Below are 144,179 nucleotides of genomic sequence, written 5' to 3' on the forward strand. Positions count from 1 at the left end.
ACTTAATCCCATTCCCAGCTCTGAGCCCAGATCACAATCGGTTTAAATAATATTATGTAGGCCCATTTCCATTTAGGTTCAGACATGGGTTCAGGACTGAATAGTCCTTGGTTGCCCTGATAAATGGCCTCTATCAGGAGATAGATGGGTGAGTGAAACATGTTGCTCTTTCTAGATCTTTCGTTGGCTTTGGATACCATTCACCTCAGGTGAATGAGAATTGGAGACACTGTTCCAATCCTACATTTGGGACCAAGTCCAGACAGTAGGATTGAGAAGTTGCCTTTCAGTCCTTTGGTGGCAAGGTTATCACCAATGCTATTTAATTTATATATGAAGCCGCTGGGAGCAGTCATTAGGAGTTTGCAGGCAAGGTGCTGTCTGCATGCAGATGACACACAGCTCTGTTTCTCCATGACGGAATGAGGAGAGGCCATGCAATATCTCGGGCAGTGCTTGGGTGCAGCAATGGGATGGATGAAGAAAAGCAAATTGAACTGGAATCCTGGCAAGGCAGAGGCATTGTGGGTGAGTAGTTCTCATGTCTGAGAAATTGATCAGTTGCCTACCCTGGATGAGGTTGGACTCCTCCTGAAGGAGCAGTTTGACAGTCTGAGTTTGCTTCTGGATCCAGCTGTGTCTCTGGAGGCTCAGATAGCATTTGAGGCTAGAAGGGCCTTTTATCAAGTGCAGTTGGTAGGCCAGCTGCAGGGGTTCCAACTTGAATAAAATATTGCGTGGACAGGCGGAGCACCCAGATCCCGAGCGGCCCCCCCATCATGTGGAATAATGAGTCAAGACAACGTGCTATGGGGTTAAATTGGCCACAACTTTATTAAATTTCAAATATGGGTAGACCTTGGCTCAGGCATTGGGCATTCTCTCTCCCCAGTCCCCAGCCGGGGACCTAGGGAGCATCAGGGTTATCCAGTGTGTGTGGGGGGGGGGATGGGCCGGCTCCGGAGAACATATGTTCAAGCAGAGATAGCTGCCCCCATTACGCTGCCACAGGGGAGAGCAATGACGACCTTTTGGCGTACGGTCAAAGCCTCCCTTCAGAAACCCCTTTAACGGGGAACCCTGGTATTGCTGCTGCAAAGAGGAAGATTCCTCTAAAGGATTCCGCCCAAGGCCTGATACCGCCAAAGTTGTGACGTTTTGCTACGGGAAAGGCGAAACCTGCCAATGCAGGGAAATTCCTTTCCGGCCCTTTAACAGCGACCTTGACGTAGCAGCACCCGCATAGCTGTGGAGAAAAGTTAAACTGCAAAACCTGTGAAGAAAAGTTAACCTGCAAAACAAGACATTAACTGAGGGTGGGTAGGGTGGGAGAAGCTCTGGAGCCAAGTGCGGATTCCCAGGTAAGATCCTCCCTCTATTGTGTGGGCAGGTAGTCCCTTCCCTACCTGGCCTGGTCTCCTTGGCAATGCTTCCCCCCAGGTGGGACTGGACAGCTGACTGGGGTAGGCGGAGACCTCCTGGTATCCCACCTGAGGGAAGGCGAAGCCAAGCCTATGCTGATGGAGCCGCTCCAGATCCAGGGGCTGTGCACGTCCATGCAAAGGGCGCCCCCCGTTTTTATGCAGATGGGTGGGGTACAAATAATAAATTATTATTATTATTATTATTATTATTATTATTATTATTATTATTATTATTATTTGTGGGGAGCGGTCATTGGGGAAACCCAGGTAAGACCCACCCCACATAATCAATCACAAGATGTGGTGTGCACACACCATTTGAATGCACATCAATTTTTTTTGGGGGGGGGGGGCTGGCCTCCTCAAATATTTTATTGGGGGAGCCAAAGGGACCTCAGCCACTAGGAGTTGGCGCCTATAGCTAGCTATGACCATTCCTGAAGCAGAAAAGGTTGGCCACAGTAGTTCATATGGTGGTTACTTCCAGACTGGATTACTGCAATGTGGATTTATTTGAGACTTTGTTTGACCACATTGAACATTTGCTGATGGGAGTTAGACCTAGTCTGCTGTACTCTTCCTTGTGCTCAGAGATCTGCATTGGTTGCTGATTTGCTACTGGGTGCTACTATTAGCATATAAAACCCGTAACAACTTGGGACCTGTTTATTTGTGAGACCACCTTACCCCATATATGCCCACTCAATATGTGGACAAATGTAAAATGTGAAATGCCAATGGGTGTTTTAATCTCTTTTTAGTTTATTGCTGAGTTTTCTTAAAAAATAATAATAGTTTAACTCTTTTTACTGATGCCGTTTTGCTTTATTCTATTTGTAAACTGCTTTGAGGCTTTATTTACTGTCAAGCACTATATAAATGTCACAAAATAAATATGAAATAAATCTATGATAATAACTAGGGATGTGGGTGGTGCTGTGGGTTAAACCACAGAACCTAGGACTTGCTGATCAGAAGGTCGGCGGTTCGAATCCCCGCAACGGGGTGAGCTCCCTTTGCTCGGTCCCTGCTCCTGCCAACCTAACAGTTCGAAAGCACATCAAAGTGCAAGTTGATAAATAGGTACCGCGTTTTATTGCACCTGGGACAGATCAAGGTGTACGGTTGTGCTGATGCGGGCGTACCATGGTGTTTTTTCTTTCTGCGCTCCTCCCAGTGGTCACTTCTCCTCTGGTACTCTCACAAGTACTTGCCCATAAAATGGGATGCTTGAGACAGGGCTGTAGTCATTAAGTGCCATCAGGTACAAGGTGGGCTTTTTGAGGAATGGCTGCGTTATCTCCTTTTTCAAGGTCTCTGGTGCCATCCCGTCATGCAGAGACCTGTTCACCACACCATGAACCCACCCATTTTATGCCCCTCCTCCTGCTAGCATTACTCAGCAATGATGGACAAGGATCCCAAAAGCACATTAGTAAAGGTAAAGGGACCCCTCACCATTAGGTCCAGTCGTGGCTGACTCTGGGGTTGCGGCGCTCATTTCACTTTATTGGCCGAGGGAGCTGGCGTACAGCTTCTGGGTCATGTGGCCAGCATGACTAAGCCACTTCTGGTGAACCAGAGCAGTGCACAGAAATGCTGTTTACCTTCCTGCCAGAGCGGTACCTATTTATCAACTTGCACTTTGATGTGCTTTCAAACTGTTAGGTTGGCAGGAGCTGGGACCGAGCAAAGGGAGCTCACCCCATCATGGGGATTCGAACCGCCGACCTTCTGATCAGCAAGTCCTAGGCTCTGTGGTTTAACCCACAGCGCCACCAGCATCCCTAGTAAAAGCACATTATTGAGCACTTATTCACAAGCACCTTCTCAAACTTTGAAGGGCTTTCACTCAGAAGATGGATTAAGCTTGTTTTCAGCTGTTTCAGACGGTAGAACCTTATCCAATGGATTCAAGTAACAAGAAAGGAGATTCCAACTAAACATTTAGGAAGAACTTTCTGACAGTAAGAAATATTTGACAGAGGAATGGACTAATTTGGAAGGTGGTGGGTTCTCCTTCATTGGAGGTCTTCAAGTAGATTTCAGATGCCCATCTGTCAGATAAATGTGATTTCTGCATTGCAGGGGACTAAGGCATGATGACCCTTCGGGTTGCTTCCAGTTCTAGGATCCCATGAAAGCCATAAGACTGCAAAACCTTAAACTGATCCCACAAAGCATGGCTTGATGGAGCATTGGAAGTCTCACTCTTGATGCATCTATTGTGACATCTCTGTCATTACAGAAACAAATGGATTTGTCCTTAAGGTACCTAGGAGGTCTCTAAGGTATCCCAGGTTCCATCTGTCAAGATAGTTGTTAACAGCCAATGGACTGCCTTCACAAGCTGATTTCATGGAGACATGATAGAAGTAGCAATGTAGGCCCCTCTTCACTGCTTTCACCGCCATGCAATGGGCACCATTATGGGCTCTAAACTTGTGTTGTTTCATCTTTGCAGCAATTGTTATGCCTCCTGCACCCACCACAGCTGTTGTCTGGACTATTCCATGTAGGGTATACCAGTATACCAGGGAGTCAAATGTGCTCCACCATCCTTAAGGATTACACTCAGAAGCTATCATATCTATGGCCTTATGGTCACCATCCTATAGTGAGATGAGGGCCTAAGTTCTACCCACTGGAAAGATCATTAGATCTTCAGGGGTAGACTATCCTCATGAGTATGGGAAGGTCTGAGGGCTCCCTAACTGTTGCTGTTTCTTCTTCTTCTCCTCCTCCTCCTCCTCCAAACTTTGTCCACTACCGTAATACCACAGAACCAACCCTCAATCCCTGATCACTGTCATGTAGGCTTGCCAAATACCCTCAGTAGGAATCCAACTACTGATCCACTTTACTAGACATTTTCAATCAATATGTCCCTTTCATAGACACCTCTGTGATGATGATGACATTCAAATGAAATTGAAAAAGAGGAAAAAGGAGTTGTCTCTTACTGGTTTTCAAATGTAATTGAAGGTTCCTATGAGCAACTAGCTAGAAGTGGGTCTCCCTGCCACAGCATGCATGGAAATCAATGAAATAAGTCCCTCTGGGAATGACAGGTCTTAAAGACAGCATTAGCTTTCCAAGGGATTAATATGGGCATCGGGTCATTTATGTACTGCTTCTAGAACTGGAGCTATTTCATTTGGCATACTGTAGGTGATCACCCCTTGGAGAAGTATGGGAATGGGGACGTCCTACCCTAGAGGAGACTTCAGTGCTGTTAAAAGTAGCAGCTAGGTGCTGGGATGAGAAACAGGCAATTTTTCACCCCAAGGTGGTGCTGTGGTGATGAACAAAGTGGTGATCATAGCCTATGTGATGGGCTGTCATTCAGGATGAATTACGGGCCTCTACAGTAAATTCAGGGTGGCGCTGTGGATTAAACCGCAGAGCCTAGGACTTGCCGATCAGAAGGTCGGTGGTTCAGATCCCCACGACGGGGTGAGCTCCCATTGCTCAGTCCCTGCTCCTGCCAACCTAGCAGTTCAAAAGCACATCAAAGTGCAAGTAGATAAATAGGTACCGCTCCGGCGGGAAGGTAAATGGTGTTTCCATGCACTGCTCTGGTTCGCCAGAAGTGGCTTAGTCATGCTGGCCACATGACCTGGAAGCTGTATGCCGGCTCCCTCGGCCAATAAAGTGAGATGAGCGCAGCAACCCCAGAGTCGGCCACGACTGGACCTAATGGTCAGGGGTCCCTTTACCTTTACCTTTACCTTACAGTAACTACATGTCTGTAGTAAATAAGTAAAGGCAACAAAGATGTAGCCTGTTCTGGAGTGGAATCTAATTTGGCCCAGCCAAAATACTGTTCACAAGACATTCACACACACACAAAAATACTAAGACCTGGAAGGGGGGCAGCTGTTGAGGTATTTGTCTCTTGCCTTCCTGAAATTTGGATACTTTCGTGGCACGGAAAAGCCTGAAAATGGTGTGGAGTGTTCAGACAAAAAGGAAAACTGCAACATCATCATTGTCAGTATTCAGTTTAAGAGTAACCACAAGAAATCTCTTGGAATATGTTTTTTTTATTATTTCTTTTTAAAAACACCCTATTTAATAAATGAACAAACTGCATATGCTGCTTAACAAGTTTCTACTTGGGCGATGGCATCTTGAAATGTACCTTCCTGGGATTCTGGGTGTTCACTTTCCCCCTGATTTCCACAAAGGTTCTGTTTCTGGTTTCTGGAATGAACTTGAATATATAAACAAAGATGGCGAAACCAAATGGACAGAAAAAGATTAAGCTATAGGGCCCAATATGTATCTAGAGATGGGGAAAATGGGGGCAGGGAAGGAGAGAAAGAGGCAGACATGAGTATAATGTAGAGTTCTATCTATCATCTATCTATCTATCCATCCATCCATCCATCCATAACACCCATATATCCTTCTTGGCTCCACCCAGCTCCCCTCATCATTTTTTTTTTTGGGGGGGGGAATAATGGTTGTAAGGAGCAAAGTCTGCACTCATCAAAATTACCTTCAAAATCACTCACCTCTATGTAAAGGAAAATCAGTCCTACGATGAAGCTTAGGAGCCAATGCAAAAATTGTGCAATCACAATGGCTGAAGATCGTGATGACTGAAGGAAGAGCTCCACCACTAGCACAGTTGGAAGTGGACCTTTGGTAGATAGAAAGGATTCCAGGAATTTAATACTCCCCCACCCTTGAAAATTGATCTTTCCTAGTTATTGTTTTACTTCATTCAGTTTATTACTGCTTCCAGTGAGACATCTCAGATCAATTTCACAGTAAAAACAGCCACAATAAAAACAACTAAAGACAATCCCGTAATTTCAAAACCAATACAGGTGCAGATTAGGATGAAGATCTCCACTTAAAAGGCTTGGTGAAAAAGGTCTTCAAAAGGTGCCGAAAACACAACCAAGATATGGTGCCTTGCTGATGAGTGATGGGAGAGGATGCCAAAGGCAAGGTGGCACCACACTCAAGGTCAGATTCGGACATCATATGGAACAGACCTCCTGATGAGATGGTATTTGCAATTGGTCCCTGTGGTGTTTGCCCTCCTATGTGTGTGACAACATACTGGGTTCATAGGGAAAGAGTTAACTAATTGTAAAATGACTAACCAATGGGAACCCAGGGGGCAGAGTTAGCTGTGTATAAGGTTTAAGCACAGAGGGTTTTTTAGAGAGTGAGTTAGAATTAGAGTTGTTGAAAACACAGTCTGGAGTTAGGAGAAACAGAGAAGATAAGTATGTGGGTTGGGTTGGGCTAGTCTGGTGTGAGGGAGGGAGAGAATTTGTTAAGAGGAGTCAGTCAAACAGTTGAGATGATCAGTCAGAAGGTATTAGGAAGGTATAGGCCAGTGAAGAAACTAAAGTTAAGAAACTGACAGGTATATTATCTGAGAAACCATAAACTTAATAGACCATTAAACGTCCGGCGACCCTGTGTGATCGCCATAGTCCCTACCTTCAGAGCACAGTCGTTAATGGGTATATGAGTGAGATGATCTCTTAGGCATTCTTATCTCAAGCTGTATGGGACTTTGCACACCAGGACCAATACCTTGAACTTAGCTTTGTAGCTAAACAACAGCCAGTGTAATCCCTTTAGTAGCAGTGTAACAGGGTAGTGAAAGACTGCACCAGTGACCAGTTGGGGCATTACTTATTGTGCTAGTTGTAGGTTCCAGCCCAACCTCATCAGTACGCTGGGAAAGAAGGCATTGCAGTAATCCATCCTAGAGGTTTTCAGAAAATGGATGGCATGGCCCACAATATTTGGCAGGGTTCAAACTCAGTTTGCTGATCCTTATCCAGACCTCTACTGAGTCAAGGTGCCAGTGCAGGGTTTTGCAGACTTCTCCTGATACAGATGTTACAGAGAAATGGAAATTGGGTATCATTACTGCACTGGTGACAGCTCTTCCCAAATCTGCTAATGACTATTCCCATAATGGCTTCATAGGGAAACAGCATGGAGGAAAATATGGTACCCTGCAGGATGTCAGAGCACAGTTGGCAGGGGACCAAGAGATAATCACCCAGGGCTCTGAAATAGGAGGAGTAGAACCACTGTAAAATAATGTCTCCAATGCCCATCTCACCAAGTCACACCACCGTTAATGGTATCAAATGCTACCAAAATATCAAGTGAAAATAACCACATGCTCTTACTTTCCTCTGTGTCACTGCCTTGTCTTTACTTCTCTGGTATACCAAAGTGTAGAATGGCATCTTCTGCACTGGAGAGGGCAGGGTGGAGGGTACTATCTCCTCGGCCTGATGCCAGGTGCTGGCTCTCATGGCTAGCTCCAAGATGGATGGGTGTCCTATGAATCACAGCAACTCCTCCTTCTCCATCACCCCCCAACACCTGCAGCCTGTCTCATGCTACATCGTGTATATTGACAGGCACATCTGGATGTGATCAGGTTCTCCTAGCTCACCCACCCAGGTCTCAGCAACACATCTCCCATGAACAACCTTCTCCATGTTCAAGTTAGATCCAACTCAGGTTGCCACAGCGCACACAGCAGACAGGCAGCCATGAATCTCTCTATGTGAGGAGTGCAACATTAATAGTAACTCCCTAGCCTTCAATGGTGAATTACCAACTCCCCATAGCTGTGTGTCTTTCTACCATGATCACTTACATTGATCACTTATTCATCTCTCCCCCATCATCTAAAGAGCTCAACGCATCATCTAAGCACTTACCTGGCCCAATGCCATGTGCAAAAAGGAATATGCAGATTAAGATTATGCTGAAATACCCCATATCTGAGATGACACTCTGTTGGAGAAAGTAGACTGTATTTCAGTTATGTACTTGTGATCTTGTCAGGTGCCCTTTGTTTCATAAAAGTTATATACTGCTTGATTGTTTTTTGATATACCTCAAAGTGCATAAAAAGGTAAAGGACCCCTGGACAGTTAAGTCCAGTCAAAGGCGACTATGGGGTGCAGCGCTCACCTCGCTTCAGGCCGAGGGAGCTGGTATTTATCCAGACAGCTTTCCAGGTCACGTGGCCAGCATGACATAGAATTATGCTGCGAGACTATAATTCACATAATCCCTAACCATTGATCATATTGGTTGGGGCTGCCGGGAGTTGGGTCCAAGAGCAAAACTCATCTTTCCATTTGCTATCCCTTATCCCTTAAAATTCTGGCCCACAGAATGCAGTAGGTAGTGCAAAACGGCAAGAACTGAGCCCCTGTGAAATCTGTCATCTTAGAATGCAACATCCATGTACAGCGGTACCTCTGGTTACAAACGGAATCCGTTCCGGAGGTCCATTCATAATCGGAAACCACCCGTAACATAAGGCGCACTTTCACTAATGGCGTCTCCCGCCACATGTGTCCCTCCGGCGCACAATTTCCGCTTGCATCCTGCGGCAAAGTTCACAACCAGGAGTGGCTACTAACGGGTTAGCAGAGCTTGTAACTCGGAGCATGCGCAACCAGAGGTACCACTGTAATGTTCACAGGGTGGAGACTATGCTCATTCTTATCCATTCATAGAAACATAGGAGGCTGAATTATACCTGCCAACATTTGAACTTGAGCCCCCATGACTGGAAGTTTTTAAGCAGAGTTGAGATGGTGAATTGTCATGGATGCTTTAGCTCAGAACCATGCATTGCAGAGAGTAGGACTAGCTGGCCCTCAGGGTCCCTTCCGACTCTATAGTTCTATGATTCCATGATTTTACCTCCTTGCTCACTGCTAAACAACAGAGGTATTGGAAGCACCAACCAACAGTACAGCCATTTCAAATCACCTCAGCTTGTATACATAATTTGGGGAAAAGGAAATGAGAAGATGGTGAAATGCAAACAGGGGACACAGAAAGGGCTGAACTCCTCAATGCCTTCTTTGCCTCAGTCTTCTCCGATAAAGAAAACAATGCCCGACCTGAAGAATTTGGAGCAAATGATTCAGCAGAGGAAACACAGCCCAGAATAACTAAGGAGATAGTACAAGAATACTTGGCTAATTTAGATGTATTCAAGTCTCCAGGGCCAGATGAACTGCATCCAAGAGTATTAAAAGATGTAATCTCAGAACCACTGGCAGTCATCTTTGAGAATTCCTGGAGAACAGGCGAAGTCCCGGCAGACTGGAGGAGGGCAAATGTTGTCCCTATTTTCAAAAAGGGGAAAAGAGAGGACCCAAATAATTACCGCCCAGTCAGTCTGACATCAATGCCAGGGAAGATTCTGGAGCAGATAATTAAGCAAACAGTTTGTGAGCACCTAGAAAGGAATACTGTGATCACCAATAGTCAGCATGGATTTCTGAAAAATAAGTCATGTCAGACTAACCTGATCTCATTTTTTGACAGAATTACAAGCCTGGTAGATGAAGGGAACGCAGTGGATGTAGCCTACCTTGATTTCAGCAAGGCATTTGACAAGGTGCCCCATGATATTCTTGTAAAGAAGCTGGTAAAATGTGGTCTTGACTATGCTACCACTCAGTGGATTTGTAACTGGCTGACTGACCGAACCCAAAGGGTGCTCATCAATGGTTCCTCTTCATCCTGGAGAAGAGTGACTAGTGGGGTGCCACAGGGTTCTGTCTTGGGCCCGGTCTTATTCAACATCTTTATCAACGACTTGGATGATGGACTCAAGGGCATCCTGATCAAATTTGCAGATGACACCAAACTGGGAGGGGTGGCTAACACCCCAGAGGACAGGATCACACTTCAAAACGACCTTGACAGATTAGAGAACTGGGCCAAAACAAACAAGATGAATTTTAACAGGGAGAAATGTAAAGTATTGCACTTGGGCAAAAAAAAAAAAGAGGCACAAATACAAGATGGGTGACAGCTGGCTTGAGAGCAGTACATGTGAAAAGGATCTAGGAGTCTTGGTTGACCACAAACTTGACATGAGCCAACAGTGTGACACGGCAGCTAAAAAAGCCAATGCAATTCTGGGCTGCATCAATAGGAGTATAGCATCTAGATCAAGGGAAGTAATAGTGCCACTGTATTCTGCTCTGGTCAGACCTCACCTGGAGTACTGTGTCCAGTTCTAGGCACCACAGTTCAAGAAGGACACTGACAAACTGGAACGTGTCCAGATGAGGGCAACCAAAATGGTCAAAGGCCTGGAAACAATGCCTTATGAAGAACGGCTAAGGGAGCTGGGCATGTTTAGCCTGGAGAAGAGGAGGTTAAGGGGTGATATGATAGCCATGTTCAAATATATAAAAGGATGTCACATAGAGGAGGGAGAAAGGTTGTTTTCTGCTGCTCCAGAGAAGCGGACACGGAGCAATGGTTCCAAACTACAAGAAAGAAGATTCCACCTAAACATTAGGAAGAACTTCCTGACAGTAAGAGCTGTTTGACAGTGGAATTTGCTGCCAAGGAGTGTGGTGGAGTCTCCTTCTTTGGAGGTCTTTAAGCAGAGGCTTGACAACCATATGTCAGGAGTGCTCTGATGTTGTTTCCTGCTTGGCAGGGGGTTGGACTCGATGGCCCTTGTGGTCTCTTCCAACTCTATGATTCTATGATTCTATGATTCTATGAAATGTTCTGATGCGTCTACTGCCAGCTTCACCACTAGCTTTGGAGCTGTTACCGTATACAAGCCATGGGAGCCCAGCACCGAGCTTCCGCGCCTTGCGGAGAGCTGCGCGAAGCCTGGGCGCGCTGAGCTCAGCGCGCCCAGCCTTCGGCATGCAGGCAACTCTCCGCAAGCCGTGGGAGCCCAGCGCAGGCCTCCCGTGCCTTGCGGAGAGCAGCGTGAAGTCTGGAGAGTGAGAGTGGTCGGTGCGCACCGACCCCTCTCGCTCTCCAGGCTTCAGCGAATGCCTGCATTTGCCCCATAGGACGCACACACATTTCCCCTTCATTTTTAGAGGGGGAAAAGTGTGTCCTATGGGGTGAAAAATACGGTACATAGTGCATGTTATAGGGGATGTGGGCTAGAGGAAAGCCCATTTAGCGATTCTCAGCTCTAAATGCCACCAGTTACAAACCTGCAGTTCCATGGCCACAGTTAACAGGACACAGATGAAACCGCTCACCCCAAAGCCAATGAGAAGCGAAAACCTGCGCCCCTTATAATCAGTAATAAAAATCTAAAGAATATAAAGACAAAGATAAAATTACTAAGCATATAGAGGAATAAGACATGCTGAAGAGGTATCAATTTGGCTTCTCTAAAGGTACGTCCTGCTATACTAGCATTTTAGAGTTTCTTCTTATTTTTTTAGTGAATGTCTTCCAGTAGCACCTTAGAGACCAACTAAATTTGTTATTGGTATGAGCTTTCGTGTGCATGCACACTTTTTCAGATACACTGAAACAGAAGTCACCAGACCCTTATATATAGTGAGAGGGTGGGGAAGGGTATTACTTAGAAGGGTGGTGGGAATGGGTGATTGGCTGATAGGTGTGGTAAACCTGTTGAAGACTGTTAACAACTGCAATTGGTCTTACAGGATAAAGCAGGGGGTGAGATGGCTAAAAATAGATTTATCTTGTATAATGAGATAAGAATCCAATGTTTCTATTCAGACCAGGTCTCTCCATGGTTTGAAGTTTGGTAATAAGTTACAATTCAGCAACTTCCCTTTCCAGTCTATTTCTGAAATTCTTTTGTAATAAGACAGCGACTTTGAGATCTTGTATAGAATGTCCTGGGAGATTGAAATGTTCTACTGGTTTTTCTGTCTTGTGATTCCTGATTCGACTACGGCAGACCAACATGGCTACCTACCTGTGATTAGTGAATGTTTATGCAAGAAAGTTATGAATTGCAAGGGCCAGTCTGGATGATATTCTGTGCTCATTCCAAACCTATGATTCTATGATGGGGGAAGGGGAGCGGAATCAGAATTACAGATCAAAATGTAGAGAGCACGTGGCAACACAGAAACATATTGGGATATTTCTTTAAAAAACAACAACACAAAAAGATCAGGGCAACTCTTTAGGTTCACATACAAGCTTACATTAAGCAAAAATCCATGTAAAACAACAGAGCAAGGAGGGTTTGCCACAACGGTGTGTATACATGAGTGTCAAGGATCTTAAATAAGAAGGAGTTGAATGAAAGCCTGTAAATACCTACTCAAAGAAATCAGGACTTAACAGTAAAGTAAGTGTGCAGAGATGGTTTAGCTTCCAGATGTTGTTGGACTACAACTCTTATCAGCCTCAGTCAGAATGTTCAGTTATTGGGAATGATGGGAGTTATAATCTAACAAATTCAGAAGAGCACCATGTTAACTATCCTAGGTGTATAGATTGCAGTCTTTTGGACATAGCTATACAACAGTCCTAAACTGGTGTGGCACTGATTTCCTTTTTCATATTTGGAAAGTATAAATTCTGTGGTAGTAGGACAGAAATAAGGCACATTCTCCTTAGGAAACAAAAGGCACAAAGGTAAGAGTCCTTGCTCTCACCAACTCAAATTTTATTTAAACAAAAAATTCAAATTCTAAACTAATTTGCAAATTGATTTTTAAAAAACCCCTTCGGACAGCTTCCAAGAAGCCAGGTAGTATATGCTAATATGTAGGACTGCTCTTCAAAATAATACTCAGACAACTCATGTAAAACTATAATTCTTGTGGTTTTTATGAAAGGGGGTGGGGCACCTAAATTGGCACAAAATAGTTATAAAATGTTGCATGCATTTCCAAGATCTAGAAGGTTAGTGAGAAAGAGGTAGAAGATACTTACCCCAAATAACATTGAGATACATAAAAAAGTGGTGGCTGCTATTGTCGCAAATCGGGATGAATATATCCCCATATTTATATTTCTGAGGTTTCTCTCTGCATAAGAGTATGCCTGAAAAGAAGATGCATACCATTACAAGTCTTATCTGAATGGAAGAAAAAGAATGTTGACAAAGATACATAACCGACCTGATTCTGCAGAACTTTCTTCGTATTTCACACTGAACCTTGGATATCAGCTGCCCCTAATCTAGCATGATCTCTATAATTGTCTCAACTCTTTAAGTAACATATCCTATGCTTCAGAGCCGCAATTTTCCTGGCATCCTCCTCCATTTCCAAATTTTCCTCAGTCTGCTGGACATGTAATCTTGGCATGAAAATTCACATCTCCCTACAGCTTTTCTACACATTAGAGCAGAGCTTTCCAAACTTTCCATGTTGGTGACACACTTTTTAGCCATGCGCCTTTTTGTGACACACCGATTTCAGTTTCACTAGCAAACTGGTGGGTTGCCTGTTCCCTTTCCAGCCCCAGAGGAGTGTGGGGCACATTGGCGCAACACACCTACACACTGCAGCCGACACACTAATGCGCCGCGACACACAGTTTGGAAAGCTCTGCATTAGAGGATCCAAGTTGGAAATGAAGAGAGCTATTCCCTAGAAACAGGCCCTTCTAAGATAAGGGAGAGTTGACTTGGATCTCTTCCTTGCAAAATCAGGTCCTACTGAGATTTGCCACCAGGTATACGTCTGATCATTGGGACGCAGGTGGCGCTGTGGGTTAAAGCCTCAGCGCCTAGGACTTGCCGATCGAAAGGTCGGCAGTTCGAATCCCTGCGGCGGGGTGCGCTCCTGCTGCTCGGTCCCAGCGCCTGCCAACCTAGCAGTTCGAAAGCACCTCCGGGTGCAAGTAGATAAATAGGGACCGCTTACCAGCGGGAAGGTAAACGGCGTTTCCGTGTGCGGCTCTGGCTCGCCAGAGCAGCGATGTCACGCTGGCCACGTGACCCGGAAGTGTCTCCGGACAGCGCTGGCCCCTGGCCTCTTAAGTGAGATGGGCGCACAACCCCAGAGTCTGTCAAGACTGGCCCGTATGGGCAGGGGTACCTTTACCTTTACCTTTATACGTCTGATCAGGGGACGCAGGTGGCGCTGTGGGTTAAAGCCTCAGCGCCTAGGACTTGCCGATCGAAAGGTCGGCGGTTCGAATCCCTGCGGCGGGGTGCGCTCCCGCTGCTCGGTCCCAGCGCCTGCCAACCTAGCAGTTCGTAAGCACCTCCGGGTGCAAGTAGATAAATAGGGACCGCTTACCAGCGGGAAGGTAAACGGCGTTTCCGTGTGCGGCTCTGGCTCTGGCTCTGGCTCTGGCCAGAGCAGCGATGTCACGCTGGCCACGTGACCCGGAAGTGTCTCCGGACAGCGCTGGCCCCTGGCCTCTTAAGTGAGATGGGCGCACAACCCCAGAGTCTGTCAAGACTGGCCCGTACGGGCAGGGGTACCTTTACCTTTACCTTTATACGTCTGATCAAAATTGCTGCAGAAGTTCTAATGTATGTACTTTGGCATGTGATTGATCAAACAATTTCATGTATCTGGATTATTTTGTGGAATGCAGTCTTGCTTTTCTCTGATAACTGAGAAAGTTTTTTGGGGGGAATCATCTCCTTTAATGGAATAGCATAAATATCCCTGTCTTAGAGCATCTGCCCCAATTCCATTTGAAAGCATGCATGCAACCTTTTGCATGTGTCCAAGCCTCGCTGATTCAGGTAATTATTATTTATTAAGGGTATTTCAGCTCTGCATCAGTATTATAGGTTGGTAACATTAGCTTGTAGTATGTAATGTTCTTATGCTATATATAACGTTTTTAACCTTCTCTTATTTGTATCTGCAAGCTGCCTTGAGTTTCATAAGGGAAAAAGGCAGGGTATAAATGGCCACCCCCACCAAAAATTTGTTGCACCATCCAACAGATTAGCTCCACCACTTGGCTTGGATTTTTGAATTATTGAAAAGTTAACGAAAATACAATTCACATTTAAGAAACAATGTCAGTCAATAACCCTGCATGACTTGCCATTCAGGATTACCCCAATGACTTCAGCGCTCTGTACTTCTGGAACCTTTAAAGGTAAGGGTAAAGGGACCCCTGACCATTAGGTCCAGTCGTGGCTGACTCTGGGGTTGCAGCACTCATCTTGCTTTATTGGCCGAGGGAGCCGGTGTACGGTGTGGCCAGCATGACTAAGCCACTTCTGGAGAACCAGAACAGTGCACAGAAATGCCGTTTACCTTCCCGCCAGAGTGGTACCTATTTCTCTACTTGCACTTTGACGTGCTTTTGAACTGCTAGGTTGGCAGGAGCAGGGACCGAGCAACGGGAGCTCACCCCGTCGTGGGGATTCGAACCACCGACCTTCTGATCGGCAAGTCCTAGGCTCTGTGGTTTAACCCACAGCACCACCCACGTCCCTCTGGAACCTTTACCCCTCAGCAATGCCATCTTTCCTGTAGAGCAAGACCATTTACTTGGGCAGCAGTGGGAAATCTGCAGCCCACCATGCGTTTTTGGACAAGAACTCCCATTATCCCTGACCACTGGCCACATTGGCTTCGCCAATGAGAGCTGGAGTCCCAACAATACCCACAAGCCTACAGTTTCACTCTCCTTGTGTTACAGAGTTTGATATTTCTAACACTTGGAGAAGCATCTGAAAAACAGAACAGGGGCAAAGAATGCGGCCATCCATAGAGACAAACAGTGGTAGCTCGTATGACAGCCTCTAAATTGTATATACAACAGGGGCCTTCATTTTGCCTAGCTCAACCTTCCTTACCACACTGATGCCATCGAACTGTTGTCCAACCATCAAGACAATTATGGCAATGACTTGCCTTCGCAGTTTTTTGGCATATAGCATTTTAAGAGGATTCATGTTCTTTTCTGACTTTTCAACAACGTCCTCCTGATGGAGCTCTTCAATCTCATCCTCAACATCATTTCTGTTCCTTAGTTTCTTCAGTGCTATGTTAAGAATAGAGGCAGAGAGGATCAGACTTCAATAGAGGTACTTTCTAAAAGAAGAAGAAAAAAGGAAGAGGCTGGTAACAAAGGAAAAGTTGGGTGAAGGAAGTCAAGAGGGTGAAATCTTTCCAGAATGCTTGGGAGCCATTGAATGCCATAAATACAGAAGTCAGAATGCTCACTGCAGAGCAGTAAATATACCACCAAGGTCAAGTGGATGCCTCTGTCGTGAATGAATACAATAAAGGAAGCATTTCAAGGTAAAAGAAAAAGGGGGAAAAAGTTTGTTTTGGAAAATAGAAGTCATGTCTAAATAAGAAAAACAAAAGCAGAGCAGAAGCTTTAGCAAAAGAAAGGCAGGGATGCATAAACAGAATCTGAGGAGCATATTACTAAAAAAATTAAGAATGATAGAAAATTATGGGGGAAAGAGGTCATCACTCCAAGGGACAGGAAATATATCCCTTAGAAGTGGTCTATTCCTTCATGAACTGATATGTTTTTTGCTGAATAAACACATTCATAATCCGAATACAATTAAATTGTTAGGCAACAAAGATAGCTAATGATTTGCCCACCCAGTGCAAAGGCCGCAGAAGACAGCATCTGGAATGCCTGGTAGACAGTGCTGAGGGGCATTGGTCATAGTGCATGTTATCATCAAATATATTATTTCCTTTACTTGGAAACATGGGATTTGTGGATCAACATGAGGGAGACTTGACTGCTCTGGAGTCCTTGTCCTCTTGCTAGGTCAACAAAAATGATGAAATCTCTAGTTACCTTGAGGATTTGTCATTGTGGCCAAAAAGTTTTGTCAGCTGAGGATTCCTTCATGTCTGAGTAGTGGAAACCCTCATACAAAACTTAAAACCCTGGCTAATACTGCCTTGATGACTATGTGGGTATAAAGTGCCTTTATAAAGTCCTACAAATTCCAAAGCATTCAGGCCATCACTCTAAAGGCCCCATTTCTTGCAGAAATTTTATCTTGCTCTCCATGTTGTTGGAATGTCAAAAGGAGCCAGATTTGAAAAGTGCTACATTCATTTATATTAACATAACAACATAAGTAAATCCATGATTGATCACTCCAAATGCTTATCATTATGGTTCTCTTAACACCTGTTCATAGAAGACTGGAAAGAAACATTAAATGTAAAATTATCAAGCATGTAGAAGAACAAGTTTTGCTGAAGCAGAAGCAACACTGTTTCTGCAAGGGTAAGTCCTGTCTCACCTTTTAGAGTTGTTTTACAATGTCAGCAAGCTTACAGAGATGATCATTCGGCACTGTGAACTTTTGAAGAGTTTTTGGCAAAGCACCACACCTAAGAATCCTGAATAAGCATCACAGCTGTGAGATAAAGAGGTTAGGTCTTCTTCTGGACCAGAAACTGGTTAAGAAACAGTAGCAGAAAGTAGGGATCAATGGACTCCCAATGGACAGATGTAGAAAGTGAAGTTTCCCCACTGGCTCGGCACCCAGTGCAGCAGAACCAGTTGTACTGCCCTAAATATATGATGGCCACACATATCACTGTGAGAAGGAAGAAGGAAGAAAAGTGCAATGGGGGCAGGCAAAGGATCTCAATATGATCCTTTTACATGGTTTTGTATGTTCTGTGGTATTTTATGCATTGTGGTTTGCTCTTTATTGATTTATTGATTGATAATTCTTCATTGTGGTCTAAACGGTTTAATTATTATTTCTTGATGTTTAATTTTACTGATTACTATTAGATTCTGATGGATTGTTGAACGCTGCTTTGTTTGATATAAGTTGTTTATTTTAAAGTTATTATGACTTTTAATATTGGATCAGATTGTTACTATTAATGTTTGATGTTTTATTGTGTTTTTATTTGTGTTGGAAGTTGCCCAGAGTAGCTTGGGCAACCCAGCCAAATGGGTGGGGTATAAAAACTACTACTACTACTACTACTACTACTACATGGATGGCTCCAGAGAGACTGTCCTTCTCTCCACCACCCTGGCCCAATTCTACATTTTATACCATTTATTTGCTTCGGTGTTTAAACACTGGAAACTGCCTTGGGTGCCCTGACAAAAAGGTACTAAGTATATAAATGTAATAAATAAATTTATGTATACAACAAATGAACATTTACATAACATGTTTTTCATACTTCTCATATGTAGTTCTTCTGAAATGGATGCTAGTGGGCTCTTATGACTGACCGCATAGGAATAACAAGGATGCTAGAATGGCGAGACCTTATGTGACAAGCCAATAGTGGGTGACATTGCACGGCTATGTAGGGTGCTCACACTTAGAGGTCCCAGTGCAATTCAACATATCGTACCTTTCCTTGAGCTCTCTTCATCCCTCTTCTGAATGAGTAGGTACCGAGGGCTTTCAGGTAAGAAGGGCAATAGAGGCAACTGAAGAAATGGCATAACACCAAAAAGTTTTATCAAAATTGGGAAGCCTGTGGAAGAAGATAGTATGAAGATAAGGTGAAGAAACAGCAGTGCTCCATCTGATGCTATCTACCATATGTTTAAGAAAGGGTCTTGTTGGTTGGTTGGTCATTCTGTTCTCAATGGGTTTGGACGCCTTTCAAGGCATAATCAGCAAACTCAGCATGAGGGTTTCAACGTTGGGGGACCTTAGTCAACATGTGGATGCCAGATGTCATTTTGAACTAAGATGGCAGGCCAAAAAGTCTTTCCTAATTTGGGGAAAATTAATGTTGCAGTACCGGCACCTTTTCCTCCCACATGTTAAAAGCGTGGCACTTATTCTAACAACATCCTGGTGAGTACCAGAAACTTACTTACTTACTCACTTACTTATTTTAAAAGCAAGCACATCCAAAAACCATTGTGGTTTTTAAATGGATAGTGTTATCTACAAAACTGGTTTCCACAAATTCCTGGACAGCACTCCCCACTGCTATACTATAAGGTAAAGAATTAATGTCACTGAATTACCTTTTCCCGTCCCCAAGACTTCTTGAAGACAAAGTATCTGAGCCATGAGGAAACCAAACAAATAAAACAGTTGGTACATCATGATAATGCCTCCCCTCAGGCTTCTAGGGGAGATCTCGCCAAGATAGAGAGGGCCAACACAGAAGCATATTCCTGGTTAGATAGAAATTCAAATGGTAATATACAACATGCATGTGACATGATTTATTTATTAAGGCTTGTATTCAACAAATTACTATGCAAATCATCCCATAAGCACAATGTGCACAACTGAACATTGTCCAATCCCCCCCCCATGTTGTTGTCAACATGCAGAGGGCCGAGAGGCCAGCGGGCAAGGCCCAGCTCGGATGTCTCCTTCCATTGGCCCGTGCTCCGATGTAAATCAGTGACCCGGGCTTCAAAGCCAGGGCATGCTATCAGCAGAGAGAACTGCGTACACAGAATAGGCATGAGGCTTGTGCAAGCATACTACAAGTACAGATTTATTAATCATAAATCAGGACAAAGAAACATGTCATCTCTCTCTCTTATGTCATCTCAGAGAGAACGGGAAAAGCAAAAGCTATACACAACGGAAGTTCCCAGCATACTGTGCTGGAATGTAAACAGACATGTGGCACGCAACAGTTCCACATGTCTGCTCCTTAAGGTGGAATAGAAATGTCAACAGATGCCCCGGCAAATATTTTCCTATAGTTTTTTCCAATCCTCCAGAATAGATTTGGGAATGCTGTGTGTTGCACATAGTGGGAGGAACTTGGGGAAGGTCCCTTTGCACCCATGGGAGCGACTCTTGGAAGGAATTAAAGGGCAAAAAAGGATACTTGGAATAATGGTAATCATCTCTTCATTGAGAAGGCATCAACTTCTTATCTTTGGTTTCAGCTAGGATTTGCTCCAGGACAACATCTCCGAAAGGTTTAGTGCCTACAAAGGTCATAGAGGTTAAACCTGTACACAAGGAAGCATCCACCTCCCTGTCAGTTAGCCAGAGGTGACTCCTTGTGACCATTCCAGCAGCCATTGCATGAGAGGAGGACTGGGCAAAGTCCACAGGTGAGTCAGAGATGAATGCAAGGACATGGGAAGGTTTTAGAAGTGGTTTCTGGATTCCGTCAGGGTCCTGAGTTGGATAACCTAGAACATCTTCAATTGAAAATAGTACTGCCTTGGAAAAAACAGAGGTGGAGACTGAGGCTCTAATAGCTAATGTAGAAGCTTCATGTAGACGGGACGCGGGTGGCGCTGTGGGTAAAACCTCAGCGCCTAGGAGTTGCCGATCACATGGTCGGTGGTTCGAATCCCCGCGGCGGGGTGCGCTCCCGCCGTTCGGTCCCAGCGCCTGCCAACCTAGCAGTTCGAAAGCACCTCCGGGTGCAAGTAGATAAATAGGGACCGCTTATCAGCGGGAAGGTAAACGGCGTTCCGTGTGCCACGTGACCCGGAAGTGTCTGCGGACAGCGTTGGCTCCCGGCCTATAGAGTGAGATGAGAGCACAACCCTAGAGTCTGGCAAGACTGGCCCGAACGGGTAGGGGTACCTTTACCTTTACTTTTAGAAGCTTCATGTACACATTTGAGAGCAGAGTCAGATTGACACTGATTGGCATCTTTCATTGTATATTCCCATATCTGGAAAGTGGGGCAATCAATTGAAGAGGGCAGATACGGGTTGCTCAGCGATTGAAGGCATAGGCACCTGAGTACTCTTGCCAAACTCTGTGGCAAAATCTGGTGAAGTTGCCTCCTTAACCTGCTGTAGCCAAGTAGAGAGCATAATGCAGTAAATGGATTTGCTGAGAAGGAGAAAAATTATCATAGTGGGCTAACTGAATGGGATGTAAAAGGAATTGTTGCTGAGTAGAAACCAACTGGGGCACTGAAGCAGCAAACCAGGAGGGGGGCACAATGGCCAGAAATAAACTGTGCATGTGAAAGTAGGGGGCTGTCTAATGGATCCTGCAGCAGAGATACAGGCAGTCATAGATCCCGGGAAAACTGCTTCATGAAAAGATCTCTCTCACCCACAACAGCACAGAGGATGCAAAGACCTATTCTCCTGCTCTTTTTCAGGTGCCAAATTTCAGTGTTCCTGATCTAATCAGCTTAATGGCACAAATTGCAAGCTGACTTCTGACCAGGTGTCCTTAACTTTTTTAAAATATAAGGCACTAAATCCAGGACCCTGACTCACCTGTGCTTATTCCAGAGCAGAGACGTGAAAAGATGATGTATCCGTGATTATGTATTGAAAGTGAGAATGTCATCACAACAGCAAATATAATTGCTGAAAGGTTAGTTATGAACAGCGCAACTTTCCTGAAAAGATAGTGAAATGGAGCAGTGAGGTAGGGAATATATCGTACCATCTAAAGAGCAAAGGAGGGGAGGTACTATGGAACTGCAAGGGAGTCCTCAGGGTTGTTGTTGTTGTTTTGGTTTTGGGTTTTTTTGGAACAACTGCTTTTGGTTGTCATAGTTTGCAGAAGGAGAAAGAACTACACGAGGCACCAAAACTCCTACTCCCAATTCAGATATCTCAAAGATTGCAGGACACACTGAATTTCCACAAGGGCTAGAAAACTAATATTTGTCACTATGCTAGGCAAGTTTTGTTAGTTGGGGAAACTGGTGAGAGAGTCTGGGATCTTTTTAATGGAGGCATGTGTTCTACTACTGACCTGGAAAAATCTTTAGGTGCCTGCCCTAGGTACATAATTGAACGAAACCACATTGAAAGGATGATCTTGAATTCAGAAGGCATGTACCCACCTCCTAAAAACAAAGCTTCATTAGCTACCATTAGGTCTCCAGGGCCCTAACTAGATCCTATTATGCTTCTGACCGCTACATATCCCTCCATGAAATGTCTAACAATTGTTAAATGTCACCCGACAAATACATGTGCATTTTTCTATCTCTGAAACCCCACCCTATTGCTTGAATGAACAAGAGGAATGATAATGTTATTGTAGCTTTATAATATGTTAACCGGGGTTAGAGGGGCTGTAGTCAGCAACATTCTCCCATCACCACACCCTCCCATAGTAGGACATGTAGATCACAAGTCTCAAGTTTAACTCTATACCTGCCAAATCTATCTAACAACCAACCAGCAGGAATGGTTGCAAAGGAGGCTCCGAGTGGAAACATAGTCACGGTGATAGACAGAAGGGTAATCTGAAAATCTGCTTCTTCAGGTCCTGTTACGTTATAGAAGCTAGGCAGGAGCTAGGACATAAGCACATAATGATTAGAACCTCACCACAGATCACATGGCAAAAAACCTGGAGAGCTTGGGACTTAGCTGAAATCCAGGAGGGCCATGGCCAGTCAGTGCATACAATGAGCTACATGGCCTATTTCCAACAATAATAACAATAATAGTTTTATTATTTATACCCTGCCTATCTTGTTTCCCCAGCAACTCTGAGCAGCGTCCAGCACATATAAAAACATAATAAAAAGTCAAACATTAAAAACTTCCTGATACAGGGTGCCTTTAGATGTATTCTAAAAGTTGTGTAGTTCTTTATTTCCTTGACATCTGACTGGAGGGTATTCCACAGGGAAGGTGCCACTGCCGAGAAGGCCCTTTGCCTGGTTCCCTGTAGCTTCACTTCTTGCAACGAGGGAACCACCAGAAAGACCTTGGAACTGGACCTCAGTGTCTGGGCTGAACAATGGAGGTGGAGATGCTCCTTCTAGTATATTGGACTGAGACCCTTGCTTTTTGAAGGGCCAAAAGCCTTTGCTTTTTGAAGCCGTCTTTGCTGTTGCGCCATCTTACCCCAACAGTGTTGTAGAGTACCCACAGATTGTAGCCATGCTGCACAGGTATGAGACAGGAAGCAACCGTTACCAGAATCAGCACCATGGACAGCTCCTACAGGAAGGAGCAGCAAATACTGGGATGAGACTGCACATTGTTAATTAAGTACACTTACCACTAATAAGATCCTAAATGGAAAGACAGAATAAATATATAGGTCTGACACCTGGACATTGCTTCATAAATGCATTCTTTTTGTACCAACTGTTAGCTGAGTTCTCTGGGGGGTTTCAAACCTCATTAAAATTAGAAACAAATAAAAATATTAAATCTAAACAACACAAATAGCCATAATGTAGACAGCGCCTGGAGACTTTCTCTAGGGAGAACATTTCATGAATGGGGCTCCACCTTTTAAAAAGCCCTTTCTCTCATCAGTTGCCTCTAAAGGGCCAGATAGCATAGCACGGAGCAGGTGGGTACCTATGGGAGTGGGAGAAGGCAATCTTATATACCAAACCTTTTCCTTTACTTTACTTTTAATGGACTAGTTCTATTTCACCACAATGCTAAACTGAGTCCTGCTTATTTTCAATTATTAGTAGTCCTTTATTGCTAAGCACCACACCTTTAATAGATACGTTACCTATGCAATACAGATATCTGATGGTATCCTTTATTGTGATTAATTCAAGCTACACCCCTATCTTGAAGATCTATGACTTTCTATGACAGAGGAGTCGACCTAATGCCCAGAGGTGCCTACTCTTTGGAATAGATATATGGAGTCCATGCGGCTGAAGCTACCATTCTACATTAAAAATGCTCAACTGGTAATCAAAACCACCTACATAGAAGGATAGAATTGGAAGGGATCTTGAAGATAATCTTGTCCAACCCCCTGTCCGTGTTCAACTGTCATAGGCATATGACTGTGTGTTGAACTGTAGCTGGCTGAACTGATGCTGGAGTAAGTCCTCAAAAATGGTATTCTGGGAGTGTGGGGGAGGTGGAATCAGAATGGATTTCGGTTTGATCTTAAGCATGTTAAGCTTGGTCATGTGACCTGGGAACACAGCATAGAACACTTTTAAAGTTTTGTTTTACTTCTGCCAGGCTTAAGCAGAGGAGCACTAGCCCCACTGATTAATGGAGTTTGGCTCTGGTGTAAATTTATGCTGGCTTAACTTAAATTAACTTGCTTGTTGTGCATAGGATTGCTCCTTTAGTGACTGATGGATCAGTTGTATCCTCCTTTTTATTCATGGTTTTTTAATAATAATAATAATAATAATAATAATAATAATAATTATTATTATTATTATTATTATTATTATTATTATTTATACCCCGCCCTCCCCAGCCAAGGCCGGGCTCAGGGCAGCTAACAAGCAATAATAAAAATAAGTTGAATGAATACAACAAAACAAAATTAAAATACAACATTAAAATATTGAAACATTAAAATATTAAAATGTAGCCTCATCGCAGGAGGAGAAAGGAAAAGAAAAAAGAAAGAGGGGGAGGGCTCCAAGCCAAAGGCCAAGCGGAACAACTCTGTCTTATAGGCCCTGCAGAAAGAAATCAGATCCTGCAGGGCCCTGGTCTCATGAGGCAGAGCGTTCCACCAGGCTGGAGCCAGTGTTGAAAAGGCCCTGGCTCTGGTTGAGGCTAATCTAACTTCCTTAGGGTCTGGGACCACTAGGGTGTTGCTATTTATGGACCTTGAGGCTCTCCGTGGGGCATACCAGGAGAGGTGGTCCCGTAGGTACGAGGGTCCTAGGCCATGAAGGGATATTATATACCTATTTTAGGGAGTGGATTGGATGAAGCACTCCACTCTCACTCACCCGTTTCTTGGTTGCTGCGTTGCCTACATTCTTCTTGCTATTCCTGGCTTCTTGAAAAGTGGATTGGACAAAACCCTCTGAGTTCACCTCTCTCTCCATTTCTGCACCGGCTTTCTCATCTCCTTGGTTCATGCTTTCTTGTGTAAGAGTCAGAAAACACACTCACCTGTTGAGGAATAAGAAAATTACCCTATTGGACTTGCTCTATTTCCCAGCACCTAGCTCCAGATTGATAACTTGAAGTTCTTCCTTTGAGCCCAAATCATTAAAAGCAACAAAACAACAACAACCTAACCTAACCTAAGGGTCATCACCTGCGGTGTAATGGAGGAGGAGGACAGGGGATTGCAGCTCTGGGACTTCTTCAGAGCATAAGTGTTTGTGTCATCTGGCAAATGAACCAGGATAACTGATGAAACCTTCTTGCTTTGTCAAGTGAATGAGGTGAAGTTTGTGATGGATATCTTAGAGAAAATTGGTATATAGGAAATAATCAAGTGGATGCAGAGTACTTTGATAAGGTTTCGTCTTCAGGTAGCACTCTACATTTTAACACTTCTTTGCAAGCTTGTTTGCAAAGATGAAAAGCTTGTTTGCAAAAGCTTGTTTGCAAATAATGAAAAGCTAAAATTTGCACTTTTTGTGGTCGAATGTATTTTGAATGAGCTCAGTGAGTTGTAGAAGCTGAATATCCATCGGAGTGCTATCACACAGCTCTTAATAAATTGAGTACCGCTACCTACATTGTTGGAGTCTCCTTGGGGACATGAGTATGGATCTGCCATGATGAGCATCTGCGCTTCAAAATTTACCACTATACTGGTCATCACCAAATCACTAGTATTGACCATGGGAGAGAACTTCTTTAGTCCTTGAACATTTGGCTCCTTCAACATATACAGTTGTACCTTGGAAGTTGAACAGAAGTCCATTCAACTTCCAAAACATTCCTTTGAAAACCAAGGTACGACTGTATTGACATGATCTCAGACAGAAGCTGGAGAAAGTACAAGAGCTGCCCATGTCATTGATTGTATAAACAACAAGGTACAGATGGAATCTCTCTATGGGCAGTCTCCCCACCCAATGCAAAGTATTCACCATGGAAGGATTCAAGGACAAACAAGCAAGAATCCACAAATGTGTATGCACAAGCATCACCAACCCACACTGCCTGCTATGTGCAGAAAGCAAGACAACTACTTCCTTGGGTCAAATAAGGCCAAAGCTTTATTGATTATTGACGTAAGAGGCTTGGCATGGGAATTGGATATAACCATTTTCATCCAGCCTACCTGCTGGATGTGTTGATTATTGGAGTCAATCCTAAAGTGGTGATGTCCTATGACTTATATCAAGTAGGAACATCCCCATTGGATCACCATGTTGAGGATTGCCTTGCCTGGGTGTCTGTATAGAAGCAGTTCTTCCTGGTTCCATTTATCAAGATACCCCTTACCCTTTGCAGGGACAGGCAGAAGATACAGCCTCCCATCAACCATGACTAAGGCTTACCCAATGCTTAAACCACTAAAGTTTTGATGATTGCTATGAGGTAGGTAAAACCCACTAGACAAGGCTAATTGGTCCAAGGGGAGATTCCTGCCCAGCCCTAAATATGGCGGTCAACAATGTCCACAACAAGATCAAATGTGCCACAATAACAACAGCAACATAAAGTGTGTGTGTGAGAGAGAGATTGAGTGAGAGATCTGACAAGGAAACTGTGTGCAGGAGCAAGGGTAGGCCATTTTAAATACTGGACAAGTGAACCCAAGTGAAACCTGCTGGCCTCAGTTGGTCCCAGGAAGAGTCCACCCCCCCCAGGCCTGCCTGCAATAGGCCAATTCAGCAGGCACACCTAGAATCTGACCTCCTAGCTAGCATGGAGGACCAACTGGCTCCTCAATGGCCATGAGACGCCCACATGTAGACACTCCATGCTGGATCACACCAGGCAGGGTTCAGCAGGCCCGCAAGGCCACCATACCAATGGTTGGGTTAGTGGAATTAGGTGCACAAATGTTGCCACCCCCTGCTGCCCAATATGTAGAGAAGAAACAGACAAAACAAATACTTTTTACCACAGTGGTCCCAGACTGCTGAGGAGGGAGGAACAGAGTCAATTCCTATTTTAATTTTTTTTTAAGCACTCAGAACTCTATTGGTGTTGTGAGAGCCAATCAGGGGGATGGATGGCAGAAGGTTCCAATAAGCTGTTGACAGTTGGGAGCTGAGATGACCCAAGCTTTCTCCTGACAAAGGAGACTGCTCTATGGTTGTATTCTAACAATAATTTAACTTGGAACAGTTGCTGGGGCGATAGAACTAGAATTCTGTTACCTGCTGAATCAGAAAAAAAGTCAATTGTTGTTGTTTTGTAGGCACTAGTAGGATGGTTCTGTTCAGATCTTCTGGCTTCTGGCGTTATGATTCCAACGGTTGTAGATAAAATGAAGAAAGAAAGAAAAAAGAGTTTCCCAGCTCTTTCCTCTCCTCCTTTGGTATTACTGGTTTATTTTCGGCTGTTCTGTATTAATGTAGCTCTTCCCCAGGCCTATAGGACCCCCCCCCCATTACTGTTGTGATTCATTTTTTAAAATAAATTTTTATTGGGTTTTACACAGTTTTTATAAACACTCACAATACACATCAACAAAACATAAAACACACATAGAAACAAAACATGTATAATTTCCAAGCCCTTATTTCTTAACCTCTTTTCCTGACTTCCCCATCCCACCCCTTCTTGTATCCCTATTTCCATAGTTAGTTTAGCAAGTTCTTACTAAATTGGCTTATATACTTAACTTTATAGACTTATATATACTTAACTTATAAATTCATAAATTTGGCTTACATACTTGCACCTTCTTACCCCCTTTTCTAAGGTCGACCCCAGTTCCTTTCCACAAGATTCCCAATTTTTATATTATTTTTATGTTATTTACAAACCAAATAGCGATAAAAAAATAATAATATAATTTTACACCCTTTAAATTCCAAAATTCCCCCCCCCAACTCCCGGGTTTGATCCCACAAACTGCCCATCAATCCAATCTCATCCTGGATCCCTTACGTCGGAGGCTCTTAAGTCTCTCTCAGGCCCTCTCTGCCGGTTTTGTTGATAGTCTTTTATGTTGAACACCATGTCACAAAGAAGCTCATTCCCAAAAGGATCAATATTTCTTCCAACCAGGCCTCCATATTCAAAGATGGAACCCAAATCATATTCCACATTTCTTTTAAATCCAAATGTCCCAAATGGACCAATGACTCCATCTTTCACCTTGTACAAGTTTGTAACCCATAAATCTTCCAATCTCCCTGTATGGAGATCTCTAGCATCTTCCTTCTCCACTTCAAACCGAATTTTAATCATCCAAATCTTATTTTCCTTGCAATCCATTTTTAGAGGTTTCTGGTTGTTCTTTTTCTCCAAAAAAATTTCAGCTCCTCCTTCTCGCCCCTCTGAAACAATATCTTTCTCTTCTTGTTCAGCTGCAAGATTTTCTTTAGTTAGATCCGTGGTACAGTCAACAAGTTTGTTTACATTGAAACTCAAGGTCTTTACTTCTGAAGCCAAAGCTTCACTCTGTTCCTGTAACTTTCCCACGGAAAAAAATATTCTCTCTAGCTGAGCCAGTACTTTTCCATCTGCAGCCATTGTAATGTCACCGAACCCCTCTAGAGGGATTCTGGTTACTTAGTATTCTTTCTCCAACAATCAAGTTACTTTGTTCTTTCTTCTTGTTTACAACAATTTAAAGTCAAATGTAGCAAAAAGAACTCAGCAAAGATAGGAAAAAACAGATGTTTCTGACTTTGACAGCTCGTTTGACAACTGTCAAATTCCTTATGTCTCCAGCCAATTCCCTCACGGTTCACTCCCGGGTCCCGGGGGGTTGCAATTCTTCTGGTACAATACTTATATATCCAAATTATGAAATTGATAACTTTCAATCACGAAGATAGAAGAAATAGTCTCTCGACCTTAATTATACAATTCTTGCTTTAAATTAACTACAATGCTGGGGGGGCGGACTTCCTTTTAACACCTCCCCCGGTCGTTCCAAATTTTAAAAGAAAGAGAGAATTTTCCGTTCCAATTTCCGTTTTACTCACGGGTTACCTCTTTACAGTCCAAATTTCAGGAAGAAAGTCAGCGCTCTTTGGCCATGGCATGCGGCTTCGCTCCATAGAAGTAGCGATCTACTCTCAGCACCGCGCCACTCTCCGTCCCCCGTTCCAAAGCCTTTAAAAAGGCTTCTTCGTGAGTTGGGGGGCGCAAATGGTGCCCACCGAGTCACCAGGTCCACAGGCTTCTGCGCCTGTGGTTTTTGAGGGTCCCCGCGTCGCTGGCGCGGCAGGACCCGTCGTCCACAGAGCCGATTCCCTCCGGAGCTCGGAGGGAATCCGCCATTAGCCTTTCGCGCTAACCCGGAAGTCTATCCATTACTCTTGTGATTCAACTTACATGTCCCTGCCTTCTCTAAGTGGTAGGCTGAGTCCATCATTATCTGGACTGGAGGGAAGAACATTCATAGTCACCCTCCCCAAAAAAAAAGCTGTGGAGCTGTGGTTTACCCCACAGGTCTAATTTCCAGCACCCTTCAGAAACCACAGTTCCCCAGATTCTTTGGGCTCTTTTGGAGGGGTGTCTTTAAAGTGATGGATCATTTTCTCTCCTCACACCAAGAAGAAGAGTTTGGATTTGATATCCCACTTTATCACTATCCGAAGGAGTCTCAAAGCGGCTAACATTCTCCTTTCCCTTCCTCCCCCACAACAAACACTCTGTGAGGTGAGTGGGGCTGAGAGACTTCAGAGAAGTGTGACTAGCCCAAGGTCACCCAGCAGCTGCATGTGGAGGAGCGAGGAAGCGAACCCGGTTCCCCAGATTACGAGTTTATCACACTTAACCACTACACCACACTGGCTCTCACTAGGAATTTATGCATATGCTTCAGTCCGAACCACAATTCTTTCACACTTTCACCTGACATTTCCTGTTATTCTCCTACTGGTTTACTTTACACGTCTGTGTTCTGCTTTATCATCTACCGATGCAGAAACATTCATTTATTTATCTTTCACATAGCACAAAATAGGCACACATATCCACCATCAGATATTGTCAACAGGAGGAGAAGATTTGGGTGAAATTTTCATAGAGATTTTCCTACAGTTTCCTTGCCTTTGAAATGGCTAAATACATTTGCAAGTGCTCTTTCATTCTACAAAATATCTCACCAGTGGTTTGCACTATGTAGCTTTCCCAGTTTGCCCATGCTTGAATTGCTTGTAACTCCCAGGGGAAGACATTGTGAGGTAACTGCCACGTTGTCTTCTCACATCAGAAAGCTTGGGTTGAACAGCAACAATAAGGTATGCTAAAAAAAGAAAGAAAAGAAAACCTAACACCCACAGAAATTCTGGATAAATGCTTAAGTGCCATGAGAATGGAAGAGAAAAATAGCACTCTTTTTCATAGAAGAAGAAAACTCTGGAGAAATTGGAGGACATCTTTCAAAACACAAGGCATGGCATGGGTTCCTTTTGTGGGAGGGGACCCAAGGGCCCCCAAAATGTGATAGTGCAATTAGAAGGAACTTATAGTAGCCTATTGGGATGCGGGTGATGCTGTGGGTTAAACCACAGAGCCTAGGACTTGCCGATCAGAAGGTCGGTGGTTCGAATCCCCGCGATGGGGTGAGCTCCAGTTGCTCGGTCCCTACTCCTGCCAACCTAGCAGTTCGAAAGCACGTCAAAGTGCAAGTAGATAAATAGGTACCACTCCAGCGGGAAGGTAAACACCGTTTCTGTGCGCTGCTCTAGTTCGCCATAAATAATAGCTAAACCATATATTGCCCTCTAAATACTGAAAGGAATGCAAAATGAGGGGGAAATCACAGCTCAGGACATAATATGCATACAGGAACTAGTGTTGTTATCATTGTTCTCTGTTCTTAATGAGAATTTGAAGCATAAGGACTTGATCAAAATATTATAAGAAGAATTAAGGTGGGCATTTCTAATTACTGGGATGATACAAAAGGGGATGAATCAAAAGAGGGTGGATTGAGGGATCCAGTTATGGATCGAAAGAGCTTGACAAATAACTTTTCTTTAGTGGAGTAACATGGGCACAAGCATAGAGAACAAAACACGAAAGATGACTTAGAAAAGTCAGATGTATTTGTGACAATATGGCTTCCATTTATTGAATAAGCAAATACTGATACATCTCTGCCCAGATCCCCTTCTTCTCAATCAAAATGCAGGAATAATGCCTTGGAAGAGGCAATCCTATCAATACAGATTTTCAATTAGTATTTCAAAGAAATCCATCCCAGCATAAGAACTGAACTATTCTCAAAAGAGCTACATAGTTTTAAATGTGAAATGTTCAATGGTCCATAAGATATAGTATTTGAATACAGCACTTTCAGGTGTGTTCCTGAGATTATACTGTAATTCTAACGACGACGCTGGAAGAGCAGTCATTATTATCCCCTTGAAGGAGTTAAGGCAGAGGTCAGGGTGGGGCTGAGTGAACATTAAGGCCACCTAGTATTATTCAGGTATAGCTCGATGAGATCTGAATGGGTGCCTTCCTTATCCATCGCTCACTCATTTTGCCACTATTCTATCTCACTATGCTTGCTTTCTCACACCAGTAATTAATCCACATTAAATGATTGTGAGAGTACGATTCTAAACCAGTCTCCTTTGTACACAGCGATTATGCATCATCTTGGTTCTCAACTGTCAACAGTTTCTTCTAGAACCTTCCAACATCCTCCCCCAATTGGCTCCCGCAGCACTGTTAAGAGTTCCATTTGCCTTATTTCAAAAGAATTTAGGGTGTGGCTCAATTATTCTTCAACTCACTGGTAATAGAAAACGACCGTAAGTTTGAGTGTTTTTTGCCTGCTCGCTCTCAAACATTTCTATCAAAACTCCCCTGCAGAGGTTGGGGTGACTACCACCAGACAGATTTCAACTCTACCCATTTCTGTGGGTCTTTATATTTTGAAGCCTGTCCCAAGAGGTAAGGATGTAGGATTTGACCAGACTGTGTGTATGTCAGGGACTGGGCAGAGGAGGAATGGTGGAGACCACCTCCCCATCCTGACCCTTCCAGGGAGGAAGAAAAGGAAGACAGTATAGATTTACAACAGGAGTTCAAGCGAGGTCGCAGCTCAGAGGCAGATGAGGGGGAAAGCTGTGAAATCATAGGAGAGCTGGAACAACACCCAACTGACATATTGTCATTAGAAAGCATTCCAGACCCTCCATCTCCCGGAACCTGGTGAGCCTTAAAAGTAGGAGAGCAAAGAGCTCAAAGACAGAGATCATGTAGCAGCACCTGTAGAAGTGACGAATGAGGAAGTGGGAGAGATGGGGTCAATGCCATTATCCAAGATGCTGGGTTTTACAGCTTTTCTCTGTAAAGATTGAAATAAAAAAGGATGGTAAGAAACTTTTTCTTGTCTTTATGCTTTCCTGGGCCACCAGCTGGGAGCTGCGGACAGCATCCTGACAGTGTAGCTTCATTATATATGGGGAGAGGGTTTGGGTGGAAGCTATTTAAACCTACCCTTCCAACTTTCTGAACACTTTGAATTCTGGAGCATTTATTGGTATTGCCCTCCCCCCCATCCCCAGTACGCAGAGGTGTGTGTCTGCCATGTATTGGGCATGGTTTCTATGTTCCCTCCCCCCTTTCATTTCTGCTTGGTATTTTGGATTTGCCATTTGTTAATTTGGGGTTTTCTACGATATTTAAGGTTTCTAGGATGGCATACCCTCCATCTTCTTGGGTCCCAAAATAGATTCCAGCTGTTAAGGAGGGTGCCACCCCATTTGGTGAGATGTTCAACTCTTTGAGAATGCATATCCAAGATAAGAAGAAAATGATGTAGAGGGGAGAATGCATAAAGGCCTTTCTTCACCTAGGTCTTTGGCTAATCTACGGACGTAATCAAGAACACTGGCAATAGCAGGACATGAACTCTCTACAGCTTCGGGCTTTGTTGAAATGTTCAAATAATCAGTGTTCAAGGACCAAAGCAATTCCTTCCTATAATATTTCAACTAACAAAAGATGTGGTGATGGCCACTGGGGTAGTGGCAAATCACTGTGGGAGACCTTGATAACCACCCTCCTAGGCATGTCCATAAATGTAGGCTTCTCCATTTCCCTTCCACTATACCATTGAGAGAGGGGGGTCTGGGGAATAGGAAGCTTATGGAAGAGGCCAGGTCTATCAGTGACTTCTAGCCTTAATGCATAAATGGAACAACTTCAGAGGCTGTAGAGCAGGGACATGTTGCAAGACACAAACAAAAACAGAGCTGGTCTTACACTTCTATGCCTTGATTGTAACCTTCGTGCAGATATCAGGCAGGCTGCTGCTGGAATAGCAATGCTGGTCTGATCCTCTTTTCTACTTCTTAAGTAAGTTGCAGTAGTTGATTATGTTCTGTCAACAGCACTCTCTTATTCTCTGACAGGTCAGCCATTTTCCCCGGCTCTAAAAAAGAAACCATGAAGAAAAAGCATGGGGCATCCAAAGCGTCAAGAACGCCCAAAACACCCAGAACACACAAAGCACACAAAACACCGAAAGCACCCAATGAACCCAGTGAACCCAGTGAGCCTAGTGAACCCAATGAACCCAATGAATCCAAAGAACCCAGTGAACTCAGTGCACCCATTGCACCCATTGCACCAACTAGTAGAGAGGTGAGCTTGAAGAATCTGTGGAATCCGCTGAGTTTATAAAAACTGAAAACCCATGTTGTTATGTAATTGTTTCCCAAGGTTCAGACAGGAATGTAAACCAATTGGACAATATAGCATACAGTACTTTGGGTGGCATTCAGACTTCCAGAGCAATCCAAACCCAAGCAGAGTAGCAGTAGGGCAAGATGAAGCTGCATAGTTCCTCCATCAATGCTGGCTGGATCAGAAGGCTGGGGGAAGGAAAAAGCCTGCTCTGCGTTACCCTACCCTCAGGGCTGGATTTAGATTCAGTGAGGCCTTAAGCTACTGAAGGTAATGGGGCCCCTTATATGTCCAGCTGTCCTTTGTCATCAACAAACTGCTGCTGTTTTTTGTGTTGAATATATGCTATGTGGTAATTTATGGACCCTAATAGGTATCTAAAGCCATTTGCACATAACAAAATATGTATTTTATCCAAGTAATTGTTGAACTGAAATACAATTAAGCAGAAATATCATTATAATATTTATATATAGTATTATAGTAGTAAGTGAGGGTAATAGGGAACTGTACTAGTAAATAATAATATAGGTCTACTAAATAACAAAGATGAATATTTTTCTAAATTAATTGTATAATGGGATCAAAATAAATAAATTATGTATTACATGAAATCAATCAGTAGGCATAAGACTCATACCCTTAGTCTATGCTGCCTGATCATCAGTCTACAAGCACTCTTTAATACAGTGGTACCTCAGGTTACATACGCTTCAGGTTACAAACGCTTCAGGTTACAGACTCCAGTAACCCAGAAATATAACCTCGGGTTTAGAACTTTGCTTCAGGATGAGAACAGAAATCGTGCTCAGGCGGCGTGGCAGCAGCAGGAGGCCCCATTAGCTAAAGTGGTGCTTCAGGTTAAGAACAGTTTCAGGTTAAGAATGGCCCTCCGGAATGAATTAAGAAGGTACCACTGTATTAGATAACCGAGGTACCACTGTATTAGATAACAGGTACAACAGCTTGACCTACATTCAACTGTGGGGCACTGCAGTCTGCAGCTGCATACTACCTGTTGCCATGCGACCAGTCCCTGCAGAATGTACGCACCCTATATATAGACATGAGCAAAGTGGTGATATTTTAGGGAGCAGGCTAGCAGGCAGGGCTCATTACTTACATCATAGGAGCCTACACAACAGAAAACACTGTTGCTGTATGTAGGTTTTGTTTTATTTGTTTTTTTTCTTATATTTTGGAAATGTACATCCAGTTGTTTTTCCCTTTACATTTTTTTTGGGGGGGGGCAAGAGAGTGGGGCCCTAAGCTATAGCTTGTTTAGCTTATACATAAATCTGGCACTGCCCACCCTGGAGATAACTTGGCATTTGGGCATAGATGAGGCCAGATGCCATCAAGCGACAACAGTAGGGCCAGCATGGGATTCAGTGGATGCTGAACCATCTCATCCCCCTTCTCACCTACACTCAGCAAGGATCCCACAATTTTGCTTCCACCTGGCCACAGTGAATGGAATGGGAAGCTGTGCAGCAGCAGGGCAAGGCTTGCAGAAAGCCATTCTGGGGTGTGGGGGTGGAGGGAGATGTGAGCTCCACCTGTTTCTCCACCACGGAGGACCTTGCAAGGTTGGGTTGTAGCCTTACTCATGCTTAGAGTAATCCGATGGGTAGACTGCAAGTATAACCAAACTTTGATTCAGTTTACTATATTTTAAAAGTTTGTGACCATCTACAGATATCAAGGATAGACAGCAGAGACCCACATCATATGCCTCAATAAAACATAATTTGTGCTATATCATTAACACCCCTAATTAGCCGCTCTTTCCTATAAAGGTCCGGTGGAGTACCGTATATACAAAATGTCTTTTTTTGACTGTTTTGTTTAATAAGGACCTTGTCAGGAGAATGCCCTTCCCACAGAGTCTCCCCTTTTAGGCAGCAAGTGAATATCTCTGTATTCTTCCAGGCACTTAAATTTAAAATCAAACAAGCATGTTTATTTGAACTACAGTCATTTCCCTATACAGTGGTATCTCAGGTTAAGAACTTAATTTGTTCCAGAGATCCGCTCTTAACCTGAGACATGCTTTGGCTAATGGGGCTTCCTGCTGCCGCTGCACCGCTGGCACACGATTTTCGTTCTTATCCTGAGGCAAAGTTCTTAACCTGGAGCAACCACTTCCTGGTTAGCAGAGTTTGTAACCTGAAGTGTCTGCAACACGAGGTTCCACTGTACTCATTTTAGGGTGCAGTTAAGTTGAATTTATGTTGTTGGTTTGCATTGACTTTTGGATGCCTTTACCTTGCATTTGTTCTGTTTACCACTGGTATTAGGTAAGCACTTTTTACCTTAAAGTAATGGTAAAGGTATCCCTGACCATTAAGTCCAGTCACAGACGACTCTGGGGTTGCAGCACTCATCGTGCTTTACTGGCTGAGGGAGCTGGCATTTGTCCACAGACAGTTTTTCTGGGTCATGTGGCCAGCATGACTAAGCTGCTTCTGGCGAAACCAGAGCAGTGCATGGAAACGCCATTTACCCTCCTGCCAGAGTGGTACATATTTATCTACTTGCACTTTGACGTGCCTTCGAACTGCTAGGTTGGCAGGAGCTGGGACCGAACATTGGGAGCTCAGCCCTAGGCTCTGTGGTTTAGACCACAGCGCCACCCATGTCCCTTACCATATATATATATATACCACTGGTATATTCCTTTGTTTTTAACTTGGTTGTATTATGGATTTTAATATGGTGGTAAGCTGTTCAAAGGCCCGAGTTAAAGGCTGGTATGCTGATAATAAGAACCTGCTGGATCAGGCCAGTGGCCTGCCTGGGCCAGCATCCCATTCTCACTGAACCATCCAGATTCCGATGAGAGGCCCCCAAGCAAGACCTGAGTGCAACACTTTCCCCTCCTATGTTTTCCAGAAACTGGTATTCTCTGACTCCAAAAGTGTAGAGCCATTGTGGCGTAATGGTTAGAGTGTTGGGGAGGCACCCTAGGAGAGGAGGGTTCAAATCCCCACTCAGCCTTGACCTGGGGCCAGCCACCATCTCTTAGGCCAACCTTCCACACAGGGTCGTCGTGAGGATTTAATGAAGAGGAGAACCATGCAGCACCACTTTGAGATCCTTGGGAGATAAAGGTGGCCTATAAATGTAGTAAACACAAATAAATAAATACAGTGGTGCCTCGCAAGACAAAATTATTCCGTTCCGCGAGTCTCTTCATCTAGCGGTTTTTTCGTCTTGCGAAGCAAGCCCATTGACCGATTAGCGGATTAGCGCTATTAGCGGCTTAGCGGCTTTTAGCGGCTTATCGGCTTAGCAGATCAGCTGATAAGCGGCTTAGCAGCTTAGAAAAAGGGGGGAAAGGGGAAAAACCCCCGCAGGAACTCGCAAGACATTTTCGTCTTGCGAAGCAAGCCCATAGGGAAATTCGTTTTGCGAAGCGCCTCCAAAACAGAAAACCCTTTCGTCTAGCGGGTTTTCCGTCTTGCGAGGCATTCGTCTTGCGGGGCACCACTGTTAAATAAAATAGTAGATAATAACCATCACGAATAGCAGGAGATGGTGTGGCAATGATGATCATGTTCAGCTGGAGTAGCCAAAGTATGCAAATGTTGCCATTACAAAATAATGTCTTAATGTTTCACTCTATCTTTCAGTCTACAAACGTTTTAGTGATAACTGTAGTTAATCAAGAGTTATTTAATATAAGTATTCTGCTCTGTACATTCTCATTATGTATCTTCTTCTTCTTCTTCTTCTTCTTCTTCTTCTTCTTCTTCTTCTTCCTCCTGCAGGATGTTTCAATGAGGCTTATTTGGATTTCAATGGCTGCCTGCTTAATTAGTGTACAATATGGATACAATATGTGGTTACTCTACACCCCTTTTGTGGTAAGATAGCCCTGTGTTTCACGTGGCTTCTTAAAGAAGGGGTTATTGTTGGCCTGGGAAACCTTTTCTCTGTTGAGCACAACACTCCTTCTGGGATACATTGACAGGGAACATAGGCTGGCACTGGTGTAGCCAGACCCCAAAGTAGGTAGGACACTGCTGCAAATCTCTCTCCCTCCACCCCCCCTCTCTCTCACACACACAGAGAGAGAGACTCATACAAACTTCCTCCTTATGTTTTCCAAAAAGAAAAGAGAGGGGATAGTCATAGTCAATTTCCCAATGCATCCTGTTTTAAAAGCCAGTATATGACAAGCTACTGCTCAGTAAATAAAAGTAGAATATAGAAGGCAAAAAGGAGAGTGCTCCTTGCTCTTTGAGTCTAGATATTTAAAAAAGGGACATATTTTCCTATTTTCACTTGTGAAAGTGTGGACAAAACTTTTGTGATATCTCCTAGCAGGGGTGTCAACTTGAATACAATATGGTGTGGCAGGTAAGTCCCACCCCACATAATTGATCACAAGATGCAGTGCATACACACGGTTTGAATGGCAATGCCTATTAACTTGGGGAGGGGGTTCTGACCCCCTTAAATAGTCTATGGGAGGAGGGAAAGTGACCTCAGCCCCGAGAAGTTGGTCCCATGCCTCCTAGTTCTAAATGTGACTGTGAGAGACATGCACACATTTTCTCTGGGCATCCCAGAATTGCCTATAGATCATTGGTCATCATTCAGTTGGTCCCAGGCTCTCGCATTCTGCTGCCACATGATCTCATGCCACATGAGCAGTCCTAATCTCAAGCATTTATTGTGCTTCTCCCTCAGCTCCTACATGACTTGTTCAACATAACAACCTTTGAAGAGATGGAAGATCCAGGTTCTCAGATGTATATTGTGGCTATCACCATTGCTTTATTTCCACTTGGAGCCATTTTTGGGACCATTCCTATTGGTTTTCTGGCCAATAGATTTGGCAGGTATCAAGATGTGACTGCTGAACGACAAGGAGAGGGAATGGCAGGGAGAGACACAGTGAGATCCATTTAGTTCCATGGAATCATACCTGAAAACTTTTTGTCAGCTGATAAAGCTTTGTTTGAAGGTAGTCAGAACATGCCTACCAATTGCAAGATAATCCCACCAATGCGGTTTTGATCAATTTGGTTCTTAAGACATCATCTAACATACACCAGCAGATTTTCTAATATACAGCTGAGAAAGAACCCAGAAGTTAGTGGTAGAACACATGTTTACATTCAGAAGATCCCATTTTCTCTCATCATCATCCCTCAATTAAGAGATTTTATCTAGCACAGCAGAAGGTTTCTAGCTCTGGTGGAAACATATGAGCAATGCCTTCTGATATTTATTAAGATAAAGAAAGTGTGTGAGTAATTTTACAGTGCTTGGGTGTAGAAGTTTCAGGGGCTTCCATGGGTCCTTGTTTCCTCCCATTACTATCAAACCCAGAACAAATTATCTATAAAGGGATTAGGAGATTCCTCTAATCCTATAGCTCCTCTCCCCCCTTTGCTGCTTTGATGGTATATATTGGCATCTTCCCACCTCACCGCCCCCTTTCACTTTCTTTTCAGGAGAGGAGCTATGAAGATAACAACCTTTTTGAGTCTGATCCCTCCTGTCCTATTGGCTGTTGGTGATACCGTAGATATCCATGAATTCACAATTGCTGTACGTTTCTACACTGGGATATGCACAGGTGAGTCAAGGTCCCAGGATTAGTAGTTTGGCATAGAATTCATGTTGTTAGTTTGAGCCGAGCAGAGACACTGAGCAATAGTTTGTTTCCACAACAGAGGGAGGGTGGGCAGCCAAAGAACCAAGTAAAGCAGTATCAGTGTGTCTCATTTCCACACACATCTCCCTAATTGACTTTGGAAACCAGTGTTGTGGCTCAGATAGGTCACCAAGGATGGAGTAACTGGTAGAGGTGGAATTGAAATTATATAGGACTGTGAGTTGGAAAATTGATTTTTGTAAAATACGAAAAGAGGAATCGCTGTGCAGAATTATTATTATTTAAATATAAGTATGTGATGTCCCAAGGCCTTGGGTTAATTGGTATACTAATTATTGTACCAACAAACACACCACCATGGAGGTTGTTTGACCGTAGTTTCCATCCATCGCAGCCAATAGCTATTCCATGGCAACTAGACAGAGAATTGTACATGAATTGTAGTCCACTACTATCAGTTTGGCTTGTCCTGCTACCTTAATAGTGGCCAACACTATTAGTTTGAATTAAATGATTTAATGCCATTTCTCAGAGATATACAGGCTCTGGGCAATTTCCAACAAAATAACATTCCCAAGTTGAGAGGCAGCTACTGAGAACACCAGTCCGTACGCCCTTGTGGGTGCCGGTTTGGTTCAGAGCTACAAGTGGATGGTGTTGCCATATCTATGGTGTGAGATGTGAAATGTTGGTGACATTTTGCAAAATTCTACAAAAGAACAGCTTGGCAACATGAGATATGACTTGCATGGCCTACTGGAGCCTCAGGGTTGTTCATACATTTTGCACTATCACATGTTCATTGTGATTTGTCTGTTTATTTATCAACTAAATAGGACTAATCTCCGTTGTTGTTCCTCTGTATCTTGGAGAGATCGCCCCTGGAAGCGTGAGGGGAGCTATGGTCATGATGCCCCAGCTATTTTATGCTTTGGGCGTCCTTGCGGGTCAGCTAATTGTTTTTGAAGAATTATTTAAGATGCGAGAAGGTAATTAAGAGAAATTAATCCTTTTGCTTATACGAGATCAGACGCATGGCCACAGTTTCTTCACATTGTCGTTACTCTATCTTCTTGCACAGGTTACGTGATTGTGATGGGCATTTCTGGGGTCATGCCAATTTTTCAGATCATACTACTACCCTTCTTTCCTGAAAGTCCGAGGTATCTGTTCATTCAGAGGAAGAATGCAGAGAGTGCAAGGGAAGGTACAATACCTTGAATTGTATAGAGATTTCTGGGTGTGAGCATCATGCATAGCCATGAGAACCTATCAGGCTGAAGAGTTGTATTTTTCCAAGTTGATGGAGTTGCAAACAGATTTTTTTTCAGGAAGCAACTGACATGGAAATGAATGCTAACTTTCTGCTAGATATCCAGAAGAGACCTTTAAGTTGTGGGAAGGGTCACATAAATTGTGGAAATTATCAGTTAAATAAATGCCTGGAAGTGGAATAAAGTACTGTCTGAATGCAGCCGAATGTGCAAAATGATTGCTGACTCCTCCCCACTACTGCCTACTGGGTTCCCCCACTCTCCAAGTTTTAGTTTCATTTGTATGTGACTTCCATTTTCTGAAAAAGGTCCTTTTCTTTTTTCTTTTTTTGCTTTGAATAGCTTCCTTAACTCCGTTCATTCACTACAGCGGTATCCCCTTGGCCCTGTTAGATATTATTACCAATCAGAGTTGTATATTCTAGCTGAACATTTATGCTAACCATTTTAAATAACTTCCAGACATTCTAAAGAGATTTGACCCTTTGGACTTCCCCTTTCCCGCTTCCTTCTTAACAATATCCTCATTCTTCTGAAACTCTTATTCTACTGAATTCAAATACTTTCTGCCTCTTTTCCCATGCAGAACTGAAGGTGCTGAGAGGCAAGGATGATGTGGAGAATGAAATAGACGAACTCCGTCAGGAGGACCTCTTTGAGAAAGCAGAAAAGAACATGACTGCTGTTAAACTGCTATCATCCCCAAACCTGAGATTTCAGGTCATCGCCACAGTTCTCTTGACGAGTGGTGCACAGCTTAATGGCATTGGTGCGGTAAGTAAGGCAATGCCCCCCCCCCAAAAAAAAATGTTTGGAGGTGGAGCCAGATAAATGAGGGCTCATAATGTTTAATGGCTGTGGCACCAATTATCACTGCTTGTCTTTAGACACAGCAGATTATTTCTACTCAGTGAACTACTCTGTGGGTTTTGTTGGGAGTTCAGTGCCCATCAGTCATAGTTAGGAGCTGCTGTCCAAGAGCACCTGGAGAACCACAAGTTCTCCATCCATGCACAAGTTATAGTCAGGCTCTAGGGGAAATATGGTATTGCCTGGGAGTAAAGGTTTGACTGCTACAGAGCACTAAGATCAGTTTGGTTTAAACTTGAATCATGCAGTGGAAAAGATTATCACTGGCCTTTCTGAAATTTTGAGTGTACTACATTATTTGTGTGCCAAGACTCCATGACCTTGCAGTTCCTTAAGGGTGATTAATCAGACAAGACAACAGCTTATGGTTTTATGGGATCAAATAGGCCACAACATTTACTGGTTACAGATGTGGTTTGACATAGGCACTGGGTGAAACCAAACTATATCATATTATATCATGCCAGCACAACTGCTGGGAGTGCATCTAAGGAGAAACCACCATTAGGGGAAGACCTATGACCTACATCAAACAGTGGTATCCCCCCCCCAAGTTTGGCATCCCCCCCCAAGAGTGGAGGAGTAGGAGTGGTATGGCCCTAGACCTCATCTGGGCTTCAGACAGAAATCACTCCACCTCGGCTTACCCAGAGTTCTCCTTAGCATTTACAGTTGGGGCTGAGACAAGCTTCAACCCTTACAAGTATCAACCATTCACTGTAAGCAGTAACTGAGCTCTAAGTAGACCAAGAGCTGTATATGCCAACTTTCTATGATTGGGATGTTGGAAAACTTGCCCCCTCGGGAGAGGCTGGCCCCTCTCCCAGGCTCCCGGGGTTTGTTTGCCGGTGATCTACCCTGACTGACATCCCCACAGTCCAGGGAGATCTTGATAGGTGACATCTCCCTGCGTAGAAGATGCACACCCCCTTCTTCCTTGCATACCAGCAGGAGAAAGAAGATAGTCAGAAAGTCTATTACATCTCGTTTATTTCTGACCAAAAAACATGTCCGTTTTTTCAGACTCCACCAAGCAACAGACTGAGACTTCCTTTACACAAGCAACAGGAAGGTCTCATATTACACTGAGAACAAATCCCTGTGAATCCTGTGAACTGCCGTGTACATCCTGTCCCACGGCCAGGCACATCATGTGATGTAAACATCGAGCTGCTTGTTTGCAGCTGCGTAATACTCATATTCCAACATGAGAATCATGCAAATTCAGTTCAGTCTGTTTGATTGAAGGAAACTCAACATGATGATGTCATGTAACATATTTCTCTTAATTAACATTCCTTGGTGAGGGTAGTTCAGGGGGAACATTCCAAGAACATCCCATTAAGCCCTTTTTGCAAAGGAAGAAAACTAAGAGTCTCTACTGCTAGCAGGTGCTGTTTAATTTCCCAACTATTACAATTTCTATTTTTGTAGGGGTTTTTTAAAATTATTTTTTCACTCCTCTAACATGTAAACAAACTGGCAGTAGACACAAATTCATCCCATGACTTGTGAATTGTCCTTCAAACTCTGAGAAAGATTATGGAAGTAGAGGTGGAAGGCAAGCTGATGTGTGCTCCATATAATGTGTGGAATAATAGAATAATAAGATCAAATAATTGTAGAGTTGGGGATGAACCCGAAGGCATCTAGTCCAGCCCCCTGCAATGCAGGAATCTCAACTAAAGCATCCATGGCTGATGGCCATCCAACCTCTGCTTAAAGGAAGGAAAGCCCACAAGCTCCCAAAGGGAGACCATTCCATTGTTGAACAGCTGGCGTAGTCACATAAGGTTTTGAGGTTGAACGGGCAAAGATCGCACAAACGTACTGTAGCTTTCTCTGGCTGGTGAGGAAGTGGGAACTGAGACAAGCCCTATTTGGAACCCTAATAGCATTGTGAAAGCCAATCAGGAGATCTATGAATGCGGCAGCCAGACTGGTGACTGGGAGTGGCCCCCGAGACCATATTACACCCGTCCTTAAAGACCTACATTGGCTCCCAGTACATTTCCAAGCACAATTCAAAGTGTTGGTGCTGTCTTTTAAAGCCCTAAACGGCCTTGGCCCAGTATACCTGAAGGAGCGTCTCCACCCCCATTGTTCAGCCTGAACACTGAGGTGCAGAGCCAAGCGACTTCTGGCGGTTCCCTCCCTGCAAGAAGTGAGGTTACAGAGAACCAGGCAGAAGGCCTTCTCAGTAGTGGTGCCCACCCTGTGGAATGCCCTCCCATCAGATGTCAAGGAAATAAACAACTATACAACTTTTAGAAGACATCTGGATGCAGTCCCCTTTAGGGAAGTTTTTAATGTTTGATATTTTATTCTGTTTTTAATCTGTTGGGAGCAGCCCAAAGTGACCGGGGAAACCCAGCCAGATGGGTGGGGTATAAATAATAAGTTGTAGTAGTTGTAGTAGTTGTTGTTGTTGTAGTAGTAGTATTTGTTGTTGTCTTCAGAAAGTTCTTCCTGATATTTAGTTGGAATCTTCTTTATTCTAACTTGAAGCCATTGGTTTGAGTCCTACCCCCCAGAGCAGGAGAAAAGAAGCTTGTTCCCCCTTCCATATGACAGCCGTTGAGATAATTGAAGATGGCTATCATATCTTCTCTCAGTCTCATCTTATCCTGCCTAAACATATCCAACTCCTTCAACCAGTCATCATAAGGCTTGCTTTACAGACCCTTGATCATCTTAGTCGCCCTCCTCTCCACACGTTCCAGCTTGTAATATCCTTATTAAATTGTGATTCCCAGACAAATTACTCCAGAGACTCAGATAGATTGGTAAAGAGAAAGCTTTTTATATGTGTTGTATATGCATTATAAGCAATGACAAACCTAGACAGCAGCTTAAAAAGCAGAGACATCACCTTGCCAACAAAGGTCCGTATAGTTAAAGCTATGGTTTTCCCAGTAGTGGTGTAAGGAAGTGAGAGCTGGACCATAAAGAAGGCTGGTCGCCGAAGAATGGATGCTTTTGAATTATGGTGCTGCAGGAGACTCTTGAGAGTCCCATGGACTGCAAGAAGATCAAACCTCTCCATTCTGAAGGAAATCAGTCCTGAGTGCTCACTGGAAGGACAGATCCTGAAGCTGAGGCTACAATACTTTGGCCAACTCAGGAGAAAAGAAGACTCCCTGGAAAAGACCCTGATATTGGGAAAGATGGAGGGCACAAGGAGAAGGGGACGACAGAGGACAAGATGGCTGGACAGTGTTCTCGAAGCTACCAGCATGAGTTTGACCAAACTGCGGGAGTCAGTGGAAGACAGGAGTGCATGGCGTGCTCTGGTCCATGAGGTCACAAAGAGTCAGACACGACTAAATGACTAAACAGCAACCAAGTCCAGCATCTTGTTCCCCAGATTGGCCAACCAGATGCCTAAGGAAACCCTAAACAGGATTCTTCGGTTCCTCAATATCTTGAGTCACCACCAGTTGCTCCTTCGTTTCATATTAGACTATTATTTAGATATAATCTGGATGTCTGACAGCTGACAGTTAAGTCCAGTCGCCAACGACTATAGGGTTGTGGTGCTCATCTCACTTTACTGGCCAAGGGAGCCAGCGTTTGTCCGCATACAGCTGTCAGGTCATGTGAGCAGCATGACTAAGCCACTTATGGTGAAACCAGAGCAGCGTTCAGAAACATTGTTTAACTGCCCACCGGAGCGGTACCTATTTATCTACTTGAACTTTGACATGCTTTCGAACTGCTAGGTTGGCAGGAGCTGGGACCGAACAACGGGAGCTCACACCGTTGCGGGGATTCGAGCCACCAACCTTCTGATTGGCAAGCCCTAGGCTCTGTGGTTTAGACCACAGCGCCACCCGCGTCCCTTACCATATATATACCACTGATATATTTCTTTGGTTTTAACTTGGTTGTATTATGGATTTTAATATGGTGGTAAGCCGTTCAAAGGCCCAAGTTAATGGTTGGTATGCTGATAATTTAATAATATGCTGGATCAGGCTGGTGGCCTACCAGAGAGCCATTGTGGTGTAGTGGTTAACAGCGATAGACTCGTAATCTGGGGAACTGGGTTGGTGTCTCCGCTCCTCCACATGCAGCTGCTGGGTGACCTTGGGCCAGTCACACTTCTTGAAGTCTCTCAGCCCCACTCACCTCACAGAGTGTTTGTTGTGGGGGAGGAAGGGAAAGGAAGGGAAAGGAGCAGGGAAAGGTTGACCAAGACTAGACTATTGATTATTTTTTTCTGATTTCAGGTGCACTATTATGTAGATATAATCTGGATGTCTGCAGGGGGGCAAGAAAAAATGCTCCGGTACCTTCGTATAGTATTAATTGCTTCTGGCTCAATCACAATCTTGATCACGGTAAGCCTTTTCCACTTCTTTGTCTCTTTCCTTTTGAATCTTAAAACTCACTGTTCTTCAAAGGAAATAAATTTAAGTTTCACAGTCTCCCCCCGTCCACAACAGCCCCATGAAAAATAAACATTTTTTTAGAATCATAGAATCATAGAATCATAGAGTTGGAAGAGACCACAAGGGCCATCGAGTCCAACCCCCTGCCAAGCAGGAAACAACATCAGAGCACTCCTGACATATGGTTGTCAAGCCTCTGCTTAAAGACCTCCAAAGAAGGAGACTCCACCACACTCCTTGGCAGCAAATTCCACTGTCAAACAGCTCTTACTGTCAGGAAGTTCTTCCTAATGTTTAGGTGGAATCTTCTTTCTTGTAGTTTGGAACCATTGCTCCGTGTCCGCTTCTCTGGAGCAGCAGAAAACAACCTTTCTCCCTCCTCTATGTGACATCCTTTTATATATTTGAACATGGCTATCATATCACCCCTTAACCTCCTCTTCTCCAGGCTAAACATGCCCAGCTCCCTTAGCCGTTCTTCATAAGGCATTGTTTCCAGGCCTTTGACCATTTTGGCTGCCCTCCTCTGGACACGTTCCAGTTTGTCAGTGTCCTTCTTGAACTGTGGTGCCTAGAACTGGACACAGTACTCCAGGTGAGGTCTGACCAGAGCAGAATACAGTGGCACTATTACTTCCCTTGATCTAGATGCTATACTCCTATTGATGCAGCCCAGAAGTGCATTGGCTTTTTTAGCTGCCGTGTCACACTGTTGGCTCATGTCAAGTTTGTGGTCAACCAAGACTCCTAGATCCTTTTCACATGTACTGCTCTCAAGCCAGCTGTCACCCATCTTGTATTTGTGCCTCTCATTTTTTTTGCCCAAGTGCAATACTTTACATTTCTCCCTATTAAAATTCATATTGTTTGTTTTGGCCCAGTTCTCTAATCTGTCAAGGTCGTTTTGAAGTGTGATCCTGTCCTCTGGGGTGTTAGCCACCCCTCCCAGTTTGGTGTCATCTGCAAATTTGATCAGGATGCCCTTGAGTCCATCATCCAAGTCGTTGATAAAGATGTTGAATAAGACCGGGCCCAAGACAGAACCCTGTGGCACCCCACTAGTCACTCTTCTCCAGGATGAAGAGGAACCATTGATGAGCACCCTTTGGGTTCGGTCAGTCAGCCAGTTACAAATCCACTGAGTGGTAGCATAGTCAAGTCCGCATTTTACCAGCTTCTTTACAAGAATATCATGGGGCACCTTGTCAAATGCCTTGCTGAAATCAAGGTAGGCTACATCCACTGCGTTCCCTTCATCTACCAGGCTTGTAATTCTGTCAAAAAACGAGATCAGGTTAGTCTGACATGACTTATTTTTCAGAAATCCATGCTGACTATTGGTGATCACAGTATTCCTTTCTAGGTGCTCACACACTGTTTGCTTAATGATCTGCTCCAGAATCTTCCCTAGTATTGATGTCAGACTGACTGGGCAGTAATTATTTGGGTCCTCTCTTTTCCCCTTTTTGAAAATAGGGACAACATTTGCCCTCCTCCAGTCTGCCGGGACTTCGCCTGTTCTCCAGGAATTCTCAAAGATGACTGTCAGTGGTTCTGAGATCACATCTGCCAGTTCTTTTAATACTCTTGGATGCAGTTCATCTGGCCCTGGAGACTTGAATACATCTAAACTAGCCAAGTATTCTTGTACTATCTCCTTAGTTATTCTGGGCTGTGTTTCCTCTGCTGAATCATTTGATCCAAATTCTTCAGGTCGGGCATTGTTTTCTTTATCGGAGAAGACTGAGGCAAAGAAGGCATTGAGGAGTTCAGCCCTTTCTGTGTCCCCTGTTTGCATTTCACCATCTTCTCCTCTGAGTGACCCCACGGTTTCTTTGTTCTTCCTTTTGCTACGAACATACCCATAAAAGCCTTTTTTGTTGTTTTTAACCTTTCTAGCAAGCCTGAGTTCATTCTGTGCTTTAGCTTTTCTGAATTTGTGTCTACACGTGCTGGCTATTTGTTTGAATTCCTCTTTGGTGGTTTCCCCCCTTTTCCATTTTTTGTACACATCTTTTTTTAATCTTAACTCAGTTAAAAGTTCTTTAGATAGCCACCCTGGCTTCTTTAGGCACCTTCCATGTTTCCGTCTCATTGGTATTGCCTGAAGTTGTGCTTTTACTACCTCCCTCTTAACAAACTCCCAGCCATCATGAACTCCCTTTCCTTTTAGTATTACTGTCCATGGGATCTCACCCAGCACTTCCCTAAGTTTTATGAAGTCGGCTTTCTTAAAGTCAAGAAATTGAGTCCTAGTATGCTTGGCTGCTCCTTTCCGCTGTATAGTAAACTTCAGAAGAGCATGATCACTCGCGCCTAATGATCCTTCCACTTCTACCCCACTTACCAGGTCATCAATATTGGTTAAGACCAGATCTAAAATGGCTGTTCCTCTTGTTGCTTCTCCCACTTTCTGGACAACGAAGTTGTCTGCAAGGCCAGTGAGGAATCTGTTTGACCTTATGCTCTTGGCTGAGTTTGACATCCAGCAAATATCTGGGTAATTGAAGTCTCCCATTACTACTATCTCCCTTCCTTTTGCATGCTTGGCCATCTGTTCCAGGAAGGCATCATCTATGTCCTCCGTTTGGCTTGGGGATCTATAGTAAACTCCCACAATGAGGTCACTGTTATTCTTCTCTCCCTTAATTTTGACCCAAATGCTCTCACTTTGGCTTTGAGGTTCTAAATCTTGGATCTCTTCACAGGTATACACATCCCTGACATATAACACCACTCCTCCCCCTTTCTTGTCTGGTCTGTTACTCTGAAATAGATTGTATCCCTCCATTATTACATTCCAGTCATGGGACTTATCCCACCAGGTTTCAGTGATGCCTATAATGTCATATTTAGTTTGCTGTACCAAGAGCTCAAGCTCATCTTGTTTATTTCCCATGCTTTGCGCATTAGTGTACAGACATTGAAGTCCATTAATCATTCTCCCGTGTCTCTTATTTAAGGATTTTTTCCTCCCACCACTAGGTCTGCGTGCTGTTTGCTCCATTTGGTCTATGACATTTGGATGATCATCTTCATCAATTGATAGACTCCTACCTTCAGGAGCACTGTCTCCCTCCCCCACATTAGTCAGTTTAAAGCCCTCCTGATGAGGTTTCTGAGATTTTTGGCAAAAACATTCCTCCCAACCGTTGTGAGGTGCAGCCCATCGCTTGCCAGAAGTCCATCTTCAAGAAACTGCAGTCCGTGATCTAAGAATCCAAACCGTTCCTGTTTACACCATTTGCGAAGCCAGCTGTTCACTTCCACTATTTTTCCCTCTCTCCCTGGGCCACGTCGTTCAACTGGGAGGACAGATGAGATGACAATTTGTGCATTTAATTGCTTCAATTTCCTGCCCAGAGCCTCATAGTCTCTTTTGATCTTCTGGAGGCTATTGCTTGCAGTGTCATTGGTTCCCACATGAACCAAGAGGAAGGGGTATTTGTCAGTGGGTTTTATGATTCCTTGCAGTCGTTCAGTTACATCTTGGATCTTAGCCCCGGGGAGACAGCACACTTCCCGAGACATCTTGTCAGGCCCACAGATCACTGCTTCTGTTCCCCTCAGTAGGGAATCCCCTATCACCACTACACGCCTCCTCTTAGGTTTGGTCGGGGTTCTTCCGTGAGCTGTCCATTCCAAGGTCACCTGCACATTCCCTGAGGACTTACTTTGCTGCTCGTCTTCATATACCTGATCGACTGTAATGAGGGAGAGATCCTCAAATGGAGTCTGCTCTTCGTCTTCCATGCTAGGGGAGAGGACCTCAAAGCAATTGTGTATTTCTAAACAATCAGAGCGAACCCTGGGCCTCCTACTTCTTTGAGTCACGTTTCTCCATATATCTGGCTCCTGTGTTGGTGAACTAGCCTCCTTCTCAGGGGAGTCCCCTGTCTCCTCCTTGGTGGAGACGGTGTGCTCTGTTGCTTCCAAGAAGAGCTCCAGCTCTCTAATTCTTTGGAGCGTAGCTACACGTTCCTCCAGTTGCTGGACTTTGTCTTTTAAGAGGGCATTCAACATGCAATTGCTGCAGGTAAAGCTGCCTGCAACCTTTGGCAAGATGGCAAACATTGCGCAGGAACCGCAGGCGACTGCAGCTGTTCCCTCACTCTCCATCTTGAGAACGTGTCGTTGGGGGTGGCTACAGCGGTCCTCCATCATAAGCGTGCAGACAGGACAAATAACTCCCCCCAAAAAAACCCTAGGTCTCCCCCAACAAACGTTTGAGACTAGCTCCCCTAAATCTAAAAGATGGATCAAACACACACACACACACAAGAAAACCCTTTTTGCTCCTTCTTCAGCTGCTGCCCTGCAAGCTCATTAATTATTTATAGTATTATGAGTGTTCTCTGAGCATTCTTTGTCAGAGAACCATAGTTATTTACACACAGTACCTGTATTCTAGTATGCATTGGAAGTCATCCAAAGGGGTGAAAAATCAGCTTGAACATTTTTTGGTTGCTTGTTTGTCTGTGTTTGCATCAAAAATAATTTTGCTTATTTGTTTCTTTCATTTTGGAGGATACATTCCAATTCACTAAGTGAAACACTTGTTTTCATTCCGTTAGTGAATTTATGTGGACGGGTAATAAGATAAAAAGTATCCAGACAATTGAATTTCAAATCTAGACTAACTGTAAGGAGAAGCCACTACTGCAGAAGAACCAAAGTTCTCAAAATTCCATTAAGAAAGTCCAATTAAATTTAAGTTGTCTGTGGTAAAGATATACCCTATAAGCTGCAATTCTATACAACAGGGGAAACCAGTCTGTTGTTCTTCAGATACTGCAACTTTTTGAACAACTGAACCTTATTACTTAATTTATTTATTTATTACTGACTTACTGAACTTTCTCTGCACCTTTTCCTCATGCTGCTGGCTGGAGCTGATGGGAGTCCTTAAGATTTAGAGAGTACCATGTTGGCTAAATGTGCAAACTCAAAGGCACACCATGCTTCAATAGCTGTTGTTTATATGTGGATTCCTCCATAGTGAAGGGTATCTTCATTCAGATATGACCGAGAACTATCATTCCTTTAGGGACACATATTTTTAGCAGAATGCTGGTCTCATCAGTCAACCTCACACATGGCAGGAACACAGTTTGAAATCATTTACTACTACTACAAACTACAAACGATAAACAACATTATACAGCATTACTTCAACACGAAAACACAACTTTCCTGTCTTAGCTGCCTACAGAAAACTTTTTTTTTTTATTATTTCAGAAAGTCTGCTTTAACTGAAAATTTTGCTGATTTTATCTGTGTTCTGTTGTTCATTATTTTATATTTTAAATGTACACCATTTAGATATTTTAATTTTGATTAAGAATAATAATGTAAATTAAATTAAATACTACAGTGATTTCACTTGTGCTCATAAAAAACGTTCTCCAAGGCAGGATTGTCCTGAGAAGTGTAGGAATAAAATACAACTGGTCCTTTTATGTACTTGGAGTTTTCCTCTGTTCTTTTTGTCTACTATAGTTTTGCCCCTCGCTCCTGGTTTTGTGGTCAGTTTCTACCAGAGTCCAACCCACACCACATAACACCACTGGCTTTTAAAATTTCATTAGCATTTTTATCCCACCCTTCTTCCAAGGAGCATGGGGCATTCTCATTTTATACTCCAAAGAATTGTGTCTAACACTACTTACTACACACCTCATCTGCTCTCATAATAGGAACATTGAAAGATTCTTGTTGGAGACTCTAGATGAGAAAAAGGCCCATCTAATCCAGAATCCTGTTCTCAGAGGGTGTGAAGTTATGTTGAAAAATATCCCCCAAATGTATAATTAGGTTACACAGTGGTACCTCCAGTTACAGACGTGTCAGGTTACAGACTCCGCTACAACAGAAATAGTACCTTGGGTTAAGAACTTTGCTTCAGGATGAGAACAGAAATTGCGCGGCGGCAGCGGGAGGCCCCATTAGCTAAAGCGGTACCTCAGGTTAAGAACGGACCTCCAGAATGAATTAACTTCTTAACCAGAGGTACCACTGTACAGCATTAGCTTGCTTACACTGACACTATCAATGAACTCTTAAAAGGTTAGTTAGTCAGGACTTGTCTTTTAAGAAGCCACACTGATATATTCATCCATATGCTTCCTAATATTAGCTTTAATAATGTTTTGTACCAGTTTTACAGGAACCAATATAAGCTAACTTATGTTGCATTGTACTTTCCTATATCTCCTTTCCTCCTCTAGATGTGTATTGCTGATTCTAAGGGACATAGGTATCTGCTTCTGATTGGCTTTGCAATGTGCAGCATCATCTGTGTTCTGTTAACCATGGCCCTGGAAATAGAGGTTTGTAATTGAGAGTTGAGAATCACCAAATGGGCTGTCATTTAGCCCCATTCTTGCTCCCCCTATACTCCGTGCTATGTAATAGCAACAAAGTTAATGTGGAAGTTGGCTGTATATGCTGATGGGTACATCTGTAGAAGGAGACTTGAGAGAAAAGTTCCTTTGGTTTATACAATTCATTTGGATTTTGTGCAAAGGCTTGAAGGGAATGGCTGAGAATGGACATAGTCTCCCATCTGTGAAAGTCCTATGGATGTTGCAAGAGAACTCAGAGAGACGGAGATCTTGGTGTTCTGTCTCACCTGCTGTTTTCAATTGGCCAGCAATTCTAGCCAGAGTGGTTGCCGTCCCATTGATGTTAGAGTCCAACTCCCATCAGGCCCAACTAACATGGAAAGTGGTGAGGGATGATGTGAACTGTAGTCTAGCAACATTGACTACCCCGGCACTAGATAAGGGGCACCTGTTAATATCACATGTACATAACTGAAATGCAATCTACTTTCTCTAACAGGACACCGTCGCCGAGATGGCGTATGTCAGCCTATTTTTAGTCCAAGTATTTGTCATAGCACACTCCATTGGGCCAGGTAATTGCTCACATTGTGTACTCATCTCCTTAAGTGATATGCAAGATATTAATTGGATAGAGGAATATTTGAGTTCTATGGTGAAACGTTGATCCATGTCATGAACCCTTTCTTTCCACCAAGGTCCAATTCCAAATGTAATTGTGGTGGCAATGTTCCTTCAGTCGTCACGGGCCTCAGCCTTTGTGATTGCGGGATTTGTGCAGTGGTTCTCACACTTTCTTATGATGATGGTGTTCCTTCAGATTGTGGTGAGTGATATTGATAGTCAGCTTGATGCAGGGAGCAAGGTTTGTGTCAGTGAGCTACATCCATCTCTGTTCCTCACCATTATCCACCCACCCAGCCCTCGGGTAAAACCCAAGATATGAAGCCATAACCTCAGATGGATGGATTTGTCAGCATTCTTGTCTTGTGCTTTGTTCAATGTGAATGTTAAGGCATCTTGAAGATGTGCATATTTTCTAATAAGGTTCAAACAATCTGAACAATATTCAAATGCCCAGTTGGCCATGAAAACCACTGCTTAGCCTTGAGCAAATTGCTCTTGCTTTCAGGAAAGGAGCCATAGTTTTGTATGCAGAAAGTCCCAGACCTGATCTCTGGTATCTCCTGGAAAAGACCTCTGTCTAAGGACCTGCTGCCAGGCAGTGTACTGGACCAGTTGGACAAATTGTCTGACTCCGTACAAAGCAGTTTCATGTGTTCATCTTTGTCTGCTGCCAGGTGGTCTGGGCCTTAACCAGGAACTGCTTTAGCCAAAGGGTCAGAGCTACTGTAGACTATGTGCTCAAGCCGACTACAGATATGGAAGGGAATAAGGAGTATGTAACTTCAGCTTCTGTCAGTGGCATAGCGTGGGTTGCTGGTGCCCAGGACAGGGCAAGTGTTGCAACTCCCTGAACTGGGCATTGGTCAGTCTCTTTGCTGGCCAGTATCTAATCAAAGGATCTAATCAATCTCTCCTTGCAAAGTAGTCCCAACTTGGGAGTGGAGATAAGGCAGAGAAATGCTAAGCCAAGAGCACCGCTGTGTTGCCTTGCCCTCCTGCCCTTGGAAAAAGGTGTTCTGGGCAACAAACGTGGCTCCATAATTGCTTTTTTCCCTTCCTCTTCCTCCCTCCCTCCTTGGTGGGCTCACTAAAACTGCCCTTCCCCTCTCCTTCTCAGTTAGACCAGGGGTGGGGCATGTGGGGGTATCCCTTCACCAGCTGTGAGGAGAAGAAGACACTGTTGTCGCCGCGCCCCATAATCCCAGCCTGGGTGTGGCTTGCCTCCCCGCAGCTCCAGCCTCGAGGTGGGAGCCTTTTGTGGCAGCACCTGGTTGCTCTCCTTCAGAAATTTGTGCCCAGGACCATGCCCCCCCTGCCCCCCACACTATGCCACTGGCTGCTGGGATTGGTAGAATGTGTGAAGCCTCTGAGTTTACTGCTCTACATAAGAAATCTTCCAGACTACTGCATACATCTCAATCCTCTGCTTCCAGTGGCTGAGTGGGTTGCAGGATACACACTTCTTATATCATCAGACCTTGTGCTTGTGTACCCTAAGCTCAAAAGAACAGCAGCTGTTGGAGGAAGTAGCAATATACAGTCATCACTTGGTTTCCCCACTCTCCATCAGTAGTGAGGCAAGGAAGCAGACCACTGCTGCTATGATCCATCTTACCTGTAGAAGGGCTCTTTTTGTAGAGCATGAAGAAGTAGCCAGCAGTTCACCACTGAAAACTCCTCTGGTCAAAGCTAAAGGGTTTGGGGATGGCTGTTTGTTGAATGTAGTGGAGAAGACCATCCTTGAGTAGGTGCTCAATCTCAGGTATAGGTGAGATGATCACATTTAACAGTGGCTCTGATAGCTCCTCCAAGCAAGACTGGAGCAGCATTTTGGACGGTGGCATGGGCAGGGGCTCGTGGTTCTCACTGCAATATCCTCCAGTTTATCCTATGCCAGAAACCCAGATTGAGCATAGAGAATCAGAAGCAGCCTCAATGAAGTGTCAGCAGAGCATCGTGTAGAACACATGGTTCCCAACCTTTTTTTGGCCATGCCCCTCCTAAGCATCTCTAAAATCCTGATGCTCCCCCGCTTGACATATTACTTTTATTATTCTAAAAGTGAACTCATATTCACATGTTAAAATAGTTAATATCAATTCACTGTTAATAATTCATTCTAAAATCCCCCCCCCCCGCAATTCAAATTGCCTCCCTGTCGGGTGTGTGCCCCACGATGGGAACTATGAGTCTAGAAGCACTTTGAGCTCCTGGGTGGGGGGAGGGTCCCAGAATGATATGTGTGTGAAATATGGATGAATACAATTCTCTATTTTGCTCAAGTCTGTCCTTTTCATCTCCAGGTAACAATCGGGACTTACAGCTTTCTTATGTTCTTCCCTTTCTGTGGAGGCCTGTTTTTTTTCCTCTTCAAGAATTTCCCAGAAACCAAGAATAGGACCTTTGTGGATATTAGAAGAATCATAGCAATCCAGAAGCTCAAGAAGTCCAACCTTATGAAACTGACAGAAAAGTAGAAACTTGGGAAGCAACCCATGCAGTTTATTTATTAAATTGTGTTTAATAATGATTCAAGAGAGCACTTCTTGTTATCCTTTACTTGTCTTAGCCCAGTTGACATACTTATAATAGCAGTTTCCCTCCTGGTTTGAAGGCACAGCCTTTATTTTAATGTTTATCTCCTCCCTCCCTCCATATCCAGGCTATTCTGTGAACGTAGGTAGATTTCAACAAAGCAGAAGATCTAAACCTCACTAGCTACCACCCTTCCAGGTCTTAGTAGCTGTTTGTGAACATTGTGTGAACAATATTATGGCTGGTCAGAAGCAGATACAGCTCTGGGACAGATTGCAGCTCAATGGCTGCAATTGCAGCTTGGGAATTTGAAATAGGCTTTTCAAGTCTGATTGGAAACCTGTGAGGAGAGAGAGGGAGATGCTTAACTCATACTGAAGAAGCCTTAAATCAGAGATGAGGAAACAAGTGACCTTCTAGATGTTATTAGACTGAAGGTCCTTCATCCCGAGACAGCAAGGTCAATGGTCGTGTATGATGGGAGTTGGGGTCCAACAAGGCTCCCCAGTCTTGGCTTAACTCAGGCTGGACATATTCAGACTGCTTCTAAAGTGAAGCCGCTCTCTTCGTAAGCATTCTGAAGCAAATCAGCCTGATTTCAAAGCTTTCATCCTGCTTCAGAGCTCTGAAGAGCAGTTAGAAGCAATTGTTGTTTCACCTTTGGCAGCAAAATATTTTGAGACCTTCCTGCCTGCTGTCATTGCTGAAAAGCCTTCCCTTTACTCTTGCATTGAAACTGAAACAGTCATTTTGCCACTACGCTATTCTTGCCTTCTCACACCAGTAATTAATCCACATTAAATGATTGTGAGAGTACGATTCTAAACCAGTCTCCTTTGTACACAGTGATTATGCATCATCTTGGTTCTCAACTGTCAACTGTTTCTTCTAGAACCTTCCAACATCCTCCCCCAATTGGCTCCTGCAACACTGCTAAGAGTTCCATTTGGCTTATTTCAAAAGAATTTAGGGTGTGGCTCAATTATCCTTCAACTTGCCGGTAATAGAAAACAACTGTAAGTTTGAGAGCTTTTTGCCTGCTCACCCTCAAAGATTTCTATCAAAACTCCCCTGGCCACCTCCTCATGCTGACCCTTCCAGGGAGGAAGAAGAGGAAGACAGTATAGATTTACAACAGGGGTTTGGGGGAGGTCACAGCTCAGAGGCAGATGAGGGGGAAAGCTGCAAAATCATAGGAGAGCTGGAACACCACCCAGCTGACACATTGTCTTTAGAAAGCATCCCAGACCCTCCATCTCCCAGAACCTGGCGAGTCTTAAAAGTAGGAGAGCAAAGAGCTCAAAGACAGAGGGCACGTAGCAGCACCTTTAGAGGAGATGATGAGAATGACAAATGAGGAAGTGGTAGGGGGGGGGTGGAGATCCATTCAGGACAACCCTATTATCCAAGAGCCTGGGTTCTATAGCCTCTCTCTGTGAAGACTGAAATAAAAAAGGACGGTAAGAAATGTTTATACTTTCCTGGACTACCAGCTGGGAGCTGCGGACAGCATCCTGACAGTGTAGCTTCATTATCTCTGGGGGAGAGGCTTTGGGTGGAAGCTATTTAAACCTACCCTGCCCACTTTCTGAACACTTTGCATTCTGGAGCATTTATTGGTGTTTCCTGTTTTTGTCCCCCTCCCCCCAGCAGGCAGAGGAGTATGTCTGCCATGGATTCAGCATGGTTTCTATGTTTTCGCCCCTTTCATTTCCGCTTGGTATTTTGGACTTGCCATTTGTTAATTTGGGGTTTTCTATGATATTTAAAATTTCTAGGATGGCATACCCTCCAACATGCTGGGTCCCAAAACTTGGGCGTGCATTTCCCCGGCCATGCTCCTACATGAGTCACATGACTAGTTTGAGATCATGGAACCCCAAAGACATGCTTTTTTCAGGGCTGTACTCTTGCAGCACAACATGGCACCCAGAAACTCATGTTTTGGGGCACTGCACGAGATCATGGCCCCATTTTTATTGGGGTGAGATCCCAGCACCAAAAATGGCTGCCATGCTCTTGCATGAAAAAATGGGATGTGCTGGTGGGACAAGTGTGGAAAGACTAGTGTAGTCCCAGAAGCCATGGGGGAAACATGAAAAGCAGCTGACACACAGAGAGAGATGAAGAAGGACCACAGAATGTTCGGAGTCTTTGCATAGCCTCACTAATGAAAAAGACAGCTAGTGGAAAAACCTCAAGCTAAGAGGTCTGGGATTAAGAGTGCAGAGCACCAGCTACAAGTTGAATCTTGACTTGATGTTTCAGTTCATTCAGCTGCAGCTTATGCCTCAACCAAGAAGGTTGCCGTAGATGCACCTGTTTCTGGTGTGATACTGGTGGATACGGCACTGGAGACCCAACAGGACCTCACTGTGGCTGTGTACCCTGGTCCAGGTGAGTACACAACCTAAACAACTAAACAGCAGTGGCCTGGTTGACCTCCATCACCCTGCCCAGAAGTGGGGAACAGTCGGTATAGGTCTTATGCAACACCACAAGGATTCTCCAGGTGATGAGTGGGAAATAAACAATATTACTCCCTTTAGAGGCTACTTATAAGTAGGTTTGGAGGAATAACACAGGTCTGGCTGTCACGTGAACTGAGGTAGAAGACAATTCATCTGACCTTGATCCTTCAGCAGCTATTAAGGAGGGTATCATCTCATGTGGTAAGATGTTCACTTCTTTGAGAATACATATCCAAGCTAAGAAGAAAATGATGTAGAGGGGAGAATGCATAAAGGCCTTTCTTCACCCAGGCCTTTGGCTAATTAAACAATCTACAGACGTAATCAAGAATACTGGCAAAAGCAGCACATGAACTCTCTACAGCTTCGGGCTTTGTTGAAATGTTCAAATAAGCAGTGTTCAAGGACCAAAGCAATTTCTTCCCACGATATTTCAACTAACAAAAGATGTGGTGATGGCCACTGGGGTAGTGGCAAATCAGTGTAGGAGACCCTGATAACCGCCCTCCTAGGCATGTCCAAAAATGTGGGCTTCTTCATTGTCCTAAATTTCCCTTCCACTGTACGATTGGTGGTGACCCTTAGATTAGAGGACCTTTTGAGAGAGGAGGTGGGGATTAAGGCGCTCATGGAGGAGGCCAGGTCTTTCAGTGACTGCTAGCCCTAATGCATAAATGGAACAACTTCAGAGGCTGTAGAGCAGGGACGTGTTGCAAGACACAAAATAAAACAAAAACACAGCCAGTCACACTTTCATGCCTTGATTGTAACCTGCTGGTCTGATCCTCTTCTGTACTTATGTTCTGTCAACAGCACTCTCTTATTCTCTAACAGGTCAGCCATTTCCCCCGACTCTCAAAAAGAAACCATGAAGAAAACGCAGGTGGCAACCAAAGCACCCAGAACACCCAAAGCACCCGCTGCACCCGCTGCACCCGCTGCACCCGCTGCACCCGGTTCACCCAGGAAACCCAGTGCACCCAGTAAACCCAGTAAACCCAGTAAACCAAGTGCACCCAATGAACCCACTGAACCCACTGAACCCAGTGAACTCAGCACACCCATTGCACCCATTGCAGCAACCAGTCATGAGGTGAGCTTGAAGAATCTGTAGAATTCACTGAGTTTATAAAAACTGAAAACCCATGTTGTTATGTAATTGTTTCCCAAGGTTCAGACAGGGATGTAAACCAATTATACGATATAGCATGCAGTACTTTAGGTGGCATTCAGACTTCCGGAGCAATCCAAACCCAAGCAGAGTAGCAGTAGGGCAAGATGAAGCTGCCTAGTTCCTCCATCATTGCTGGCTGGATCAGAAGGCTGGGGGAAGGAAAAATCCTGCTCTGTATTACCCCACCTTGGAGATAACTTGACATTTGGGCATAGATCAGGCCAAATGCCACCAAGCAACAACAGTAGGGCCAGCATGGGATTTAGTGGATGCTGAACTATCTCATCCCCTTCTCACCTACACTCAGCAAGGATCCCACCAATTTTGCTTCCACCTGGCCACAGTGAATGGAACAGAAAGCTGTGCAGCAGCAGGGCGAGGCTTGCAGAGAGCCATTCTGGGGTGTGGGGGTGGAGGGAGATGTGAGCTCCACCTGTTTCTCCACCACGGAGGACCATGAAGGGTTGGGTTGCAGGCTTACTCATGCTTAGGGTAATCCGATGGGTAGACTGCAAGTATAACCAAACCTGGATTCAATTTACTATATTTAAAAGTTTATGACCATCTGCAAATATCAAGGTTGGTCAGCAGATCATATGCCTCAATGAAACATAATTGTTGCTATATCTTTTTTCTTTTTTCTTTCTTTCTTTTTTGTTTAATTGTCAGGGGGAATGCCCTTCCCAGAGAGAGTCCCCTTTTAGGCAGCAAGTGAATATCTCTGTATTCTTCTGGGCTCTTAAATTTAAAATTTAAAACAAGTGTGTCTATTTGAACTACAGTCAATTCCCTATACTGGTTTTAGGGTGTAGTTAAGTTGACTTTATGTTGTTGGGTTTGCTCTGACTTTTGGATGCTTTTACCTTGCATTTGTGCTGTTTACCATTGGTATTAGGTAAGCACTATTTACCTTAAAAGTAAAGGTAAAGGTACCCCTGACCATTAAGTCCAGTCGCAGACGACTCTGGGGTTGTGGTACTCATCTCGCTTTACTGGCCGAGGGAGCCGGCATTTGTCCACAGACAGTTTTTCTGGGTCATGTGACCAGCATGACTAAGCCACTTCTGGAGAAACCAAAGCAGTGCATGGAAACACTGTTTACCTTCCTGCCAGAGCGGTGCCTATTTATCTACTTGCACTTTGACGTGCTTTCGAACTGCTAGGTTGGCAGGAGCTGGGACCAAACAATGGGAGTTCACCCAATCACAGGGATTCGAATTGCCAACCTTCTAATCGGCAAGCCCTAGCCTCTGAGGTTTAGACCACAGCACCACGCATGTCCCTTACCATATATATATGCCACTGGTATATTCCTTTGTTTTTAACTTGGTTGTATTATGGATTTTTATGGTTGTATTATGGATTTTAATATGGTGGTAAGCTGTTCAAAGGCCCGAGTTAAAGGCTGGTATGCTGATAATAAGATCCTGCTGGAGGTTATATTACGAAGCTGCATGTCTTTGTTGGGTAAAAGACTGGATTGTCATCAAAAACAAAAATTTGTTAGATCTAGAGGGGTTTAATCTAAGATTCGGTTGGCATGCCTATTTATGGCGAGACAAGGGAAGGGTTCATAAAGGTTTTTCTAATCACATTTTCAGAGGGCCACTGCTGGAAGTGTGGGAAAGGAATAAAAAACTGTTGGAGCAGAAAACGCCCTGGTGGTTATCACCAATAGACATTTTAACAATTAAAAAATTAAATATAGAGGGGGAAAGATGGACATATGAAGATTTACTAACCAAAACAGAATCCAGGTGGAGGATTAGACCTTATGAAGAAATAAAAAGCAAGCTGACTGGCTGGATTCAATACCATCAAATTAATTCAATGTGGAGGGAAGATAATAAGATCGGAATAAATGACAAGAAATCTAGATTTCAGATTGAAATAATAGAAAGTAAAACAAAATTATTATCAAAAATGTACAACCAGTTGCTTGAGTGGGACACCAAGGACGGGGAAGTAAAGGATGTGATGGTGAAGTGGGCGGTAGACCTAGGATACAACATAGAGTTTGACAAATGGAAGGCATTGTGGTGTAAAGATATGAATTTTTCAGCATGCACGACACTAAAGGAAAACATGTATAAGATGATGTACAGATGGTACATAACGCCGGTAAAACTACATAAAATGTATAGAATGGGTGATAAACTGTGTTGGAAATGTAAGAGCAAGGAGGGCGAATTCATTCATATGTGGTGGACGTGCGAGATTCTCAAAAAATTTTGGGAATCCATCTATAATGAATTAAAAAAAATTCTTAAATACACGTTTGTTAAAAAACCCGAAGCCTTCCTGCTGGGGATAATTGGTAAGGATATCAAAGAAGAAGATAGAACCTTTTTTCAATATGCAACGGTGGCCACCAGAACCCTCATAGCACAGTACTGGAAAACACCAAAAATCCCAACACTAAAGGAGTGGCAACTTAAATTATCCGATTATTTGGAGCTGGCTAAATTGACACAGAAAATAAGAAATCAAAGAAGTACAAAATTTAACAATGAATGGGATAAATTTAGGATATATATGGAAATAGAGACAAGGGGAAAATCAAAATGTTGATCAGAAACACATATGTATTTATAGAAATCACAGTAGGCATGAGATAACGCTTACTACGTAAAAAGTTTTATTAAGGAATAGACACAGCAGATAGATAAACAAGATAATAATTTCCGAAATCGAGATAAAGGGAAGTCGATCAATGTCATTAAAGTTGTATGTATTTCATGTGGGTTTTTTTTTGTTTTTTTTCTCTTTTTCTGTTTTTTCTTTTTCATTTTGTCTTTTGTATGTTTGTGAAATATATTTATGTCAAAATTTAATAAAAGATTAAAAAAAAGAAAAAGAAAAAAGAAACACTGAACTACTTGTGACTATAGACTGCAACCAATAAATATGATGCATGACTTTAAAAAAAAAAAATAAGATCCTGCTGGATCAGGCCAGTGGCCTGCCTGGGCCAGCATCCCATTCTCACCGAACTAACCAGATTCCGATGAGAGGCCCCCAAGCAAGACCTGAGTGCAACACTCTCCCCTCCTATGGTTTCGAGAAACTGGTATTCTCTGACTCCAAAAGTGTAGAGCCATTGTGGCGTAATGGTTAGAGCAGTGTTTCCCAACCTTGTGCCTCCAGCTGTTTTTGGACTACAATTCCCATCATCCCTTGCCACTGGTCTTGCTAGTCAGGGATGATGGGAGTTGTAGTTCAAAAACAGCTGGAGGCACAAGGTTGGGAAACACTGGGTTAGAGTGTTGGGGAGGCACCCTAGGAGAGGAGGGTTCAAATCCCCACTCAGCCTTGACCTGGGGCAAGCCACCATCTCTTAGGCCAACCTTCCACACAGGGTCGTCGTGAGGATTTAATGAAGAGGAGAACCATGCAGCACCACTTTGAGATCCTTGGGAGATAAAGGTGGCCTATAAATGTACTTAACACAAATAAATAAATAAAATAAAATAGTAGATAATAACCATCATGACTAGCAGGAGATGCTGTGGCAATGATGATCATGTTCAGCTGGAGTAGCCAAAGTATGCAAATGTTGCCATGATAAAATAATGTCTTAATGTTTCACTCTATCTTTCAGTCTACAAACGTTTTAGTGATAACTGTAGTTAATCAAGAGTTATTTAATATAAGTATTCTGCTCTGTACATTCTCATTGTGTTTCTTCTTCTTCTTCTTCTTCTTCTTCTTCTTCTTCTTCTTCTTCTTCTTCTTCTTCTTCTTCTTCTTCCTGCAGGATGTCCCAATGAGGCTTATTTGGATTTCAATGGCTGCCTGCTTAATTACTGTACAATATGGATACAATATGTGGTTACTCTACACCCCTTTTGTGGTAAGATAGCCCTGCGTAGCACATGGTTTCTTAAAGCAGGGGTTATTGTAGGCCTGGGAAACCTTTTCTCTGTTGAGCACAACACTCCTTCTGGGATAAATAGGCTGGCACTGGTGTAGCCAGATCCCAAACTAGGTAGGACACTGCTGCAAATTTCTCTCTCTCTCTCTCTCTCCCACACACACACACACACACAGAGAGAGAGAGAGAGAGAGAGACTCATAGCAATTTCCTTCTTAAGTTTATCAAAAAGAATGGAGAGGGGATAGTTATAGTCAATTTCCTAATGCATCCTGCTTTAGAAGCCAGTATATGGCAAGTTACTGCTGAGTAAACAAATGTAGAGTGCTCCTTGCTCTTTGAGTCTAGATACTTAAAAAGGCAAATATTTGCCTATTTTCACTGGTGAAAGTGTGGACAAAACTTTTGTGACATACAATATGGTGTGGCAGGTAAGTCCCACCCCCACATAATTGATCACAAGATGCAGTGCACACACACTGTTTGAATGGTAATGCCTATTAACTTGGGGAGGGGGTGCTGGCCTCCTCAAATAGTCTATGGGGGGAGGGAAAGGGACCTCAGCCTCGATGAGTTGACCCCTATGCCTCCTAGCTCTCAATGTGAGTGGGAGAGACATGCACACGCTTTCTCTGGGCATCCCAGAATTACCTGCAGATCCTTGGCCATCATTCAGTTGGTCCCAGGCTCTCACATTCTGTTGCCACATGATCTCATGCCACATGAGCAGTCCTAATCTCAAGCATTTATTGTGCTTCTCCCTTAGCTCCTGCATGACTTGTTCAACATAACAACCTATGAAGAGATGGAAGATCCAGGTTCTCAGATGTACATTGTGGCTATCACCCTTGCTTTATTTCCACTAGGAGCCATTTTTGGGTCCATTCCTGTTGGTTATCTGGCCAATAGATTTGGCAGGTATTGGGATAAATTTGTGACTGGTGAATGACATGCCCTAGGATGGTGGGGAAGGGGAACAGATAGGTGCTGCTGATCTGCACGCCCCCAGTAAGAGCTAATCAAATATGCAATATTATCACTTTAGCTGGATGGGATGTTAGGAAAGGACAAAGACACATCAAGAAGGGGTGTGTGGCAGGGAGAGACACAGTGAGATCCATTTAGGTCTATGGAATCATACCTGAAAACCTTTGTCAGCTGATAAAGCTTTGTTTGAAGGTAGTCAGAACATGCCTACCAATTGTAAGATAATCCCACCAATGCAGTTTTGATCAATTTGGTTCTTAAGACATCATCTAACATACACCAGCAGATTTTCTAATATACAGCTGTGGAAGAAGCCAGAAGTTAGTGGTAGAACACATGTTTACATCCAGAAGATCCTATTTTCTGTCATCAGCACCCCTTGATTAAGAGATCTTATATAGCATGGCAGCAGGTTGCTAGCTCTGGTGGAAATGTGTGAGAAATGCCTCCTGAAATTTATTAAGGTAAAGAAAGTGTGTGAGTAATTTCGCAGTGCTTGGGTGTAGAGGTTCCAAGGCCTTCTGTAGGTCTTTGTTTCTGCACATTACTAGCAAACCCAAGCTCCAACTACCACACAATCACATAATTGCGCTCATTTCACATGCTAGCAAGGTTATGCTTAAAATTATACAAGGCAGGCTTAAGCAGTATGTGGACCGAGGACTCCCAGAAGTGCAAGCTGGATTTCACAGGGGTAGAGGAACCAGAGACCAAACTGCAAACATGCGCTGGATTATGGAGAAAGCTAGAGAGTTCCAGAAAAACATCTACTTCTACTTCATTGACTATGCAAAAGCCTTTGACTGTGTCAACCACAGCAAACTATGGCAAGTTCTTAAAGAAATGGGAGTGCCTGATCACTTCATCTGTCTCCTGAGAATTCTCTGTGTGGGACAAGAAGCTACAGTTAGAAATGGATATGAAAAAACTGATTGGTTTAAAATTGGGAAAGGAGTAAGACAAGGCTGTATATTGTCTCCCTGTTTATTTAACTTATATGCAGAATTCATCATGTGGAAGGCTGAGCTGGATGAATCCCAATTAAGATTGTTGGAAGAAATATCAACAACCTCAGATATGCAGATGACACAACTTTGATGGCAGAAAGTGAGGAGGAATTAAAGAACCTCCTAATCAGGTTGAAAGAGTAGAGCGCAAAATATAGTCTGAAGCTCAACATTAAAAAAACTAAGATAATTTGGTCCCATCACCTTCTGGCAAATAGAAGCGGAAGAAATGGAGACAGTGAGAGATTTTACTTTCTTGGGCTCTGATCACTGCAGATGGTGACAGCAGTCACGAAATTAAAAGACACCTGCTTTTTGGGAGAAAAGCAATGATAAACCTAGGCAGCATCTTAAAAAGCAGAGACATCACCTTGCCAACAAAGGTCCGTTTAGTTAAAGCTATGGTTTTCTCAGTAGTGATGTATGGAAGTGAGAGCTGGACCATAAAGAAGGTTGATCGCCAAATTGATGCTTTTGAATTATGGTGTTGGGGGAGACTCTTGAGAGTCCCATGGACTGCAAGAAGATCAAACCTCTCCATTCTTAAGGAAATCAGTCCTGAGTGCTCACTGGAAGGGCAGATCCTGAAGCTGAGGCTCCAATACTTTGGCCACCTCATGAGAAGAGAAGACTCCTTGGAAAAGACCCTGATGTTGGGAAAGGAGAAGGGGACGACAGAGGGCGAGATGTTTGGACAGTGTTCTCGAAGCTGCCAGTATAAGTTTGACCAAACTGTGGGAGGCAGTGGAAGACAGGAGTGCCTGGCGTGCTTTGGTCCATGGGGTCACAAAGAGTGGGACACGACTAAACAACACTAGCAAACCCAGAACAAATTATCTATAAAAGGATTAGGAGATTCATGTATTTCTATAGCTCCTCTCCCCCCTTTGCTGCTTTGATAGTATCATATATTGACATCTCCCCACCTCACTGACCCCTTTCACTGTCTTTTCAGGAAAGGTGCTGTGAAGATAACTACCTTTTTGAGTCTGATCCCTCCTGTCCTATTGGCTGTTGGTAATAAAGTAAATCTCTATGAATTCACAATTGCTGTACGTTTCTACACTGGGATATGCACAGGTGAGTCAAGGTCCCAGGTTTAGTAGTTTGGCATAGAATTCATCTTGTTAGTCTGTGCTAAGCAGAGACACTAAGCAATAGTTTGTTTTCACAACAGAGGGAGGGTGGGCTGCCAAAGAACCAAGTAAAGCAGTATCAGTGTGTCTCATTTCCACACACATCTCCCTAATTGACTTTGGAAACCAGTGTTGTGGCTCAGATAGGTCACCAAGGATGGAGTAACTGGTAGAGGTGGCATTGAAACTCTATAGGACTGTGAGTTGGAAAATGGATTTTTGTGAAATATGAAAAGAGGAATCGCTGTGCAGAATTATTATTATTTAAATATAAAGTATGTTTTATTCCAAGGCCTTGGGTTAATTAGCATACTAATTATTGTACCAAAGAACATACCACCATGGGTGTTGTTTGACCATAGTTTCCATCTGTCCCAGCCAATAGCTCTTCTATGACTAATAGTTAGAGATTACATGAATTGTAGTCCACTACCATCAGATCCTGAAGCTGAGACTCCAATACTTTGGCCTCCTCATGAGCAGAGAAGACTCCCTGGAAAAGATCCTGATGTTGGGAAAGAGGGCACAAGGAGAAGGGGACGACAGAGGATGAGATGGTTGGATAGTGTTCTTGCAGCTACCAGCATGAGTTTGACCCAACTGCGGGAGGCAGTGGAAGACAGGAGTGCCTGGTGTGCTCTGGTCCATGGGGTCACGAAGAGTCAGACACAACTAAACGACTAAACAACAACAAACCATCAGTTTGGCTAGTATTACCAACAGTATTACCGTAGTTTGAATTAAATGATTTAATGTCATTTCTCAGAGATGTACGGGCTCTGGGCAGGTTCCAATAAAAGAACATTCCCAAGTTGAGAGGCAGCTACTGAGAACACATGTCCATACTCCCTTGTGGGGGCTGGTTTGGTTCAGAGCTACAACTAGGTGGTGCTACCATATCTATGGTGTGTGATGTCATGCCTCCATATAGTTCCACTCAGCGGTCGGTGACATTTTGCAGAATTCTACAAAAGAACACCTTAGAGACATGAGACATTACTTGCACATCCTGCTGGAGCCTCAGGACTGTTCATACATTTTTGTACATGTCGCATGCTCAATGTGATTTATCTGTTTATTTATCAACTAAATAGGACTAATCTCCGTTGTTGTTCCTCTGTATCTTGGAGAGATTGCCCCTGGAAGCGTGAGGGGAGCTATCGTCATGATGTCCCAGCTATTTTATTCTTTGGGCCTCTTTATGGGTCAGCTAATTGTTGCTAAAGACCACTTTAAAATGCAAGGAGGTAATTAAGAGAAATTAATCCTTTTGCTTATACGAGATCAGACGCATGGCCACAGTTTCTCCACATTGTCGTCACTCTATCTTCTTGCACAGGTTACGTGATTGTGATGGGCATTTCTGGGGTCATGCCAATTTTTCAGATCATACTACTACCCTTCTTTCCTGAAAGTCCGAGGTATCTGTTCATTCAGAGGAAGAATGCAGAGAGTGCAAGGGAAGGTACGATACTCTGAACTTTATTGAGATTTCTAGTTGTGAGCATCATACATAGCCATGAGAACGCATCTGGCTGAAGAGACATCAACCACCATTTGCCAGAATAATGAAATCTCCCCATTCTAGCATTTTGAAATAATTGCTTGCATTCCTGTGTTATTAATATAGAACCAACCACATCCATTTCATTACAATGTGCACGCATATGAAATATTAGTGTAAATGGTTATACACTTATATATATATATATATATATATATATATATATATATATATATGTGTGTGTGTGTGTGTGTGTGTGTGTGTGTGTGTGTGTGTGTGTGTTTATGGCCACTGGGCTTCCAATGGCTCCTAGTAATGATGGTGATACATTACCTCTACTATTAGAGGCTGTTGTTTTGTTTTAGTTTTTATAGTCCTGCCGTTCACCAAGTGGTTGATGTTTGGAAAATATACATTAAAGCTGCAATGAATCAATTAATTCATAAAATGTATCTAAAACACCAATAAAAATATTTAAGTAGGAACTGAGTAAAATACCACTTCAATCAGCAATGTCCAGCCCCAGCCCCACTGCAAAAAAAGTCTGGACAAGGAAATGGTGTCTGCATGATGGGTAGGCTTGGTATATATTGAACAATTAGCCTGAAAACATGCAAAGATGCCAGCGTAAAACAGTTTCATGTGATATTTTCTGAGGAACTCATACACAGTCCCCCAGTGGAGTGGTAGATAACTTTATAGGCAATTTTCCTGTAATGCAGTTTCATAGAATTGTAAAATTGGAAGTGAGCATGAGAATCATCTAGTCCAACCATCTGCAATGCAGACATATTTTGCGCAGTATGGGACTTGAACCCACAACTTTAGTATTAAGTACTTTACTGATTGAGCGGTGGCTGAGAGAAGAAAGCAAGTGCATAAACAATTTAATTGGTTTCAGGCTGTTTCCAATACTTGCCCTACTCAGAGTTAACCCATTGAAATTAATGGGCATGTCTGATGTAGGCTTAGGTTGAGTAGAACTTAGTTGGATACAACCCCATATAATTTGTGCTATGGCTGCATTCAGATGTGAGGATTATTGCATTAGTTTTCCTGGTTATAAAGCTAGCACTTCTATGATACAATTGCAGAGATGGATGAAATCCTGAGGGTCATCTAGCCCCTATTTATAGCACACCTTTTTTACTGCATTATCTGCAGCAACATTATGGAACTGCGACATTTTGACTGATATACTGCTATGCCAAACTAATTTTCATTCACACCACTAGGTTGTTAGCAGATGTTGCAACTTGGGTGAATTAGATTGCAGTAATCATTTACAGTTTCTGGAGTTCAGGGGCTTTATTCATGTATGAGCTATTTACCCAGATGAATGGAGATAAGAGAGAGAAAACAGCAGACACCTTGTCTGGAAAGAAGAGCAAGAACAACTCTGCTTTTAGGGGTGGAGTTAAATTAGTCAAAGATACATCCAAACAAGTGATGACTAGATTGCTTTTGTGCCTTTGTGTAGTTTAAAGGAAATATACAGTGGTACCTTGTGTTACGTACCGTCCCCCTTATGAATGCGTTGGGTTACGCACTCCGCTAACCCAGAAGTAGATGCCCCTTGTTGCGAAATGTGCCCTGGGATGCGAGTGGAAGTTCCACTCCAGCGGCGCAGCAGCAGTGGGAGATGCCATTAGCAAAAGTACGCCTCATGTTATGAGCGGTTTCCACTTATGAACAGACCTCCGGAACAGATTAAGTACGTAACACGAGGTACCACTGTATTTGCTTTTCTCTAATATGGGTATAGGGACGCTGGTGGCACTGTGGGTTAAACCAGAGCTTAGGGCTTGCCAATTAGAAAGTTGCCAATTCAAATCCCCACGACGGGGTGAGCTCCCGTTGCTCGGTCCCTGCTCCTGCCAACCTAGCAGTTTGAAAGCACATCAAAGTGCAAGTAGATAAATAGGTACTGCTCCGGCAGGAAGGTAAACGGCGTTTCCGTGCGCTGCTCTGGTTCACCAGAAGCGGCTTAGTCATGCTGGTCACAGGACCCAGAAGCTGTACGCTGGCTCCCTCAGCCAATAAAGCAAGATGAGCGCTGCAACCCCAGAGTGATCTGTGACTGGACCTAATGGTCAGGGATCCTTTTACCCTTTAATATGGGTATAGCGTGACACAACACCAGTTGTTGTTGGACATGTCACCACTCTTTAAGAGCATGCATGCTTCTCTTCCCCAATTATTCACCCATGAAAGTGGCAGGGAAGAACTGTATGCCAGAATAGTACCCCATTTTTTTTCACGGTGCAAGAATTATAGTGTAAACCTCCTTCATTTTTTTTAAGTTAATGGAGTTGAAAGCAGATTTTTTTTCAGGAAGCAACTGACATGGAAATGAATGCTAACCTTCTGCTAGATATCCAGAAGAGACCTTTAAGTTGTGGGAAGGGTCACATAAATTGTGGAAATTATCAGGTAAATAAATGCCAGGAAGTGGAATAAAGCACTCTTTGAATGCAGCTGAACATGCACAGTGATTGCTGACTCCTCCCCACTACTGCCTACTGGCTTCCCCCACTCTCCAAGTTTTAGTTTCATTTGTATGTGACTTCCATTTTCTGAAAAAAAGTCCTTTTTTGCTTTGAATAGCTTCCTTAACTCCATTCATTCACCACAGCGGCATCCCCTTGGCCCTGTTAGATATTATTACCAATCAGTGTTGTATATTCTAACTGAACATCTATACTCCCAAACATTCTAAAGAGATTTGACCCTCTGGACTTCCCCTTTCCCCCTTCCTTCTTAACAATATTCTCATTCTTCTGAGACTCTTACTCTACTGAATTCAAATCCTTTCTGCCTCTTTTCCCACACAGAACTGAAGGTGCTGAGAGGCAAGGATGATGTGGAGAATGAAATGAACGAACTCCGTCAGGAGGACCTCTTTGAGAAAGCAGAAAAGAACATGACTGCTGCTAAACTGCTATCATCCCCAAACCTGAGAACGCAGGTCATCACCATAGTTGTCTTGACAGGTGGTGCACAGCTTGACGGCATTGGTGCGGTAAGCAAAGCATTGCCCCCCTTAAAAAAATGTTTGGAGGTGGAGCCAGATAATTGAGGGCTCATTGAGTTTAAAGGCTGTGGCATCAATTATCACTGCTTGTCTTTAGACACTGCCAAAGTATTTCTACTCAGGGAGCTACTCTGTGGGTTTTGTTGGGAGTTCAGCGCCCATCAGTCATAGTTAGGAGCTGCTGTCCAAGAGCACCTGGAGAACCACAAGTTCTCCATCCATGCACAAGTTATAGTCAGATACTATGGGAAATATGGCATTGTCTGGGACAGTGTTCTGACAGCTACAGAACACTAAGATCAGTTGGGCTTAATTTGAATCATGCAGTGGAAAAGATTGATACTGGGCTTGGACTTGCTAATCAGAAGGTTGGCGGTTCAAATCCGCACAACGGGGTGAGCTCCCGTTGCTTGGTCCCAGCTCCTATAAACTTAGCAGTTCCAGAACATGCCCCAAAGTGCAAGTAGATTAATAGGTACCGCTCCGGCGGGAAGGTAAACGGCAGTTCCGTGCCCTGCTCTGGTGTTGGTGTTTCCATTGCGCCAGTAGCGGCTTAGTGATGCTGACCACATGACCCAGAAAAACTGTCAGCGGACAAACACCGGCTCCCTCAGCCTGTAAAGTGAGATGAGTGCCGGAACCCCAGAGTCGTCTGCAACTGGACTTAACTGTCAGAGGTCCTTTACCTTTACCTTCTTCTGAAATGCTGAATGCACTACATTATTTGTGTGCCAAGACCCCATGACCTTGCAGTTCCTTAAGGGTGGTTAATCAGACAAGACAACAGCTTATGGTTTTATGGGATCAAATAGGCCACAACTTTTATCGGTTACAGATGTGAGTGGTTTGGCATAGGCATTGGGTGAAGCCAAACTGTATCAGATTATATCATGCCAGCCCGCCTGCTGGAAGTCCACCTAAGGAGAGACCACCTATGACCTACATCAAATAGGGGTACCCCCCCAGGGTTCCCCATTTGAGGAGTGGTATGACCCTATTCCCTGTCTAGGCTTCAAACAGTAGCCACTTCCCCTGGATCCCTTTATCAGGATGCCTTTAACCAACGAAGGGCAGGCAGAGGCTACAACTTCCCCTCCAGCCAAGACCTAGGTTTACCCAAAGGTCTCCTTAGCATTTACAGCTGGGGCTGAGAAACGGTTAAACCCTTAAAGGCATCTACCTACCATTCAGTGTAAGCAGTTGTTCTTGTTGTTTAGTTGTTTAGTTGTGTCCGACTCTTCGTGACCCCATTGACTAGAGCACACTGATGTCTTCCACTGCCTCCCGCAGTTTGGTCAAACTCATGCTGGTAGCTTTGAGAACACTGTCCAACCATCTCGTCCTCTGTCATCCCCTTCTCCCTGTGCCCTCAATCTTTCCCAACATCAGGGTCTTTTCCAGGAAGTCTTCTCTTCTCATGAGGTGGCCAAAGTATTGAAGCCTCAGCTTCAGGATCTGTCCTTTCAGTGAGCAATCAGGGCTGATTTCCTTCAGAATGGATGCGTTTGATCTTCTTACAGTCCATGGGACTCTCAAGAGTCTCCTCCAGCACCATAATTCAAAAGCATCTATTCTTCGGTGATCAGCTTTCTTTATGGTCCAGCTCTGTGCTAAATAGACCGAGAGCTGTATATGACAATTTTCTATGATTGGGAATCATGCAAATTCTATTTACTTATTTATTAAATTTCTATACCACTTTATATTTTTAATAAAAACCTCAAAGCGGTGTACAGCATATTAAATCAAGAAAACAATAGCCGGGCGATGTTCTTCCGACCTCATGAGGAGCCTCTTCAGTGGGGCTGGTGAGTGTGGGCCTCGTCACCTAGGCCAGGTGGAAAGGGCCTTGCAGGGAGCGGCCTCCACACCTCACAGTCAGGAGATGTTCCTCCGGCCTCATAAGGATCCTCTTTTATAGGGCTGGCCATCAAACCTCTGCTTAAAAACCTCCAAGGATTCATTCCATTGTCAAACAGCTCTTACTCAGTTACTGGTGCCCGCCCTGTGGAACGCTCTCCCATTAGATGTCAAGGAAATAAACAACTATCTGACTTTTAGAAGACATCTGATGGCACTCCTGTTTAGGAGGATGTTTGATGTTTTATTCTGTTTTTAATCTGTTGGGAGCTGCCCAGAGTGGCTGGGGAAACCCAGCCAGATGAGCAGAATATAAATAATAAAATGTTGTTGTTGTCAGAAAGTTATTCCTGATATTTACAGTAGTTGGAATCTCCTTTCTTGTAACTAGTAGCCATTGGTTCGAGTCCTACCCCCCAGAGAAGGAGAAAAGAAGCTTGTTCCACATGACAGCCCTTGAGATATTTGAAGATAGCTATCATATCTTCTCTCAGTCTAATCTTACTCTGGCTAAACATATCCAACCCCTTCAACCATTCACAATAAGGCTTGGTTTCCACACCCTTGATTATCTTGGTCACCCTCCTCTGCACATGTTCCAGCTTGTAATATCCTTATTAAATTGTGATTCCCAGACAAATTACTCCAGAGACTCAGCTAGATTGGTAAAGAAATATCATTTTGTATGCGTTGTATATGCATTATAACACGGTGAGACCAGATAGCACTGTGGAGTTCCGTTTTTGCCAACGTGATTTCTCATATAATGTTCACCACATGTTTTTCTGAAATGCTTCTTTGATGTGTCTGGATCCAGCCCAGGTGTGGTCTGACCAAGGTTGACATAGATTAGACTATTGATTATTTTTTCTGATTTCAGGTGCACTATTATGTAGATATAATCTGCATGGCTGCAGGGGCAGATGAGAAGATGTTGCGGTGGCTTCGTATGGTCACAATTATTATTGGCTTAATTTCACTCTTGATCGCGGTAAGCCTTTTCCACTTCTTTGTCTCTTTCCTTCTAAATCTTGAAACTCACCGTTCTTCAAAGGAAATAAATTTAAGTGTCACAGTCTCCCCACCCCCACAACACAGCCCCACGAAAAATAAACATTTTTTTAATGATAGCATTATGAGAGTTCTCTGACCATTCTTTGTAAGAGAACCATAGTTATTTACACACAGTACCTGTATTCTAGTTTGTATTGGAAGTCATCTAAAGGGGTAAAAAAATCAGCTTGAACATTTGTTTGTTTGTTTGTTTGTTTTTGCATCAAAAATAATTATAAGATAAAAAGTATCCAGACAATTGAATTTCAAATCTAGACTAACTGTAGGGAGAAGCCCCTACTGCAGAAGTACCAAAGTTCTCAAAATTCCATTAAGAAAGTCCAATTAAATTTAAATTGTCTGTGGTAAAGAAATACCCTATAAGCTGCAATTCTATACAACAGGGGAAACCAATCTGTTGTTCTTCAGATACTGCAACTTTTTGAACAACTGAACCTTATTACTTAATTTATTTATTTATTTATTACTGACTTACTGAACTTTCTCTGCACCTTTTCCTCATGCTGCTGGCTGGAGCTGATGGGAGTCCTTAAGATTTAGAGAGTACCATGTTGGCTAAATGTGCAAACTCAAAGGCACACCATGCTTCAATAGCTGTTGTTTATATGTGGATTCCTCCATAGTGAAGGGTATCTTCATTCAGATATGACCGAGAACTATCATTCCTTTAGGGACACATATTTTTAGCAGAATGCTGGTATCATCAGTCAACATCACACATGGCAGTAGCACAGTTTGAAATCATTTACTACCACTACAAACTATAAACAACATTATACAGCATTACTTTAGCAGAAAACACAGCTATCCTGTGTTAGATGGCTACAGAAAACTTTTTATTATTATTTCAGAAAGTCTACTTGCTTTGAAAATCTGTGCTCTATTGATCATTATTTTATACAGACACTTCAGGTTGCATTTTTCCGGGTTGCGGGCCGCCAAAACTCGGAAGTATCGGAACGGGTTTCAGTGGCCGCACACGTGCAAAAGCGCCGAATTGCAACCCGCGCATGTGCAGATGTGCCGCTGTGGGTTGCGGACACTGCGTGCTGTGAACGTGCATCCCGCACGGATCACGTTTCCAATCCGAGCGTCCACTGTATTTTCAATGCACACCATTTAGTTATTTTATTTTTGATTAAGAAGCTTATATGTCATACAAAATAATGTAAATTCAATTCAGTTCAATTCTACAGTGATTTCACTTGTGCACTTTATGAGAATTGCTCATAAAAACATTTCCCAAGGCAGGATTGCCCTGGGAAATGTAGGCATAAATTACAATTGGTCCTTTTATGTACTTGGGGTTTTCCTCTGTTCCTTTTGTCTACTATAGTTTTGCATCTCGCTCCTGGTTTTGTGGTCAGTTTCTACCAGAGTCCAACCCACACCACATAACACCACTGGCTTTTAAAATTTTATTAGCACTTTTATCCCACCCTTCTTCCAAGGAGCATGGGACATTCTCATTTTATACTCCAAAGAATTGCGTCTAACACTACTTACTACATTTGCTATCATAATGGTCTCTCTCACACTTCATATGAACATTGAAAGAGTCTTGTTGGAGACTCTAGATGAGCCAAAGGCACATCTAGTCCAGAATCCTGTTCTCACAGGGTGTGAAGTTATGTTGAAAAATAACCCCCAAATGCATAATTTGGTTATACTGCGTTAGCTTGCTTACACTGACACTATCAATGAACTCTTAAAAGGTAAGTCAGGACTTGCCTTTGGAGAAGCCACACTGATATGTTCATCCATATGCTTCCTTATATTAGCTTTAATGATGCTTTCTACCAGTTTTACAGGAACCAATATAAGCTAACTTATGTTGCATTGTATTTTCCTGGATCTCCTTTCCTCCTCTTTATATTCTCTAGATGTATCTCGCAGATTCTAAGGGACATAGGTATCTGCTTCTGACTGGCTTTTTGATGTGCAGTATCGTCTGTGTTCTGTTAACCATGGCCCTGGAAATGCAGGTTTGTAATTGCGAGTTGAGAATCACCAAATGGGCTGTTATTTAGCCCCATTCTCGCTCCCCCTATACTCCATGCTATGTAATAGCAACAAGGTTAATGTGGAAGTTGGCTGTATATGCTGATGGGTACATCTGTAGAAGGAGACTTGAGAGAAAAGTTCCTTTGGTTTATACAATTCATTTGGATTTTGTGCAAAGGCTTGAAGGGAATGGCTGAGAATGGACATAGTCTCCCATCTGTGAAAGTCCTATGGATGTTGCAAGAGAACTCAGAGAGACGGAGATCTTGGTGTTCTGTCTCACCTGCTGTTTTCAATTGGCCAGCAATTCTAGCCAGAGTGGTTGCCGTCCCATTGATGTTAGAGTCCAACACCCATCAGGCCCAACTAACATGGAAAGTGGTGAGGGATGATGTGAACTGTAGTCTAGCAACATTGACAACCCCGGCACTAGATAAGGGGCACCTGTTAATATCACATGTACATAACTGAAATGCAACCTACTTTCACTAACAGGTCACCATCGGCGAGATGGCGTATGTCAACATACTTTTAGTCCAAGTATTTGTCATAGCACACTCCGTTGGGCCAGGTAATTGCTCACATTATGTTCTGATCTCCTTAAATGATCTGCAAGATATTAATTGGATAGAAGAATATTTGAGTTCTATGGTGAAACGGTGATCCATGTTATGAACCCTTTCTTTCCACCAAGGTCCAATTCCAAATGTAATTGTGGTGTCAATGTTCCTTCAGTCGTCACGGGCCTCAGCCTTTGTGATTGCAGGATTTGTTCAGTGGTTCACACACTTTCTTATGATGATGGTGTTCCTTCAAATTGTGGTGAGTGATATTGATAGTCAGTTTGATGGAAGCTGCAAAGTTTGCGTCAATGAGTTTCATCCATCTCTGTACCTCACCATTATCCACCCATCCAGCCCTCAGGTAAGACCCAAGATATGAAGCCATAACCTCAGATGGATGGATTTGTCTGACTCTGTACAAAGCAGTTTCAGGTGTTAATCCTTCACTCCTTGGTGGGTGCACCAAAACCGCACTTCCCTCCTCCTTCTTGGTCAGCCTAGGGGTGGGGCATGTGGAGACATCCCTTCACCAGCCATGAGGAGAAGGAGGCGCTGCTGCTGTCCCCCCAGAAACCCCAGCCTGAGTGCGGCTTGCCTCTCCGCAGCTGCAGCCTCGATGAGGGAGCCTGTTGTGGCAGTGCCTGGTTGCTCTCCCTCATAAATTTATGCCCAGGCCCATAACCCCATGCCCCCCACACTATGCCACCAGCTGCTGTGACTGGTAGAATGTGTGAAGCCTTTGAGTTTATTACTCTGCATAAGAAAGCTTCCAGGTTACTGCACACATCTCATCTTCTACTTCCAGTGGTTGAATGGGTTTAAGGATACTCACTTATATCATCAAACCTTGTGCTCATGTACTCTAAGCTCAAAATAATAACAATAGTAATAGTAATAATAATAATAATAATAATAATAATAATAATAATAAATTTATACCCCACCCATCTGGCTGGGTTTCCACAGCCACTCTGAGTGGCTTCCAAAAAAATATTTAATATCCTTCAGATATTAAAAGCTTCCCTAAACAGGGCTGCCTTTAGATGTCTCCTAACAGTCTGGTAGTTGTTTTTTCCCTTTGACATCTGGTGGGAGGGTGTTCCACAGGGTGGGTGCCACTACCAAGAAGGCTCTCTGCCTGGTTCTCTGTAACTTCAACTCTCGCAATGAGGGAACCACCAGAAGGACCTCGGTGCTGGACCTCAGTGTCCAGGCAGAACGATGGAGGTGGAGATGCTCCTTCAGGAATACTAGACTGAGGCCATTTGGGGCTTTAAAGGTCAGCACCAACACTTTGAATTCTGCTCAGAAACATACTGGGAGCCAATGTTGGTCTTTCAAGACCAGTGTTATGTGGTCTTGGTAGCCGCTCCCAGTCAGCAAATAGCTGCCCCATTCTGGATTAGTGGTAGTTTCTGGGTCACCTTCAAAGGTAGCCCCACGTAAGTGCATTGCAGTAGTCCAAGCGGGAGATAACCAGAGCATGCACCACTCTGGCGAGACAGTCTGCGGGCAGGTAGGGGCTCAGCCTGGGTACCAGATGGAGCTGGTAAACAGCTGCCCTGGACACAGAATTAACCTGCACCTCCATGGACAACTGTGAGTCCAAAATGACTCCCAAGCTGCTCATCTGGTCCTTCAGGGGCACAGTTACCCCACTCAGGGACCAGGGAGTTCTCCACATCTACCCGCCCCTTGTCCCCCCAAAACAGTACTTCTGTCTTGTCAGGATTCAACCTCAATCTGTTAGAACAGCTGCCGTTGGAGGAAGTAGCAATATACAGACATCACTTGGCTTCCCCACTCTCTGAGGAGTCCAGCTCTAGCAGTAGTGAGACAAGCGAGCTGACCCCTGCTGCTACGACCCATCTTACCTGTAGAAGGGCTCTTTTTGTAGAGCATGAAGAAGTAGCCAGCAGTACACCACTGAAAACTCCTCTGGTCAAAGCTATATGGTTTGGGGATGGCTGTTTGTTAAATGTAGTGGAGAAGAACATGCCCGAGGAGGTGCTCAATCTCAGGTACAGTGGTGCCTCGCAAGACAAAAATAATCCGTTCCGCGAGTCTCTTCATCTAGCGTTTTTTTCGTCTTGCGAAGCATCCCTATTAGCGGCTTAGCAGCTTAGCGCTATTAGCGGCTTAGCGGCTATTAGCGGCTTAGCGGCTTAGCGGCTTAGCGGCTAAGCGGCTATTAGTGGCTTAGCGGCTTAGAAAAAGGGGGGGAGGGAAAAACTTGCAAGACTTGCAAGACGTTTTCGTCTTGCGAAGCAAGCCCATAGGGAAATTCGTCTTGCGAAGCGCCTCGAAAAACGGAAAACCCTTTCGTCTAGCGGGTTTTTCGTCTTGCGAGGCATTCGTCTTGCGGGGCACCACTGTATAGGTGAGATGACCAAATTTAACAGTGACCCTGATAGCTCTTCCAAGCAAAACAGGAGCAGCATTTGGGACGGTGGCATGGGTAGGGGCTCATGGTTCTCACTGCAATATCCTCCAGTTTATCCTATGCCAGAAACCCAGATTGAGGATAGAGAATCAGAAGGAACATGGTCTAGAACATGTGGTTCCCAACCTTTTTATTTTTACCATGCCCCACCCAAGTATCTCTAAAATCCTGATGCTCCCCTGCCCCTGTGATATATAATTCTTATTATTCAAAAAGCGAATTCCTATTCATGTGTTAAAATAGTTAATAACTATTCACTGTTAATAACTCATTCTTGAATTGCCAGCCTTAAAAATAAAATTGCCACCCTGTGGGGCATTGTGCCCCACGTTTGGAACCACGAGTCTAGAAGCACTGTGAGCTCCGGGGGGTGGGGGTGGGGGTAGGGAGGATCCCAGAATGATATGTGTGCAAAATATGGGTGAATACAATTGTGTATTATGCTATTATGTTCAAGTCTGTCCTTTTCATCTCTAGACAAAAATCGGAACCTACAGCTTCCTTATGTTCTTGCCTTTCTGTGGAGGCCTGTTTATTTATATCTTCAAGAATTTCCCAGAAACCAAGAATAGGACCTTTGTGGATATTAGAAGAATCATAGCACTCCAGAAGCTTAGGAAGACCAAACTTAAGAAACCAACATAAAAGTAGAAACTTGGGAAGCAACCAATGCAGTTTATTTATTAAATTCTTTTTTAAATAATAACAACAATAATTCAAGAGAGCCCTTCTTGTTATCCTTCACTTGTCTTAGCTCAGTTGACATACTTATAATAGCAGTTTCCCTCCTAGTTTGAAGACACAGCCTTTATTTTATATTTTTGTTTCCCCACCTCCCCATATTCAGGCTATTCTGTGAACATAGGTAGATTTCAACAAAGCAGCAGATCTAACTCTCACTAACTACCACCCTTCAAGATCTTAGTAGCTGTGAACATTATGTAAACAATATTATGGCTGGTCTGAAGCACATACAGCTCTGGGACAGACTGCAGCACAATGGCTGCAACTGCAGCTTGGGAATTTGAAAGAGGCTTTGGAAACCTGTGAGGAGAGAGAGGTAGATGCTTAACTCATACTGAAGAAGCCTTAAATCAGAGATGAGGAAACAAGTGACCCTCTAGATGTTATTAGACTGAAGGTCCTTCATCCCGAGACAGCAAGGTCAATGGTCGTGTATGATGGGAGTTTGGGTCCAACAAGGCTCCCCTGTCTTGGCTTAACTCAGGCTTCCCACATATACTAGGTGTGTACATCCACTTTGAATGAAGTCTCAATCTTGAGCTAAATCAGCCTGCTTTGGGCATATTCAGACTGCTTCTAAAGTGAAGCCGCTCTCTTCCTAAGCATTCTGAAGCAAATCAGCCTGATTTCAAAGCTTTCATCCTGCTTCAGAGCTCTGAAGAGCAGTTAGAAGCAATTGTTGTTTCACCTCTGGCGGCAAAATATTTTGAGACGGTCCTGCCTGCTGTCATTGCTGAAAAGCCTGCCCTTTACTTTTGCATTGAAACTGAAACCGCTGTTTCTTCTTCAGAGGTGGAGAGTTCCCATTCCATTCCGGGGAAGAAATTAAGCACTAGAAAATGTAACATTTCAGAAGAACCCTTGATCAGGAAGAAAACCTCTCCCCATATTTGCAAGAACTGTGCCTCTTTCCAAGAATTTTTGCCAGGAGGAACGCACTAATGAGTGTCAGGTGCTGTTCTGAATGCTGGGAATGATTTGTTGGAAATCACATTAAATACCAACATCCGTCTGCAGATGAGATCTGCGATGTCCTTGTTCCAATCCCGAGCAGATGGAGAAATGTAAACACTTGCCACTTTCCCATAGATTTGCACATTTGCGTCCAAAATGTCTACCTGTATCTCCTACATTGTGCTTGCATTCAGGTGAAGTTGTAGTGAGAGGAGCGAGAGGCTATCCGGCAAAAAATATCAAGCTGATTCAGGATGCAGAAATATATCAAAAAGCTGATATTTATCTTCCTCCAGGTTGCAACCTGTTTCAAAATCACACATAGCATCTTTCTCTCTTTGATTCTGGTTTTCAAAAACCTATTTCACCCATTCCCCCACTCCCCCAAATGGAGAACTTAAAACCTATTAATGTTCAATTGATTCCGAAAGGGCTGTTTTGATGACACTCAGTGCAAACAGCAGTTACATATTCAGGTCTGACTTCTCCACATTATTTTGGGCTCCTGTAATACCTAGGTATATATGTATTTTCTTTTTCTAGCTTGATCAAAATTATTTATTATTTCATAACAGGTAGATAGTTAAGAGGTTAGGCAGCTTCAACAGCGGGCGCCTGGCACCCCCCAGAATTCGGCACCCGGGTGCCCTGCACACCTTTCACCCCGGGTAAAGACAGCCTTGCTTATAGTCAGCATGACCTTAATTGGAAGAGATAAGAGAACTCCTTCAAACCAGCTTCCCAGAAGGTATAACCCAAACAATCATGACCCTTCTGTCTGCTTGTCTCACACAGAGAAGCTACTAATAGTTTCTAGAATCCTCTTGTATTAATCAGAATAAGAAAGATCTCCACACAGCAGATCAATACTTTCTGCACTAAGAAATGAAAACTGACAATTTTGGGGTAAGAACATTACACTGGACTAGGACTTGGGTGTCCCAGGTTCTGTTGACTCTGTAACTTGGAAATCCTGGGCAGGATACCAGAAGAGCCAGTGCAATTCCAAGCACAGCATGTTGGATGGACACTGGGAGACTGAGGTTTAAATGCCGTTTCACCCAGTGGCTTCTGACCATAGCTGGAAGTAAAAGCAGATGGAGTTGGGGGACACACAGGATCTCTGCTTCCAGATCCAACATGTCTGGGGATATAAATGTGGGAGAACCTCCAAACCATTCTTATTTTCAGTTATGGGGAGTTTGCCCCCCTGCAGATTCATTCTGGATTGAACTCTGTGGTAGTCTGAATTGAATCTGAATGGGAACTCTCCTTGGTTCCTTGATTCCGTGGGGAAAACACCATTCACTGCCTCTGTTGTTTGTGAGGTGGACCTTCGCTTAGTGGGAGAGCATGTGCCTTACATGCCGAAGTCCTGGATTTGATCCCAAGCAACTCCGGTTATAAAAGGACTGAGTAGGTGGTGATGAGAAAGTCCTTTGATGGAGACCCTGAAGAGCTGTTGCTGTTGCCAGGGAACATGGGAAGATGGACAAAATTGTCAGACCTGATACAAGGCAGTTTGCTACATGTACACAAGTAGTGGGGGTTATGGCTGGAAATTCTAAGGACCAGGATTCTACTTCCGAAATCTATGGTGTGTTGTGTACACATTTGACTGGACTCTTGTCTTGACTCTTGACTCTTTGGTCAAATGTCACTTCGGAGCCCTAAAACAGCCACCCTGCATCCTCTATCATAGGACCCTCACTCTCCCTTTCAAAAAAGAGTGCCCATTTGTGGGTATAGTTCAGAGTGCTTGAAACTGTTCCCTAGAGACAAACCACCACTTCAGAAGAGCTAACAGAGGAAAGATCAGGCCTCAAGGAAGTGTTGAAATCAGTTACTGTTAACACCCTTCAGATTAGAATCCTTATGCAACACAGGGGGGTTGTGTGTGGGTTTTTTCTTTGCAAAAATGTCTCTGGGTTGTTTCTTCTAACGTCTGTCCTTGTGGGTGGCTTCCTTTGGGACAGTTTGTTCTTTGTCGCTCTCCCCCCCCCCCCGCTTCTCCCAAGCAAGTACTGTGCCAGCCAAACAGGGAGAGTTTGAATGACTTCATTGTGGCAGCACTCCAGGGACAGAAGAAGCTACACATGTTTGCGCTGCATACTTAATGAACCCATCCAATTTTTGTTTTACAATTTTTATTTGAGGGCTGGGATGGGATGAGACAAAATTGCCTCATTTGCAATACCTTTGTAACCTCAGAGGGGAACAGGTTATGAGCTATGTGTTGTATTGCACACTAATAGACACACATGGCCATGACTAACTTAGTTTCCTTAGTTTTAGTGGGTCTATTTTAGTGGGACTAGCATAGAATGCAACCCTACTCTGGTGTCTCTTTTCATCTTTTATGGTTGCCTTGAAGATGCAGGTAGAGCTCCCTTACCTCAGTGCCATGTTGACCTCAAGCAGGTTAAGCCTTGGACATTACTCATCTTCTTTTCACCTAATTAAGGCGGCTACCTAGTCCAGAGGATGTGCCTGGGAATGGCCCAGACAACTGCTATGTGGGAGCTCAAAGTGATGCCTTGAGAGATGTGGGCTCTCCTCTCCATCCTCTGCCCTCTGAAGCTTTGTGAGGGCTGCAGCCCACTCCCAGTTCTCCTTGTTGGCAGAGGGGAGACCATTGATCCCACTTCCTTTAGAAGGGGAAGACAGATCCTTCCATTGTTCCTGCTGTTACTACAGCTTCTCAGTAGCTTCTCCTCACCTTCTTCTTTGCCTCATTTCCATTTCCTTTCCTCCACCATCACCCCTGTCAATATTGCTGTCTAGGATGCTACGGGGTCCATGACCACCCCTGGCACTCTTCTGCTTCTGCCCCACTGTTCCTGCTTCCTGTTTACATCAGCCTTTCTTAACCTTGAGTCCCCAGATGTTGTTGAACTACAACTCCCATCATCCCTGACCACTGGTTCTCCTAACTAGGGATGGTGGGATGTAGTCCAGCTGTGGGATGTGATACATAAGTAGTAGTCAAGTACAACATTCCTTGTTTTCCTAGAGTGGATATGCAGGGGAATGTTCGGTCCAGCCAGTTGCAAACTTCCTGTTTCCTCCTGACTGGGACATACTTCCTTTGTGACTAGAGGTGTGTGTGACCTTACCTGTCCAGGTAACACAAAAGGACAAGGCGCACTGCACACTCTCTCTTTTTGACTTCCTTCGTCATTGGAGCAGCTCTTTAGCCAACAGGGGACACTGGGATTATGCCTATATGGGATAGATCCACATGTATATACTTTGTAACTAAGTCCGCCTTCAGGGATCCAACTGTGAACTGAATGTGTGAGTAAACGTATTTTATATACTTTACACAAGATTGTCATGTGTTTATTCTTTTAAGAGGGATAAAAGGGAACTTACAAGGAATATACAATACTGAAATGTATATAATAGTGAGAAGCTTACACAAGTCTGCAACCAGCTAACTGTTGTGCGTGTAAAAGGGGAATGTAAACTCTGCTAAGTAAAAGAACTTGCTAACATAAGTTAGGAAGAATATTAATAAACAATATACCCTCTCCTGCCTCCATGAACATTCCCACACCAACAACATCTGGGGACCAATGGTTGAGAAAGACTGGTTTCAATAGTAGGATTGGACTGAATGTTCATTTGTTCTGTGGCAAGGCGGGTTGGGTGTGGGTGAGTGTGAATTATGTTGTCAGAGTCGACATTGCTTTGTGTGTGTGTGTGTGGGGGGGAATCTTGCATGAATAATGTGTACCTTTCCCAGCACACGTCTGCAGCTGTGTCCCCCTGGTTTGCTGCTGCTCCCCCCCATTTCCCCCCTTCAATTACAGCTTCTTCTTCCTTCACTATGTGATCCTAGTCAATCCAGAATCATTCAGTGAATGTGATGATGTCAGAAGACTTTGTGGTTGATTAGACTTGGTTATGTGCTGAGGTGGAGCCAGACAATTGTTCTTTGAAAGATCACATTAATGCCATTCATAGAAGTTATGTAAAGTGGTGTGTGTTTTTCTATGCCTCTTTTTACTCATGTTGTATTATGCTTTGTAGTTGAGTGTGTTTCTTGCCACACTTGTCCCAAAACGACAGCGAAGACTCCGGAGAGGAAGGAGGGCAGGCTGAGGGGGGTAGAGGCTTGATTCCTTCCCAAATTGAGTGTGATGTAAGCCCCTCCCATTCTGGAATACAGGCTATAAATTCCCAGACAGAGCCTGCTGCAGAGGAACTGCCACTGTTAGATTTGGCTCAAGAGGAGGAGGAGGGACAGGCTGCTCCCGAGTCTCCTCGGAGTAGGCAGAAGAGTAGAGTACAAGCACAACGCCAGCATAGCAGGAGGTGGGGCAACAGCATCATCCATTGGGTCCAACTGTCTCATCCAGAGAGGATTGAGCTGGGAGGGCTCGGACTGAAAATAAAAGGATGTCACATAGAGGAGGGAGAAAGGTTGTTTTCTGCTGCTCCAGAGAAGTGGACACGGAGCAATGGCTCCAAACTACAAGAAAGTAGATTCCACCTAAACATTAGGAAGAACTTCCTGACAGTAAGAGCTGTTCGACAGTGGAATTTGCTGACAAGGAGTCTGGTGGAGTCTCCTTCTTTGGAGGTCTTTAAGCAGAGGCTTGACAACCATATGTCAGGAGTGCTCTGATGGTGTTTCCTGCTTGGCAGGGGGTTGGACTTGATGGCCCTTGTGGTCTCTTCCAACTCTATGATTCTATGATTCTACTGTGTAATTACTAAATAAATTGAAGTGATAAACCTGCCAGCTTGCCGTGTCTTAGTGTGAGAGAGACATCGTAAATCCTGACACTAAGTATATTTTTGGTTGCCCCTTATTATTGGTTTATACACAAGATTTGAAGTATGCTTGAGAATGCCAGTTTCTAGGAATCACAAGTGGGGAGAGTGTTGCTGTTGTGCTTAGTCCTGCTTTCCGGCTTCCCACAGGAATCTGGTTGGCCACTGAGAGGATAGGATACTGCACTTGGTGGGCCATTCTTCTGATCCAGCAGGCTCTTCTTATAGCCCTACAAAGATATTTAAATATAACACAAAATCAAGCAATGCACAATAATGATGAAGAAAAATGCTGTAAACATCCCTCAGTGCATTTGTGTGCCGTTACTTCGACTGTGGGACAGTGGAGTTGATTCATAAACAACCAGCTGGGCCAAATACAGTATACCATTGGCTGTAACAAGGAAATTATTATTTCTAGTTGGCTGGGACATTTTAAGAACAGAAATCATGCTCTGGCAGCATGGTGGCAGTGGGAGACCCCATTAGCTAAAGTGGTACCTCAGGTTAAGAACAGTTTCAGGTTAAGAACAGACCTCCGGAACAAATTAAGTTCTTAACCAGAGGTGCCACTGTATTGAAGCTGAGGCTCCAATACTTTGGCCACCTCATGAGAAGAGAAGACTCCCTGGAAAAGACCCTGATGTTGGGAAAGATAGAGGGCACAAGGAGAAGGCGACAACAGAGGATGAGATGGTTGGACAGTGTTCTCGCAGCTACCAGCATGAGTTTGACCCAACTGCGGGAGGCAGTGGAAGACAGGAGTGCCTGGCGTGCTCTGGTCCATGGGCCAAATCATAGCAGAGACATACGTTGCCTTACAGCTTGGAAGAAATCCATTGTGATTGGGGGAAGAGCAGAGCTGGTCCCCCATGAAGGAGGGTGAAACAATGGGCTCAGGTGGCACAATTAATAAAGGCAGCACTCCGCCTGCCCACCCCACTGCTTCCGCCACCAAGAGGAAGCGCATAGTGTTACCATTCATCTTCCTTGCCCCAGATGGAGAAGCGAAGTAAGCGGCAATGCATGGAAGAGTGCCCCAGCTCCCACCGAGTTTAGTGAGAACTGGGACATGGTGGCAATGGGACACGGCAAGTAGGGCCAGGAGATGGCAATTCCCATTTTGCCTCAGGTGGCAAAACTGGGCAGGCCACCCCTGGGGAACAGAAGCTAACAATAGCCCTTTAAAATTTTATTTGTACTGGAATTGTGGAGTAGACAAGGAAGAATAATGCAGCAGGAGCTCAGTCCTGGCCCCTTTCCTTCCTAGTCAAAGCCACACCATGCCAAACAAAATAGCATAGCTCCTCTTCATTCCCATCTCATTTTGAGAGACGCCAACATGGAGGAAGACCTTTAGCAGGTTCTGCTTCTGTTTTGGGAGACGAGGTGAGTTATGTAATAACACCACGTTCCCACCCACCCTCTTTTACACTCTCCTGTTATGCAAACATGTAGCTTGACACACATACATAATGTGTTACCTAACACATCATCAACCATGAGCTATTTTGTCCATTTTATTTTAAAGTAGCAACAAAGTTTCAGGAATTGAGAGGGGAGGGAAAAGAAATTGAAGGCTGTCATGGGCTTCAGAATTACTATTTTTTAAAAAAATTAAAATGTTGTGCCAAGAGCTGAAACGTATTCCTCAAAGACTTTTTTGCAGACTTGTCAAAGTTGTTTGACAAATTTGTGGCTAAGCAGGACTTTGAGGAGAGGAAGAATTCACTAGAAGAGTGGACTTGCTGCTATTATTACTGGAGCAGCACGATGTCTATTCTCACAATTTCCTGAGAGAGCAAGCTCTGTCCCTTCTGGCAATCCCCACTTTCCCTTTTCTGAGACCTCCACAAATCGGTCAGCTAAGTTCTAATGCAAGGGGATTTCTCCACTCATGGATGATAGTGGTTCTACATTGTTTGGGGAGAATTCACAAGTTTGTTTAATAGCATTTAGATTCCATTTGATTGGTATAAAAAAACCCCCAAACCCTCCAGCTACAAAGTTGAGGCTTCAGAACTTCACTCTCCAACTCATGGATGGGCTGAAGAAGGGAGAAGAGGTTGAGCCAGAGGGGATACGTCCTGGCATTGCACCCCTACTCTTCTTGGTGCGATTATCATCACAGGTAAACACAGAATGCCCCCAAAGGATTTAAGTGTCCTTAACATAGGATGGCAGCATATGGGAAGGCAGAAATGTTGACATTCAAAAAGGCTCCTTTAGGAGACAGGTTTTCTAGAGTTCTCATGTTTTCCCCTTAAGAAAGCAGAGCTGGATTTTTGCTTCTTCGCAACTTCATTGCATTGCACTACCTTCCTCGCCAGGTATTCGTGCTTGCCTGGCTTCCAAGCATTCAGCCCCGCTTGCTTAGGACCACGTCCCCATTAAGTCTGGCATTTCCCTGCCGCTTCAATCAGATTGAATAAAGCGTCTCTTAGCCACTGCTTGAACTTCTGATATTTGCATCCCACTGTGTTCAAAGCAAGCTCGGCGTTGCGCAGTTTTCAGCAGCGTCCTGTTTAGAGGTAGCCCTGTGGGAAAGTACAAAGGATGGAATCAAGTGCTCTATTTATAGAGCACGCCTGGCTTTTAATGGGCAGCCTTGCTTCCTTTAGTGGGCAGGCTCGCAATCACACAGCATTCCAAAAGGCACACACAACTAAAGCTTAGATTCTTATTGCAGAGAGCAAATGATGAACGTGTACGGGGAGCTGTGCCCACCTTTATTGTTCGGGTCAGCGGATAAACAACAGTCCTTCAAATTATCGAATTTGGCCGTTTTATTTTCAGCAGCATGAAAGATGCCGGCACAGCCCAGCGGTCACTCTCCAGGCCAAGGAGCCGTGATTTCAACAGCACAAATCAGCACTGGCCCTACAAAGCAGGGTGCAAGTCAGTTGCAGGGGATGGCTCTGTCCAAGGACAAGTACAGATAGTCGAGACTCAAAGAGAACAACATAGAATCAGAATCAGAATTGTAGAGTTGGAATAATTATGATTATTATGATTATTATGATTATGATTGTGATTATTATTATTAATTTATTTATACCCCGCCCATCCGGGCTGCTTCCAACATAATATTAAAATACAATAACCTATTAAACATTAAAAGCTTCCCTAAACAAGGCTGCCTTCAGATGTCTTCTAAAAGTCTGGTACTTGTTTTTCTCTTTGACATCTAGTGGGAGGGCGTTCCACATGGCAGGTGCCACTACTGAGAAGGCCCTCTGCCTGGTTCTCTGTAACTTGGCTTCTCACAGCAAGGAAACCGCCAGAAGGCCCTCGGCGCTGAACCTCAGTGTCTGGGCAAAACAACGGGGGTGGAGAGGCTCCTTCAGGTATACTGGACCAGGGCCATTTAGGGCTTTAAAGGTCAACACCAACACTTTGAATTGTGCTCGGAAACGTACTGGGAGCCAGTGTAGGTCTTTCAAGACCGGTGTTATATGGTCTCAGCGGCTGCTCCCAGTCACCAGTCTAGCTGCCACATTCTGGATTAGTTGGAAGGGACCCTATTCTATTCCAATCCCCCGCAGTGCAGGAATGTGCAGCTATCCCATATGGGGAGTCAAACCTGAAACCTTGACGTTATCAGCACCATGCTCTAACCAACTGAGCCATCTAGGCTGACACAACACTGTGGTCTTAAAGAATGCACCTCTAGCTCTGAGCCATCTGCTGTAATGAGTTTTCTTCCTCTATCTCGATGGCCCTGATGCTTGGAATTCTCTCCCTGCACACCTATGTAGTCCCCACCCCAATATCCTTCCTTCCTTCCTTCAAGTCCTTCCTCAGAACATTGAATTTTCAGGAAGCCTTTGGCTTGATATCTTAGTTCTCAGTCTCAGCTGTAAGGGAGCCTAAACATGCATTTACTTTATAACAAGAGATTGCTGGATCAGGCCAACGGTCCATTTAATTCAGCATCCTTTTCTCTCAGTGGCCAGCCAAATGCCTATAGGAAGCCCATAAGCACTATCCAAGCTCAACAGCAGTCTCCCCACTGTGTTTTCACAAGTGGTATTCAGAAGCATTTCTTCCTCCATAGAGGCAAAGCATAACCATCATGGCAAACAGCCACTGATAGATTTTACACAATGAAATTTTCTAATCCTCTTTTAAGGCCACTCTTGTTGGTGGCCATCACTGCTTCCTGTGGGAATGAATTTCATAGTTTAACTTTCACTACGTGAAGAAGTGCTTTCTTTTGTGTGTTCTGAGTGCTCCAACATTGGATGTCCCCAAGTTCTAGTGTTGTGACAGAGAAAAAATTATCTATCCACTTATTCCATCCCATACACAATTGTATACATTTCTGTCATGTTGTCTCTTACTTGGCTTTTTTTTCTAAACTAAAAAGTCCCAGATGAACGCATTCCAACCTTTCTTGAATGAATGAATGAATGAATGGATCTTTATTGCTAAAAGTTATAAGCCATCACAGCATCTTAAAAAGTAGAGACATCACCTTGCCAACAAAAGTCCGTATAGTAAAAGCTATGGTTTTCCCAGTAGTGATGTATGGAAGTGAGAGCTGGACCATAAAGAAGGCTGATCGCCAAAGAATGGATGCTTTTGAATTATGGTGCTGGAGGAGACTCTTGAGAGTCCCATGGACTGCAAGAAGATGAAACCTATCCATTCTTAAGGAAATCAGCGCTGAGTGCTCACTGGAAGGACCGATCCTGAAGCTGAGGCTCCGATACATTGGCCACCTCATGAGAAGAGAAGACTTCCTGGAAAAGACCCTGATCTTGGGAAAGATGGAGGGCACAAGGAGAAGGCGACGACAGAGGACAAGATGATTGGATAGTGTTCTCGAAGCTACCAGCATGAGTTTGACCAAACTGCGGGAGGCAGTGGAAGACAGGAGTGCCTGGCGTGCTCTGGTCCATGGGGTCACGAAGAGTTGGACATGACTAAATGACTAAACAACAACAACAAATAAGCTGTCACAATTGGTCACAATGAGTAGGATACAAATAATTGATTTAAAACTGAACAACAAGAACCATACAAAAATGCAAAAAAATCACTCTTGCATAAGTTAAGCACTCCACGTCTCACACTCCCCCTTATAATACTTGTCTTGGTGCCTAGCTCTCAACTTACTTGCAGCCAAGGCAAATTTTCCAACCCGTGCAGTAATAAATACATTATTGCCAGCCAGCAAAATAGAGATTTGCTCAAGGGGAGTTCGGTTGGAAAGAGAGCAAAGGATGTAATTGAGGAATTTTTGTTTAGAGGATGTATATAAAAAGGGCATCGTAACAAATAGTGTTGAATGTCCCCCAAGTCTCTTGACTCACAGTTGCAGAGTCTTTGGTACACAGGGGGTGTCCAATCTTTCTCCATACAGAATTTTCTCCATCGCCTTGATCATTTTTTATTGTTCTTTTCTAAACCTTTTGCAACTGCAAAATATCCTTTTGGAAGCGAAGTGAGCAAACCTCATGTGATCCTTTTCACCCCTCCATGGTGCCTGGTGTGGGGCAGGGAAGGGCACAGCTGGTACCAGTTGCACTAAGGTGTTCCCCATTGGGAATTCCCTAGTTCAGCTGATGGGACTCTCTCTCTCTCTCTCTCAGTGCTAAAGCCACTTCCGCCCTGCAAAGGAGGTGGCATTGTGGGCTTCACACCATCCTTGCGATTGGGGGAATCCCCGGCCGCGTCACCCTGGCCAGCCAATCGGCTGGCTCTGGTGGCATGGCCTGCCCTATTTAACGCGGCCGGGGATCTCCCTCTTTTGCCGCCTCCAGATGCTCCTGTTTCCCACCCTCCCGCCCTTCAAGGTTTTCGTTCCTTGACCTTGCTATGGACCTTGGTTGGTCGACGTTGAGGGGCCTGGTAGGAATTTTTCCACTTGGCAAATTGTCACCAGCCACTTGGTTTTTCACCTACCTCATAGCAAATCGTCACAACTTTCTTGGTATTGGCGGTTAGGCATTGGTACTGGTATTGTTATGTAGATGGAAGAGGGGAGGAAGCACCATCACCTGCCCTGCATATTGAAGGGTAGTCTGATAAAGGATTCCAGGGGGCATGGCCCTGTCCGAAGCCTAGGGAGGTGAGGGCCTAAGGTACGCCCCCGAGTGGTGATCTGGAGGAGTTCCTAGTTCATGTGCATCAGCAGGACTCCCCCTACTGGTGGTTAACCCTTCCTGGACTTCAAGCGCATGGGCTGAAGCCAGATATAGTCTGTTAGGACCAATGCCTAAGCCAATATCACTCATCACCTGTAACCAATAAAGTTGTGGCCTTATTTGGCCCATTAACCTCAATACTTGTGTCATGTGTCTTTATTTCCAGTGGGGGGGGGGGGACTCACTATGCAATTAGCTGACAGACCCTGAGAGTGAGCCCACCTGAAGATGCACATTCATTGCTTGTCAGCTGATAAGTGCTGGCAGCCATCAAAAGACCTCATTCAAAGTGATGGTCACCCGGTTGATGTTGGCAGCAAGCCCTGTTGCATCCATCTCCTGACATCAGGTGACTGGCAGGTTGGGAGCCCTGTCCACTTCTCAGACTTGGCCTGTGATGTGTGTGTGTGTGTGTGTGTGTGGCCCACTGGCCAGATTCATTTCCCAACCAGTTCTCCCACATAAACTCCCTGTTTGCCTGAATCGAAAAGGATCATGTGGAATTAATGCAAATTGCTCCTTGCCACAACCACAGTTTCAAGGACAAAATACTTGTTCCTTGACACTCGGAGCAGAGGTGGCTCTTAGCACATTATAACAGATCTATTTTTGAGTGTGCAAAATATCTCCTTTCCACATTGCTCTGATCAATGCTCTGGGTAAGCATGGTGGCACCAGGCATGCGAAGGCACCTTTGATTTCAGCCTTACTGGCATTAATTTAATTACTGGTTTAATCTCCTTAAGCCCTCGGAGCATGAGAACATTTGGCACTCTAAGCCAAAGAGAATGCTTGAGAGACTGCTTTTTGTCATTTTCAGAAAGGGAGAAGAGGTGACTGGCTATGGCTCCCATTTCGGCTAATTAGTTTAAGGGAAAGGTTGTCTTCGAAAACGCTTTATGTTAGAAGACTTTTAATTTAAGAAAGGTATTGTATCCATTTTTGAGGGAGATGCTGTCCTGGCTCCATAGGCCCCGTAGTTAACAAAGACTCAACCAATGACACAACTACACATATATGCCAAACCTTGCAGTGGGTATGCACTATTAGTTTATAATCTTTTAAATAGATACTCCAGAGACCCGGAATTCATCCGTATTTTCTGTCTGAGGAAGCAGCCCTGCCCCACTCTGCCTCAAACTCAGAAGACCTATTCCCACAACCATTTCCAGTGTACACTGACACCATCCACTGCCTTGCTACATCCATGAGCAACAGAAGGCATCAGTCTTCACTGTGCTTCTAATTCTAAGGCTATCTAAAACATGACCTAACTCAGGTTTCCTCAACCTCGGCCCTCCAGATGTTTTGAGATTACAATTCCAATCATCCCTGACCACTGGTCCTGCTAGCTAGGGATCATGGGAGTTGTAGGCCAAAAACATCTGGAGGGCCAAGGTTGAGGAAGCCTGACCTAACTCCTTGATAAAGGTAAAGGGACCCCTGACCATTAGGTCTAGCCACGGACGACTCTGGGGTTGCGGTGCACATCTCGCTTTACTGGCAGAGGGAGCCGGCATACAGCTTCCGGGTCATGTGGCCAGCATGACTAAGCCACTTCTGGTGAACCAGAGCAGCACACGGAACGCCGTTTACCTTCCCACCAGAGCAGTATCTATTTATCTACTTGCACTTTGACGTGCTTTCAAACTGCTAGGTAGGCAGGATACCATGCTGTAAATTAGTTTCAAAACACACCATTTCCCAGGTGTTATTTATCACCCCAAACAGCAGATTTCCACTCCCCTACCTTACGCCCATGTAGGCACACCTGAACAACTGAAGATCAAGCACAATGCATCTAATAAAATGGGCTGTAGCCCACCAAACATATATGCCCTTAAGCTGTCACATGATGAACACAGCTACTTTCTGAAAATTCTCCAAAGCAGCAGAAGTTTCTTTTCTATGCATCCTGAGAAATGCAATGGTCTTTTTCTTGTCGTTGTTGTTTATGTAAGGTAAGTTGTCTGTAGACGGCAATGAAATACAAAGGAGAAGAAAAAGAACCAGAGGCAGGAATGAATATTTTTAAACAGAAGAATATGCTTGTGTTCAGTGAAACCATTTATTAAACCATGGCCTCTAGCATTTGGTCTGTTTGCGTCTGCTCTTTCTTTAGTCCATTTATGTATTCATTCATTCATAGGCTTCCACACTTTGCATTAAATAATATGTTTGTAATGAGTACACACACACACACACACACACACACACACACACACACACCAGGACCCATGTGTTGTTAGTATTTTGTCTTCTGTCTTAAAATTCCCATTGCCTGTTTAAAATTTCCTATAGGTCATTCTGGGAATAAAATTTTTCTTTCTTTCTTTCTTTCTTTCTTTCTTTCTTTCTTTCTTTCTTTCTTTCTTTCTTTCTTTCCTTCCTTCCTTCTTTCTTTCTTTCTTTCTTTCTTTCTTTCTTTCTTTCTTTCTTTCTTTCCATTTTGCCCCCCCTACTTTAAACAGACCCTCCAAAGTGTCCCTGATTTAGAGAAGCCATCCTGGTTTCTGATTCTGATTCTCACTTTTCCTTAGGATGTCTCTATTTTCATTGGAGAAATGTTGGAAGGTATGGAGTTATCTGACCCCCAAGCTGTCTGAAGGCAATCCTGTATAGGGAAGTTGTTTTTTAAAAGGTTTAATGTTTTATTATGTTTTTTACATATGTTGGAAGCTGCCCAAAGTACTTGGGGCAGCCCAGTAAGATGTGTGGGATATAAATAGTAAAATTATCATTATGGAATGGGGCGTCCCTATTTTCATCGCAGAAATGTTGGAGGATATGCTTTAAAGTCTAAATATGCATCCATTAGATTAGATCATTGGGGTCATGAAGAGTCGGACACGACTAAATGACTAAACAACAAGATTAGATCATTAAGTGACAACTCAAACATTGTATTCCCTAAATGGAAGCCAATAAAACCCCACACTCCTGGAGGCAGCTCCATGGCAGGGGGGGGGAGTACTGCACCTCCAGCATCAGTTTCCCCTCAGCCAGCCAGCCCAACTGCCTACAACCAGTTAAAGGAATGGCCATGGCTGCCACCTCCATAGTTTCAGTGTAACCCTTGAAGAACTCACCAGGGAGGAGGGTGGATAGCAAAGCAGAATTCATTGACTCTACCAATCATTGTCTGTTGGCCCCACCTAAACGTAGCCTGCCATTGGCCAGCCAGTCTTCTGAAGGATAAGTATGTGTTGGTCTGTATATTAGTGTAAGAGATGTGGATTAGGTCAGGTAAGTGCAGTCCAAATGAGATTCAGCCCAATTTCATGGAAATCACAGCACTATCATCTCAAGTTCTGGGCTGATACTGGTGTAGAGTCCTTAAGCTGTGCCAAAACCTGTCCTCCAATCTTTCAAGTTCTCTTTGCCTAAGAAAGAGTCTTCTACTTCTTCTGCCTCATTCTCAAGGCATTTTAGAGATTACTTAGAATTCTAGTGAGTGTGGGGTTTTGGACTTATCTTGTCACTGTGAGTTGGCCGGGGCTGGTGTGTGTATTTTGCATTCTAGTAAATATTCCTCCAGGTCTTTGCAGCCTCTCTGGCTGCACAAACTTCCTGATCCATGAAAACTCCATAGGAGGAGTTGCCCCATGATGTCTTTCTTTGGGACTTTGGGAGACACCCAGGAAGGCTGCAGAGTGCAGAACACCAGTGAATTAGCTTATAGATTGAAATAAAGGGCCCTCACAAACTCCCTTGTCAACAACAAAGTACGTGTGACAAAGCCCCTCCATCTTACCCATGAGAATTCCCTTTCCCTTTGATAATCCTTAAATGCAATTTAAGAATTAATTGATGGGGAATGGTAAGAAGGGAGAAACAAAAACAAAGGAGAAATTTTTGACATAGCTCTGGTAGAAACTCTCCACTTCTTGGGGATGAAACAGAAGATCCCAATGAGAAAATGGAAATGGTATACCCATGCTTGTGGGATTTATTTATTTTGTGGTTGCCTCCACCTAAATGTAATTTATGCAAGTGTTATTTATTAAATAACTGGTGCCTGAGTGCCAAGTTGCCCTAATTCAGCAACTAAACACACTGACACATGTGTTCATCTGTGCTGTTCTTCATCCTTCTTTATCCCCAAGAGCTTGTGCATATGAGACATTTCTGGGTAAATAGAGCTCAGGGAGAGTTCACTTGACTTTTTATGGTTTAATTTATTAGAACGTGATCCCAGCATAATTTGGACAAGAAAGGTCATTTCTCCACCTTGTATCCATTAACGAAGTACTACAGAACTCGAGAGGCGCATAATTGTGCAGTTCTGTGAGAGGTTTATGAAATTTCATTAGGGAGGTATTTTACCAACCTTGACGGCTTTGGCTGTTAAAAATATATATATTTATTTTAAAATGTGCAGTTCACCTCCTTAAGATACCAAAGGACGTGTTGAGTGTGGAGGAAGAAAGTACCCCTCAGTCTGGACACCACCTCAATGACAAATTGAAAATGACGAGAACATTTTGGAAATAACTTATCAGGTAGGCTGGGTGAGATGAAATATGCAAATATTTTAAGACCTGCAAAATGTATAATGCATAAAAGAATCAGGCTCACCAAAGAGCTTGGGCAAGCTGAGCATGCAAATGATTTATTACATCTTCCAAGCTGCTTCTTCTATTTTATTTTCTTTCCTTTTTTTGCTGTGGCCATTGGAAATATGTTGAATGATCAGTTTTGACAACCTGCTGAACTGCACACCTCACTTTTTAGAGATGGCCCTTGTGCAGGACAGGTTTATTCCAGGATATATGACATTATTTTCTATCAGCTGGAAACTGGGGCCAAGTCATACTTCCTTTTTCCTTTCTGAACATCATCAAGATACAAAACCTCCAGTGCTGAGGTAATTTATATGTTTTCACATAGTGGAAGAGAGGCTAAATCTCTGTTTAAACATGGCAGGTGTTCAGAAACAGGAAATGCTAAGCATCTAACTTCCTGAGCCACCTCCATCTTGGTTGGAGACCCACTCCTTGACATCATGACTGAACCTAATCAAAGCTGGGTGGTTTGGATGTATATTTGCCCTAATGTGGTAACCATAATGGATTTGTCAGATTGATCATCACATAATATGGTTTTAGGAGTAGGTGGCTCTGTGGTCTAACCACTGAGTCCCTTGGGCTTGCCGATTGGAAGGTCGGTGGTTCGAATCTGCCTAACGGGGTGAGCTCCCATTGCTCTGTCTCAGCTTCTGCCAACCTAGCAGTTCGAAAGCATACCAGTGCTAGTAGATAAATAGGTACTGCTGTGGCGGGAAGGTAAACAGTGTTTCCATGTGCTCTGGCGCTCATCACAGTGTCCCATTGTACCAGAAGAGGTTTAGTCATGCTGGCCACATGATCTAGAAAGCTGTCTGCAGACAAACACTGTCTCCCTCGGCCTGAAGCGAGATGAGCACCACACCCCATAGTCACCTTTGACTGGACTTAACTGTCCAGGGGTCCTTTACCTTTACCTTACCTTTTTTTTTTTTTACTTTTTAATATGGCTTTAGTACAGCACTGCAGATGGTGACAGCAGCCACGAAATTAAAAGACGCCTGCTTCTTGGGAGAAGGGCAATGACAGGCCTAGACAGCATCTTGAGAAGTAGAGACATCACCTTGCCAGCAAAGGTCCGTATAGTTAAAGCTATGGTTTTCCCAGTAGTGATGTATGGAAGTGAGAGCTGGACCATAAAGAAGGCTGATCGCCGAAGAATTGATGCTTTTGAATTATGGTGCTGGAGGAGACTCTTGAGAGTCCCATGGACTGCAAGAAGATCAAACCTCTCCATTCTTAAGGAAATCAGTCCTGAGTGCTCACTGGAAGGGCAGATCCTGAAGCTGAGGCTCCAATACTTTGGCCACCTCATGAGAAGAGAAGACTCCTTGGAAAAGACCCTGATGTTGGGAAAGGAGAAGGGGACGACAGAGGGCGAGATGTTTGGACAGTGTTCTCGAAGCTGCCAGTATGAGTTTGACCAAGCTGCGGGGGGCAGAGGAGGACAGGAGTGCCTGGCGTTCTCTGGTCCATGGGGTCACGAAGAGTCGGACACGACTAAACGACTAAACAACAACAACAAAACAGTGCCAGTAGGATGAGCCTCTTGACCAATATGAGGCATAGCTAAAAGGGACAGTTGCTCTTCTAATCTACTTCCTACCAATGTATTTCAGGCACCTAGTGCTGAAAGGCTGACTTTGTTGAGGGGAAGGAAGGGATTAGGAAACATATGGATAGTTCAGACTTTGTGTAATGAGGATAACTGAGTACAATTTACTTATTCTCTAGAAGTCCTTGTCACCCAATCAGTGTTGGCTCATTTATTTATTTATTTTACCACCCTATACAGTGGTACCTCGGCTTAAGAACTTAATTCGTTCTGGAGGTCCATTCTTAACCTGAAACCGTTCTTAACCTGAGCTACCACTTTAGCTAATGGGGCCTCCCACTGCCGCTGCACCCCTGCTGCGCAATTTCTGTTCTCTTCCTGAAGTAAAGTTCTTAACCAGAGGTACTATTTCTGGGTTAGCGGAGTCTGTAACCTGAAGTGTCTATAACCTGAAGTGTCTGCAACCCGAGGTACCACTGTACCCCGGGGTGTCAGGGTGGTTCACAGAATAAAATCAAGATATACCGGTAACCACAAAATACAGTGGTACTTCAGGTTACATACGCTTCAAGTTACAGACTCCGCTAACCCAGAAATAGTACCTCAGGTTAAGAACTTTGCTTCAGGATGAGAACAGAAATCGTGCTCCAGTGGTGCGGCGGCAATGGGAGGCCCCATTAGCTAAAGTGGTGCTTCAGGTTAAGAACAGTTTCAGGTTAAGAACAGACCTCCAGAACAAATTAAGTTCTTAACCCGAGGTACCACTGTACATAATAAAAATAAAAACAACAACCCAATAGGGGCCTCCACAAAACCCCCCACAAAAAACCAAAGGCCTGGTTAAAAAGGAAAGTTTTTGCCTGACACCTAAAGGTGTATGATGAAGTGCCAGGTGAACTACCCTGGGGAGAGAATTCCACAGACAGGGAGCCACTGCAGAGAAGGCCCGTTCTTATGTTGCCACCCTCCAAACCTCTTGAGGAGGAGACACATGAAGAAGGGCCTCAGAAAATGATCTCAGGGTCCAGGTAGGTTCACATAGAAAGAGGCGGTCCTTGAGGTATTGCAGTCCTGAGCCATTTAAGGCTTCATAGGTCAAAATCAGCACTTTGAATTGGGTCTGAAAACTAATTGGTACCCAACGCAGTCAGACCAGGATTGGTGTAATATGCTCAAAAGAGCAAGGGGAAGGGTTGGTGGGGATGCCCTCTTTATGGCTGAACAGAATCTTGCACCCTTTGCCAGATTTCTTTGGGAGGTCTCTGACAGACATTTCCTACGTCTAGAAGGCCACTTAAGGCAACTAAAACAGGACAGGGCTAGCCCAACCATAAGTTGGGTGAGACAACTGCCTCAGGTGGCAAATCCTGAGAGAGGGCAGTGGAAGCAGCCTCCAGCTTCCTACTGAATCTCTTCCTCCAGCTCTTCTGTGGCCTGTTCTGGGTCCCCTAATATGTCCTGCTGCTGAGGTACTATGGAAGATGAAAGTTAAACCACAGGAGGCCTAATGAGAACAAGAGTGGTCAGCTTTGGCCTACAGGCTGTTGGTTGCCGAACATGCCTTGAAACATCATCCATAAATATTATCTGCAGGAGATAAAACTAGTGGTCCATGACCGGCATGTTGAAAATACACAACACATGTCTACCATATGTGGTGGACATGTAGGAAAATACAGGTATTCTGGGAGAGTATACATGCAGAACAGCAAAAAATGCTAAAGATCTCTTTCAATAAAAAACCAGAGGCCTACCTCCTGGGAATAACAGATTTGAATATTCCACAAAAGAGGAAGGGTACCTTTTTATATGCGATGGCAGCAGCAAGAGTTTTGATCGCAGCAAAATGGAAGAGTAATGAAATCCCCTCTATACAGGATTGGATCCAACAGCTGACAGAATATGCCGAATTAGATGGTTTATCAGAAAAAATAAAGAATAAATCAAAACAGGAATTTGTTTCTAAATGGGAGGTTTTCAAAGAATATCTGAAAAATAAATATAGTAGTTTAAATTCTGTTGCAGCATTCGAGGAACTTCAGTAATAGTTGCTAGGTAGATAGAAGAAATTAGATTTATTGAGAATAAGTTTAATTATGAAAAAAATGTGTATTGGCAATAAGTAATATGAATTTGAAATATGGAATAGACGGGAAGTTGGGTCTTTAGTGTTGAGACCAATAGATGTTTTATTGTTTGCCAAGAAAATTATGTGTCTATGGTTATTTTTGTAATTTGTGTGTAATTTGGTATTTGTGTTTTTTTGTGGGTTTTTTTTTTCTTGTTGTATAAATAAATATTATTTGGAAAAAGAAAAGGAAAAAAAATACACAACACAAGGAAAAGTAATTCACAAGCTATAATAGTCAGTAAAAGCAACTATATGTAAAGCAATATCAGGGTAATAGTGACATTGCAAGGATTCAATTTAAACAGTGTCAAGTGTTATGAAAAGTGAATTTGTTTACCATGGAATAGGCTGGCTGTCCATCCAACACACCCATGTCATATCCCCAACCAAAGCACGTTTAGACCAGGAGAAAACAATAAGAAAGCTACTTACAAATCCATATATACATGTCAACATTTATTCTGTAGACATCCAAAAGATGTTTGATCCAAATAAAGTTATCTTTCCTCCCCCCATATTTAATAGAGCTTTTCTGATGAATTCTGACATGCTTATTTCCTGCTTCTCTCGCTCAACTTAAAGATGTCCCTATAAATGTATGATTCAGACACCTCCTTTGCTACAATGATGCTAAAAATTATTCATTCGCTGCTTTTTTGTGGCGTTTCGTATTCTTGTTGTTTTTTTTAAAAAAATGCTTTTTAATGTGCATTTCATTCTGCATTTTATGAGAGCTAGTAAATGATTTTTTTTTTAAAAAAAAAAACCTCCAATGGCGGGGGGGGGGGGGACTGGCAATGAATCCCAACCTCTTAGAATATTTATAGCTGTTTATGAGGCACTACTAAGTAAACACGACAAAGGCCTTAGAGATGAGCTGGAGAATTAGTGCATGACTTATTATTAACTTCCTTCCAGGGATTAGCTGACCTCCTCCACCTCATTTTCCTACCTGCATGTAATATGGAAGATCTAGCTAACCACAAGAGCAACAGGACAGGTGTCTGTCCATCGACCCATCACTCAGCTGCATTAATCGCTCATTTACTAAGCAAGATAGTTTTATGGGTCAAAATCGAGAATGCTTTTCAAAGCAGGTGGCAGAGCAGAGGTGCAGCATGATATCATAAGAAACTAATTCTTCCACCTAGTAATGAGCTGTTCTTTCATTTATCAGCTGGATGAGAAGCAGGGTGATGAAAAACAGTTCAGCATCCTGCCTCATTGCAATTTTTAATTAAAAGGGAGGGGGGAAGAAAACCCTCCTCTTGCCATCTGAGGAAAAGCGAAAGTGTGCAGTGTCAACCACTGCACAGATCTACAATTTCATGCAAATTCTGACTAAGCCTCTTAAAGAACAGGAACAAAACCTAACGTGGCCTTGTTTCATCTTTTCTAGAGGAGAAGAGAATAAACAAGCTTGTCTGGCTCCATCTGCTAATGGATGTCGGATTGCCTATACACAAAGGAAAGCATTTTATCCTCTTGCATACAGTCTGCCATATTTTCTGGCACTACAAAACAGACAAGTATATAGTGATTTCTTCTATATCCCTAGAAGGAGGTTTCACATGAGGATTTAGTTCTGTGCTGAACTTCCTTGACTTTGCTTTGACCTCTCATGCTCCCTCCAACTCCAGGAGATCACACACACACACACACACACACACACACACACACACACACTATGGATGCTTGCAATTAAATATTGGCCACAGCTCATGGCAGAGCACTTCATTTGCATGCAGAAGAAGAGAAGAAGAGTTTGGATTTGATATCCCACTTTATCACTACCCGAAGGAGTCTCAAAGCAGCTAACATTCTCCTTTCCCTTCCTCTCCCACAACAAGCACTCTGTGAGGTGAATGGGGCTGAGAGACTTCAGAGAAGTGTGTGGGTAGCCCAAGGCAGCTGCATGTGGAGGAGCGGGGAAGTGAACCCAGTTTCCCAGATTACGAGTCTACCGCTCTTAACCATTACACCACACTGGCTCTGCAGAAGGTCTCAGGTTCAGTCTCAAGGATCCAGTGGTAGTTAATGCCCTTCAGAACTGGTGGGTCAGGAGGCAGAGAGGCCAACAGTAAGTAGAGCCTGTACCAATGAGAGGCAAAGCCAGCTAATTCTGGCTTTGATCCCCACCCTCTTCCCTTCTGGGTTCTACAAGGGGTGACATGGAGCCTTAGGAGGAGGAAGCCAACAGGCTGTGCCACCCCTTGGACTGGTTGTAAGCAAAAAGGCAGGCAGGTGGTATCTAACTGAGGCTGGTGGGACAGTATTCTACTAGCCTGCATGGACCACCCTCCATTGCAATCATGTCTAGGTAGGACTGGGGAAGTCCCCTTGTCCGAAACCCTTGCAAGCTGCTGCCAGTCAGTGTAGGGTATGCAGTGGGGAACCTGTGGCCCATCATCTCTGACTATTGGCCTTGCTGGCTGGTGCTGATGAGAGCTGGTGTTAAATGACATCTCTAGAGTCAAATTTTCCCCACTCCTCAACTCAGCTAAGACTGAACTAAATAGATCTAGGCAGCTTCCTAGGTTCGAAACAATCAATCTCACCTCTCTGCAGTATACAGAGATGTTAAAGGGATATTGGGCTGCTCCCAACTAAACTGTACTCAGAGTAGACCCATGGAAATTAATGGACCTAAACTAATCATGCCCATTAATTTCAGTGGTATAAATATGACTGGGCTGGGCTGGCCACACGCACCGTTGATCACACTTGCTGCTGGCATATGGCTCCCAGAAGGCTTTCCAATGGTGAATGCGGCCCTTGCTTTCATTTGGGGCTGGAAAGCACCATGAGGCAAAGTTTCCAGGGGGTGAGAGAGACAACAAAAGGTGCATTTTCTATCCCCCAATTTCACCCCTTTTCAGAAATCTTCCCACCACACTGGCAAACCTCAGATAGATCAGAAGAATTTTATTTGCATCAGCCACTGACCATAGCAATAAAATAAAATACAGGGAAGAGGTAGAAACTTAACTATACAAAATATATTTTGGAGGTTTACATCAATAATCAAATAACAGATTTATTCTAACTGACCCCACTAAAAACCTTGCAGTTTTTGCAGTATTATTATATAACCTCATAGATATATAATAATGACCTTAAAGAGCAAGACACTACCCTTGTTTCATGCAAACTGTAGCCCTAGACAGAACCGTGCCTGTAAGGGGTCGGAGATAACCTGCAAAATCCCCTTGTGCATGCACCACTTGACAGAACATGTGATGCTTTCTCTGGGGAGTACAGAATCTCTTTAACTTGTTTTGAAAGAAAGGAACTGTTTAGTCTAAGCACGATCCAACCACCACTTAGTTGAATTCACAAGGTAAATTCAACCACAGCAGGATGAGTCCGGCTGACACCTCTGCCCTGGTTTATGAGTTTGTCTCTGAGTCTTCCTAACATTCAGAGTTTAAATAAATGTAATTTGATGGGGATGAAGGACACCCTGGAGGCTTTTGGCTGGGTACAACTCGGGAAGATGCTATTTTGAAAGGGAAATGAAGGAACACAGGACGAGAATTGCCTAAGAGAAAACAGAGAATAAATTCAGGAATCCTGAGCACGGTACCTACTAAATCTAGAGAGGCAGTTTAAAGGAATCTAAATAATTAAATGTGGGGCCTAGTCAGCAGAATTTTGGGGGCATCAGAGGGCAGCTCAGGAGGCAGGCAAAAACACACACTTGTTTTTGTTTCTTTAGGTCTAACATCTACCAAGAACTTCTCCTGGCCTATCTCATGCATCCTTGCACCTGTCCATTTAAACTCATTTGGTATAGGTAGACCTAGTTACAGCACAGAAATACTTGTGGAAGCTCCAATTAGAAGGAATGTTTGGAGACGTGGGGAATTGCTGGCTTAGAAATGATTCCGTTTTGAGCTCAGGCTTGCAAGAGAGGTAAATAATTTTAGAAAGGTTTCTTCAGCTATATCCAAAGCAAGAGAAAGAACAGGCAAGTGGTAGGTCCTCTGCATGGAGATGATGGAGAAATGATATCAGGGGACAAAAGAGAAGATAGAACTACTCAACACCTACATTGCCTCTGACTTCACCCAAAAGGAAAGAGATGCCCGGCCTGGTGATAACAGAATAAATGGTGTAAGGAAGGAGCTGCAGCCCAAGATAGGAAAGCAGGCAGGAAAGGAACACCTAGCTACTTTAAATGAATTCAAATCTCCAGGGCCTGATGAACAGCATACAAGGGTACTAAAGGAGCTTGTGGATGTAATTGCCTGTAATGATTCTTGTATTTGGGGAAGCTGGGATTCCACACGTGAGAAATCAAGTTTCTCGGAGTGCTTTTTCCTGTCTACTAAGGAGGACAGCCCCCTTCCTGCTCCTGCTCCCAAGTTTATTTGACCTTGCTGAACCAGCCCATGTTTCTATAACCTTTAGGCTTGAAGACCATATGACACCGGTCCTGAAAGATCTTCATTGCCTCCCAGTACGTTTCTGAGCACAATTCAAATTGTTGGTGCTGACCTTTAAAGCCCGAAAGATCATTGGATCTGTATACCTGAAGGAGCGTCTCCACCCCCATCATTCAGCCTGGACACTGAGGTCCAGCACCGAGGGTCTTCTGGCGGTTCCCTCATTGCGAGAAGTGAGGTTACAGGGAACCAGGCAGAGGGCCTTCTCGGTAGTGGCACCCGCCCTGTGAAACCAGATGTCCCACCAGATATCAAAGAGAAAAACAGCTACCAGACTTTTAGAAGACATTTGAAGGCAGCCCTGTTTAGGGAAGTTTTTAATGTCTGATGCTGTATTGTTTTTAATATTTCTTGGGAGCCACCCAGAGTGGCTTGGGAAACCCAGCCAGATGGGTGGGGTTTAAATATTATTATTATTATTATTATTATTATTATTATTATTATTATTGCAGAGTGCTTTATCTGGGGCTGCTCCTGGATGACTGAGGTTTAACTGGCGCAGAGTGCTGCTGAAGATGGCACCATAGAGGAAGGGCTGTGGCCCGGTAGCAGCACATCTGCTTTCCATGCAGAAAGGTCCAATTTCTGGCATCTCCAGGTATGGTTAGGAGAGACCCCAGGAGAGCTACTGCTAGTGAAGACAATGTTGACATAGAGGGGCCATCGTCTGACTCAGTGTCAGGCAGCTTCCCATACAAGGCACCAAACGCTGGAAGACAACGAGAAACGTTTCTGCATTTCCTCTGATAGGCATTAGAAAGTACCTGGTTACATTAGTTATCAAGCTTTTTCTGGGCCTAGCTGAAGTTACTATGCTTAAAAAAACCTTTAAATCCTTGCATAGTCTGGGTCCCTCATACTTTAAGGACTCTCTCCTGATATGATCCCATTCAGCAATACTTTCTCTGTTTTCTTTTCTTTTAAATTTTTATTTCAAAACCCAAAAAAATTACAAACATCAAATTCAAAATCCATATTCATTTTCTATCATAAGCCTATTACATAGATTACCTAAATTAAAATATATCTAATTGCTCTAGGCTTCCCTTTGCTATATGTAAATACAACACAATTAACAAATGATATTATAAATGATATTATAGGTTCCCATATACCCCCCACTCCCTTTCACCCATGTGTGATCTCAATATTTTACTTCTTCCATCTTGTGGTGTTGTTTTCTCTGTCCCCCCCCCTCTGTTTTCTTTGTATATTACAGTAAAGCAACAGAAGGAGTATGTTCTTCTTAATTCCCAGCCCTGCCAAACAAAATTCCATGCTACGGATTACAGTTACCTCCCATCAATTAATAAACGAGAGTATGAGATGATTACCTGTTAAAGGCAAAAGATAAAGGACCCCTGGACAGTCAAGTCAAGTCAAAGGCTATTATGGGGTTATGGCGCTCATCTCATTTTCAGGTCGAGGGAGCCAGCGTTTGTCCACAGACAGCTTTCCAGGTCATGTCGCCAGCATGACTAAATGGCTTCTGGTGCAACGGGACACCGTGGCGGAAGCCAGAGTGCACAGAAGTGCCATTTACCTTCCTGCCACAGTGGTACCTATTTATCTACAACACTGAGGTGCTTTCAAACTGCTAGGTTGACAGAAGTTTGGACAGAGCAATGGGAGCTCACCCCATTGCGGGGATTCGAACTGCTGACCTTCTGATCATCAAGCCCAAGAGGCTCAGTGGTTTAGACCACAGCGCCACCTGCATCCCTATATTACAGTAAAGCAACAGAATGTGTATGTTCCCTTTAATTCTCAGCCCTACCAAACAAAATTCCATGCTACCGATGATTAACTGCAAAGGCTTAACTTGGGATTAACATTTTCCATCCAATTTCACATTTCCTTTAGTATAATTTAATATTTCCCCTCTCCTTTACTTTCTTTTGCTGTCAAGTATTCTGTTTTCTTAGTTTCCTGTTAATTTCGCAACAGACTCCACATGGAAATCTAATCATGGAAGATCTAATCAAATGGGAGAGAATCGGGGAGGGGGGAGGGAGGGAGGGAAGGAGGAAGGAAGAGCTTGAGAAAAAGATATTGAATAGATTACATTCATTTTATCAACTCCACAGCAGCTAGAGGTGTTTCAATGAAGATAAATGAAGACCTCCATCATCTCTCTTTGTAGACTTATTTAACCAACAGACTGTCTGCTGTACGATTTGTGATGGGTTTACACAGTGGAAACTAAGTGAGATATATCTTGGCTGCCAAATCCCGGTATTCCTTTGGGTTTCAGATTTAGTACAATAGAACCACTTTCATTATCTTTGTGTTAGAGATAATGGATAATAAACCATCCTACAGTACCCTAAGGAGATCCTCAGAGATCCCAGAAGCAGTTCTACCATACCGGATATGGCTCAAACCTTTCAAACCTCCCCCTCTTTTTTCCCACCCCCTGAAAGTGCTTTTGAATCAAAATGGAAGTGTGTTAAAGTGTCTGAAAGCAATAATTAAGCTTTGCTTCTATTTCTCTGTTATACATCTTCAGGATGAAGGGGGTGTTGAAAAAGCTCCGCTGCTTCCAATTGAGGTCCTACAGCAAAGGCTTGGGAATCTAGGGGTGTAAAATGTAAAATAACTTGCAAGCAATTACAGTCATACCTCAGGTTGTGAACGCTGCAGGTTGCGTGGTTTCGGGTTGACGAGTGCGCCAAACCCGGAAGTACCAGAATGGGTTATTTCCGGGTTTTGGCGCTCATGCACGCGCAGAAGTGCAAATGACATCATGTGCATAAGCGCCAAATCGCACCACGCGCATGCACAGATGCAACACTGTGAGTTGCGAACATGCCTTACACACGGATCACGTTTGCAACCCAAAGTGTAACTGTAAATTAGCATGCAATCAATTACCTTAAGAAAAGCAAGGAAGCAAATAAGAACTAGTAGTCAGCAAGCCTGGAGAATGTCACTCTTTCAGATACCCTGGCCTCAGTCCATTTAGCCCCTGAAAGGCAATGGCCATGATTTGAGCTAGAAGCTATTCAAGAGGAAACTGTACATTGGTGGTTATGTGCTCTGAGCCAAAACCTTAAATCCTCTGTCTTGCCCTACCTTGATAGGCTGCTTCCAGGGCACTCTCCTGGTGCCCGCCAGATGTTTTGAACTACAACTTCTACATCCCTGATCACTGATGGACTGATGGGAGTTGGAATCCCATTATGTCCAGAGGGCGCCAAGTTGGGGAAGGCTGTTAGACTCTCAACAGCAATGCCATACCATTTCCCTAAAGTATGCATTGCATTTTATTTACAGGAAAAAGGGTGTCTCATTTTCAGCATATTGACTCACTGAGGGACAAAATGCATAATGGGAGAAAATCGTTTACAGATCAGTGCAGCCATTGTTAATGCACACATAAAGGAAGGCAGGTAAAGCGCCACGAGACGAAAAGTGTTTGCTTTCTGTTCCTGATTGTGGCTGATGGAAATAGCAAGGCTCCAGATGTTTGACAGAAAATCCTTTGTAAGCCACCTCTAAGAGTTTCAGCAATAAATACATGCCTTCAATAGAGGAGCTCACCAGCTCATCATCAAAAGCCCAGAGGAGGGGATGGGAAATTAATCCAAAAGGATACATTAATTAAGAAGGCCTACAAAGTCTGTGTATTTCTCTCTACACAGGGAAACATTAAATACATTAAGTCAGTTTAGGTCCATAAATACCTGCCACGAAGTACCAATGTTCCTATTTGATGGCTGGCATAGCTCAATTTGGGTGATGGCCCTGAACACCATGACCTGTGCCATCCTTAAGAGGCCAAGCCCCAGACAAGTGTAAGGAACAGACTTGGAGCTGATTCAAATGTTCACATGGGCATATGGTACGGTAGTGTGGTGGGACTGTACCACCACATGGAGGGGGTGTTGGTTTGCAGACTCTGTATAATATTCCAGTGTTCAAAATGAATTGCATACATGAGCTCAGTAACCTGTAAATCATCCCTGTAGGGTTGGTGAATCTTCTGATCCTCATAGACGAAGGAAACTGCAAAATGTGAATACAGACTCACCTAGAGAGTTTGTAGCAAAGACAAGATTTGAACTCACTGTATCACACATCAATCTCTTAGCTATTGCACCAGCTTACAGGTGAGACTTTAGGGACATTTTGATGCCTACATATTTAAAAACAAAATAACCCCCACCCCAATAAATTTTGAAGACCATTAATACTGGGAAATGACTACACCATCAGTCCCCATGAATTATTACCAACCAGCCTTTGTCAGATTGCTACATTTTCTATTTTAAACTATCTTTTCAATGTTGTACTTAAGTAGCTTTGGAGATAATTACTGGAAGATGTGCTGCAAGACTTTTGAATTAGGAAGGAAATTTGGCCTGCCCAATCTTGATTCTATGGATGTCCTCTTTTTATGGCCTGGTTCATATGTGAGTCTTTTGCTCCACAAACAACAGACCCCACGGTCCTGGGCTGTAGAGTTTCAGACTGCATGGAACGTGTGCAAATATCACATCCAAATAGGCAGAGATCTTCGAACAGGTGTTTTCTCTAGAGCAGGGGTGATCCAAATGGCATCCTTAGGGATGGAGGAAAAATTCAGTTTTGTTCACATTTAAAGGTGACCATACTAAATTGACTTTTTCCAAAACAATATATGAACGGAAACAGTCTCTCTTTTCAATTCATGCTTTTCTAGATTTTGCAACGCATATTTCCCACCAAATCACATGTAATTAAAAAATGCATATACTGGGGGGGGGGGGGGGAATCAGGGCCAATCTGCCCATGAAGCAAAGTGAAGAAGAGAAGAAGAAGAGTTTGGATTTGCTATCCCACTTTATCACTACCCGAAGGAGTCTCAAAGTGGCTAACATTCTCCTTTCCCTTCCTCCCCCACAACAAACACTCTGTGAGGTGAGTGGGGTTGAGAGACTTCAGAGAAGTGTGACTAGCCCAAGGTCACCCAGTAGCTGCATGTGGAGGAGCGGAGACGAGGAACAAAGAAGAGGAACAAAACCTAACGTGGCCTTGTTTCATCTTTTCTAGAGGAGAAGAGAATAAACAAGCTTGTCTGGCTCCATCTGCTAATGGATGCTGGATTGCCTGTACACAAAGGAAAGCATTTTATCCTCTTGCCTACAGTCTGCCATATTTTCTGGCACTACAAAACAGACAAGTATATAGTCATGTCTTCTATATCCCTAGAAGGTGGTTTCATATGGGGATTTAGTTCTGCGCTGAACTTCCTTGACTTTGCTTTGACCTCTCATGCTCCCGCCAACTCCAGGAGATCAGACACACACACACACAATGGATGCTTGCAATTAAATATGGACCACAGCTCATGGCAAAGCACTTCATTTGCATGCAGAAGAAGAGAAGAAGAGTTTGGATTTGATATCCCACTTTATCACTACCCGAAGGAGTCTCAAAGCAGCTAACATTCTCCTTTCCCTTCCTCTCCCACAACAAACACTCAGTGAGGTGAGTGGGGCTGAGAGACTTCAGAGAAGTGTGTGGCTAGCCCAAGGTCACCCAGCAGCTGCATGTAGAGGAGCGGAGGAACGAACCCGGTTCACCAGATTATGAGTCTACTGCTCTTAACCACTACACCACATTGAGGCAACCATCTCAGATGGCAGAGTCATAGAATCAGAGAATTGTAGAGTTTGAAGGGACTACAAGAGTCATCGAGTCAAACCACCTGCAATTCATAAATCTCAACAAACGCCCTGCCATCCAATTTGAAACCATACTGGACCTACCTAGGGCAGCGAATCCCAACCTTGTTTGTGATGTAGATCTTCCCTAACCATCTTCTTCCCTGGGGCAGAGGACGGCATTTTGAGGTCCCACTCAGGTGCCAAAATGTCTTGAGCTGGCCCCAATAAAAATTCATATATAACATACAAAAATGCAATATATTTGGGGAAATTGTTGGTGAAAATTACATTTAAAAGTATGTGCATTGAAGGAAATTCACTGATGAAGGATTTTCATGAAACAAAAAAAGAGTTTGCAAATTGATGTGGAAATGGGGGAAAACTTAAGATTGGAAAAATGAGAACCTGCGAGACATAGAAACTGACCCATTCCTAAGATGTGACTACAACTCCGTACACACGTGACCATTGACCATGCTGGCTGGAGTGACAGGAGTTATAGTTCAATAGCATGTGGCTGGCACAATGTTGGCTACCCCCCCAAAAAAAATAGAGAATTGAAAATGTATCTTACTTTGCTGCCAGAGGATTCAATTTGAAATTAGTCTTTCTCTATATATGTGTATGAATTGACATCTCTTCCTTTTCAGCTACTGATTTGTATTTAAGAGCTCTGTTATGGTAGCAAAAGGAAGGGAGGCATTCATTCTGGTTTGCAAATGACAAAATATCATCGACTTTTATTTCCTATTAACTTCCCCTTAGTTTTGTGCTGCCATGACAGGCAGATCACTTTTCATTCCCCAACTCTGATATAATGACAATCAGTCGACTTTTAAGCAATGCTTCCAGATAGATGATCTGATGATAGGCAGCGGGTAAATATTTCCAAATAAACATAAACAGGGATGAAGCGTTCATGAAATCAATGGGGATGTGTCTTCTATAAAATAATATTTGAAGAGCTCCAGTGATCTTTAATACCAGGATCATTTTGACACCAATTTTAAATGATTGTAGCTATAATCTGCTCTTATTTTATCCAGGAAAGGAGGGGGTATTCAGCATTATGAAGGTTGCAAAGCAAGCATCAATTCTTTGAACTCAATACAAACACGGAAAAGGACTAATTTCTTTTTCTCCCAAAATAGTGGCTATCAGTTCCCACTAAAATAATACTTGCTACTCCTCCCCAAAGGCCCAAATGAGCATCCTCACTGCTAATTTCCAGACATTTCTTGAATACCATTTAAGGCCAACAGGCTTATTCAGTTGTTTAAACATTTCCAAGAGGAGCTAGTCATTTGTTTGACTGTTTGGATCCTAAACATTTATTTTATGGTATTTTTGTTTTATTGTGCTTTTATATCCTGCTGTACATTATCAATACAGGGTTTTATGTCTATTAAATAGTTTACAGTATATATTGGAAGACACAAGATTTACCCACCCGGGAAGAATGGCAGATGAAGTTGATGGACTATATGGAACTGGCGGAAATGACTGGCAGAATCCGAGACCAGGGAGAAGAGTTGGTGGAAGAAGACTGGAAAAAAGTTTAAAGATTATTTACGGAAATATTGTAAAATTAATGAATGCTAGAAAAATGTTGGAATGAAGTTATATGGCTTTAGTAGAAATGTTATGAGGAATGAAGGATAAATAGATTAATAGAGTATTAAAGGAAAAATAAGGTTAGAATTTGTTAAGATAATTATAGGATTGAAAACAGAGGAAGATGGAAAGGAATTGCTGAAAAAATTAACAGAAGTGGAATACAAAAAGGGAGGTGTGAGGAGGTCGCGGAAATAAGGGAATGAAAGATAAGACATTGAAATTATTTGATGTGTTTTGAGTTGTGTTTGTTTTGTTTTGTTGGTTTAGTGTGTTGGTGTCGTATTGTATTGTTTTTCTTTTTGTAGTGCTTCAATTGTTGGAAAAAGTAATAAATATTATTTTTAAAAATAGTTTACAGTTTAAATAAATAAGTTTGCAACCAAGCTTTTTAAAATAATAATAATACAGTGGTACCTCGGGTTAAGAACTTAATTCGTTCCAGAGGTCCGTTCTTAACCTGAAACTGTCTTAACCTGAGGTACCACTTTAGCTAATGGGGCCTCCCACCACCACTGTGCCACCGCTGCACGATTTCTGTTCTCATCCTGAAGCAAAGTTCTTAACGCGAGGTACTATTTCTGGGTTAGCGGAGTCTGTAACCTGTAGCATCTGTAACCTGAGGTACCACTGTAAAATGCAATGATAAGATCACAGAAACATATTGTCAGGGGCTCAGGAGCAGAGACACAGGGGAGAGAGGAAATGGAGAGCGAAGGGGAAGAATCTGAGGGCAGCGTAGGGGAGTATGACAGTGGCCCGAGAGATTCCATGAGCTTCTCCAGCGATTCAGGAGATTCCCAGAAGGGGGCGCCGATGGCCAGGGCAAGGGGGGTCCCAGGGGGGACGCACCAGAAGCAAGGGGCCAGCGGGGACTCCCAAAGCAGCAGCTGGAAATCAGGACCAGTTTCCCCACCAGAGCGTAGCGGGGGGGAAGAGTCCCATGTATCAGGGCCAGCGTCCCCTCCAGTAGGGAGAGAAGATGAGTCAGGGCTGACCACGCCTCCATCGCAGAGTGAGGGAACGGAGGGGAAGTCAGATCCAACTAGCCCCCCCGAAGGGGGAAGCAGTGACAGGAGCAGTGTAACGGTCAGGAGAAAGGTGGCCGGCTGGGCGCGCGCGCCAAGTTCAAATGTACAGGCGCGCGGGACAGCAGAAAGCCAGAATTGGGAACCAGGTCCTAAAGCCCGCCGGAGGCAGGGGGAAGACTCAGGGGATTCAGCGTCAGAAGAGTCTAGAAAGGGCAAGACCCCAGTGGACAGGCGGACCCAGAGGAGGAAAGAGCAAAGGAAGAGGTGGAGCAAGGCTAGAGTCTTAAACTGGTGTCTGGGGGGAGGAGATTCAGACGGAGCTTCAGCGGTCTAGAGTTTAAGACGTAGAGCTGCGCGCCACGGCTTTGAAATCGAAACTGATCTTCAATAAAGACTTCTGTATATAACAAGAACTGGCGTTGGTCCTTTGTGAGCTGGGACCTCGGGCAGCTCTGACACATATCAAAAACAGATTTAACCATGCAATATTGTATCACTGGTGCTGCCCACATGCTTGAGAAAAGAATATAATGGTGCCTTGGGTTAAGTACTTAATTCGTTCCGGAGGTCCGTTCTTAACCTGCAACTGATCTTAACCTGAAGACCATTTTAGCTAATGGGGCCTCCTGCTGTTGCCGCGCCGCTGGAGCACGATTTCTGTTCTCATCCTGAAGCAAAGTTCTTAACGTGAAGCACTATTTCTGGGTTAGTGGAGTTTGTAACCTGAAGCGTTTGTAACCTGAAGTGTATGTAACCTGAGGTACCACTGTAATGTATTTGCCTGGTGCTGAAAGGATGGTGTCAGGCAGCAAGGGAACCAACCCTTGCTGCCAGGAGTGGATAAGACAAGGAAAAGTTCTTACCAACTGCTTTTTATTCAGTATTCACAGAGAGAAGCTTGGAAATGCAGCCTCTTGGAATAACAGTGTTACCCCAAGTGAGTCTCCGCCCCCTCCCTCTCTCCCTTCATGTGTCATCACTACGGGTGCTGCAATGTGCCCTCTGCCTCTGAGGTCTTTGCTCTCCTACTTTCAAGGCTCACCAAGTTCATGGAGGATGAGGGTCTGGAATTCTTTCTAAAGACACTGTGTCCATCAGCTGTTGCCTCCCTGGTGCTGCTTCTTCCTCCTCTCCCATTATTTCCCAGCTTTCCCTCTCATCTGCCTCTGAGCTGTGACCTCCCTCAAACCCCTGTTGTAATTCTGAACTGTCTTCTTCTTCTTCTCTGGAATGGTCAGGCTGGGGAGGTAGTCTCCACCATACCTCCTCTGCCCAGTCCCTGACAGATGGCAAGGTTGGTGTCAAGTGGTGGGTCTCCCTGGCGACAGCATCCCATAAACAAGGGGTTGCTGCAGAGAAGACCTCCTTAGCCTGTTTAGGTTTTTTGTTCAAGTTCTTTACACTCCTGGTTGCCACCTGTGTATTTATGGAAAGACCCAGCAATGTGTTGTGCTTGTATATTAATCAGACACAAATTATAAACAACAGGAGCAACTTCACGTTGTGTCTAGGACTGCAGCCTTAGACATTGTACCCTGTCCTTGGGATCTTGTGCCAATTCTTCTATATTCTATGGAGACCAGAGGCCTAACTAATTTTTCACACATCTTCTGGGACTTGCAGTTCCTGTCACCAGTGCACTGGCTCCAGCTGGTCCTGAGATCTCAGCATTCCTAATTATGATTGTGGCTGTCACTTTCCCTTTTTGATAGTCCCTCCTGTTGCAATGCCTGTTGGCTCTCCCTGTTTGTGCATTTGAAGTGCCAGCAGGAACAAAAGAACTCTGGGGCTTGTGGTTCTTGAGAGTGTATGTCACGTAAGGAAGAACACTTTACTGATTCTCAGAATTCCAATTGCACAGTCTGCAAGTGGAACAAGTGAATCTCTTTTTGTCTACAGAAAGAGGGTCTGAGCCATCTGCTTGATGTGTTACAATGCAGCTTCTGACTCACTCCAACAAATCTGACAAGTATTTACTCGATCAGGATGCCTCATATAGAAATAATGAATTGATGTGCACAGGTATCCTCAAGCAGGAGCTACAATTTAGCCTCAATTTGCCTGTCATAGTAATGAGTTTACAGCTTGTCCTGTAGACATGGTAGAACCAGGCAAAGGGCCTTCTCAGCAGTGGCGCCTGCACTGTGGAATGCCCTTCCATCAGAGGTCAAGGAAATAAACAGCTATCTGACTTTTTAAAGACATCTGAAGGCAGCCCTGTTGTCAGCGAAGCTCAGATGATGACAGGAGAAGAAGAAGCAGGCATAGAGAGAGAACAGTTAACAGCGGAAAGCTGAGAGGAGGGGGAGAGCAGCTGTAATCTGAGCTCTGAACAAAGGGGAGATGAAATATAGGGCCAGAGTAACAGGTGGCTATGTGAGAGCTCCAATAGTGAGTCAGATGTTGGAATGCAGGAAGCATTCTCTCCCAAATCTTGTAGGATCTCAAAAGTGGCTGAGAAGAAAGATAGCAGAAAAGAAGGTGGGTCTTCCATGCTGGGGAAGAGGGAGGAGTGCAGTCCGGGCAACTCCATCTTCTGGGGAGGACGATGAGTAGAGGAGCTCCGTCCTAGTTTGTTGTTTTAGCAATAAATCTGAAATAATTGACAGCCAGAGTCGTCTCATGTGTGTGGGAGAGACCAAGCCATAACACCTGTTTAGGGAAGTTTTTAATGTCTGATGTTTTATCGTGTTTTTAATATTCTGTTCGGAGCTGCCCAGAATGGCTGGGGAAACCCAGCCAGATGGGTGGGGTATAAATAATAAATTGTTATTATTGTTATTATTGTGAGGCAGCAACTGCAAGAGTATCCTTTGGAGAAGACTCATTTGTTTGTGTGTTCATGTGTCTGCCTGCATCACTGTCCTTTTCCCAGAGTTTTTTTTTGTTTTGTTTTTATGTGTGATGGTACACATCAGTATTAAGTATTTATTACATTTATATCCCACTTTTATTCTCCAAGGAACTGGAGGTGGTATACATGGTTCTCCTGCTCCTCATTTAATCCCCACAACAATTCTGTGAGTTACATTAGGCTGAGATGCAGTGACTAGCCCAGAGTCACCCAGAGAGCTTCATGATTGAGTGAGGATTTGAACCCCTGCCTCTCTGAGGGCCTTCTCGGTAGTGGCACCCACCCTGTGGAACTGTTGGGATTTTTATTTCTCACCCAGAGAGCTTCATGGGCGAGTGAGGATTTGAACCCTGGCCTCTCTGAGGGCCTTCTCGGTAGTAGCACCCGCCCTGTGGAACTGTTGGGATTTTTATTTCTCACCAGCTGTGAGGAGCAGCACAATGATTGTTTACATCATGTGATGTCTGTGAGCATGAGACAGGAAGTCTCTGCTTGTTCTCATGTAACTGGAGAGTTACTTTCGCTTCTGCGTGAAGTGTGTGTGTGTCGAGTCGTACTTCTGTGCTTGCTGCTCGGGAGAGCAGACATGTCGGATGAGAGCTCAGTGTACAGTCTGTAAATAAAAGTAGTGAGTAGACTACTGACTGTCTCTTTCTTCTGTGATGGGATACCAGAAGACGAGTGTGCTCCTCTCAGGATGGAGGGATCGCTTATTACTGGTCTCTCTGGACTGAGGGCAGATTCCAGCCAGAGAGTGACCACTGGAGAGAAGCCTCAGTGTCTTGGGAAGTTGGCACCCTTCCTGGGGGTGTTTTTCCAACAAACCCTCCCACCAGATGTCAAAGAGAACAACAACTACCAGACTTTTAGAAGACATCTGAAGGCAGCCCTGTTTAGGGAAGCATTTATTGTTTGATGAATTACTGTATTTTAATATTTTGTTGGAAGCTGCCCAGAGTGGTTGGGGAAGCCCAGTCAGATGGGTGGGGTATAAATATTATTATTATTATTATTATTATTATTATTATTATTATTATTATTATTATCACTATCATCATCCAACACCCTAACTGGCTCCCTTAGTACCATCACTATTTTTTTCTCCTCAGCTGCCCACAGCAGTCATTTTGTGCTAACGCTCATGGCACTTTTTTCAAGGTACCACCGACCCAAATATTTTTTCTTAAAGGGAAAATATGCAGCCTCTCGCATGGAAAGCCGCTAAGACTTCAAAGCCGACCGCTTGCCACAAACATGCCTGTCAGCAGCTTCTCAGTGACATAACTGGCTGGGGGGGGGGCGCTGACAGATGCTGCGGAGTGCAAAGTTGTCCCAAGGCGAAGGTGACAGAAGGAGGAACAGTGATCTAGGGATTGCTATCCTTCCCATTCCGCATGGGGTAACTGGTTCCATTCACACCACAGGACGCAACCTCATCATACATTCCGCTGGTGATAATTAGACCCGACAAGCTCGTCACCTCTACACTGCTTGCCCTCCAGAAGGAAAACAAGGCTGACTTCAAAACAACCCTCTACCTAGAACAACCCCTGGAATCTAATATTCTTCTTAATTATAACCCCACCCCCAGTGTTGAATAGCACAATAATTCCAGGATGAGCAGGAACACTCAAGCATTCTCAGCACTGCTATGTTTAAAAAAATATCTGGAAACTAGTTCAAATAAAACAGGGCACAAAAAGTCATCCACAAAAAGTAATATCTCTGCTTATCCCTCCCAGCCACCAGCCAAGGACGCTGTACAACAGAGGAGAGGATTTCTCTGTTCCAAACTTTGCAAAAGTCAGTTCATTGAAGGAAAGAAGCTGCCTCGTCCCAGGTTAGGCAACCAGTCAGTATTTTCTGCTAGGATCCAGGGGCATCTTCTGAAAGACGCACAGTTTGAAATTCCATTTACACAAAGGGAAGTATTTATTCACACAGAATGTAGTTAATCAATGGAACTTGCTGCCACAAGATGTAAAGATGTCCATGAATTTGGTGTCAATAGGAGATTAGAAAAATTCACATTATTTCCACAGACCTCTCTAGAGTGACCCTAGAAGCCAACCCTCAGTAGCTGACTTGCCACCTTTTTTAAAAAAAATACATTTTTATTAATTTTTAACATATCATTTCCAACAGTCATTTAACATTCATTCTTATCTTAGACAATATTTTAGACTTCTGTCAACTACCTCTGAAGATTTTCCATTCTTTATCACTTAATCTGCATTTCTTCATTTCTCTGTTACTTTTAATTGTCCTTAACTAATTCTCTTCATAGTCTTCCTTGCAATATTTCACCTCATCCTCCTTACAAAACTTCTTGCAGTCCTACTAGCGTAATCTGTTTATTACAATTGCTTTTCAAATAGTTCAAATATTTACTCCAGTCTTCTAAGAATCTCTGGTCCTGCAGGTTTCGAATCCTTCCTGTTAGTTTGTCTAATTTTGCATAGTCCAGACTTGCCTTGACGGGAGCACAAAGGACAAGAAGATATTTTCTCAGTGGCTGGTTTGGTGATTTGGTGGGTCTAAGTCACTGGATGTGGGAACCCTGCTACAGAAATGATAATCGGTCTTCGAACCCCTGCAACCACAAACCAATACATCTCTGGTTAATGGCTGAGAAAAAGATTGATGGGCAAGAAAATGAGAAATGGGGAGAATTTGAAATTGACAGATTTGCTGACACAGGAGGTCACAGAGGTGAAAGAAGATGGGGAAAAAACCATTGTTTGGTATGCATTCTAGCCCATTCATTGAGGTAATTTAGGATCCAACTTACGCCTTAAAATCAGCAGCCTCCCTCTCTGTTTGAAAACGTCCCCAATGATTAATCAACTACAGCTTAATTGGCTCATCTACTGATTGAACTGATTAACACTTGTGGCTTTAAAAAAATAAGGAAAACTACTTCTATATTTACTTCAAATCTCATATTATTTTTATGAGGTGAGTGAGCAAGGGCTTCTGGTGCTTGTTTTAAATAGCCCTGACAATTAAATTAACCTGTCTGTACAAGATTTGGGGGAGGGGAGAATTGCTCGCTTTCAAGATAAGAATGAGCATTTCAAAGACTCAGAATAGCTATGACATTTGAAAAAGTCCTCTTGAGAAATGCCGAAGTGATAGCATTAAAATAATCACAGTGAATGTTCTATCATCAGGAATCTCTGAGAAGTGCTAAAATACATTTGCAAAATATTCATTGCTTCTGCCTAGGCCTGGTGGGGAATGCAATTTTCATGGCATAAATATTATCACTAGGTAATGCCTGTTCATCAAACTCCTTGTAAAGGCCTGGTCACAGTAGCCCACTGTAAAGAATTAAAATCAGGACAGGGCAGTCTTAACTAGTGGAGCCCAATCTGAAAAACCTAGAAAAGATGGATCTCAAGGCATCTTCCTCTATGGGTTCCCAGGACATTTCTGAGCCTGCACTGAATTCTACCTCCGTTATCTGGCTGGTTCAGAGCAAAATAAGATCATTTCAAACTTAGTGTCTGAACATTCCCTTGGTGTTAAGGATGTGCGGCACAACTGATTAGTTTCTCCATTCCCACTGAAGCTTCCCTCCAAATTTCTATAGATGTTAAAAACAGAACATGATTGCTTCTGGGTCAGTCTAAAGGTCCATACAGTCCAGCATTCTGCTCTCACAGTAGCCAAGCAGATGCCCATCTGAAGCCACAAAACAGGACCTACGTCAGGTAGGAAACACACGCCCTATCCCATACCCTCCAACATTTCTCCAATGAAAATAGGGACGTTCTATTCCATAATAATAATTTTACTATATATACCCTGCCCATCTGACTGGGTTGCCCCAACCACTCTGGGAAGCTTCCAACACATATAAAAACATAATAAAACATTAAACATTTTTTTTAAAAAACACCTTCCCTGTACAGGGCTGCCTTCAGATGTCTTGGGGGTCGGATAGCTCCATGCCCTCCAACATTTCTCCAATGAAAATAGGGACATCCTAAAGAAAAGTGGGACATTCCAGGATCAAATCAGAAACTGTAAATCTGGGAATGTCCCTGGAAAATAGGGACAGTTGGAGGGTCTGCTATTCCTCTCACCAAAAATAGGCCTCCAGTTTCCACCTGGAGAATATCTGTCCATCATCCTGACTGCAGACAGAGAGGAAGGCTATGTGAATTTCAAAGGGATGGAAGAAAAAATACATTGTCCATATATTGTTAACTCATGCTTTTTCAGAAGGTGATCCTTTTGGGGGAGATGTTTTTGGCCCATGGAGCCCTCAATGTGGGGTTCCTCAGGGTTCAATATCATCCTCCATGCTGCTTAACATGTATGTAACATCGCTGATTGGGTCACCTGGAGGTTTGGAGTATGTTGTCAGCAGCATGCAGATGATGCCCAGCTCTACTTCTCCTTTACATCTGCAGGTGAGGCAGCGGATGTGCTGGACCGTTGTCTTGCATTGGTAATGGACCAGATGACAGCCAATAATCTGAAGCTCAGTCCAAATGAAACTGGCATGCTATTAGTGGTTGCTTCCCTTGAGTTCAAGAGGCCTTGGTGGTGCCATGTGTCTTCCATCAGTTTCAGCTCATGGCCCATCTGCACCCCTATCAGGGACAGGGATAGCCTAACCTCTTCCGTCTATGCTTTGAAAACTTCTGGGTTAGATTCCTGCAAAACGTTATACATGGTGCTGTCTCTGAAGACTGTTCAGAAATTTCAGAAAGACTGGTGCAGAATTCAGCAGCCAGGTTGCTCACGGGAACAAGACCCTTCAAGAGTATAATGCCAATCCTGGCTTGACTGCGCTGGCTGCCAGCTCGTTTCGAAGCCCAAAGTGCTGGTTTTGACCTATAAAGCCTTAAATAGCTCAGGACCACAATACCTCATGGACTGCAATGCCTCAAGAGCCGCCTCTCCCCATATGAACTGAGTTATCTGAGGCCCTTCTTCATGTGCCCCCTCCACTAGAGGCCCGCAGAGTGGCAAAGTAAGAACGGGCCTTTTTGTGGTGGCTCCCAGTTTGTAGAATCCTCTCCCCAGGGATGCTCACTTGGCAACTTCATTACATATCTTCAAGTGCCAGGCAAAAACACTTCTCTTCTTGCAGGCCTATGGCAAATTAAATAATCTATGGTCTTTTAATGCAAGAAGATCAAACCTCTCCATTCTGAAGGAAATCAGCCCTGAGTGCTCACTGGAAGGACAGATTGTGAAGCTGAGGCTCCAGTACTTTGGCCACCTCATGAGAAGAGAAGACTCCCTGGAGAAGACCCTGATGTTGGGAAAGATGGAGGGCACAAGGAGAAGGGGGCGACAGAGGACGAGATGGTTGGATAGTGTTTTTGAGGTTACCAGCATGAGTCTGACCAAGCTGCGGGGGGCAGTGGAGGACAGGAGTGCCTGGCGTTCTCTGGTCCATGGGGTCACGAAGAGTCGGACACGACTAAACGACTAAACAACAACAACAACAAATGGTCTTTTAAACTGGGCAGGGGGGTATTTGTTTTTGTTTGTTACTATGCTATGTATGTTTGTGTTTTTGTATTGTAAACTGCCCTGTGATCGCCAAATGAAGTGCGGTATAGAAAATAATAATAATAATAATAATTTCTAATAAATCCCAGCTTGTGTCAAGGTAGTTGCATTTTTTTTCTATATAAAAAAGAAAGAAACACATATTTACCTGTTCCTTCTCTAGCTCACAAATCATTGCATTACTTGCAGACAATGTTCTTCAGTGACTTTTGATACAGGACTGTTGCAGATTTGAAGAACAGCACAACTATCCCCCCCACTGGAATAGGCATCTCAACATTTGCCTTCAAATACAGCCACTCCCTATTCATCATCCTTTGTCATTCCATAGACTGGGTTTGTATTCGGTCGAGGCAACAATTTACTCTGCCCCTCTTTGTCGCTATTGGTTTCTCTTGATCATCTGTCGATCTGGCCTATTTAATACGGTGGTAAATCTTATTGCTGGCGTCTTGGGCAACAAAGATCACCGAGGGCACAACAATCATTACAGTGAACAATAACCAGGGATGCTCAGATCCTTTATTTATCGAGGCTCTTGCAGGGCCCGATGGACACCCTCAGCAGCACTTTATCAGTCTCTGGTATAATTCATTCTCTCTCTTTCCTTGCAAGGGGTTGGCTCCAGAGGAGATGTAAATAAATCTGTTCTGAACAGCACACAATTGTATCCAGAGACAGGAACTGCACGTGTCAAACAGCTAATAAATAGGTCATACATGTTGGCGTTTTGTAATCATTTATAATTACCCCCTATTATATATGATCCTTTTGAGCTACAATATCCATCTTCTCGACTGTGGGCTGTTGCTTGAAGGCTCAGTTCCCTGTTAGCAGAATGACACGTATAGGAAATGCCAAGTTTACTATTGTTTTGTTAGGGGAGGGAAAGGGAATCCGATACCGTGCTGGTAATAAGCAGCAGGGGGCAGACTTTGCCTCGGCAAATGTCCATCAGAAGAGATGCATCTGGGTTGTCCTTTCAGACATGCAAAACACACAAGTCACAGATGGATAGAGATGACAGAAAGAGAGGGAGCTTGAACAAACTGAATGATCCACATGGGGTTGCCCTTGAAGGCAGTTCAGCATCTTTGCCTAAAACAGGAAGCCACAGCTCACTTCTTGGTGGGTTTCTGCAAGCAAGATAGACAACTCCGGCAGTGAAATTTCAATGAACAAGCACTCAGTTTAGCAAAGGATTGGAATGTACAGTGGAACTCTTTACATGACCTGTTGTCAGAGACTGGGCAAAGGAGGAATGGTGGACGCTGCCTCTCCAGCCTGACCCTTCCAGAGAAGAAGACAGCTCAGAATTACAACAGGGCTTTGAAGGAGATCACAGCTCAGAGTAAGGTGAGGGGAGAAGTTGGGAAATTGGGAGAGGAGGAGGAGGAGGCAGAGCTGGAGCAGCTGGCTGACACGTTATCACTAGAAAACATTCCAGACCCTCCATCTCCCAGAACCTGGCGAGCCTTAAAAGTAGGAGAGCAAAGGGTTCAGAACCAAAGGGCCCTCAGCGCCAGCCATGGAAGGGATGACGAATGAGGAAGTGGGTGAGAAGGGGATGGAAGATTTACTCGGGACAACGCCATTATCCCAAGAGGCTGCATTTCTAAGCCTCTCTCTGCAAATATTGAATAAAACACAGCTGGTAATTACTTTAATTACCTTATCCGTTCATGGCAACCTACCGTGGGGGTTGGATCATCTGACACCTGTACACATACAATGTCTGTACCCAAAGGGCATCAGGAACACTTACAGAAATTGATCTTTGTGAATTTTAACATGAATGGATCCATTCTGCACCTCCTGAGTGGATTAAAAAGGTAAAGGACCCCTGACAGTTAAGTCCAGTCGCGAACGACTCTGGGGTTGTGGCACTCATCTTGCTTTACTGGCTGAGGGAGCTGACATTTGTCCACAGACAGTTTTTCCGGGTCATGTGGCCAGCATGACTAAGTTGTTTCTGGTGAACCAGAGCAGTGCACAGATTAGATTAGCGCACTGAGTGGATTAGAGCACAATTATTTGCTGGCTTTTCTACTGCCTGAATGTTCAGGGGCAATTATGGGTGAAATTTCATGTGGATTTATTAACAATCACAAATTAATGCAGAAACAGAACACTATGGACTTAACAGTTGAGCATGAATGAATGTAGGCTTGGGTTCATTCATCCATAAACTGTGGTTGCAAAACTCATTGTACACACAACTGCATGTATGCAATGTACCTGCTGGTGAACAAAATATATATGTGCAGGCTCGAGTGTATGGTCAGGAACTGTGTTTTTAAAGGGTTGCTGTCTGTGTGAACATGCCTAAGTTTGTGCAGACTTTCTATATGGGTAAGCACTTTGTGTATGTGCAAATCTACACAAATATGACATTGGGTGGTACTTGCCCCTGTGATCCCACTCCCCACTAGGCATGTTCATTGTACAATTGAAGGAATAGCACTATAGAATTGTTGGGTAAAACTATACATCTACTTTTCTTTATGCATGACTACTTTTATTTTTAAAAGCCACACATTAAGATAGAGCACTGAAATTTCATATGATTCAGCATGTTCGGTGTGAATTGGAATACAGAGCAAAAAGCTGGACCATGTTGGGATTTTTTGTTTTGTTTTGCTATCTCACTTGCTGTTTCCTGTGAAGTTGGTCTCATTCAACAATAACTTTTTTGACTGTATTAACAGAGAAGAAGTTCTAGGGACAAATACTTCAGATTTCAGTAGCAAATTCCATTCCCAATGTGTTTGTAACTCAGGGTATATAATGTATTATTTTGTCATTATCCCATCTTCGCAACACTTTCCCACATCACAGAACCAAATTTGCTTAGCCATCCAAGAATCACACAATGTAGACTTTTCACACATGCACATTTCTCTCACTTGACACATTGAATTGTGTAAAGCGTTCATGCACCAGTTAGTAGGGAAAGGCAATTGCACTAGATAAATACAGGAGCAAAGCGCAATGTTCAAGATTGCGAATGTTGAAAGTGATATTGGAAATGGCATGTGGCAGACTAAACTGATATGCAAACCACATTTCATCGTGATATCTTGGTGTATGCATTTCCTGGCCCTCTTGGAAATAAATGATGGGGTTAATCTAGTTTTCAAAGAGGAAAGGTAGGTTGGGATCCTGGGCATGCATGCCATTGAAGCATGGAATCATAGAATTGTAGAGTTGGAAAATACCCTGGCAGTCATCTATTTCAACCCCTTGCAATGCAGACATCTTAACTTAAGCATCCATGACAAATGACCATCCAACCTCTGCTTAAAAACCTTCAAGGATGGAGAGTCCATGACTTTCCAAAGAAGTCCAATCTATGGTCAAACAGTTCTTACCATCACAAAATGGTATTTAGTCAGAATCTCCTTTCTTGTAACTTGAATCCTTTGGTTTGGGTTCTAGCCTCCAGAGCAGGACAAAACAAGCTTCCATCTTCCATGTGACGGACTGAAGCAGGGAGAAAGTTATAGCATAGTTTGTTATTTTTCCATCTAGCACAGCATTGTCTACTTTGACTGGTAGTGGCTCTCCAAGGTCTCAGCTGAAGACCTTTCTCATCACCTGAGCCTTTTAACAGAAGCTGTATGGCATTGAACCTGGTGCTCAATCACTGAACTATGGAGCCAGATTGTTGCCATTTTCAGGATTCAACTGCATAATGAGCATATATCATATATTGTGGGTGCCCTTTGCGGGATCGTGTACAGTGCTACATTTCCCAGGGAGCTTACTAGTAGAAGGGGGCTGGCCTGCTTCTCAGTGTATTATTCAGAGGTTCACGCCCAGCCTCAGTATTAAGTTTCATTGATGGGAGGTGGGGCCAGCCCCATTATAAATAGGGGGAGGAGCCGGTATTAGCCAGGCAGACGGCTCTGGAGACTCACCCTACCTACCCTCCCTTATTTAATGTTTTCTTGTTTGCTGGTTAACTTTTGCTTCCTGTTTAGTAGGCACTGCTACGGCCTATGACTGGTTGCTGTTGAAGGACCAGGAAGAAATTTTCCTGCATTGGCAGGTTTTATCTTCCCTGCAGCAATTTGTCACAACTTTGGCGGTTATGGCCTTGGGTTGAATCCTTTAGTCCTTTCTTCCCTATAATGTGTGTGTGTGTGTGTGAGAGAGAGAGAGAGAGAGAGAGAGAGAGAGAGGGAGAGGGAGAGGGAGAGAGAGAGAGAGAGAGAGAGAGAGAGAGAGAGAGAGAGAAGTGGTGATTCACTCCCCTGTGGCAGCGATTTCAGGGTCCTCTCTTAAAGGGGTTATATATACGGGTGTCATTGGCCATACACTGAAAGGTTGTCAGTGAACTACCCTGCGTGCGGGGATATGGGCTCCCCCCATATCCCATTTACCCTGAAGAGCCCTAGTTCCGCCTGGCTGGGGGGCTGGAAGGAATACACGCCCAATGCCTAAGCCAAGGTCTTCCTATATTCAGAAGTTTAATAAAGTTCTGGCCTAATTTTAATTCCATCACACATTGTCAGAGTCTTTATTTCCTTTCCCATGATCCCTGGGGGCTGGGGCTGCCACGCCTGGTCACGCAATAGTAAATTTGGGGTGAGGAGGTAGAACCTAACCATCATGCCTAGTAACCACTGATAGCCTTCTTCTTCATGAATTTGTCTTGCATAACAAACCTGCTTCCCCCAAAGACTGGACTTTTTACAATATGGAAAGTGATGGATAGCTCTGGATTGACGCAGCATCATCTAACCTCCCCACAAACAAAGTGAGGGGGAATGCTCACTAAATAACCAATGTTGTCCAGCTTCCCTGCCCACACATAAGGACGAATGCCTAAGAAATAGGTTATCTGGAAGAACCCTGGGTGCTCTCCTCCACAGTCAAACAAGTATTTGCAGTTTTAGAAATAAAATTGAATGCTAATTGGGTGAAATATGTGTGCTGGTGCCCCACACCTGTAGCTGGAATGAAAAGAAACATTTGCCAACCTTAGTGTAGGTCACTTGTCCCCCTGTTGCTCTTCTCCAGTGGAGATTAAGCTGTTCACTTGAGAGGAAAAATGGGAGGAGAAGTTTGAACAGAGTAGCGGTGTTTTGATTTCATTGGGGATGGAGGAGGATGAGTTTATAACCTTTCATGAGTGCATGATTTCAGTTGTGGCTTACTGAGGCATGAGCTGTATCTCTCTTCCCAACTGTCTCACGCAAGCAGACAGTAACCACAACGGAAAAGGGAGCATTTTCTGTCAATTCAAAAAGCAGACTCTTCGCCTAATCTCTGTGGGCTTGGTTCTCAAATCCATTAAGGTCCCTTTGCTCCCGTTTGACAATTTCGTCAGCGAGCTGTAATGGCCCTCATAACTTCACAGCCATCTAGAAGCTGATTTCTCCTCCCCCCCCCCCCGTCTTCAAGGAGCTCTGAATGGCCCTTTCTCCCCAGATAACTAGCCTATCTGGGGAGTTATTTGCTCAAAGCTTGCAAGTGTATGAATATGTCAACCCCAAGAGCCTTGCAGTCGAATCTGATCCATATTTACTCAACGAAAAGTCCCACTGATTCTAAAGGATCTTCCTCCCAATGGTATATAGGGTTGCAGACTTGGGCTGCAACCCTACCCACAAGAACTTATTAGCACTAACAGCAAATGGGAAGGGATGGAGCTGGCCTCTCAATACCAGGGTCATTTATGTTTACCTAAATAGGAAAGGGTGATGGTGATATCTGGGAAGTGAAAGTCCATGGTGCTGCCTCTCCGAGCCAGCTGCTCATGGTACAATCAGTCACTGCCTCTCAGTCTAACCTACCGCCCAATCTAACCTGCAAACCTTCCAACATAATGTGGCCCAAATCCAGGACACCATCTTGCAGGTCCTCCCTCCCACGTGAGTCACACGACCCGCATGAGATCATGCCCCCCAAAGTGCTTTTGGGGGGACAGCAATCTTGAGCAGCACCTCAAATCACTTGCTTTTGGGTGCCATGCCTGGAAAAAGAGCAGCTGGAAATCACGTGAGGCCACGGCAGCCATTTTGGCCGCTGTCCTCTTGCAAGGAAAAATGGGATGTCCCATTTTTTTCCAGGGCAGTTGATGGGTATGGGGCTGTTGTGTGGATAAATTGGAGAGGGGGTTGCCTTGGGGAAAGAACAAAATAATAGAAAAAGAGTCTTGAGTTTGAGAGGTTGCCTGCAGACTAAGGCTGCTCTCCTCTACCTCAGGAGTGGGGGGGGGAATTACCCCCTCAGTTGTTGGACTACAACTCCCATCAACCTTGACCAGAGGCCATACTAGCTGAAGGTGATGGAGGGGTTCAACAACCTTCAGAGAGCCACAGGTGACCCCCCTTTTGTACACATTGACTTGAGAGTACTCTGGGTTCTTTGATATTAAGTGAGTAAGATATATCTTAATCAGGAGAAACTACTTATATGCATGTATTAAGCTCTACTAATTTGTCATTTCTGATGAAGAGACCTAAACATGATAACATTCCTGCAATAGTAAGAACTCAGATCTTTTAGCATGACAGCATCTGCACTTTGGAACTTCCTATCTATTGATGCCAAGCAAGCACTTTCACCTTTTTGCCACTTTCTAAAAAAACATTTTTGTTTATTCGTGCCTACCCTGATGTTTAGAAAGTTAATGAGAGTTTTAACCTGTTTTTAGCCTGCTGTTAATGTAACCTTTCAAATGTAGTAAATCACTGTTGTTAATTTTCCTTAATAGTAATTTTATTGTTTTATCTTTTTGGAATACAACTTTGAGGTTTCTTTTCTCTTTTGCCATTAAGTGGTATATAAATTTTATGAAACAAACACTAGATTTGATTTGCAGAAACTGCTACCATAATTCAAGGTGTTCCTATTTTATTGGCACAACTTTTCATTTCAGTGCAGAACCAAATGTCCAATGAAAGTAATTAAGAAAACAAAGAAGCCATATTAAGGAAGTTGGAAGTTGATGGAACATTTTTGTGAATTTGTGATGTATTGTTCTATTGTTTTTTGGTTTGTAAGAAAGGTATTATGCTTCTTTTGTTTTGTTTTTTCAAGCTTTCGTTGTATGTGTAAATGATGATTTTAAACCAATAAAGATTTTTAAAACAAAACAAAACAAAAGTCCACTGAATGCTGATTTTAAATCTATTGACAATTCTGCAGAATGAAATATCAAGTTAGTAACCCACCCACCCCCAATTTTCAGAAAACAAAGCCCTTGTTTCCATGGACCTCACTGAAAAGGCGGAAGAAAAAAGTGAGAGAAGGAGCAATAAAACAGGAGTTCATCTCCACCAACTATCCCTCCAGAACTCCCCTATCTTTAATTGGCTGCTCTCAGAGAAGAGATAAGGCAAGATGATGAAGGCAAGATTACCAACGTGAAGGCTGAAAATGCTAGGCCTGTTTAGCCAAGATAAAAGGAGGATGAAGGGAGATAATGATTCTGCTCAATAAATACCTGGGAATGGACAGAAGGAGAACAGGGTGAATATTGCAGAGAGCAATGGCTGGCAGAGAGAGAGAGAGAGAGAGAGAGAGAGAGAGAGAGAGAGAAAGAGAAAGAGAGAGAGAGAGAGACTATATGGCACAGTGTTGTACCAATCTCCTCTCTTTTTTTGTAAAAAAATATATATATTTTTTTCCAAAAATAATAATAAAATAAGGATACAGAAATCAACCCACCATCTAACATTTATACTTCTAATAAAAAATCCTACTATTTTCCAAACCTTCTTTCGAGGTTCTTTAAAGCTCAAGACTTCCTTCCACCCTCTTTACTGGTTCTTTATTCTAAAGCAGCAATGCTGCAGCAAGCAAAGGCTACAGCAGCTCAGACAGCTGCTTGTGGCTGCAAAGCCAGACAGGATGTATGTGACTGTTGCCATGGAAACAAAGGGGCAGTCCATTCTGTACTGAGCACCGGATGTTAGCTCAGTGTGTGTGTCATATGACCTGTACAGGATGTACATGGGTGGAGTTTGGAGTTTGGAGTTTCTCTCTGTTTGTTGAAGAGAGCGGACATGTTTTCTCTGTACTGAAGTGAAAGACAGGAATAAACGCAATGTAGATACATTTCTGTCTGAGTCTGATTCCCCTCCCTGGGGATATGCAGGGAGGAGAAGGAGGAGAAGCAATTGGTGTGTTTTTCTCACAGCCTGAGGAAAATCGCCGGAACGGACCTCGTGTGTATTTCCTGCCGGGAGTCGCCGGAGGGAGGTCAAAAGAATTCAGCCGGTGCCTGGAGAGATAGGCACATACCTCTGACCGACCCTGAATTCTGACACTTACATCATTCTCTGTATTCTCTTATCATTTTTATCCACTTGTTACACTTGTTACACACGCAGGTGGCGCTGTGGGTTAAAGCCTCAGCGCCTAGGACTTGCCGATCGAAAGGTCGGCGGTTCGAATCCCTGCGGCGGGGTGCGCTCCCGCTGCTCGGTCCCAGCGCCTGCCAACCTAGCAGTTCGAAAGCACCTCCGGGTGCAAGTAGATAAATAGGGACCGCTTACCAGCGGGAAGGTAAACGGCGTTTCCGTGTGCGGCTCTGGCTCTGGCCAGAGCAGCGATGTCACGCTGGCCACGTGACCCGGAAGTGTCTCCGGACAGCGCTGGCCCCTGGCCTCTTAAGTGAGATGGGCGCACAACCCCAGAGTCTGTCAAGACTGGCCCGTACGGGCAGGGGTACCTTTACCTTTACCTTTACCTTTACCTTTACACCTTTACATTCTCTAATTCTGTACTACTTACAAGTGCTTAATCTAAACCTGCCAATGTACCAACTTGTTTACAGTATTTCTGCACATACACAATCAATTTTCCCCATTTTGTTTTAATCTTCTCATTGTCAGAGTTTCTGAGTTTTGCCATCAGCTTTGCCATTTCTGCATAGTCCGTAAGTTTTACTTGCCATTCTTCTATTGTTGGCAACTGTTCTTCTTTCCATCTTTGGGCTAACAGGCTGCTGTTGTGGCATACATAAATAATTTCTTCTTTTCTTTGGGAGTTACTTTTCCTATTACGCCTTGTAGAAAAGCTTCTGGTTTCTTTGCAAAGGTTAGTTTAAACATTTTCTTCAATTCATTATACATCATTTTCCAGAAGCTATTAATAAGCATGCTCCTCTTCTTCACTCATTTAAACTATGGAATGCAACCCAACAAGATGAAGGTATAGCCATAACCTGGGTGACTTTAAAAGAGGGCTAGGCAAATTCATGGACAACAGAGACTGCCAATGGCTACTAACCCAGACCCTCTAAGTTTCCCTATTTCCCAGAGACTGTCCCGCATTTACAGAAGCTGTTCCAGTTTCTGATTTGAACCTGGAATGTTCTGCTTCTCCTTAAGACGTCCCTATTTTCATTAGAGAAATGTCGGAGGGTATGTGAGACTTTCTATTTCCATTTGAAATATACTCGGAGTTGAGAGTGGATTTCATGCTCTTTATTCAGCTCATAGGGGTGAGGAGGAATGAATGTTCCCCCAAAGTATCTGCTTTATATACATTATTTACACAATGGGCTGCATGTGGTTGGCTAATTCCGGAATTCTCCTGTAGGCCAATCAGGTTGTGGATTCACTTCCATCTGGAGATGGATTGGGTGGCTCCTGCGGACCAATCATACTGCTGCATTGTTCTAGGACCAATCAGACTGCTGCATTTTGGATCCTATTGTTCTAGGACCAATCAGACTGCTGCATTTTGGATCCTATTCAACTCAGTACATAACACATTGGAGGAATGTTGGAGGGTGTGGAGTTAAGTCACCCCCGGGCCAAGGAGATAAATAAGGATACAACCTTTAGGGAAGGATTGGGAATTTAAAATAAATAAATAAATAAATAAATAAATAAAGTTTTCTTACGTTACTACAGTGGTATCTCTGGTTGCAAACGGGATCTGTTCTGGAGCCCCATTCACAACATGAACAGAACGCAACCCACATCTGTGTGTGCACGGGTCGTGATTTGCTGCTTCTGCGCATGCATGCCATGTCATTTTGAGCATCTGCGCATGCGCGAGTGTTGAAACCCAGAAGTAACCCTTTCCAGTACTTCCGGGTCGCCGCGGGACGCAACCTGAAAAGATTTAAACTGAAGCAAACGTAACAAGAGGTATGACTGTATATGTGTTGGATGCTGGGTGGGGCAACCCAGTCAGATGGGTGGGGTATATTAAATAAGTAAGTAAGTAAGTAAGGATATCCCTATTTTCATCAGAGAAATGTTGGAGGGTCTGCTAGCCACAATGGCTATGTTCTTTCTCAGTGTGCCTCTAGATAGCAGCTGCTGGAAACCACAGCTTGGGAGAATGCTGTTGCCCCCAGGTCCTGCTTCTGAACACCCCATAGGCAACTGGTTGACCTCTGTGAGAACAGGATGCTGGTTGGCCCAGTTCAGCTGGGTTCTTTACATGGGTCAGTGAGGGGTGTGTCCTGGGCCAGGTGGAGAAGTCTGGAGGGTCTGAAGTTCCCTACACCCAAGCATATTGTTTTTGGGGACGCAATATCAGCCATTGAACCTAGGAAGCTAGGTGAATCATGAGCTTTACAACTGAACTATGGTCCTCCCCGGGACACGGGTGGCGCTGTGGGTTAAAACACAGAGCCTAGGACTTCCTGATAAGAAGGTCGGCGGTTTGAATCCCCACGACCTTATCAGTGGAGGAGAATGGCCAGGTTAGGGGTGGGGAATTCAGGAGTAAAAACTTATTTGGGCTTCTTGTCAATACATTTCTGTTACTGAAAATTGCTCCTGCACCTTAGAGGTCTTTAATGACACATAATGATAGACTACTGTGGCTTTGGCGGCAGAAAATGCATATGACTTACTTTTATTAATATTCAGTGAGACATTAAAAATACCTTATATACAACCCTGATAAGTTATAACAAACCATTTCTTAAGCATACTTCTGTGGCTTTCAAGAATTCAATTAAAAAGAGGCAGGCTTCCTTACTCATAGCTTGACTTTGTAGTTTTCAGGTTTCACAATGAATTAAAAGTGAAGGTGACCCAGAATCTTCAGACTCAGCTGACACCTACACTGCATACTTGTCACAGTTGATGATGTTGCAACCATCTTAGTTCCTGCCCCTCCAGAAGCAAATATTTAAACTATAATGTTCAGAATGTACTATAACTTCTTTTTAAAGAACCCCCTACTCCTTCTATTAAAGTACATTGAAATAATAATAATCTAGGAATCAGAATCATGATACAGATTCTAAGCTAATTTAAATTTGTGGTGTAGACAAGAGCTTGCTTTCATGTGTTGAAGTCACTATATAATAGAACCGGCTGCGTTGCCTAGCAAGAACAATCCTGAGCCCTGTTCATCACACCTGAATGATGAAATAGAGATTCTTAATGACTGCAAATTCTCCAAATACAGTGGTACCTCAGGTTACATGCACTCCAGGCTACATACACTTCAGGTTACAGACTCTGCTAACCCAGAAATAGGGCTTCAGGTTAAGAACTTTGCTTCAGGATGAGAACAGCAATCATGCTCCGGCGGTAAGGCACCAGCAGGAGGCCCCATTAGCTAAAGTGGTTCTTCAGGTTAAGAACAGTTTCAGAACGGACCTCCAGAATGAATTAAGTACTTAACCCAAGGTACCACTGTAGGTCTATGCGAATCTGCATCTTAACAACTTCCAGAACTGTTATAGTAGCTCACCGCTGTGTTGCAAGAGCATGGGGGTTCATATAAAAGAGCTCATACTGTAAGGGGCCCTTTTTGTGTAATCCAATATGCTGCATTAACTCTAGGGACAGTGGGGAGGGGGTGTGGCAAATTATGTTTCCATTTTGGGTTGGGCTGGACACTGGGGAGGCTGGAGGTAGGGCAGATACCTAAAAAGTGCTGTTACAATGCCCGGTAAAATCTCCAGACTCACAGGGGAGCACAGAAGGACAGTAAGAGGTCACGAATTGTGGTGCCCTTCATGAAACAGTGAAGCAGGATGCCTAATATACAAACTAAGCTAATGCTTTCAGGTAGTACCACTTAACTTCTCTTTGCCCCTGAATTTTGCCCCAACATGTCCCTGGGAACAACCAGCTTTTGCCCTCTCTACCATAATGACAAGGGACGTGGGTGGTACTGTGGGTTAAACCACAGAACCTAGGACTTGCCGATCAGAAGGTCGGTGGTTCTAATCCCCGTGACGGGGTGAGCTCCCATTGCTCGGTTCCTGCTCCTGCCAACCTAGCAGTTCGAAAGCACATCAAGTGCAAGTAGATAAATAGGTACCGCTCTGGCGGGAAGGTAAATGGCATTTCCGTGCGCTGCTCTGGTTCTCCAGAAGCGGCTTAGTCATGCTGGCCACATGACCCGGAAGCTGTACACCGGCTCCTTCAGCCAATAAAGCGAGATGAGCGCTGCAACCCCAGAATCGGTCATGGCTGGACCCTTTACCTTTACCTTACCATAATGACATCAGTGTTGGAGGGACAATGGCAACTGTGTTTTGCAAGGTGAGTGGACGGGGGGTTGTGATGAAAGAATCCCATAGCCCCTGAAATACCCTCCCAGAGACTGTAGGATTGCACTTTTAGACTGCTATTTTTTAAAATATCCGGTCTGTTTGCAGGCTCAAAAACATTTCAATTAGAAACCAAGCGAACATCCTTTGCTTCCTACACACACACACACACACACACACACACACACACACGCTCTAAAGTTAGGTCTTGGATATTCAATAGCACGGCACATCTCAAGCAGCATTTGAAATATGAACTGCCTTCGTCTGTGGAGCCCTTATCCAGAGATGATTCTAGCTCTGTGAACGCTACTGAAGCGGTTGTCAAGATGGACAAAAGGAGATGCTTCCTGCATAATGCAGAAGCCCCAACATCTGCTCTGCTTCTGCCCATTGCAATAAATCCCAATCAAGTCCTCCAGCCCAGCTTTGGAGATGAGTATGATCTGAATTGCTAAGCAGACATGCATGTCAGTCAGCAAAGATGTTCTCTTCCGAGTGAGCTTTGGCATGGTTATTGTTGCTATGGAGACTGCCTTCCTCGTAGGCACATGTGCTGCCATGACATCTGACTTGCTTTGTTTATGGCTCTCAAGGAGGAGCATCCCAACGTGACACTAGAAATAACTGAATAAAGCTGTAATGGCCACATAGAGACAAATGCAGTTGGAAAAATGATATTAAATTTATTTCAAGTCTGCTTTTTTTGTTTTGTTTTACAAAAAGCAATAGCTATTTTCTTAGATTCTGTGGAATAGCATCCATTAGTCACTTTTCAAGTCCAGAAACCAACCATTAGCAATTAGGGATTCCTGTACAGTGGTACCTCGGGTTACATACGCTTCAGGTTACATACGCTTCAGGTTACAAACTCCGCTAACCCAGAAATATTACCTTGGGTTAAGAACTTTGCTTCATGATGAGAACAGAAATCACGTGGTGGTTGCACAGCAGCAGTGGGAGGCCCCATTAGCTAAAGTGGTGCTTCAGGTTAAGAACAGTTTCAGGTTAAGAACGGACCTCCGGAACGAATTAAGTACATGACCAGAGGTACCACTGTACTAGTAACTGGTAAATCCGATCAAGGGGCAATGCAACAAGATTATTTGCAGATTTTGAACAATGCAAGATGGGCATTTCAATTGTTGTTTTCGCTGCTGTTTAATTCGTTTTACTTTTGAGTAGTTTATTTGTTTGCTATTTATTGGATTTGATGGATTCTGTGATTTATGTATATTTTCTTTTTTTCTGTTTATTTTATCAGCATCTGTTCATCTCAAGATAAATGGAATGTGCCTCAGGGGGTGGAGGGGTGGGGGAGCCAAACCACTGGAGAATCACAGCACCTGCTGTGACTGCAGAGACTGATAACTTGCAGCTGCTTCTTCCTGCATTGTTCTTGCTGCTTTAGCAGCACTGAGGTGACCTCTCCGGGGCACAAGCCTGGGCAGTGTTTATGGAGGTCCTGGCAGGCCCATTCAGAGGCATGGGGGGCATCAGGGCACAACTGCCTGAGGCCTTGGGCTAAGCTGACCAGGGCCCCCCTCCAGGGACTGGCTTCTCTTTTGTTTGAGCTTATAAATTTATTCTGACAAGACTCCTATCCCAAATCTCAGACAAACTCACAACCAAGTCTGTGAAGATCATGGTTTGGCTAATAAAGAGCTAAATCTCACTTAGAGTTGTGTGATTTACTGCTGGCTTGCCCTTTGAAAGGTGGAATGGAGGCAAACTATTTAAGAGGAGAGTGGTGTGTGTTATTGTATTTCTGCCTAATAATGGACGCGGGTGGTGCTGTAGGTTAAACTTGCTGATCTGAAGGTCGGCGGTTCGAATCCCTGCGGCGGGGTGAGCTCCCGTTGCTCAGTCCCTGCTCCTGCCAACCTAGCAGTTCAAAAGCACGTCAAAGTGCAAGTAGATAAATAGGTACCACTCCGGCGGGAAGGTAAATGGCGTTTCTGTGCACTGCTCTGGTTCGCCAGAAGCAGCTTAGTTATGCTGGCCACATGACCCGGAAGCTGTACGCTGGCTCCCTCGGCCAATAAAACGAGATGAGCGCTGCAACCCCAGAGTCGGTCACGACTGGACCTAATGGTCAGGGGTCCCTTTACCTTTACCTTAATGATATTTGACTTTTTTTTGTCTGCCCTGCACTTACCTCAGTAATCTCCCAAACACACTCAGAAATACAACAGTTTTAAAAGTTCTTTATGAGAGTCAACAACCGGATGAAATACTTGTAAAGAAATGTGGATCAAATCAAGGAAGATGCTAACTGAGTAAGGCTCTGTTTGTCAAGCAGTCAGGTCTAATTGTCTACTGCAGGGCTGCAGAACCTTGTCTACCCCGAGGACTATTCACTTCTGGGAAATTTTCCAGAGGCCAAATTCCAGTTGAGGGTAAAGGCAGTAGGCTAGTTTCTGCAGACTCCCAGCCAGATATGCAAGAAACCTTATCAGAGTTTGAGGGCAAGTCTTATCAGAGTTTTGAGGGCAAAACTCACAATCAATGGGAGTTTTGTCAAGTAGAAGAAGAAGAAGAGGGGTTTTTGTAATTCAAATTTATAACAAGACATATTATCCAAAAACATATCATCCTTGTCCCCCCATTTTTCCTCCTCCCCCACAAAACCCACCCACCCCCACCCCACCCCCCGACATCCCTCAGTTCCAGTCTTTGGTTTCTCTAAGAATGCTGTTTTCTTCATGTTACAAAGTTGTGTAGATCCTCAAACTATTTAGCTCATTATTATCAATAAAAAGTTTGTGAATGTTTATTCAAAACCTGCCAAGGAGTCCAGTTCGCTTTGTTGCATCTTCAGATACTTTGTAAAGGGTTCCCATTCAGAAGAAGAAGAGTTTGGATTTGATATCCCACTTTATCACTACCCTAAGGAGTCTCAAAGCGGCTAACAATCTCCTATCCCTTCCTCCCCCACAAGAAACACTCTGTGAGGTGAGTGGGGCTGAGAGACTTCAGAGAAGTGTGACTAGCCCAAGGTCACTCAGCAGCTGCATGTGGAGGAGCGGGGAAGCGAACCCGATTCACCAGATTATGAGTCCACTGCTCTTAACCACTACACCACACTGGGCCTCAAAGTGTAAGGAGTGAACATTAAATAACTGTTGCACATTACATTATTTATTATGTTTGTATCCTGCCTTTCCTCAAAGGAGCTCAATAGATGGTCACTAATTCAAGACAATATGGCAAGTTTAATGGGTAAGCGGGGGCTTGGACATGGGTTTCCTAGTCTTTGCCAACATTATAACCACCACTCCATACACAGCTGCAATGCATCTTAATTTGGGGGCCATGTAGTTTCACAGTAATGAATGACATTTTCATTGAGGGTAAGGAGTTTGTGTGAAATAACTTATGTGTGTAGACCTATGAAGGAGCTGTCTTTCAGCCCTTTAGTTGGCAGTTCATGCAATGATTTATTTGTTTCCTTACCATTCTGAACCAGACAAGGAGAAGAAATCTTCAGAGGGAAATGGTCCTCCAATTGTAATGCAGCCAAGCATTAGGAACTGAGAAAATTTATATCCCAACTGAGGTAATTATTAATTTCACCCCCATCGCTAATTTGATTCTGCGGTTTGATCTCTTGCTGTGCTAACGACTTCCATATTTCTCAAGTTTCCTTCCTCTGAGAAAGAAGCTTCATTTTTTCCTCCCTCATTCATAGGGTACTTTAAAATTGCTTTAGAATTTGGGTGGGCGTGAGATTTGTAGCTTACGTTATGGCTGCAAGGTGGTCGAAGATGGGGGATGTGTAACCACCATACATACAGGAGAAACTTGGAAAATTTGAATATTGTGGAATATTGTGGAAAAGATCATTTATTTCAGTAATTCAACTTAAAAGGTGAAACTAATATGAGATAGACTCAGGACATGCAAAGCAAGATATGTCAAGCCTTTATTTGTTATAATTGTGATGGTCATGGCGTACAGCTGATGAAAACCCCAAATTAACATTCACAGAAAATTAGAATATTAAATGAAATCAGCAAAACAAGGACTGCAAATAGAGCAATATTGGACCTCTGAGAAGTAGAAACATGCATTTTTTTTTTTCTTTTCTGATGAGAGCAGCTTTTGCATCTCATTTGGAAACCAAGGACCCAGAGTCTGGAGGAAGAATGGGGAGGCACACAATGCCAGATGCTTGAAGTTCAGTGTGAAGTTTTCACAGTCTGTGTTGATTTGGGGAGCCATGTCATCAGCTGGTGTTGGTCCACTGTGCTTCATTAAGTCCAGGGTCAACGCAGCCATCTACCAGGAGATTTTGGAGCACTTCATACTTCCTTCCACAAACGAGCTTTATGAGGATGCTGACTTCATTTTCCAGCAGGACTTCAGCACCTGCCCACACTGCCAAAAGTACCAAAACCTGGTTCAATGGCCATGGGATTGCTGTGCTTGATTGGCCAGCAAACTCGCCTGACCTGAACCCCGTAGAGAATCAATGGGGCATTGCCAAGAGACAGATGAGAGACATGAGAACGAGCAATGCAGCATGACTAAGCCGCTTCTGGCAAACCAGAACAGTGCACGGAAATGCTGTTTACCTTCCCGCCGGAGCGGTACCTATTTATCTACTTGCACTTTGATGTGCTTTCGAACTGTTAGGTTGGCAGGAGCAGGGACCGAGCAACAGGAGCTCACCCCGTTGTGGGGATTCGAACTGTCGACCTTCTGATCGGCAAGTCCTAGGCTCTGTGGTTTAACCCACAGTCCCACCCATGTCCCTCTCCTTTAATGTGACACTTACTGTAACAACTCTATGCAGACTACTGATACCTATTTTTCTTGGGGGGAAAGCACTGCTTTTAACAGAAGGGTGGGAAGCTGGGAAGCCTGCATGCTGCCCACTGCTGATGAGATAGGAATATTGGAAGCTTCTTTACATTGAACCAGACCATGGGTTCATATAGCCCAATATTCTCAATATTAATTGGCAGCAATTTTTCAGGATTTTACACCAGGATTTTATCCCAGTTTTACCTGGAGATACTGGGGATTGAACATGGGACCTTTTGTATCCAAAGCGGATGCTCTACCACTGAGCTATATTGGATTTGTAGAATGGAATGAATGCTCCATGGCCACCTCAAAAGTAAGGGAAGCACAGCAAGGGCTCTGAACCTCGCTCTTTAGAACTTTATCGGATTTTTCGCACTCTTTGAAAATTATCAAATGCAATATGTTTTCTCATTAACTGATGGGGAGAATGATGGGCGGGGGGGGGGGAAGAATTTTTTGACACAGCACAAGTTTGAGCCATCTGGATTAGCAGCTTCAGCTACCACCAGAGCCTGACAGCAACCATGGGGCATACAACAATGATTGAAACAGTTCTGGACAAAGACTACATTTAGCTTTATTGAATTATGTAGCGCATTGACTCATATAGCCTGGAAACTGTAACTGCATAGAGCATGGATAATGCAAAGTAAACACACAGAAACAAATTGGTCTTTAAGCTAATTACTAGATTCATTTAAAAGAAGCACAAGGATAAGATATGCTTGCCAGCCGCTTTGCAATGCAGGCTCTCATGAAATGTTTCCCTGTCATCTCTGGTACAGATCCCTGCATGTTAGACCTACACGGAAACCTAGAATGTGACTGACCTTTAGCCAAGCAGAGGTCAACACTGAGAATGATGCTTGTGCTACGAAAGGTTTCCGTGACAAAGTTCCGACGACGAAACAAAGTCAAAGCTTTGTGAAATGTCAGTGTTATTGCTCAGCTGAAATGGAGGTGGGCGCCTTGAGGGAGCTGTATTCCCATCTCAAAATGAGTCACCCTTTTTTGCCTTCCCAATTTGGCACACACATTGGCAAAATGACACGGAGCTGTTCTAACATGTACCCACATGACCAGATTGAGGCTTTCATGGATAGGGATCTGTGTCCGGCTCTACATCCAGGGAAAAGCCAAAAGGTAGATGTTCTTTCACACTTCATCTTTTTAAATTCATGGGTGCACTCTCCCAGTTGTCTCAGCAAATGAGAAGAGTTCCTTCCTCCTTTATTCCATCAGTACCAACAGATAGACAAACCAAGGTCTGTTTTTTGGGGGGGAGGGACGGGACGGAGGGTTGGACGTGCTTCCATGGGGAGACCATTCCCAAGCTTGTATCTCCCCACCCCAGCATCTCACATAATGGGGAATAAGTCAGAGAAGGACTTCAGAGGATGATCTCTGTCTCTGGGTAGGCACAGGTGGGAAGAGGTGATCCTTCAGGTAATCTCTCTACCTCTCTTTTAAATCAGAACCAGTGAAGGCGGTAAAGGTCCTGTGTGAGTGTCTGGAAGCGGTTGGAGGATGGATGGCGGCTAACAGATTGAGGTTGAATCCTGACAAGACAGAAGTACTGTTTTTGGGGGACAGGAGGCGGGCAGGTGTGGAGGATTCCCTGGTCCTGAATGGGGTAACTGTGCCCCTGAAGGACCAGGTGCGCAGCCTGGGAGTCATTTTGGACTCACAGCTGTCCATGGAGGCACAGGTCAAATCTGTATCCAGGGCAGCTGTTTACCAGCTCCATCTGGTACGTAGGCTGAGACCCTATCTGCCTGCAGACTGTCTCGCCAGAGTGGTACATGCTCTGGTTATCTCCTGCTTGGACTACTGCAATGCGCTCTACGTGGGGCTACCTTTGAAGGTGACCCGGAAACTACAACTAATCCAGAATGCGGCAGCTAGACTGGTGACTGGGAGTGGCCGCCGAGACCATATAACACCGGTCTTGAAAGACCTACATTGGCTCCCAGTACGTTTCCGAGCACAATTCAAAGTGTTGGTGCTGACCTTTAAAGCCCTAAATGGCCTCGGTCCAGTATATCTGAAGGAGCGTCTCCTCCCCCATCGGTCTGCCCGGACACTGAGGTCCAGCTCCGAGGGCCTTCTGGCGGTTCCCTCACTGCGAGAGGCCAGGTTGCAGGGAACCAGGCAGAGGGCCTTCTCGGTGGTGGTGCCCGCCCTGTGGAATGCCCTCCCATCGGATGTCAAGGCGATGGACAACTACCTGACATTCAGAAAACATCTGAAGGCAGCCCTGTTCAGGGAAGTTTTTAATATGTGACATTTTAGGGTATTTTTCATCTCTGTTGGAAGCCGCCCAGAGTGGCTGGGGAGGCCCAGCCAGATGGGCGGGGTACAAATAAATTATTATTATTATTATTATTATTATTATTATTATTATTATTATCTGGGCTGGTTCTACACAAGGACTTAATTTTTAAATAGGTTGTTGAGACATTACAAATGGATCATTGGCAACAGCTCCCCCCCTTTAAAATCTATCAGATCCCCAACCCTCAAAAAATCCAGATTAAATCCAGATTAAATCCAGATTAAATGAAGGGAAATACAGCTAGCATTTTGATGCTGCTGATGTCATGCGGACTCTGCAAGAAAGTAACTTGTTTGAGTAACACAAATCCCACAATAGACAGCAACCTGGCAGCACACACAGGCTGGTCCTAAGCTGTTTATGTCAAAATCTGCATGCCAGAATATATTCACATGGGCTTCACAGAGTGGAGTAACCATTTTACCTATTCATCTGTATACACCCTTAGTCTTGATTCATCTCCACCCCCATTGTTCAGCCCGGACACTGAGATCCAGAGCCTAGGGCCTTCTGGCAGTTCCCTCATTGCGAGAAGTGAAGTTACAGAGAACCAGACAGAGGGCCTTCTTGGTAGTGGCACCCTCCCTGTGGAACACCCTCCCTTCAGATGTCAAGGAAATAAGCAGCTATCCTATCTTTAAAAGACATCTGAAGGCAGCTCTGTTTAGGGAAGTTTTTCAATATTTAATGCTGTATTGTGTTTTAACACTCGATTGGGAGCCGCCCAGAGTGGCTGGGGAAACTCAGCCAGATGGGCGGGGTATAATTAATAAATTATTATATATTATTATTATTATTCATTTCTGAAGCAGCATAATAACCAACAAAACAAAAGGCTTTGCCATTGTTTTGGTTCAGCATCACTTCCACAACAGATGAAGCTCTGGCCATTTGGGTTTGTGCTAATTGAGGCAGCAGCAATGCTATATCGTCAGGGTCATGTCCAAAGAGCCATGCCTGATACAGCTGAGTCAAAATGGGCTGTGTGGGATCAGATTAGGGAAAACATCAGGACCCTGGACAGATCACTGTGTCAGACACTGGCAGCAACTCAGCCAAGCAGGGTTGTTGTCTCAGCAAAGTACAGAGACCTACTGAAGGTTGGCTATTCTGGACCTCCACCTATTCTGAAGAGCTGTCTCTGCTTTATCCGAGGGTGTCCATTGGACAGAAAGTAGGGGGAGACATACAGATTCCTCCTTGCAAGTCTGAGCCAGAGAGGGGACTGAAACCAGAGAACAGGGCATTCTCAACATCCCAACATGCACAGTTCCATTACATTTTGGATCTGAGGGGTGGGATGCGGGGGGGGGGGGGTATAATCACATTCAGAGGACTGCTAAACCTCTCTGTAAGTGGGATCCCTGATCTCAGGGAGGATTGTAAGTTGATTTAAGCAAATAATCCCCCTTCATGAGTTCCTGCTGAATACAGGAATGTCAGCGGTGGAAGGGATAGGGAAGGAGACATTAGATGTGAGGCAGTGTACACAGTCCCACTCCCCTACAACATTATGCCCAGACTTATTTACTTAAATGCATGACTAGAGCCATGGAAGGGGACCATTTTTAATTTTTCTTTAGAGTACTTTGGGAGACTATCATGCCGTCTCAATATGACAGGAACTAAGCCATGGTTGACAAAAGATCTCCCAACTAATATTCATATTCCATGTGCAGTTACTGTTTTGTATGTGTGTTGAGGGGGTCACTTGGCAGCAGTGTATGTTGTGACAATATTTAAAGCAGTGTTAACTTTTCCTTTTGCCTGAAGCACACCAGTGCAGTGGTAAGGTTTAAAACTTGTCCATCCTGCTGAGTAAATAATCATTTAAAGGTATTTATTCCCAGCTGCACACAATACAAGCACTTTATGCTTCCCACCTCTGTTGTCTAAAAGCATTTCCAATCCTGCAGAACAGTAGGGGAAAGAAATAATAACTGTAATATCCAGAGAGTGGATCCCAACCCTGACTCGAAACAGTTAGTAAAAGTCTGTTCCTTAGATTTACAACTTTAGAAATGGAAATAGAGAGTGGGGAAATAACTCTGGAATACAACTGCTTTCATTCCACGAAGTACAATGAAATCAGATTTTAGCATCCACCCAGACAGCAAAGCAACTAAGGAGAGCAAGTGTGGCATAGTGGTTAGAGTGCTGGACTAGGACCTGGGAGACCAGGATTCAAATCCCCACAAAGATCACTGGGTGACCTTAGGCTCATTACTATCTCTTACCCTAACCTACGTCAGAGGGAAGTACAGAGGATAATAATGGGGAAGAAAGGTGGGATATGGCTTAGTCAACGGCTTTGCTTCTCTTTTATATTTTATATTGTGGAGGCTAATGTTCTTGCATTTTCCCCACTTCATCCGCTCCCATTTGTTTTACCTTTTTGTAACTCATCCTAGGAACATGCTGAAGAATGGGATATTAAAAACTAAAGTCCTGTATGTGACTGTGACGAGTCCTGTGGTATCCATTACAGACTAACAAACAAATACACTGAAAGCTGTGTGATGTGGAGGTGCTATTCAGTAGGAAGAAGAAGAAGAGTTTGGATTTGATATCCCGCCTTTCACTCCCTTTAAGGAGTCTCAAAGCGGCTAACATTCTCCTTTCCCTTCCTCCCCCACAACAAACACTCTGTGAGGTGAGTGGGGCTGAAAGACTTCAAAGAAGTGTGACTGGCCCAAGGTCACCCAGCAGCTGCATGTGGAAGAGCGGGGACGCGAACCCGGTTCCCCAGATTACAAATCTACCACTCTTAACCACTACACCACACTGGCTCTCCATTGCATCCTGGCCAAAGTTCATCACATTCCTAATTCAACTTGCTGATCAGCCTGTCATTGCAATGGTCCTTAGCAGTTGTTGTTATGCATATACAAAAGTCTACATACATGATGCTTGGGGCGGGGGACCCAGGTATGATGGCTCAAAAGGAAAGCTCTGCCTGTTCAGGTGAAAGGTCCACCTGGTGTAGCACCCAGTATTTGCAGTGGACAACCAGAAGTCACTGGGAAACCTACAGGCGGAACATGAGTGCCACTACACTCTCTTCCCACACATGATTCACAGAAAGTGGTATTCAAAGGCATCCTACTCTGACAATGGAGGCAGAACATTGTCATTGAGGCTAGTCTCTACCCCAAGGCACCTACAATCTATTATAGACACAGGGAAGCAACAGAAGATGTTGGTGGTAGGATACAGGCATGAGTAGGAAGGGAAAGATTGTGTAATTATTTCAAGTAGAGCATTACTTAGTGTTGTTCTCTGTTGATTGGCTTTCTATCAATGACAGCTGTTTGCATTCAATAGTCCATTTTGCCCATGGTTCCAGGCAGTTGTTCAAAACTTCAAAACTATGTCAACCCCTGTGGTCCTCTGTAATCAGATTACCATCATATGGTGCACTATAAATCACTTCAAATGCAGATTCGGATTAACTTTCCAGAATCCTGTTGCTTTATATGTGGTCATTTTATCTGTAGCTGTGAATATGTGGCTTTCCCTTGGGGACCAGAAAACCATGTGCATCCCTTGCATCCTCAGGCAGAAGGCTATGCCTGCACAATATCATGGCTCCTGTTCCAAGAGGAATTGGTGTATCCTAGCTGGCCGGCTGACTGGCTTCCGTAGTGTATGGGCCAGGAGCCTCATAATTGACTTTCTCTGCTCCGCTGATTTAATTACTGGAAAGAATTTTTCCTTATAAAATGAGTAGTCAGTTTTTATACATTATTAGTTCTGTTACATTACGGTGTCACTGTGGTGCAGTTTTCATTCAATGGCCTGACTGTCTTTTCCCAAGCTTGGTGACATTCTCCCATAGCTCTTTCTGGAGCACATTTGGAAGGAGCCCCATTGTTGATCCCATGATATGTGGAGTAAATAAACCCCTAGCCATAGTGTCAGATGCTGTTGTGGTTGCTCGAGAGCAACCAGGCAGGAATCCGACCTGTCTTTTACAGGCTTTATTTTGGTGCAAATTATTTACAGTGCAGAGCGTCATAAGTTCATTTCTGGCTCAATCGCTAGCAGAATCCGGGAGTGGTCTATTCTTGTACCTCCCCCAACATAGAAGTTTCATCACCCCCAGCCTTTTCCACCCCTCCCTGGGCCTCAGACTACTGCACATGATGGGCGAAGGCAGGGGTGTGCTTCC

General features: G+C 43.8%; 3 protein-coding genes across 11 annotated transcripts; 2 read left to right on the forward strand and 1 right to left on the reverse strand.

Annotated features, from left to right (window-relative positions):
• Positions 1-5,452: 5,452 nt before the first annotated feature.
• LOC307220416 (solute carrier family 2, facilitated glucose transporter member 5-like) lies at positions 5,453-31,545 on the reverse strand. Of its 4 annotated transcripts, XM_079984383.1 has the most exons (14): positions 31,325-31,545; positions 30,008-30,147; positions 24,755-24,920; positions 22,923-23,018; positions 22,221-22,363; positions 21,327-21,451; positions 19,131-19,283; positions 18,500-18,625; positions 15,985-16,172; positions 13,140-13,250; positions 11,426-11,527; positions 8,141-8,216; positions 5,945-6,072; positions 5,453-5,712 (listed from the first exon to the last, which is right to left on the reverse strand). In XM_079984383.1, the coding sequence occupies exons 3-14, from the start codon at positions 24,884-24,886 to the stop codon at positions 5,539-5,541; spliced, it is 1,554 nt and encodes a 517-aa protein (XP_079840509.1). In that variant the 5' UTR covers positions 24,887-24,920; positions 30,008-30,147; positions 31,325-31,545; the 3' UTR covers positions 5,453-5,538. The 4 variants fall into 4 exon arrangements, with proteins under 4 accessions (XP_079840509.1, XP_079840510.1, XP_079840508.1 ...); XM_079984384.1 differs by lacking the exon at positions 31,325-31,545 and having other exon boundaries at positions 30,008-30,177; XM_079984382.1 differs by lacking the exons at positions 30,008-30,147; positions 31,325-31,545 and adding an exon at positions 26,839-26,971.
• On the forward strand, positions 26,979-55,219 carry LOC307220390 (solute carrier family 2, facilitated glucose transporter member 5-like). Of its 4 annotated transcripts, none has more exons than XM_079984342.1 (14): positions 26,979-27,032; positions 31,533-31,666; positions 33,275-33,506; positions 37,322-37,417; positions 38,247-38,398; positions 39,017-39,141; positions 40,017-40,169; positions 40,262-40,387; positions 41,041-41,228; positions 45,557-45,667; positions 51,946-52,047; positions 52,562-52,637; positions 52,761-52,888; positions 54,993-55,219. In XM_079984342.1, exons 1-14 carry the CDS (start codon positions 27,030-27,032, stop codon positions 55,164-55,166), a joined length of 1,800 nt encoding a protein of 599 aa, XP_079840468.1. In that variant the 5' UTR covers positions 26,979-27,029; the 3' UTR covers positions 55,167-55,219. The 4 variants fall into 4 exon arrangements, with proteins under 4 accessions (XP_079840468.1, XP_079840469.1, XP_079840470.1 ...); XM_079984343.1 differs by having other exon boundaries at positions 40,053-40,169; XM_079984344.1 differs by lacking the exon at positions 40,017-40,169.
• Positions 55,220-56,114: 895 nt separating this feature from the next.
• On the forward strand, positions 56,115-79,075 carry LOC307220405 (solute carrier family 2, facilitated glucose transporter member 5-like). Of its 3 annotated transcripts, XM_079984365.1 has the most exons (14): positions 56,118-56,240; positions 57,493-57,621; positions 58,530-58,788; positions 62,627-62,722; positions 63,510-63,661; positions 65,693-65,817; positions 66,968-67,120; positions 67,213-67,338; positions 70,212-70,399; positions 73,152-73,262; positions 75,229-75,330; positions 75,845-75,920; positions 76,044-76,171; positions 78,833-79,075. In XM_079984365.1, the coding sequence occupies exons 3-14, from the start codon at positions 58,564-58,566 to the stop codon at positions 78,998-79,000; spliced, it is 1,650 nt and encodes a 549-aa protein (XP_079840491.1). In that variant the 5' UTR covers positions 56,118-56,240; positions 57,493-57,621; positions 58,530-58,563; the 3' UTR covers positions 79,001-79,075. The 3 variants fall into 3 exon arrangements, with proteins under 3 accessions (XP_079840492.1, XP_079840491.1, XP_079840493.1); XM_079984366.1 differs by lacking the exon at positions 57,493-57,621 and having other exon boundaries at positions 56,115-56,240; XM_079984367.1 differs by lacking the exon at positions 56,118-56,240.
• The last annotated feature ends 65,104 nt before the right edge of the window (positions 79,076-144,179 follow it).

Source organism: Podarcis cretensis (genome assembly GCF_951804945.1).
Source record: "Podarcis cretensis genome assembly, chromosome: 7".
Lineage (NCBI taxonomy): Eukaryota > Metazoa > Chordata > Lepidosauria > Squamata > Lacertidae > Podarcis > Podarcis cretensis.

Coding starts and splice junctions, on each gene's coding strand:
- LOC307220390 (XM_079984342.1), top strand. Junction 37,418..38,246: donor TACTCTACACCCCTTTTGTG/GTAAGATAGCCC, acceptor CTTCTCCCTCAG/CTCCTACATGACTTGTTCAA. Junction 52,889..54,992: donor TGGTGTTCCTTCAGATTGTG/GTGAGTGATATT, acceptor TTTCATCTCCAG/GTAACAATCGGGACTTACAG.
- LOC307220416 (XM_079984383.1), bottom strand. CDS start 24,886: ATGAACCAAGGAGATGAGAAAGCCGGTGCAGAAATGGAGAGAGAGGTG. Junction 23,019..24,754: donor ACGCAGCAACCAAGAAACGG/GTGAGTGAGAGT, acceptor TCCTTCCTGTAG/GAGCTGTCCATGGTGCTGAT. Junction 22,364..22,922: donor TACTCTACAACACTGTTGGG/GTAAGATGGCGC, acceptor CTTATGTCCTAG/CTCCTGCCTAGCTTCTATAA.
- LOC307220405 (XM_079984366.1), top strand. CDS start 58,564: ATGAAGAAAACGCAGGTGGCAACCAAAGCACCCAGAACACCCAAAGCA. Junction 67,339..70,211: donor TGCAGAGAGTGCAAGGGAAG/GTACGATACTCT, acceptor TTTCCCACACAG/AACTGAAGGTGCTGAGAGGC. Junction 75,331..75,844: donor CCATGGCCCTGGAAATGCAG/GTTTGTAATTGC, acceptor TTTCACTAACAG/GTCACCATCGGCGAGATGGC.